This window comes from Lampetra planeri, chromosome 41, assembly GCF_965212315.1.
Source record: "Lampetra planeri chromosome 41, kcLamPlan1.2.h2, whole genome shotgun sequence".
Lineage (NCBI taxonomy): Eukaryota > Metazoa > Chordata > Hyperoartia > Petromyzontiformes > Petromyzontidae > Lampetra > Lampetra planeri.
In genome coordinates this window covers 5560703-5683265 of record NC_136147.1, presented here as the reverse complement: position 1 = coordinate 5683265, position 122563 = coordinate 5560703, and the positions used below count along the sequence as shown (strand labels likewise).

Sequence of the window (122563 nt, the reverse complement as noted above, 5' to 3'; positions counted from 1 at the left end):
AGTGGCGATATCTCAACAACCTCGCCTGGTATGCAGGAGGTCGTGGGTTTGATCCCGACGCTGACGCCTGCTGCTGTAAATTTGGAGTTTGCGTGATCTCCCCGTGGTCGCGTGGATTTTTCTCCGGGTCCTCCGGTTTTTCCCCTCCACATTTAGAATAAACGCCACGCGTTTAGAGCGTTTGGCTGTACATTTCCACGCGATAAGCCACTTCGTTGAGCTATCATTTGTGATAGTAAAAGAGCTGTAGAGCTCAGTGGGTTTAACCTGGTAAAATAGAAAAAAAATGGTTCAGTTTTAGAAAAGTTAAAACTTCATGTTAAATTCGAGGTTTAACTTAATTTAGCCAAACACCAGCTATGAGAATTGTTCAACATTTATAGGTTATACTGCCATGCAGTGCATGTGAGGATGCAATTTCGCTTGTGGTTTTCAACTCGTTCACGGAAGTTCATCCAGCTTAAAAAAACTGCAATAGGCATTTAATTTGTAACACATGCATCGTAACAACTATACAAACTGAACGTGTAATTGAAAAACATTTTTACATATAAGCAGCATATAAAAAGGATTTTTTTTAAAGTACATCAGAAGAGGAAAGGAATAAATAATTTAAAAACTAACGGTCAGGGGATATTGGGGAGAACGGTCCTGTTTGGGAGTGATCGTGCCAAAACATGCTTGCAGACTCCAAACGTTGCATACACGTTTGCATAACTGCGCTCTGCATTGTTGTAGATTCACAAAAACATCACCTGAACTGCTTCTGGTGTTCAGTTTGTTTTCCTTCCCCCGCACCTCCGATTAGCACGGTTGGATACGTACGGTGCGAAAGAAGTTCAACGTACTGCACGTGCAATGGTATGACAAGTGGCATAGCTGTTGAGTGTACAGGTGGTGCAACTGCGCTTGGGCCCAAGGGCCAGAGGTGGTGGTGGTGGGGGGGCTGCAAGCTGTGGGCTACAATTAGAGGGGGTGGGGGGGGCCCATACGGACCAAACTACACCACTGGGCTATGCCACTTGGAGGTTCAAGTGAACTTTACTTTTCTTCGCCAAGCTGAGAACTCAAAGGGGACCGGGATGACGTCTCGTTTTGCAAGCGCGACCTGGGGCAGCATCAGTCTGCCAGTCAGGGGACGATCACGACGATGATAATCCCCAAAGGGATTACATTTCCCGGCGTCAATTTCGAATTTGGCAAAGTTTGGTAAAGGAGTGCGTATGGAAAAGATAACAAAAAAACCCAAACCCCCTTCGTTCATCGACGATCCTGCATTTGCGTGCCAGGTAAGAAAACAGGAACTAGCCCGACAATTCGGGCAACGGCCCCTTTGAAGGCCTCGTCAACGACTGAACGTTGGCGAGTTCGTCGACTGACGATCATCCGGAGCGTGCGGTGTGTGAGAGAGGGGCGAGGGCCGATCCCGGACAACGTATAACATCACTGACGACGCCGAACGCACGCTCGAAAATAATTCGTCAACGGAGCGAGCCGTCTAGCCGCGTGGGAGGAGGGCCACGATACGGCCAGCTGCCTTCCTCCCAAATCGTTTTCTTCAGCGCGCCGACATCGGCCGACTTGCCCACGTGTTTTGCGTTCCCCGTCGGCATGGAGTTGCTGACCCCCTGGACGAGTGCGGGGCGGCGAACGATACGGTGAGAGAGGGCGCTCATGCACACAGATAGTCAACATTCATAATTCTAGATTTGAAGCTTTCGTGACTGCAAGGATTCGTATTCTTGGGTTTTTTCGGTAAAGTCACGTAGGTGAAAAATTAAAATTAATAAAAGTAAAATAAAATAAAATCACGACGTTTTGGAGGCAACACAAGCTTCCGTCTTCAGGTGGAACCGTCACAGCACGCTTGCTGTATCAAGTAAATGTTATTTTATTTTACTTTTATTAATTTAAATTTTTATTTTACCTACGTGACTTTACCGAAAAAACCCAAGAATAATAACATTCATAATAAGAGTTTGTTTTGGGTTAGATTGTGTAAATATATAAAACACCGCCACCACCCGACACAGCCAACTAGTAAGGGGTTTGGCACGTAAACAGAACGTGGCCAATTCGTCACTAGTACAGCACTAACCGGTGTGTTGGAGAGCCAAGCCACAAAGTACGACGTTTCGCCAGCAATTACAACTAGCTTCATCAGGCGACAGCCAGATTTTTGGAGAAATCCTCCCGTTTCATTTTAACGGCACATTTATATATTTAAGCGATCTAACCCCCCCAAAAAAACCCCTGTATTATGGATGATATTGGTCGCGACAGCCTGCTACGCGTTAAACTGAAAGTCAACTTTTTTTTGTTTCCGCAAGCGCGGATAACCTGGGTAATTGGGTTACCTGTAATTGTTATTTTGGTGATTGCATGCCACTGTCAATGCAGTCCCTCTCCCTTCCTCCACTTCGTGTCATGATTTACTTGTGGCAGACAGAGAGGGCACTGGTCGTCTTTTAGTTACGAGCACACCACAATTCCTGGGAAGCGTCGGGGTTTCCACATGGACGTTGGGACCCATTCTCAGCCCAGGCTGGTGATGTAAGCGATGTCGGGACACGAGTGCACCTAGCCTGGCACAGGTGCCGTTGTGACGTCACCGCCACTTAGTGGAGAACGGTTGTTGTTGTTGTTGTTTGTTTGTAGGGACACGTGTACAATCATTACCCGCATGCGCGACGCGTGTATAATCAACTGGCTCATGTACAGGACGCAACACCACGGACAGACAGACAGAGAGAGAGGCAGAGAGGGCGCAAGACTCATGACCGTGACAAAATGAGAAAGTAAAACGCGTACGAAGACATAAAAGTATATAAAAGTAGTTTTTTTTTACAAACACTGACGTTGCAAAAATAGTAATAAAAAAAACGGTACTGAAACAACAACAATGACATTATTAATAATAATAAATTGCAACTTAAGGCTACATATTGTGAAATAAATATTGCAACACAAGGTCAAAACATTTATTTTTCTTTGTGAGCAGTGGCACCACCAACCTCGTAAGGAGGGAGGGGAGCCGGGGGGAGGGGAGCGGGGGGGCGGGAGAGGGGGTACAAGCGGGGGGTGAGCGGGGGAGGTGAGTGGGGGGGGGTGAGCGGGGGAGGGGGGAGGTGAGTGGGGGGGGGGTGAGCGGGGGAGGGGGGAGGTGAGCGGGGGTGGGTGAGCGGGGGAGGGGGGAGGTGAGTGGGGGGGGGTGAGCGGGGGAGGGGGGAGGTGAGCGGGGGTGGGTGAGCGGGGGGGGGGGTTAATGCTCCAAGATCCATCGCGCAACAACACATTTACACTTCTTGTTGTTTAATTTATTTTTTCGTGTGGTGGACGAGAGACGCTCCTCAATGCCCTGGGGAAGGGAGGAGGAGGACTGGGGGACTGGGGGATTCGCTGTGGTGGGGGTGGTGATTGTTGTGGTGGGGGTGGTGATCGTTGTGGTGGGGGGTGGTGATCGCTGCACAACAACAATGACTCTGTCTGGGCTTGGGCTTGGATTTGAGACAACGGCTCTCGGTCCAAATAATTGCGGCTCCCGCTCGGGGGGCGATCGTCGTTCGGCAAGCTGAGACGACGGGCCAAAGCAAGTAGCGTCGGCATCCACGAGAGGTTGAGTTGTTGTTGGCACGTGTGGCCGGATTAGTACGGTTGGCCACGTACGGTGTGAAAGAAGTTCAACATGCGCACGTGGGAAGACAACGCTAAAGAGAAAGGGGGGGGGGGGGGGAGGACTGACGGAGATGACGCGGCAGGGGCGGTGTTACTCCGGAGATGACAATGGGTCGAAGGCGGTGGGGGGAGAGAAGAGCGTGGAGATAGAACCCGACTCGGTGAGGGAACTTGGGGAAAAAGTACAGAATTGCTTGTTGTGTATTTATATATATATTTTAAAAAATATCAATTTTCTATTTGTAGTGCTCCGTGCAGCGTTTTCTCGCTCTCGTAGCGAGAGGGAATGACTCCATATGCACCAGGACGACCCACGGACGAGCGGGAAGGCAGCCACCCTGTTGAGCCGGCGCCAACAACCTGCCAAAGCTCTGCGTTCCTCTGCATATGAAGGTGCTATTGGCCAACTAACGAGTGTTTGCATTTGAAAGGAAACTCGAGCACCCGGGGAAAACATCGCGCGTGTGCGAAGCGCAAACCCTCGACCCCTGACAGACGGAACAGGTCGAGTCTGCATCTGCTGCACCGCCTTCTCCCGGCAAGTCACGGCGTGCAACGTGGTGGACGCCTGCGGGAAGGGTGTCTCGCAACAGGTGCATTATCCACCAACCCCTCCCTGCCTCCACAGGGCCTGGGCGACGAGCGTGTGCCGCCGCCGCCACCGCCGGGCTAAATAATTGCTAAAAATATTATCGATTGTAAAACATATTAAGTTGCACAAATCTGGACAAATCTGATCGTTGAACTCGCGAATGCGTGGCTGGGATGAATCGGAACACTGAGGGCATGTGAGTGCCCAAGAGGTTGTGTGCTGTGTCGACCAAACGTTGTCCATAGGACGCACTTTTGTACAAACTCGGACTCTCCGCTGGCTGGACACAAAGTCCGTCGCTCACTGCCAATGTCGCACCGAGTTGACGAGAGTTGCTCGGAGTATAACGAGTCGCTGGTGCCGGCCGCGATTGCCCTTGACGATTGTCCTGGCGCGTTGTCACGGCCACAGACGGACCTCCACGTCGACCGTAGAGTTTTAACGTCGCGACAGGTTTTTTTTGGGGGGGGCTCGGCCACGATAACAGGCCAAGTAAATGTTATGCTTTGAAAAAAGAAAAAACGGAGGTCAAAAGTCTTCAAGGGAATTACATTTTTGGGCAAAAAAAAAATCAAGGGAGATTGCAATAACCGTAACCGAACTGACTTTTGAGATGTATACCAAATGACGTGGAATAACAGTGAGAAAGTCAGAGATGTAGAGAGAGAGAGAGCTTGGAAGAGCTTGGCTAAGGGAAGCCGTCGCTGGGCAAAGGGGGAAGCACGGAGGTGGATCCTGCGACGGGGCCGTTACTGCGACAGCTTTCGCTACCCACGACCGAGAAATATTCACAACCCTCGGGGGATCCACCGCAAGCGCTTTACACGAAACATTTCTGCGCACACGAACGTTGGCGAAAGGCCCCGGCGATGTACAACATCGTGCGTCTTTTGTCCGTGTTGGAAACTTCTCGGCGTGGAGTCACTTCACGCGAAAAAAATGCCGCGGCAGACCGAGCGGGCTGTTTCGGCCGCCCGTTTGAACTTTTTTTTCTTCTTCTCTTCCGCAGTTTGAATCCACCAGGAACTCTCCCACTCGCCACCAACCATCGCTCGTCCCTCCGTGCACCTGCCCCAGAGGTGCAGCCCCACAGGCGCAGAGCCACAAAGTTCTACCCCACATCCCCCCGCCAACCCGCGGCGAACGTGACGACGGCCGCTTGCGCCGGCTCGCTCCGTCCGGAAGCCGCGACCCACCTGCCCCGTCCCTCTTGAACGGCGGCGTTGGCTTTTCGCGGGGGCCGCTCCAAAAACAAAAGAACGACGGAGCCCAATTGTCAGGGCCCGGATCGCGATGTCACCGGGGGAGGAGGGGGATTAGGTTCATGGGGGGGTCGTTCGAGGTCGTCGGGGAGAGGAGGGGGGGGGGGTCGACTGCTATTTTTTTTCCAGGGTCGTGGTTCAAAAACACCGAACTCACCCCCCTCCCCTTCTCCTTCCGTCGTCGTTCCGCCAGCGGACTCGCGAGGCCGCGCACCGCTCGCTTTGCGCATCGTTCGTCTGTGCCGCGGGGCCTCGTCCGTCTCGGTGGGAGCGGCCGCGGGGGGGGGGGGGGGGGGCTTTCGGCCCCCCGCGTCGTCCCACCGCCCCCGGCCGGGCTCCGTTCAGATCTTGATGTCCTGCGACTCGGACATTTTGTAGAGCGTCTTTTTGACGCGCAGCGCGGTGAGACGCGACGCCGGGTTGTGCGCCCAGCACTCGGACATCAGCTTGGCCATCGAGCGCAGGCACTGGAGGGCACGCGCACACAGACACACACACAGAGACACACACACACACACGCGTGAGCAGGAATGCGTGCGCACGCACACATCCACACGCGCACACAAACACTAAGGAAGAGACACGCATCCACGCATATTCGCAGACACACGAACGTACACACACCACACACGCGATCACCCTATGAAGGCCGGTATGGGACACCCACACCTACTTACCCACCCACTTATTGACGCACACACGCACACAATCACGCACACATACACTCAACCCACCCACCTCAAACTCGCCCCCCACTAATAACTGTAACAGGAGTCTGCCGACTCCCTCCCCCACTGGTTCAAACCCACACCTCCCCCCCCCCATTGGTTCTAATCCCCCCCCCCCTCCACTGGTTCAAACCCACACCTCCCCCCCCCCCCCATTGGTTCTAATCCACCCCCCCCTCCACTGGTTCAAACCCACACCCTCCTCCACTGGTTCAAACCCACACCCCCCCCCCCACTGGTTCTAATCCACCCCCCCCCCGGTTCAAACCCACCCCCCCCCCCCACTAGTTCTACCCCTCACCCCCCCACTGGTTCTACCCCTCACCCCCCCACTAGTTCTAACCCACACCCTCCCCCACTGGTTCAAACCCACACCCCCCCCCCCCCCCACTGGTTCTAGCCCACCGCCCCCCCCCCCCCGTGCCTTCCAACCGCAACCACCGACTCGGTTTAATTGGAGGTTCCCGTAATTTGGCCACTCGCTGTGCGCTCTGCACCACATCAGCCGTGCTTGTTTTGGAATGCCATTTGTACATAATTGAGCCGTTTCACAGCGCCCGCTTTAGAAAGGCTCGGGCGATGTCTTGGATCTAGAGTAAACACAAATTTAAAACACTGTTCCAATTGACCAGATAAACACACAGCGGGCAGGCATGTGTGGCACATTTTTTGGTCGGAAGGCTGATCGTGTGTGTGTGGCTGTCTGTGTGTGTGTGGCTGTCTGTGTGTGTGCGTGTGGCCGTCTGTGTGTGTGCGTGTGGCTGTCTGTGTGTGTGCGTGTGGCCGTCTGTGTGTGTGCGTGTGGCTGTCTGTGTGTATGTGCGTGTGGCTGTGTGTGTGTGTATGGCTGTCTGTGTGTGCGTGCGTGTGGCTGTGTGTGTGTGTGCGTGTGGCTGTGTGTGTGTGTATGTGTGGCTGTGTGTGTGTGTGGCTGTCTGTGTGTGTGTGCGTGTGGCCGTCTGTGTGTGTGTGCGTGTGGCTGTGTGTGTGTGTGCGTGTGGCTGTGTGTGTGTGTGCGTGTGGCTGTCTGTGTGTGTGGCTGTCTGTGTGTGTGTGCGTGTGGCCGTCTGTGTGTGTGTGCGTGTGGCTGTCTGTGTGTGTGCGTGTGGCTGTCTGTGTGTGTGCGTGTGGCTGTCTGTGTGTGTGCGTGTGGCTGTCTGTGTGTGTGCGTGTGGCTGTCTGTGTGTGTGCGTGTGGCTGTCTGTGTGTGTGTGCGTGTGGCTGTGTGTGTGTGTGCGTGTGGCTGTGTGTGTGTGTGTATGGCTGTCTGTGTGTGTGTGCGTGTGGCTGTGTGTGTGTGTGCGTGTGGCTGTCTGTGTGTGTGTGCGTGTGGCTGTGTGTGTGTGTGCGTGGGGCCATTTGTGTGTGTGTTTGGAGCTGTGTGTGTGTTTGTTTGGAGCTGTCTGTGTGTGTGTAGAGGAGCGGTATTGCAGCTGTTAACGCGCTGCGCTATTAACCCGGCGACTGAAGTTCAATTCCCGCTCACGGTCAACACCAGTGACAATTATCCGAATCGGTCTTGGGCCTCCCCGAGGTAGACTCAGCCTCAAATGAGTATCTGGTGTGATGCGTAAGTGAGCGTATTAACAGCCGGGTAAGCGAGATAACAGGTGGGCGGGCGAGCGAGTCGACGGGCGGGCGAGCGAGTCGACGGGCGAGCGAGTCAACGGGCGAGCGAGTCAACGGACGGGCGAGCGAGTCGGCGGGCGGGCGAGGTTGCTCACCTCGTCGGAGCTCCACCGGTTGGGGAAGGACGGCCGCAGGCGCTTGAGGCAGACGACCTCGCGCATGTCCTCGTACGAGGGGTCTGAGGGCACCGTGTCGTGGTACGGCACCTGGTACTCCTCCACGATGCCTGCGCACGCCGTGGCACCGTGGGCTCGTCAACACCGCGGGCGTAACGCGAGCGTGTTCACACGTGTGTGTGCGTGTGTGTGTGCGCGCGTGTGTGTGCGTGTGTGCGTGCGCGTGTGTGTGTGTGTGCATGAACCCTGGTGTTGGCTCACGGCCAACACCAGTGGCCATTATCTGAACCGGTCATGGGCGTTCCCTAGGTCGACTCAGCCTCAAATGAGTGCCTGGTGCAGTGTGTAAAAACATCGCCACTGGGGAAACAAAGGCGGTCGGGCGTGGTGCTGGCCACCCACCCCCTCGTGTATCGTGCCGGCCTTCACAGGTGCTCGCTAACAGCACTTGCCCCAACAGTCTATTGATGCTATACAGGGGATTGTTGTTTTCTTTGTCTTTGTGCATGTACCCTATGCATACATGCATGCGTATGTGTGTGTGTAGAACCTAGCCAATCGAGTTCTATTCCCACTAATGCCCAACACCGGTGATGATTATCTGAAACGATTCTGGGCCTCCCCTAGGTCGACTCAGCCTCAAATGAGTACCCGGTGTGATGTGTAAACATCGCCACTGGGGAGACAAAGGCGGTCGAGCGTGGTGCTGGCCACCCACCCCCTCGTGTACCGTTCCGGCCTTCATAGGTGCTCGCTAACAGCACTTGCCCCTACAGTCTGTTACAGGCTATACGGGGGAACTTTGTTGTGTGTGTGCACGCGTGTGTGTGTGCACGCGTGTGTGTGTGCACGCGTGTGCGCGCTCGTACGCACCCCCCGAGATGCACCGGCGTGCGATCTCCCACAGGATGAGTCCGAAGCTGTACATGTCGGCCATGATGTACGACTGGAAGTGCTTGCGGTTGATGGTCTCGTCCAGGAGCTCGGGCGGCATGTAGCGCTTGGTGCCCACGCGCCCGCTCAGCGGGATGTCCACCTCGTTCGTGTCGCTGCGGGGGACGGACAGAGAGACGCGCCGTCACCGACGCGTGCGTTGGCGCCTCGCGATGCGATGGGGACGCGAACGGCGCTGGAGCGGAGAGGCCGTGCGGCTGTTGGGCACTCTGATACGTCGAGCGAAAGGGGGCTTTGCTGAAAGTTTGGTGGGATCAAGAGCCTCGTGCCGTACGCGAGGGACGCAATGCCCCGCGTCGCGTGTGATGTCATCGCATCGTGCGATGACATCACACGCGACGCGACACGGCCAACAACAACAGCCGCCGTTCGCCACTAAGTGGCGGTGATGTCACCGCTGCGCTTGTGCCAACACCACACACTTACACGCACCCAACTGCCCCACACACACTGCACACTCCACTCACACACCACACACACACACCCCCCACACAGACCACACACACACACACAGGCCCCACACACACACACGGCCCACACGTACGTGCCTCTAGCACACACATACACATGCCCCACATACAACAACAACAACAACCGCCATTCGCCACTAAGTGGCGGTGACGTCACCACGACGCTTGTGCCAGGCCATGTGCACCTTGAGGCCACGTGAAGTGTCGAACGCCCGCTGGCAGGAGGTCACGGGGCAGACCCAGGTGCCACGGGTCGACTGACCGAGATGACCGAGATGACTGGCTGATGCACCACCTGTGCCCCCTACTGTACCAACTTGCTGCGCTTTAGCCACCCGGCGCTCCGCTCGTTGTTGTGAGCGTCGCTCCTCCGCCCTCCGTTGTTGTTGGAGGGCGACTGCCTCCAACTGCCCAGTAGCGTCCTTCACGAGCCTCCTCCACTGAGGCCGATCTTGACACCGCTGGTACCAGTCATCGGCAAGTCCACTCAGCTCCACGTCCTCCTGTACCACATCACTCCATCTCTTCTCTAGCCCGTGCCGCGCCCGTTTAGCCCCCTCGATCCGGCCGAACAAAAGCTGTTTAGGCATGCGGTGGCTGGGCATGCGGGCTACATGACCCAGCCAACGCAGCCTTGCCTACCGGAGGAGCTCACTGATGGGACTTTGCCCAGATCTTTCAAGGACTTGTGAGCTCCTCATACAATCCAGCCTGGTTAAACCCAGGATGGATCGTAGGCAGGCCAGCCTAAATGTTTCCAACCGGCGAAGATGCTCCACTAGGGGGGTCCACGTTTCGCAAGCGTAGAGAAGGGAGGGAATAACCGTGGCCGATAAGACCTGAAGCTTCGTGCAGAGCGACAGACCAGGTAGCTTCCACACAGCGTTACGCAACCGATGAAAAGATATTGCCGCTCGACTGATTCGGAGTGAGACCTCTGCTGATAAACTGGAGCCGGTCATAAGCACACTGCCCAGGTATGGAAAACTCTCCACTCTCTCCACAACTGCCCCATCACCAATTGGGAGTTGTGGGGGTGGAGTGTCCAATGGTACAAAATACCCAGGCAGGTGCTTAGTTTTGGTGGGGCTGATGGTAAGGCCCCACCTCTTAGTGGCACGCTCCAGTCTCAGCAGCTGCGTCTCCAACTCCTCTTCTGAATGAGCAGCTATTACCAAATCATCGGCATACATAACGTGGTTGACCAATAGGGAGCCATCCCTTGATCGCACCCGGGCGTCGATCAGCCTCCCATTATATCTGTACCAAATGGAAATTCCCCCGGTACAGCTATTGAAGGCTTCACGAACTACGCAGTCGAAATAGATGTTAAATAATGTGGGAGCCAGAGGACATCCCTGTCGCACCCCAAGGTGTACAGGGAAAGGCTCCGACTCCTGGCCACGTAGTTTTACCCGGGCCCGCTCACCATCATGAAGGTCCTTAATGATCGTGAGCAGAGGGTCAGGGACTCCGAAAGCACGAAGAACAACCCAGAGCCTAGTCCTACTGATGGTATCATAGGCCTTGACCAGGTCAATAAAGCAGAGATGTAGGTCTTTTTGGAATTCCCTACACCTCTGCTGTAGCAGACGGATAGAAAATATGGCATCTGTGCAGGACCGCCCTTTCCTGAAACCGCATTGGGGCTCCGCAAGCCTCTCCTCAGCGTGCCTAGCAAGGCGATGTTGAATAATCCTTGCCAGGACCTTACCCGGCACACTGAGGAGTGAGATGCCCCTGTAGTTGTTACAGTCGGTACGGCCCCCCTTCTTAAAGAGGGGGACCACCAGGGCATCCTTCCAGTCCTGCGGAACCCGTCCAGTGGTCCAGACTGTTGTTATGATGTCATATAGGGCAGTCTGTGCACAAACGCCACCCTCCCTCAGCATTTCGCTTGGGAGATCATCTCTGCCCGGTGCCTTCCCTGGTCTCAGACTCCGGATCGCCCTCAGTACTTCCTCAACAGCTGGCACCTCAGCCAGCCACTCACAGGGGGTGACCTCTTCCAATATTTGAGGCACCGCAGCCTCAGCAGGGTTATCCCTACTTTGTGCCATGATGTTTTCCTGGTTGAGAGATTTTCCCTCCCCCAGGACCTCACAGAAATGCTCAGCAAATCCCCACATACACACACACACGCACACACACACAGACCCCACACCTGTTGAACTTGACCGCGAGGCCGAGGTCGGCGATGCAGCAGGTGCCGTTGCGCTTGACCAGCACGTTCTTGCTCTTGAGGTCTCGGTGGGCGATCGCCGGCTTGCCCTGCGTGCCGTGGATCTCCGTGTGCAGGTGGCACAGGCCGGCGGCCGCCGAGTAGGCGAGCCGGAGCACGGCGCGCGGGTCCAGCGTGGTGCACTTGAGGTAGTCGTAGAGGGAGCCGTTCTCGTGGTAGTCGGTGATGAGGAACAGCTGCGTCCACGAGCCCGTGCCCTTGATGTCGGCCGCGATGAAGCCTGCGGGAGCGAGACGTCAGCTCCGTCCGCCACGGTGTGCGCGGAGTTAAACGCGGAAAACCGTCGTAGGTTTTTCGCGCGCGCGTGAGGTCGCTTGACCCCCCCCCCCCCCTTACGCGTTCAGGGGATGTCCCGCGAATCGGGCTGCGGTGTTTACGAGGATGCGTGTGCGAAGTGACGCAAAAGGGGAAGACGTAAATCGTTGGGCTCGCTGTGACGGTCGGTAATGAATGCCGATTGAGATTGTGAGCAGATTTCTGAATTATGGATTTATAATCGAAACAATTTTTTGTTTTACCAGGTATGTGCCACTGAGCTACACAGCTCAACGAAGTGGCTCGTGATCACGTGGCAATGTAAAGCAGCCACACACTCTGAACGCGTTGATTCTAAACGTGGAGGGAAAATCTGGAGAAAAATCCACGCGACCAAGGGAAGAGAGACAGAGACACTCCAATTGTACAGCAGGCGTCAACGTGGGCACGGGTGCAAGGAATTCAACGGTTGCCCCCTGTCCGGCCACCCTCCCCCCCCCCTCTTAGCCTGGCGCCTTGGGGCCCTCCGTGTCCCTGGGCCCCGGTGCAGTTGCACCGCCTGCACACTCAAGACTCGCGGTACGTGGTTGGCCTGCCGACGCGTTTTGATTTTGGTTACAAACACGCCCGGCGCGAGCGGTCGCACGCACGCAGGTGCGCGTCACGCCCCGGGCACGCGCACCGACACACGCGCGGGCAAAGCCAAAGGTCCCCCGTGTAGCCCCTAACGGGCGGTCGGGGCAAGCGCCGTTAAGCCTGGCGGCGACCGCGAAAGCCCCGACCGCGGCGCTCGCACGACGGGGGTGGGTTGGCCGTCGCCACCGCGCCCGGCCGCCTTCGTCTGATGCTCATTTGAGGCCGAGTCGACCCCGGGGAGGCCCAAGACCGGCTCAGATAATCATCAGTGGCGTTGGTGGCCGTGAGCGGCACTCGATCCCGGGTGGCCGGGTTCGTCGTGCAGTGTAGCGCTAACCACTACGCCACCGCTCCCCCATGCACGCGCTTCATTCGCAGGTTATGTTTAATAGGATTGGATTGTGTTGACGGATCCCCTTGAGCTACATTGGAAGGTGGGAGGGGGGGTGGTCCCTCTGTGAGTCTCTGTGTGAGTCTATGTGTCTCTCTGTGAGTCTATGGGTCTCTGTGCGAGTCTGTGAGTCTCTGTGTGAGTCTGTGTCTCTGTGTGAGTCTATGTGTATCTGTGTGAGTCTATGTGTGAGTCTGTATGTCTCTGTGTGAGTCTATGAGTCTCTGTGTGAGTCTATGAGTCTCTGTGTGAGTCTATTGGTCTTTGTGTGAGTCTATGGGTCTCTGTGTGAGTCTATGCGTCTCTGTGTGAGGCTATGGGTCTCTGTGTGAGTCTATGAGTCTCTGTGTGAGGCTATGGGTCTCTGTGTGAGCCTATGAGTCTCTGTGTGAGTCTATGTGTCTTTGTGTGAGCCTATGAGTCTCTGTGTGAGTCTATTGGTCTCTGTGTGAGTCTATTGGTCTCCGTGTGAGTCTATTGGTCTCTGTGTGAGTCTATGGGTCTCTGTGTGAGTCTATGAGTCTCTGTGTGAGTCTATTGGTCTCTGTGTGAGTCTATTGGTCTCTGCGTGAGTCTATGAGTCTCTGTGTGAGTCTATGGGTCTCTGTGTGAGTCTATGAGTCTCTGTGTGAGTCTATTGGTCTCTGCGTGAGTCTATGGGTCTCTGTGTGAGTCTATTGGTCTCTGCGTGAGTCTATGAGTCTCTGTGTGAGTCTATTGGTCTCTGTGTGAGTCTATGTGTCTCTGTGTGAGTCTATGAGTCTATGTTTGAGTCTATGAGTCTCTGTGTGAGTCTATTGGTCTCTGTGTGAGTCTATTGGTCTCTGCGTGAGTCTATGCGTCTCTGTGTGAGTCTATGGGTCTCTGTGTGAGTCTATGAGTCTTTGCGTGAGCCCGGCGCAGCCAACTGCCGCGCACCCCAACGCTCCCTCGGGATGACTGGGCCTGCCTCTCGCGAACTGCAACAACAAAAAACCGTCGCCACCACCGCCGCCGCCGCCGCCAGCGCCGCCAGCGAACTTGAGCCCGCTCCAAACACCTGCACGCCCCGCAGGCCCCGCAGGCCCCGCTGTCACCGAGTCGCCATCGCTCACTGCGCCACCTCCACTCGCTGCTGCTGCTGCTGCTCGCGGCTCTTTTAATAAAACGCTTCCTCAACACACCCCACCCCCCGCGTGTTCATTCCCATCGTCTCCAGGCCGCACACTCCCACACACTCCCAAAGTCTCTCCTACACACGCGCACACACGCATGCAGGCACGCACTCCCACACACGCACGCACACACGCACGCACTCTCACACACGCACGCACTCTCACACACGCACACGCACGCACTCCCACACACGCACGCACTCCCACACACGCACGCACTCCCACACACGCACGCACTCCCACACACGCACGCACTCCCACACATGCACGCACACACACGCACGCACTCCCACACACGCACGCACTTGCATACACACGCACGCACACACACACGCACACCCACACACTCCCAAAGTCTCTCCTACACACGCACACATGCACGCACACACACTGCCACACTCCCACACACACCTGCATACTCCCACAGTCTCTCCCACACACAAATACTTCCACAGTCTCTCCTACACACACACGCACACTTCCACACACACAAAGATCCCCCGTATAGCTTTAACAGACTGTTGGGGCAAGTGCTGTTTGCGAGCACCTATGAAGTCCGGCACGGCACACGAGGGGGTAGGTGACCAACACTGTGCCCAGCCACCTTTGTCTCCTTAGTGGCCATGTTTGCACGTCGCACCAGATCATTATTTGAGGCTGAGTCGACCTAGGAGAGGCCCAGGACCGGTTCAGATAATCGTCACTGGGTGTTGGTGGCCGTGAGCGGGAATCGAACTCGCCTCGCCGGGTTCGTAGCGCGAACCGCTACAATACCGCTCCCCACACACACACACAGACACACACGCGCTCACGCGACTCCCCCGCACGTAAGCCCATACTAGCGGAGTAATAACTCCTCGACATCCAAGAAGCTCCGATTGATTCGATTCCCTCTGTTCTCTGTTCCCTTCACAATTGACCTGCGCAAAGTCGTATCATCCGCGCGGGGTTGCTTCCTGTCATCCGAGAGCTCGTCGGCGGACAGGAGACACCGCAAGTGATTTCGACGGTGGAGGCGCCGGGATTCTCTCGTGCACGACGAGCGTGGACCACGCTGAACCGCGCTCGAACACGACACGGCGGATGCGCCGTGCACGTTCCGTCAATGGAAGATCGAAGAATCGCCCGAATTACTCTTTGGTTCTTTCGGTGAAGTCACGTATAAAGAGAAAGTAATAAATTAAATACTAGCATACGACGTTTCGATTGCAACACAAGCAATCATCATCAGGTATAAATGAAATAGAAACACAAATCTAGTATACTTAGAAATGTAATGTAATACAACAGAGAGTCGGATAACATAACAGTCAACACCCTACCTGGTTGATTACGTTCTTCCTGAGAATGCTACATTTGAGAGAGAGATCAAACACAGAACCAGAGACATATAGACAGACATATAAGTAGCATTCTCAGGAACAACGTAATCAACCAGGTAGGGTGTTGCCTGTTATGTTATCCGACTCTCTGTTGTATTACATTACATTTCTAAGTATACTAGATTTGTGTTTCTACTTCATTTATACCTGATGATGATTGCTTGTGTTGCAATCGAAACGTCGTATGCTAGTATTTAATTTATTATTTTCTCTTTATACGTGACTTTACCGAAAGAACCAAAGAGTAATTCCTGCAGTCACGAAAACTCCAAATGAAGTAATCGCCCGAATGCGACTGTGGAGAAGTCCAAAGCATCATCGCCGACGAATGCTCCATCATCCACGCACATCCTGGCAGTATCGCCGAAATCCACGCTGCGTCAACCGCCTCGTTGGACTGGATGAGGAACATTTTGCATGAATGTGACGATGATTAAGAAAAATAAATCTCGATTTAAAGCTTTCGTGACTGCAGGGATTCATCTTCTTGGTTCTTTCGGTAAAGTCACGTAGAAGGGAAATAATAAAGTAATAAAAATAAAACATAATAAAAAAATATTTTTGTATTTTATTATTTCCCTTCTACGTGACTTTACCGAAAGAACCAAGAAGAACAATAGATCTGTTGCTTTTCACAATGCCATGCGAAAGAAGAAGAGGAAGCAGAAGACGAAGTGATTTCAGCGAGCTGATAAAGATTCCTCCGATTGTTCACACTTAGCCGTGGATACAGGGCACCAAAGCGTCCTCCCCTTCCGTAAGAGCTCATCACTTCTCATGTTTTATTCCCAACATTTTCGTTGCCGATTAGGAGGAGCGTTCCATCACGCTGATAAAAAAAGAAAGCAAAATCTGCTGGGTGAAAGCAGATAACAAAAGGATTTGCCCTTCCAACTTCTCACAGTCAAATCGGATTGGAGGAATTTTTACCGTAGAAAAATGTTTCCCTATAAAATTGGGGGAATTTTTACCGTGTAAAATCATAATGTCCTAAATCTGGAAAACAACAATGTTTGCTTTTGGGCCCCACAAAATATACTTATGCTGCATTTAGTTATTTTTATGTGAAGTTAATGTTGTCAAAACATTTATAAATCATTATTACTTTCTGCCATAACCAATTATAATTATTACGCAAAAGCACGTTAACAATAAGCAATTGGTTGTAGCAATAAATAAATGTGCTTATTATTCATCGCAACTTAATTATATTGCCATAACCGCTAATTAATAAATTCGTTCATATTTCCCACGCACAAATACCACGGGCGCTCTCTGTGTGCCCGGCAGACAGACGCACGTGTTGGGTCCGCACGGCAAAACCCGCGCCAACGCCAACCGCAGCCTCCACCGCTAAAAAAAATAATAATAAATCCCAAACCGTATCAAAACAAGCGCTGACCTACAACGCGGAACCCACATCACAGCTCACACCTGCACTCCATTAATAAACACGTTCCATTTCATATTTTCTTCTCACCACCACCCCCCCCCACCACCGATCCTGCAGACACGCAGTGCTGTCCCCCCCCTCCCCACACGTCCGCCACCACCGCCACCGCCGTGATGGATGGATTTTTGCCGCACGTGTGCTAAGACACGCACGCACCGCACGCAGAGACAGCATTCCTGCCATGCTTCTCCCTGCCTCAATTCATCACCTGTTGAATTATTCATAATTACGGCCACGCGATTCCGTTCGCTTGATGATCACGCGAAAGCTCCGTACGCCCGTACGCCTGCTGTATGAGAACGCTCATGCGCGGCGTGGCGAAATGCTCATGTACACGGTCCGATGTACGAGCAGGACCGCAAGGGTAACACGTTGCGTTGCTGTTGCAGACTCTCCCGAAAGAGAAACCCAAAGCGTGACGCACAAACCAGAGCTCAAGGAGGACGATGCTAGTTGCAAATGTGAAAATGCGTTTTGCCCCGACAGCTTCCGAACTGCTAATAAAAATCCTTCGGAGGGCAAAAACGCGCGTTGAAAAGCGTTACGTAATATCCCAGCGCGTGCGTATTTCTTATTTTGTTCGTATTTTAGTTTTTGTTGCGGCTGCCATCATCGATCGGAGCTTTCCATTTCATCGCCAGCTCGCTCGCTCGTTTATTTACTTTCTCAGCGCAAAAGGATTAAATTGGGCCCTTTGGCTCCTTTAAATGAAAACAAACTGCTCGCGATTTAAACATTTACATGAATTATTCAGGGCGACCTCGGAGAGAATTGAACCGCCCGCGAAAGCGCCGCGTGTTTATCGTTATTTATCGCGCGGGGGAAGCCATCGATCATCGCGCGCCGCTTATCATCGAGCCGCGGTGAAGTGTGCTCACATTTCGGTTCTCCGTCTGACGCGGGGGTGGGGGTGGTGGGGGGCGGCTCGGCAACCGACATAACAAGAAGAAACATTTTTGGTTTGTAATTCGGTAGAAAAATGCTCAATATTCCGAGAGCCACACCGCATGGTGAATACGAGACGGTGGTAAATGACGTCACGAAGCAGTCCTTAAAGAGCCGCGTGTTGCCGACCCCTGCCCATGGTAAAATTGGACTCCCATGATAAAACTGGACTCCCGTGATAAAACTGCACTTCCATGGTAAAACTGGACTCCCATGGTAAAACTAGACTTCTATGGTAAAACCGGACTCCCATGGTAAAACTGGACTCCCATGGTAAAACTAGACTTCTATGGTAAAACCGGACTCCCATGGTAAAACTGGACTCCCATGGTAAAACAGCACTTCCATGGTAAAACTGGACTCCCATGGTAAAACTGCACTTCCATGGTAAAACTGGACTCCCATGGTAAAACTAGACTTCTATGGTAAAACCAGACTCCCATGGTAAAACTGGAGTCCCATGGTAAAGCTGCACTTCCATGGTAAAACTGGACTCCCATGGTAAAACTGGACTTCCATGGAAAACTGGACTCCCATGGTAAAACTGGAGTCCCATGGTAAAACTGGACTCCCATGGTAAAACTGGACTCCCATGGTAAAACTAGACTTCCATGGAAAACTGGACTCCCATGGTAAACTGGACTCCCATGGTCAGGGGTTGGGCAACCAAAATAACAAGAAGAGCCATTTTTTGGGAATTCAGTAAAAAAACACTCAATATTTCAAGAGCCGCAAATGCAGTTGCTGACCCCTGAGCAAGGAGGTGGCTCAAGAGGTCATAGGTGCACCGAGCCTGGCACAGCCGAGACTACCAAGTTCGAATCTGTGGCTGTAGCTGTAACTTTCTGACCCGCCCCTGCCTGACATAACGGCCACCGCATCGCGAGCTTTCAAATGCGCTTCCGCGGCCGTCTGGAACGCTCTTCCGTCTGATATTAGGAATCCACTGGAGCTACGCACTTTTAAATAATCTAGATCGAAAAAACGAATTTCTTTAGAACAGATTTTTATGTTTATTTTGCTGTCCATGGGGCGCAAGCGGCACCAGCGCCTTGCGCCGTGCCCGGCAACGCTTTTCTCCGCCGCCGTCACCGCCCCTGCCGTGGCCTCTCACCCAGGATGTTGTCGTGCCGCATGAGCACCGTCTGATAGATCTCCGTCTCGCGGAACCAGCTGGCCTCCTCGGTCGTGAAGAACACCTTGACGGCCACCTTCTCCCCGCGCCAGCGCCCCATCCACACGTCGCCGTAGCGGCCCTTGCCGATCTGCCGCACCATCTGGATCTGCTTCGCGATCGTGCGCTGCACCTGCGGGGGGGGGGGGCGCACGACAGCGTCGGTACGTGCACGTGCGTAGCGTCGCGTGCACTGTGTGTAGGTTGGTTTATCTGAATAAATAAAAGTACCGTACACGTCTCCTTCACACATCCTGTCTCTCCACGTGAAAGTGTTGCATTGGAAAAAATACGCAACCAATCAGCCCCGCGGCCTTCTGGGAGTGCTTTGCCCCTGCAGCATTGTTTCAAGACAAGCAAAACTCTGGACCAGTTTCGACACGCGGTGTCTCATCAGCAGAGTCAATCTTGCTCCGGCAAGTCCACATCAATGAGGTGCTGGTGTGGCCGTCACCACAACCGGCCGTCTTTGTCTCCTCGACATCTCACGTTTGCACACACATCGTTATCAAAGCTCAGTCGACCTACAGGACGGGGGAAGGCCCAGGACCGGCTCAGATCATTGTCACCGATGTTGGCCCGTGAGTGGGAATCGAACTCTGGTTACCAGGTTCGTCCCGTGGTGCGCTAACCGCTACGCTACCACTCCCCACACACACATATGCACTTACACAATAACAACCGCCATTCGCCACTAAGTGGCGGTGACGTCACCACGACGCTTGTGCCAGGCCATGTGCACCTTGAGGCCACGTGAAGTGTCGAACGCCCGCTGGCAGGAGGTCATGGGGCAGACCCAGTTGCCACGGGTCGACTGACCAAGATGACCGAGATGACTGGCTGATGCACCACCTGTGCCCCCTACTGTACCAACTTGCTATGCACATACACACACACGTATACACACACGTACACACGTGCCCACGTACGTACCAGCAGTGGGAGCCCTGAGCCGCTGCCGGAGCTCTGGCACTGATCGAAGAGGTCGCGGAGCGTCTCGCCGGGCGCGATGAACGTCTCGTGCTGCTCGGGGTCGAGAGCGTACGGCCGCAGCTCCGTCTGCTTCCTGTGCCTGCAGCCACGGCGGGGACACGGGGCGAGTGCGAGGTCGAGGGTGAGAGAAGGAGAGCGAGAGAGGGGAGAGAGCGAGGTGTGAGAGAGTGCGAGAGAGGGAGTGCAAAAGAGAGAGGGAGAGAGAGCGTGAGAGAGTGAGAGAGCGGTGGAGAGAATTCTAGATTTGAAGCTTTCGTGACTGCAAGGATTCATACTCTCAGTTCTTTCGGTGAAGTCACGTGGGTAAAAAAATGAAATTAAAATTAATAAAAATAAAATAATAAAATCACGACGTTTCGGAGGCAACACAAGTCTCCGTCGGTCCCACCTGATGACGGAGACTTGCGTTGCCTCCGAAACGTCGTGATTTTATTATTTTATTTTTATTAATTTTAATTTCATTTTTTTACCTATGTGACTTTACCGAAAGAACTGAGAGTACGGTGGAGAGAAGTAAACGCCAGACTGGGGGTCATGTGGCACAGTTTGTCGCCGGCTATCACAGAGTTCGGTCGTGTCACTACAGTTCTCTGCGGTGAGTACACGGTCTGTAAAAACAGCGGCGCTACTATGCCTCTCTAAATAAAGTTGACGCCGAATCGCTTGGGCACGTACCGAGAATCAGAGGTGAATGGGACACCCGCCCTGTAACTAGCAGATGTCTCGGAATGGGAACGGGTTTAATGAGTGTTGATACACGTGGGAGGAAACCAGAGCATGAGCAAAGGGAAAAAGTTCATCCCATAAAAAAGTAACAGATGATATTAGTCCGTGCTTTGCTGTTCCGCCTTGTACGTAAGTTGAACATCTTTCGCACCGTGCTAATCGGAGGTACGGAGGAAGGTCAACAAACTAAACACAAACAGCAGTTGTAAACACGTGAGTTGGAATCGCACGAGTTGTAAACACATGAGTTGTAAACACACGAGTTTTCAATCTAGATTGAAAAGTGCATCGCTCAAGTGGGATTCCTGGCAAGGCAGTTCGTGGGCACATCCACAGCCATCGTGTGAGGAGGTGCACAACTCGTGTGAGGAGGTGCACAACTCGTGTGAGGAGGTGCACAACTCGTGTGAGGAGGTGCACAACGCGTGTGAGGAGGTGCACAACTCGTGTGAGGAGGTGCACAACTCGTGTGAGGAGGTGCACAACTCGTGTGAGGAGTGGTCCGCCAACCCTCACTGCTGCCGCAATAGTGCTGGATTCCAGGACACGTGTGGAGAGACAGCGCCCACCACTCACCACCCACCACTCACCACCCACCCACCACCACCACTCACCACCCACCACCACCCACCACCCCTCACCACCACCCACCACCACCCCTCACCACCACCCACCACCACTCACCACCACCCACCACCACCCCTCACCACCACCCACCACCACCCACCACTCACCACCACTCATCATCCACCACCACTCACCAACCACCATCACCACTCACCACCCACCACCACCACTCACCACCCACCACCACCACCCACCACCCATCACCACTCACCACCACCCCTCACCACCCACCACCCACCACCACTACCACTCACCACCCACCACCACTACCACTCACCACCCACCACCCCTCACCATCCACCACCCCTCACCACCCACCACCACCCACCACCCCTCACCACCCACCACCCCTCACCGCCCACCACCCCTCACCGCCCACCACCCCTCACCGCCCACCACCCCTCACCACCCACCACTCACCACCACTCATCATCAACCACCACTCACCACCCACCACCACTCACCAACCACCATCACCACTCACCACCCACCACCACCACCCACCACCCACCACCCACCACCACTCACCACCACCCCTCACCACCCACCACCCACCACCCCTGACCACCCACCACCACTACCACTCACCACCCACCACCCCTCACCATCCACCACCCCTCACCACCCACCACCACCCACCACCCCTCACCATCCACCACCCCTCACCACCCACCACCACCCACCACCCCTCACCACCCACCACCCCTCACCGCCCACCACCCCTCACCGCCCACCACCCCTCACCACCCACCACCACTCACCACCCACCACCACTCACCACCCACCACCACTCACCACCCACCACCACTCACCACCCACCACCACTCACCACCACTCACCACCCACCACCACCCACCACCCACTCACCACCCACCCACCACCCACCACCCCTCACCACCCACCACTCACCACCCACTCACCACCCACCCGACTAGGATATACGTTGTTAGACGGAGGTATATATATACTTATCCATCACGTCGATTATCCAAACAACCTTTATTCGGCCCAAAAATGTGAACTGGAAACCCAATCATGCAGGTCCCCCCCCCCCCGCCCCGCTCTTCCGTGTGGGCGAGAGGAGGGAGGCCGAATGAATGATGCACACAGACGGATTAGCCAAGAGGCGGCTCATTCAGCGACCTTTAATTTAAGCGTCAGTCAAGCGGCGACAATGTCTACACACAATGACAAGGATCCCCCCGCCCCCGGATAGCCTCAACAGACTTGGGGCAAGTGCTGTTAGCGAGGGGTGCCTGTGACGGCTGGCACGGCACACGAGGGGGTGAGTGGCCAGCCACCACGCTCGGCCACCTTTGTCTCCCCAATGGCGATGTTTACCGCACGCCGCACCGGGTACTCGTTTACGGCCGGGTCGATCTAGGGGAGGCCCAGGACCGGTTCAGATAGTCTTCACTGGCGCTGGTGGCCAGGAGGGGGAATCGAGCTCGGGTCACCGGGTTGGTAAGTGCAGCGTGCTAACCGCTGCACCACCGCTCCCCTAGACATGTACACGCACGTGTGTGTGTGCGTGCGTGCACCACACAGCGAAGCAAAGACCTCCCTCTGAGCGGTACGGATTGGTCGAGCACCGACAAAGGCCGCCGCACGGTGCACGCCGTGGGGGTGGCCGAGACCCATCGGCAACATTGCCCAGCCACCTTTGTCTCCCCCCCCACCCCCCCCCCCCCACCGTGCTCCCCCAGCACCCCACCGTCTCTCACCTGAAGTAGAGGAAGAGGAAGAGTGAAAGTAGTCCCAGGACGCAGAGGCAGACGGTGAACAGCATCACCATGTGAGTCATGCTCAGGCCCACTGCAACACGGTGACGCACACACACACAGACAAAGATCACTCGTGTAGCCTTAACCAGACCTGTTGGGGCAAGTGCTGTTAAGGCCGGCATGGTACACATACCGTGTCAACCCATACGGTTTAACCCGGATTCTCGCGCAGGGAAATTTAGCTTTTCAGGTCCGTACGGCGTGCAGCCGTTTCAATGCGGGCAAAGTAAAAATGTCTATTTGTTTGTGTTTCTCCCTTGTGATGGGTCTTTCTAGGGTCAACGTTGAGATTTATAATGGCACGGGGTGACCAATGAGGTCTAAATTGGTCTGTAATAAGGTAGGGCACTGATAAGGGGTTGACAGGTGTGGGTACACAAGGTGGTGGGGTGACCAACACCACACCCGGCCGCCTTTGTCTCCCCAAGTGGCAATGTTTACACACTGCGCTGGACACTCAGTTGAGGCTGAGTCGACCTAGCGGAGGCCCAGGACCGGTTCAGATAATCGCCACCGGTGTTGGTGGCCGTGAACCGGGACTTGAACTCGGGTGGCCTGGCTCGTAGCGCTAACCCCTACGCTACCACACACACACGCAACATTAGCACGCGAACACGCGCACACACACCCACACACACCACTGTAAGAGAGCGCCTGTGGAGGTCGGCATGCCGGGGGCGAGGGGGTACAGGTCGTTGGGCCGGTGCCACACGCCAAGGCCTGGGCCGTTGTTCGGCGTGCCGCCCTAATTTTAGGCCGAGTTGACCTATGTGAGACCCACGCTGTTTTCAGCGGCAGGTATCGATTGTCGTTGCGTGGCCACCACCATGATTTATACTGCCAGCAGCAGCAGCACCACCACCACCACGTGGAGATTTACTGGAAGGGTGTGCTGCATTCAGTGTATACGTGCAAGGCAAAGATCCCCCGTATACCCTGAACAGGCTGTCGGGGCAAGTGCTGTTAGTGAGCACCTATGAAGTCCGGCACGGCACACGAGGGGGTGGGTGGCCAGCACCACGCCCGACCGCCTTTGTCTCCCTAGCGGCGATGTTTACACACCGCACCAGGTACTCATTTGAGGCTGAGTTGACCTAGGGGAGGCCCAGAAGCGGTTCAGATAACCGTCACTGATGTTTGCCGTGAACGGGAATCGAACCCGGGTCGCCAGGTTCGTAGTGCAGCTCGCTAACCGCTACACTACCGCTCCCCACATGCAGGGACACACACACACGTGCAGGGACACACACACACGTGCTCAGGGACACACACACGTGCAGGGACACACACACACGTGCAGGGACACACACACACGTGCAGGGACACACACACACGTGCAGGGACACACACACACGTGCTCAGGGACACACACACACACGTGCAGGGACACACACGCACGTGCTCAGGGACACACACACACACGTCGAGACACACACGTGCAGACACACACACACACACGTTACAGGGACATACACAAACACATACGTGCTCAGGGACACACACCCTCACCTGGCTGGGGGGGTGGCGGTGGCAGCGTGGGTACGAGGTCCAGGTTGCAGTAGTTGTAGTCGGAGCAACACTCGATGGCTCGGCGAACTCGAGCCATCTTCGTGTCCTGCAGCGGCAGCGTGCTCACGGGTTAGCGACATGCGCTTGCTCTCGCCGGCGACGTGCGATAATCGAGAGAGAATTTGTACAACGTTCTCGAAGCGAGATTAATAAGATAAGGCGATGGTACACATGTACAGCGAAGTACGGACGGATAAACTCAAACTTACTCTTTGGTTCTTTCGGTGAAGTCACGTAGGTGAAAAGAAAAACGAATTCTTGCTGTGGTTGTCACGCCTGATGACGATTGCTTGTGTTGCAATCGAAACGTCGTGATTTAATTTACTTTTTTTTTCTCACCTAAGTGACTTTACCGAAAGAACCAAAGAGTATGGATTCTTGCAGTCACGAAAACTTCCAATCTAGAATAAACTCAAACTTGATTTGAAGCTTTCGTGACTGCAGGAATTACTCTTTGGTTCTTTCGGTAAACGTCACGTAGAAATAAAATAAAATAAATAATAGAATACGACGTTTCGTTTGCAACCCTTACTAGTGGGCTGTGTCGGGTGGTGGCGGGTTTAAACGACACATTTATATATTTATGCGATCTAACCCAAAAATCTCTATGATGAATGAACTCAAACTAAAAACTAAACGTTTTATTTTCCCAGGTAAGGCCCACTGAGCTACATAGTTCTTTTTCAGAAGCGACCTGGCCACAAATGATAGCTCAACGAAGTGGCTTATCGCGTGGAAATGTATAGCAGCCAAACACTTCAAATGCATGTTGATTCTATAATGTGAAGAGAAAAACCGGAGGACCCTGAGAAAAATCCACGCAAACACAGGGAGAGAGACACGCAAACTCCAAATATACAGCAGCAGGCGTCAGGGTCGGGATCGAACCCACGACCTCCTGTATACCAGGCGAGGTAGTTAACATCTCGCCACCGTACTGCCCATATCATCCGTCCCTTTTGCAACGGGACAGAGCGTTACCCCCTGCCACACGTGGGATTTCTCCCGGTGCTCCCCCTTTTCCGCCAACACGTATGAACTAATTTACTGGCTGAAAACATCTTGATATATGGAGGACTGCAGAGCTCACCGTCTCACAGCCTTCCAGCTCGTCTGCGATCGCTCGGCGATGGTGAGGTGCCACTCGCATGAACGACGCCACGTATACATATAAACATAAAACTAAACTAAACAATGAAACGTTTCATGATTTCAACAGCACTAACAGTGCAGCTGTTGATCGAAGGTCACGCGAAATAAAAACGTCACGCGTTTACGTTCGTAAACACGGAAGAGAAAGTCGTGGATGCGCGTGGATTCTGGAAGGCTGTTCCACCGCTCGTTTGGTCCCGGAGAGCGTTAAATTAGCGACGACAACGCCACACGTCGAGCCGGGCGATGAGACGACGTCACAGCGACGTCACAGCGACGTCACAGGGAGGGGAGAGCTGACGTGAGCGCTGCTTTTCCCGCACCTCCGATTGGCGCGGCTGGCTACGCACGGTGCGAAAGACGTTCATTGCAGAGTACGTAACGTCGTCGAGCGAGTCCTTTCAGCGCCGGTGTGTGATGTCACCACATTGGCCGAAAAGGCTTTTCTAATCAGCGACGGTATTTTAAATCGCCGAGTTTCGGATCACCCTTCGATAAATTCAGCCGCGTTCGTTGTTGGATGTGTCGAGAATTCACAGCGCAACTTTACACTGAATACTGAATTTTATATTTTTTTCGCCAAATTTTGGACGAGCCTACGATAAATTCGGCCGCGTTTATTATGATTATTATAGGGCAAGCCGCCAATTCTCAGCGCAAGTTTACACTTAAGATTTAACTTTACATCGGATAACCTTTGACGGACAGGGGCCTCATGCATTATCGGTTTCAACCCTGGCCGAAAAGCGTTATATATTTTTCCAAGAAACAACTAAAAACAAATAAAACCACGATCCTGCAACAAGCGCGCCGCGCCAAACGATCGACAGAACAGCGCGGGTCGGCGTTCGAGTGGACAGGCGGCCGGGCGAGAGCGAGCGGAGCGATTCCACCGTTGGAAGAGTGGCGTCAGCGTCCGCGCGGACAAACGAATCCGATTGACGGCCGCAGGAATTTACGACGACGGCCGCTGACGTCACTTGGCTCGCCCGGTTGCAGAAATCCAGGTGCTGCGTGACTCTCGCTATCCGGAGCCCATCGCTAATGCAAATGTTTGTGTGGTGGGCTGCTGTGATTAACCACCGTACCCCCCACGAACTCCCCCCCCCCCCCCGTGTGTTTGCAGTGAGATTTTTTTTTTTACAGCAGGCCACGTGCAAATAAACCCAGGTGAACGTACGAAGGGGAGAGTGGGACGACAAACGTAGAAATAAATAAATGCATTCATCACAAGGCGCCATATCTGATATCTCGATTGCCTCTATCCCTAGAAGCAGGTGCGTCTCGGTGAGCTGTCGCGATATCCTGTTCGGACAAATGTCAGCGTTGTTATGGTGGCTGCAAAGTGATTATTTTCGTCTTGAAAGTTTTTCCCCCCCGGGTTCTTGAAACTGGCAAAAATGAGAGGCTTTAGCGGGCAGTTGGGAGGTTCTTAAGTAAACAGCAGTGTGGATTAAAACTAAAATAATTATCGACTTGGGGAGTATGAAAGTGGTGGAACAGTTTTTTTTATGGCATGGAATCGGTGATGCACCGTGCTTTAAACCGAGCGACCCGAGTTCAATCCCAGGACATGGCTAACATCTGTGGCGAGCGAAACGTGAACCGGCCGTGGGCGGCATCGCCAACTAAACCTAAACTATAAACTATTTTTATTTTACCAGGCAAGGCCCACTGAGCCAGAAAGCTTTTTTTTCAGAAGCCACCTGGCCACAAACGATAGCTCAACGGAAGTGGCTCATCACGTGGAAATGTACAGCAGCCAAACACTCTGAACGCGTGATGTCGATTCTAAATGTGGAGGGAAAAACCGGAGGACCCGGAGAAAAATCCACACGACCACGTGGAACAGAGACACGCAAACCTCCTGCATACCAGGTGAGGTAGTTAACATCTTATTCATAATCAACGTTTTTGGGTTTAGATCGCGTTATTTATAAATGTGTCGTAACCCTCCACCACCCGACATGGCCAATCAGTAAAACAGTGTCACGTTGACAAAAGACAAATAGTTCACTGCTTTAGCCCACCGGTGTGTTGAAGCGTGAAACCACAACATTTACAATTTTTGAGTACTGTGACGTTTCGCTGGTAATTGCATCCACCATCATCGGGCAATTCGCCAGAATGGTGAGGCTCCGCTCTGGCTCCCGGTCTTAAATAGAGCATCTTGCCAACGTGCCGCCCACATCATCGGTCCCTTTTGTCCGGGACAGAGGTGGCAGCAAGCTCGACCGTGCCCGACACCGTTCCGCGACGCGCCTCCTGACGTCCGGCGGCGTCGACGGGGTCGGCACGGACGGCGGGTGAAGCCGTTCCCGAGCGATATCGCGCGTCTCGAGCTCACGCGTTGACGACGGCCGGCGGGAAACGTTCATCGCCTGCACGCGACGATCTTCTCGACGGGATAATTCGAAGGCTTTGACGTCGCTATATCCGTACGACGGAAGAAGACGAAGGAGGAAGAGGATGGGAATAGATCGTGGCGAGCGGGCGGCAGTGTGTGCGGGCGGTTGCTCTCACCCGGCACTGGAAGTCGGAGCCTTCCTTCTGCACGCAGCCCGAAGTCACCACCACGTCGCCCGACTCATCCTCCTCGATGATCGTGAAGCACTGCCCGTTGGTCCTGTTTCAGTTTTGTTCCAACCAACGAGAAGAACGAGAAGAATGAGCGGATTTCACTTTCGGGCGCCAAAGTGCCGCCCTCCCATCTGCCCCGCCCCCACCCCGCCCCCTACGGTGTGGATCCGAGTCGGCTCCAACGGATCTGGGAGATAGCTCCGTGGTTTCCGGCTTCCGCGCGCCGTTCCCTAACACGACGGAGCCCAGCGCCGCTCCCGCGAGGGGTCCCGAGTGACGTTTCACTTCGTGACGACGGCAGCGACGGTGGCAGCGCACGCAAGGAGACAAATCGGGGAAGTCAGGGGGGGAAATTATGTCGAAAAAATCCGTTGCAGGATTGCCGCGTGTTGGACGCCCCTCTATGCAGCAGGGCGTGTGTGGGGTAGCGCTCCGATTGGCACGGTGGTTGGCTACGTACGGTGCGAAAGAAGTTCGACGCACGTGCGCATGTACATGATCGCTGCCCCTGGCGGTCCCCCTTGGGAGAGGCGGCAGCGAGGGCATTGGATTGGTGGAGATGAGAATTGCGATGCGCGTGAAGGCTCCGAGTTGTGATGACGTGCGTGTACGGAACCGGGAGAAAAAGTACAAATAAAATAACTTCATCTTTACCGAGGCTCGCACCAGGGCACGCGGGAGGGCGTGTGGCACAGTTTGGCGCCAGCTACCGTAGGTGTGCGGTGGTCGTGTCGCCGCGGTTCTCTGCGGCGAGCGATGTCTTTAAAAACAACGGCGCTACTACGCCTCCCTAAATGAAATGAACGCCGAGCCGATTGCCTTTTCCGAGATTCCCCTTCAGTTCTTAGTCTCGCCATGGGACGGACTGCTCGATTTTTATCGTGCTTAAGCGATTCGGTAAGAGCGATTCCTCAGCCAAAGCGCGTTTTTCGCTGAGCGCGGCAATTACTCCCCAGCAACGCATATCCTGCCTCGTCAAACGAGGAACTCCGAACCCCGTAATTTCCCTCCTTGTGACGCGCACGAGTGGTGCGGTCGCTCACAAACGCGACCTCCTCCGTGCCGTACGGGCGAGCGGGTGGACCAATTGCCGGGCTTTAGGATCGGTGGTGGGGGGGGGGGAGTAACGTAATAAAGTTCACCTTTCGCAATGTTTAGAGCGTGTTGGCAGGTGCTCGCTGTGTGCGCCGATATCGGCCGCTGTGTTTGGCGAGTGCGTGCCGTGGCTGCTGCCTGCGGTTTGTGCAGCGAGGTGTCAGCCAAAGCGTTTGTAAATAGACGCATGTGTGTGTGTGCGTGCGCGTGCGACTGTGTGACTGTGTGTACGCGCGGGGCGAGTGGTGGCGCAGCGGTTAGCACGTTGCACTATGAACCTGGCGGCCCGAGTCTGATTCCCGAACTCGGGTCACCGAGTTAGGTGCTGCTCGCTAACAGCACTTGCCCCACAACAGGCTGTTACAGGATAAACGGGCCACCTTTCTGTTTGTGAGTGTGGTGATGCCGATGGTGGCGTTTGTTTTCCAGGTAGGCATGCGAGTGTGCGGTTGGGGTAGCAGTGGTGGTGGCAGTCGGACGAGTGAGTGTGGGGTGGGGAGGAAGGTGAGCGCGTGGTGAGCGTGGCGGGCGCGTGGTGAGCGTGGCGAGCACGTGGTGAGCGTGGCGAGCACGTGGTGAGCGTGGCGAGCACGTGGTGAGCGTGGCGAGCACGTGGTGAGCGTGGCGAGCACGTGGTGTGCGCGTGGCGAGCGCGTGGTGAGCGTGGCGAGCACGTGATGAGCGTGGCGAGCGCGTGGTGAGCGTGGCGAGCGCGTGGTGAGCGTGGCGAGCACGTGGTGTGCGCGTGGCGAGCGAGGCTCTGCATACCGGCAGGTGCCGTTGACGTTGCTCTCGGGGCAATGGTGCGAGCAGAGGCACCACAGGGAGCCCAGGACGTGGTCCGGCGCTGGCGTGGGGGCGTCCTGCTGGGCCCTCACCGCTCCCCCACGCAGCACTCCGTCCAGACCCTCGCCTGCGCGCGCAAACACAAAGATCCCCCGCGTAGCCTTCAGCAGGCCGTCGGGGCAAGGGCTGTTCGCGTGCGCCTTGAGTAGGGCGCTAGGGTGCACCGATCCGAGGGGGCGTAGTCGACCCAGGGGAGGTCCAGGACCGGTTCGGATGTTCGTCACCGGTGTGGGCCGTGAGCGGGACTCGAACTCGGGCGGCTGCACCACGCGGCAATGTTCATTAGTCAACACCTTCTACTTCGCCCAAGTCTGCCGTGGTGTGACGTGGGGTGAGCTGGCTCAATCTCCTGGCAAGGCAGCTGAAAGAATGGTGCGTCAATGGTAGTGATGAATGTACTTGTGGTGATGGTGGTGGTGATGATGGTGGTAGTGAGTGATGGTGGTGGTGGTGGTGATGATGATGGTCGTGATTGGTATTGGTTGTGGTGATGATGGTGGTAGTGCTGGACGTTGGTGGTGGTGATGATGGTGGAAGCGGTGGAGATGGTGGTGGAGATGATGATGATGGTGGTAGTGAGTGGTATTGGCGGGCAGCAGTGGTATGTCACCCACTCATCGTTATCGCTGAATAAGAGAGAGAAATAGAATTTGCTCACGACGCAATCACAAATTGCTAACGACCCATTTCTGCACTTGGACGGCTGCGGGGAACGGAAAAAGACCCCCACCCCCCACACACTGGATGAAAGGAATGAGGAAGAGGGAAGCTTTCACAAACACAAAATTACCAACCCCCACTCCCCCCACATCCAACTCCCCTCACCATAAAAAAATTTACCCGTAAAAACAAAGTTTTTCACTCTAAATCCTTTATATGCGTGGCGGCTAGAGTCCTCTCGTCCTCTGGCTTGAGATGGCTGCCACCTATGGGTCAGATGATTGTCTTCCAGCATTAAGCAATTGGTAATTAAATATTTAAAAAAATTTCCCTAAACAGTTAAAATTTTGGAATTTTTTTTTCACGAAAATTAATTGTCACGCACAACGAGTCTGTGTGGAAAATGTTAGCTCGATTGGATCACGGGAAGTGGGTTAAAAAACGACCGAAAGATTTGCACGGTCGTAAGCAAGCAAGCAAGCACACAAGCACGCAAGCAAGCGAACTTAATGTAAAGGATTTAAAAAAACAAAAACTGGCTGTCCATTCGCCTCGACTTCTGATCAGTGCAAAAACACACAAAGCCAATTCTCGTCACGAGCATGGAACGGGTCACAGATGCCGCAAGTCCGCAGGTCCCACGGCAAAACTCCCAAAATACACTGCAGGCAATCTGGGCAAACCGGTCACGTAAGCGAGCCTCCTCCTCACTTGAATTCACCAGGGCCAGTAGTAAAAAGTTGTACTTAACGCGTTCGTGTAAAAAGGTTTACTGTGATAAGGTTTTGTGAGCTGCTCCGCTCCTGTGCGGATATCGTGTCTTTCACAAGGTCACCGAGAAGAATCTATTTTCTCATATTTGTCCTGTTGTTTTTTTTACACCAATCTTTAGCGTCTGTTTATTTGTCTTTTGTTTTGTTAGGCCCTTGGTCGATCCACTGCTGGATGTAGCGCATCACCACGGTAAGAGGGGGCGAGGAACTGGTTCAGAATTGACTAACAAAACGGCCATGATGCACTTTTCAGAGGCAGTGTTTTTATTTTCTGTAAGTTCTTGGAAATATGCTGAATATGCCCGAGGTGCCAATAAAGTGATTGAAATGTGATCACACGTGCGGTGAGATGTTAACTACCTCGCCTGTTACGCAGGCACATTTGGAGTTTGCGTGTCCCTCTCCCCGTGGTCGCGTGGATATTTTTTTTCTTTCCGGGCCCTCCCGTTTCTTCCCCGTCCACATTTAGAATCAACATCGCGAGTGTTTGGCTACGATACATTCCCACGTGATGATGACAAGCCACTCCGTGGAGCTATTATTTGTGGCCACGTCGCTTCCGAAAAATATCTCCTACGGCGCCAGTGGGCATTACCTTGTAAAATAAAAAAACAGTTTAGTTTTTAGTTTGTTGATTGTGTGGTGGGTAGTGCGGGGTGGGTGTGGGGGGAGGGGATGGGGTGTGGGGGGAGGGAGAGCGCAGAGCTTTGGGGACCGACCCAAGTGACCCGTGACCTCTCCATCCCCTGGGGTGTGAAATATCAGAGCTCCACGTAAATCCGTCTCCCTTTTGTTTGCTCAGGCGGGAGGAGGAGAGGAGGGTGGTTGGTAGGTGGTGGTGGCAGTGGTGGTAGTGGTGGTGGTGGCCACTGGGAAGAACACGGAGGAGAATAGCAGCGGTGCAGGGGGTGGCGAGTGGCATAAAGGAACACATCACGGGCAGGACGCGACAAACGCGGGGGGGTTGCGTGGGGGTGGAGAGCAACGCCGAAGCCGACTCTTGACAACAACCGCGGTGGCGGTTGCCCAGCGTCTCTCTCCCCATCTCTCCGTCTCTCTCTCTCTCATCCGTGCGGCGTGTGCCGCTTTGCATGTCGAACTTCTTTCGCGTCCTACGCAGCCCACCGCGCCAAGCGGAGGTGCGGACACGGTGTTGTCGAGTCTCACGTCGCCGGTTGGAGGGTTGTGGTGGTCGATAAAATGGGCACCACAATGTGTGGGGACGTGGAGGAGGGGTGGGGGTGAGTCAACAGCGGGTGTCCTGTGGAAAGCCTCGTCCCCGCCATGGCAATGTCGAGTGTCCATCCCTGGTTCAGGGCACATTCGAGCAGGACATCGCTTCACGCGACTTTCGCTGCACACCTATGGAACGAACAACTGGCCTGCCTGCCTGCCCTGGAGATCGTGGTTGTGGTCAGCACCTGTCTCTTGTTTAACTTGGGGGTGGGGTTACGATTTGTTTTTTTTCCCCCTCCTACATAACCCTCCCCCCTCCTCCTTTATGTCACCCTCCACCCCACCCCCCTCATCCTCTCCCCCCAACCCCCCTGAGCTTTTTGTTTTATAACTCATCGCTGTGTGCGCCCTTTGGCCCTGAAGTCACACCCACAGTCTGTGGTGGTGAAACACTTCCAGTCTGTGGTGGTGAAACACTCACAGTGGTGGTGAAACACTCACAGTCTGAGGCCACACTCACACACTTCGTGGTGGCCGAAGTTTGAAGTCACACACACACTCTGTGGTGGTGAAACACTCACAGCCTGAAGTCACACACACACTGTGGTGGTGAAACACTCACAGTCTGAGGCCACACTCACACACTTTGTGGTGGCCGAAGGAATGCATAACCTGCAGCAAATAAAAAATTAAGTGTAAATAAATATGTAAACGCCAGTCACGAAGGTGGGGAAGTTTTTGTTTGTTACGTACGCATCTTCGCGGGGCGTGCGCGTGCACATGCGTGTGCGCGTGCACATGCGTGTGCACGTGCACACGCATGTGCACTATCACGCGCAGACTGTTGTGGCAAGTGCTGTTAGCAAGCGCCTATGAAGGCCGGCATGACACTCGAGGTGGTGGGGGTGAGCAATACCACGCCGGGCCGCCTTTGTCTCCCTAATGCTGATGTTTACACACCGCGCCGGGTACTCATTTGAGGCCGAGTCGACCTAGCGGAAGCCCACGCACGACCGGTTCAGGTATTCGTCACCAATGTTGGCCGTGAGCGGGAATCGAACTCGGGTCGCCAGGATTCTTTGTGTAGTGCGCTAACCACTACGCCACCGCTCCCCACACATGCATACGCACGCACGCGCATATACACGTGCATGAATGTGCTTACACGCACAACATGCTAATACAAACACACGCCTACACAGGCATCACGTACATGCATATATATATATGCATATATATATATGCATGTGAGTGTGTGCACGTGCACACACTGGCAGACACACGCGCACACACGCGCGCACACTCTCACACTCTCACACACACTCACAGATGCACGCGCGCACGGCAAGCTTGGCAGGTGTCGTTGGGTTCTGGATGAGTCGACGGATTTACGACTAGAACGAGGTTTTTCAACGGCTCTGTCAAAGAAAGCATTCGGCAGTTTTATATTTAGTTTTTGTGTTTACTTCAAAAAAAGCTCGCACACACACACGCGCACGCGCGCCCACACGCACACACACACACAACGTGCCAGGCGGATTATCGCACCATGGGGCTTTGCGAGAGACGTTGGCGCAAATGGGGGAAGACCTTCATCCCAGACCATGACGGACGATGATGATGATGATGACGATCGTAACGATGATGACGATAACAGAGCTGCCGCGTAGGTGACATCCTGAGGACGGCGGCACTTATGATGAGCTCACATTGGGGAAAGGCCTTCATCCAGCAGTGGACTGACCATGCCTTATGACAATATCTTGCGTTCATTCACACACACACACACGCTTCCTGGATTCGTCGCAATTAATGAATTAGTTTTATTATTTATTATCAGAGCTTTGTGGCGGTCTACAATCGCGCTACCTGGATTTGGACCGCTCGCTCGGTTATATAGCAACGATTCTCACCAAACGTACACGCCACGCAGCGTCATCATTAAATAAGTTAGCACATTATATATATATACGTGGCACACTCTTGCTGCTTCAGTAATCATCATCGTCATCGTCTTGATCAGCCATTGTCCATCCACTGCTGGCTGATGGACTCCCCACAAAGCCACCATGAATCCGCCCGCGGTCCTGTGACGCCACACTCGAACTCACTCCTGCGCATCAAAAACCGCTCTCATTGCTCCGATATCTCCGTGGCGGCCGCCCTCTGCCGCGTGGTCTCTCCTTTCGCCACGAGACACACTACCTCGACGACCTCACCAAGGGGCACGAAGCATCACGCGAACCTCGGGTCATCCACGACGGCTCGGCCATCGGACAAAGACGGCGGTCGCCGCATCATCGCGCGGCGCTTTCGGATGCGCGAATCGCAGAAGTGAACGCGGAGTTCGGCACGGTGCCCGGCGGACGATTCGAACCACAATAGCTCGCTCATCTCGTCAAGAAGCACAAAGCATCACGCAAACCTCCGGTCATCCTCGCAGTAGCAGCAGCAGCCGCTGTTGGCTGGCCGCCGAACAAAGACGGTCAACGGGATGGCGCTCGTTCAGATGCGCTTCTGCGGCCGTCTGGAACGCTCCTTCCTATCCGATATTAGGTTGCCCGCTGGAATGGTACACTTTTAAATAATCGAGATTGAAATACTTTTTCTGTAAAACTGCTTGTTGTTGCGTTTCGTTTGTTGTCCTTCCCCCGCACCTCTGATTAGCGTGGTTGGCTAGGTACGGTGTGAAAGAAGTAAGTTCAACATAAATATACAGTAGATCATCGATTATCCGGTAGCTTCAGGTGGGTGGGGGGGAGCCGGATTTTTTAAAACGCCGGATAATCACTACGTCATTATTCAAAATAATTTAGTCTTGCACATTCTTGCATGACATTTTTTATGAGCGTTGTATTTTAGTTTTCTTTGAGTGTATTTAAATGTGTTTACTACAGTACTGGCAAAATCAGCATCACCACCACCACCACCACCACAGAATTAATTCCCTTATGAAGGAAGAGAGCCGGGGGGTCCCTTTGTCATGCGCAGGAGGGCGAGAGCCTTGCTCCTGCCCTGGCACACGGTGAAAAGACGCCCAGATCGAAGGACACACAGAAGGCGGCGAGGGGGCACGAGAGAGGCGGCAGAGGGTTTGAAAACGCTTAATGAAGCGATGTTAATCCCCCGGAGTGTGAGGCCGGAGTGTTCTGACGAAGGGGGTGGTGGTGGTGGTGGTGTGGGGTGCGTGATGAGAAGTTCGGCACAACAGGGGGGAGGGTCACGATGGGTCATGGAGAGGGGGCGGCAGGGGGCGGCCATGTGGTGGGTGAGGAGGTTTGTCTCCTTCTAACAACCAATCGCACTGTGCCCCTGCAGCCCTCACAGAACCATGAGAATCTTGATTGAGACTGGAGAAATCCGATGATCTCTGGAGCTCTTTTTAACAGACGCCCAAGCAGGGGCGGGTCAGAAAGTTACAACAAACGATACAAAAAGAACAATCCATCATCATCATCATCTTCATCGCCATCAGTAACCGGGCCGCCGCCTGTGCCTGTCACCACCACTGAAGCGCTGTTGCTGTGCACACGTGGATGCGTCGAATCCATCTGTGCGGGGAGCTCGTGGCGTGTGATCGCCCTCGTTTAGCGATCGCGATGTACTGCTCTACAGCGTGGCCACTTAGCTGGGGGCTCTGGTGGTGTATGTACGTCCGTTGAACTTCTTTCGCACCGTACGTAGCCAACCATTGCTTATCGGAGGTGTGGCGTAAACTCTCGCCATGGTGACCTCCTGCGGACGGCGGCACCGACGACGAAACACGACGGTGCCGAGCTCGCATCGATGGTCGTGGCCGAACATCCCAATGTAGCGGGACCCTCCTGAGAGAGTCCCGACGTCCATTGAGGCGTCGTAGATGAGGCGGGGTTAAAGGCGCAGCCCTGCAACGTCTTGCCCACGCCCACTGCTGGCGGATCGGCCCCCACCAACAGGCGGTGGCTTTAGAGAGTGCCTCTCGAGGGAACTTGGCCTACTCTTCCACGCTGGCCCAGGTGGACAGAGGATTTAATCAACTTTCACCATTGCTTCAAGTGCCGTGCCGGGAGATTGAACCGGTTGACCTCTGGATTGCAAGTCCAGTGTGGTCATTCATTGTGCCACGGCACTATGGAGTTACCAATTTCTTGATTTTATTTTACAAGGTAGGGCCCCCACTGAGCTATGTGGTTCTTTTTCAGAAGCGACCTGGCCACAAATGATAGCTCAACGAAGTGGCTTACCATCATGTGGAAATTTATAGCGGCCAAATACTTTCAACGCATTTTCTAAATGTGGAGGTAAAAAACAGATGACCCGGAAAAAGTGATCACGGGGAGATACACACAAACTCCAAATATACAGGCATCATGGCCGGGATCGATCCCACCACCTCCTGTATACCAGGCGAGATAGTTAACATCTCCTACCATGGCACCCTTCATAAATAAACCAAAGACAACATCATGATGATCATGACCATCATCATAACGAAACGTGAAATAAATATTCAGAATTAACTAGACGAATATTCCAACTGTTTTGAAAGCGCGTAAAAATAAGCAAAATGTGGTTGGATTTTTAGTTTTACTTTTATGTTTCTCTCTCCCTGGTGGCCTCTCTCTGGATTTGTTTGTTTATTTTCATGAAACCGAGGGAGCGCTTTTATCTTTTTTCTGTTTCTGGAGCTACCACCAAACTTTGTAGACGAAGACTGAAGCATCTCGGAGGCCAGGGTGAATTCTTTTTTCAAAAAGGGACACCCCCCCCACCCTCGAAAAGTGGTATATAGGAGGTCGTGGGTTCCATCCCGACCCTGACGCCTGCTCTGTATTTGGAGTTTGCGGTGTCTCTCTCCCCACGGTTGCGTGGATCTTTCTCCGGGTGCTCTGGTTTTCCCCTCCACATTTAGATTCAACATAATGCGTTTAGCGTATTTGGCTGCTCTACATTTCCCCGTGATGATAAGCCACAACGTTGAGCTATCATTTGTAACCAGGTCGCTTCTAAAAAAGATCTATATTGGGCAGTGGGCCTTTCCTGGTAAAATAAAAAGATTAGGTTAAGTTTAGTTTCACAAACCAGGTCGCTTCACAAAGAGAGCGATATATCTAGCTCAGTAGGCCTTACCTGGTCAATTTAAAACAAGTTTAGTTTAAATCGTTTAAAAGTAAACAGACAGACGGAAAAAACAACTCACCGCGAGGGGCAATGGAGCTGACAACGAAAAGAAACCCACGTGTGGGGCGGACACGAAGCATTACAGGAAATAATAAACGGCCACACCGAGAGCCAGCGGGAATTTGCCGGCAATTAAAGCACTCAAGGCGGAGTTCCACGGCCGTCACTCCACCGATCCGGCCTGCGGTTTGGTTGAACCCACCATCCTCATCCTCATCCCTGCCTGCCGAGAGAAGCAATCATTTGCAACAATTATCTGCACCAAACAAACTGAATGGAGCGAGGCTCCCCCTGTGCATGACAAAGGGCCCCGCTCTCTTCCTTCGCAAGGCAATTAATTATTTGGTGATGCTGCTGCTGCTGCTGATTTGGCAGTATATATGCACGTGTGTTGTACTTCAATCGGAGGTGCCGGTGGAAGAACAAACTTAACACAAAAAGCAGTTCCAAAGAAATTAGTTTTAAATCTCGCTTTGAAAGTGCAAAGCTCCAGTGTACTGTTCAGTGAAACTCCCCTTAGCCCAATGATCATAAAGAACCAGACTTAGCGAGGTGCCCTTCATGATCCTTGGGACAAGGTAAAGGCGTAGCCCTGCAATTACTTCCTTAGGCCACTGCTGCCGGAAAAAAATCCTTCGCTCGAGCGCCAGCGATGGGTGACCCAGCCGAGTTGATGGGCCATAAGAGCGGCCCTCCATCGCCTCGGCAGACCGCAAGCTCGACATCGTGCGTGGACACTCATCGTGACCCTCACGCGCCGCCCTTAGAGCGACCTTGTTCATTGCAAGGCCCCGCAGGACACTGCCAGCCCCTTGATGGCCTTTAGTGCGGCCCCTGACATGCGGCTCTCACCAGTACACAAATGTGAGAACACCCCCCCCCCCCACCATCGTGCTGTCAAACCCCAATCGTTTTCAAAGACACCGACGTCTTATCGGCCAAAGTGTCCCCCCTCTCTGAAAATGAGTGAAGACCACTGGGCGAGGTACACCGAGACCAGGCCACCACGAGGAGCTCCACCGGACACACGCGCTTGCCCACCACTGCTCTAGAGGAAGCTGCAGAGTTCACTCTATCAAGAGTCTATCTCATTGGGACGCTGTCTTTCCGACAGACCTGTTCTTCACCTGAGGACGGCTGCTTGCGTTGTGGCCGAAACGCCGTGAGAATTGTATTTTATAATGTTTTATTTTTGTTATTTTATTATTTCCCTTCTACGTGACTTTACCGAAAGAACCAAGAAGAAGAGTCTATCTGGCCAATTCTTCCACACCGACTCGAGACGGTTTTTTTAGGTGTGAGAGGTGACCGGGGTGCATGCGTAACGTTTCCCCTGCATCCGAGCGCACGTAGCCCGCAGGCAGATCTCCACGCTGCTTTGTGCGCTTTTACGATTTCGAGTCACGTGATCGTTCTGAGCCGCGTGTGTCGTCACAACTGGGTCAGCCGGCATGCCATGGCAAGCGCCGGGCGACACTTGAAAACTAAGAAGTTACCAACAGACACTGAGCCCGGGCCACTGTGAACCTGTCTGAGAGTCACCTTAGTTCAGTACGCAGGCGGCATCTCACGACGTGCGTGTGTTGAACTTCTTCCGCACCGTACGTAGCCAACCGTGCAAATCGGAGGTGCGATCAGCACGGTGAGCCGCTCAGGTTTCTAGGCTCTTTATCAGCCCGCGTGCTTTGATTTTGCAAACTGTGGAGCACGCGGGCGGGGGAAGGCCTTTCTTTATCGTGATCATTGTTATCGCCGTCGTCATCATCACCACCATCACAGGCACGCGCCCGTGTAAGGTGAGAACGAGTATGAAACAAACCCATCGCTTTATCTATTTTATTTTAAGGCGTGTACGTTGATGGTCCTCTTTCAAGACGTATGGCGAGCGTGGAAGAGTAGGCCAAATACCCCCTTAATGGAGCGCCACGTCCGCCAGCAGTGGCGTGAGCGAGCAATTGCAGGGCTGCACTTTTTCACATTAATGTGGAGAGGCTTAGCAATAGAGAGCGTTTGCTTGAAGTAATAACCCGAGTTAGGATGGTGTAAAAAAAAAGCAAACGCCTTTGTTTGTTAATTAAGTTGCTGATCGACCACGGATCGTGACAATTGCTTGAATTTCCACGAGGAAAAAAAACATGGCAAGGTGCTGCCTCACACAAGGCCCACAAGGCCCACAATGCATTGTGGGACTCGGCAACTGAGCGACTCCGGTTGACTACCGTGCTGGTTAACCCAGGAAGACGTCACCAAGTCTCACGGCTTTTTGTCAGAAGGGTCTTGCCAAGTTTTCACAATAGGGGCGGGAGGGCGTGTAACGTCATCAGTTTCTCTTCCGATTGCTTACGGAATCCTTATGGAATCGGAAGTAAAAGGCCACGCGGGAGGGCGTGTGGCACAGTTTGGCGCCAGCTATCATAAAGTGGCGGTCGTGTCACTATGGTTCTCTGCGACGAGGACAATGTCTTGAAAAACAGTGGCGCTGTTACGCCTCTCTAAATGGAAAATAACGTTTAGCCACTCGAGCGCTCCGACATTGAGCGGTGAACGGGACAACCAAACCCTGCGACCTTGCAGACGCCTCGCAATGGGAAAGAGTGAAGAAACTTTTCAGGTAATTTCAGAAATTTCGACCCTGACGCCGGCACACAATGGCTCGACTCTTGCGAACGACATCACGGGGATCTTTAATGTCCCTCGTGAATGGATGTTGAACTTCTACGGGACGTGCTGCGCATCGTATCATTACGATTACCACACCTGCAGTATTAACCAGGGCGGCCACTCGATTCAAACAGGGTCCAGCGGCGAGGGCACTACCCCGCTCGGCCCTGTCGTCACCTAAAGCGATGATTCCTAAGTAGAGTGAAACCGGTCCGACATACAGAGGTGAAGGTAAGCCTTGCTGTCCATGCCACAAACACATGCCAGTTACCAAGATGTTAACTACTTCGCCTGGTATACAGGAGGTCGTGGGTTCGATCCCGACCCTGACGCCTGCTGCTGTATGTTTGGAGTTTGCATATCTCTCTCTAATCATCATCACGGTGGTTAGGAGATGTTAACTACCTCTCCTGGTACACAGGAGGTCGTGGGTTCCATCCCAACCCTGACGCCTGCTGCTGTATGTTTGGAGTTTGCGTGTCTCTCTCTCATCATCACGGTGGTTAGGAGATGTTAACTACCTCGCCTGGTGTACAGGAGGTCGTGGGTTTGATCCCAACCCTGACGCCTGCTGCTGCTGTATATTTGGAGTTTACGTGTCTCTCTCTGCCCATGGTCGCGTGGATTTTTCTTTGGGTCCTCCGGTTTTTCTCTCCACATTTAGGATGAATATCACGCGTTTAGAGTATTAGGCTGCTATACATTTCCACGAGATGATGAGCCACTTCGTTGAGCTATCATTTGTAACCAGGTCGCTTCTAAAAAAAGATTGATATAGGTCAGTGCGCCTTACCTGGTAAAATAAAAAGTTTAGTTTTAGTTTAGTTTTACAAACCAGAGTTGATATCTCACATAGAAGTTCCCCCGTGAAACAATTTCGCAATTTGGCTTTGATGCTCACAATCCTTTTGTACCCTCTCCGGCGTCTTTTGTGTTACGGCACAAAGGCCGAATTTAAATGAAAGTCACGCGTACACTGGGGCAAGCGTCGTGAGCGAGCGCCTATTAGGGCGAGCGCGAGTCATAAAGGAGCGGCGTGGCACGGGAACGTCCCTTAAACACGCCGGCACAATGTCCATACATTTCGGGCCGAGAAAAGGAGGACCCGCTTGAATGTACTCGTCACGAGAGGTGATGGGAGACGCTTGGGAACCATTGCACTGTTGTTTGGATAACTGTGATGGTAATCCACCCATCGTACGTATGTACGCGTGTTGAACTTTTTTCACACCGTACATAGTCAAACGTGCTAATCGTGGGTCACGGGAGAAGGACAACAACAACAAGCAGTTCTAAAGAAATTAGTTTTCAATCTAGACGATTTAAAAGTGCGTAGCTCCTAATGTCAGATGGAAGAGCGCTCCAGACGGTGGGGGAGAAGCTTTTGGAAGCACGTGATGCGGTGACCACCATGAGCATCATCATCAGCCATGATGAATGCCTCGCCCAAGCTATCGCTGTCTCTCACGATACTACGATGTTAAATAACAACAATAATATTGTAGCAGCGCTACAACGAAAACTAATGTCTTTAGTGCTGTTAAGTTTGTTGTCCTTCCCCCGCACCTCCGATTAGCACGGTTGGCTACGTACGGTGCAAAGGAAGTTCAACATACATAAAAACAACATACAAACAACATACATACAACATACATAATCCTCCGCCTAGCAACCGCACGCAAGATGATTTCATCGCTCCATATCCTCGGTGGACTTCGGCGAATCGCAGATGCCCGCAGAGGAGTGAACGCGCGACGCGACCGCACAGTGCGGAGTTCGGCACGGTGCCCGACGGACGATTCGAACCACAAAAGCTCGCCGGTCTCGCCACGGAGCACGAATCATCACGCGAACCTCCGGTCATCCTCGCAGCAGCAGCCGCTGTTGGCTGGCCAATGAACAAAGACGGTCAGCTGGATCGCGCTCGTTCAGATGCGCTTCTGCGGCCGTCTGGAATGCTCTTTCCTATCCGATATTAGGAGCTATGCACTTCTCACTCGTCGTCTAGATTGAAAACGCAATTATTTACGAGACCTGCTTGTTGTGTTGAGTTTGTTGTCCTTCCCCCGCACCTCCGATTGGCACGGTGGTCTACATAATAAATAAGTTCAACATATGTACGTACAGCTCTTCTCTGGAGTTGGTTAACAGGGCATCTGCAGGAGGGCCACTCTAAGAAGAACCCAGCGCAGGGAGAAAAAGGTCGGACTTCATGCCGAACAACACGAAACTAAACTCTTTTTAATTTACTAGGTAAAGTCCACTGAGCTACGTAGCTCTTTTTCAGAAGTGACCTGGCATCCCAAATGATAGCTCAAGGAGATGGCTTATCACGTGGACATTTCAAGCAGCCAAATCGCTCTAAACGCGTGATGCCGATTCTAAAACTCGAGGGAAAAGCTGGAGGACCCGGAGAAAAATCCACGCGACCACGGGGAGAGAGAGAGAGATAGAACACGCAAACTCCAAATACACAGCAGGCATCAAGGGTCGGGATCGAAACGACGACCTCCTGTAAACCAGGCGACGGAGTTCACATCTCCTAGCCACCGTGGCGCCCAACACGGCAGCGGTCCAATCCGCCGGCACATGAGAGATTTGCAAACTCGCGCTGCGCCATGCAGAGCCACGACCCCCAAGCCCTCCCCTCTCGGTGACCGCACGTCACCACACTCCATTCCATCGGTGCAATGAAAATTCCCAAACCCCACACCAGCACTCCGCCAAGATGCCCCCCCCACCCCCACCCACCATCACCACAACCCACCCACCCCCACCTCCTCCTCCAAATCGACCCCCCCCCCCACCACAAACCCCTTCAAGGACAACACCCACATCCCCCTCGACTACAACCCCCCCCTCCCCCATCAAGCTTCACCCTGGCCTGGGCAAGCAGATTCGGAAGTCTTCCGCTCTCCGACAATCCTCCATTCAGGCCTGAGGAGCGGTGGGACAAAAGGGGGCCGTGTGGGGAGTGGGGGAGAGCCCGAGAAAGGCTGCGACGTCTTGCCAGCTCTCTTCGAGACGCCTTGACCCTTTACGTCTGTCTGTGTGCCTCTGTCTGCCGGTCATTGTCCCCCTGTCTGCCGATGTCTCTTTGTCTGAATCTTGATTTGAAGCTTTCGTGACTGCAGGAATCCATGCTCTGTGGTTCTTTCGGTAAAGTCACGTAAAATTAATAGATCACGAGGTTTCGATCGCAACACAAGCGACCGTGTTCAGGCGAGAGAGAAAAAGCTGTCGAAACAAGGTCTCACATAGGCCTGAGATGGGTCGCTTGTGTTGCGATCGAAACGTCGTGATCTATTAATTTTCTATCTGCGTTTCTTCGTCTGTCTGCCCGGGGTTTCTCTGCGTTAATGTCTACGGGACTCGTTCTGCCACTACCCAAAATTATGAAACATTTAGGAATAGGCTTTAACCCTTCTGGCAGTAAAAAAAAACAAAGTGTTAAGATGTTCACACACCAAATGGACGCCTTTTGCAAGGCGCACGTGTGGTTATAATGCCGACTTGATGCCGGAAAGGGTTAAGCCTTTTACATTTCTCATCGTTCCTTTGCATCTCTGTGCGTCTGTCGGAGTGTTTCTGTCGCTCTAGACATTTCCCCGTCACCGTGTGTGCTATCATTGTCTCTCCGTCCCTCTCCGAATCGCCGATTATTTTCCCGAGCTTGCCTCGCCGAATGGTTTTGTATCTCTCTCGCGAGTCACCTTGTCTCCATGTCTACCGGACATCGGTGAAAAAGAACTTCACAGCAGCTCATTGGATTCCTCCAGTACGAATCAATATTCTCACTCTGTAATTGTCTGCATTGCTCATTCTGTCCCACACATCCAGTCTGTCCGCGTTTCAGAGTCGCCCGTCTCCCTGTGGTTTGGCATTCCCTGTCGAAGTCATTCTGTGACGTTACGTCCACGTGCATCTCCGTGACGCGGACAGCGACAGAGACACTCAAGAAATAGACAGACTGAGAAACGAAGTGTCTTTCTCCGTGTCACTCTTACCGTGTACCGCTAAGCGTCTCTCTCTAGACATCAGGAAGCCACTGCAGCTATGCACTTTTAAATCATCTAGCTTGAACACTCATTTTTCTTTCTAACTGCTCGTTGTGTTAAGGTTGTTGACCTTCCCCCGCACCCTTCAATTATCACTGTTGGCTACGTCCGGTGCGAAAGAACTTCAACGTACAGACACACACTCTTACGATCTGTGTGTCGATCAATAAAAAAAAGTGTCTCTCTATTGCCCTCATCCTTCAGCGTTACTCTCTCACTGTCTCTCTCACTAACCACCAACCCCCCACTCCCCCCTCTCCCTCCTCTCCCAGTCACTCTCCCGCTCTCTCGGTCGCAAGCCGCTTCTCTCTCCCTGCCGCTTCCATTCTCCGCTCCGCTCTCTCTCCCTTGCGGGGAGACCGAGAGCGCCGAGACACATCGTCGTCGTGCTAATTAAAATCCCCAAGGCCTTCACTCCCCCACCCACCCACCCACCCCCATCGCCAGCATTCCTTCTCAGCAACAAAAGCTTCGTGGTGGTGGTGGTGGTTTGTATGTCTTATTCTTAGGTTTTTTCAGTAAAGTCACGTAGGTAAAAAATAAAAATAAAAATTAATAAAAGTAAAATCTAAATAAAATCACGACGTTTATTTTATTTTACTTTTATTAATTTTATTTTTTTACCTACGTGACTTTACCGAAAAAAACCTAAGAATATGAATACTTGCAGTCACGAAAGCTTCAAATCTAGAATTAGGTTTGTATATTTGTCTGTCTGTATGCCAGTGTCCTTCACTAATTTTCAGAGGGGGGGGCAACTTTCGCCGGTAAGACATCGTCATTGTGAGCGAGGGCCGCCACACCATTTGAAACCGCTGTTGGCTTTCACAGCAACACGATGATGATGATGATGGGGGTGGTGTTCTCAACATTTGTGAATTGTCAGGGGCCGCACGAAAGGTCACCAAGGGGCAGCCAGCGGCCCGCGAGCCAAGCAACAAAGAACACCGATGTTTGTTGAACTTCTTTCGCACCCTACGTAGCCAAGCATGCTACATCGGATGTGCGGGTTGCGAATAATATGGGGGGGCCTCTCTCTGCACCGTGACTGCCCCGCCCATCTCCACCCACCACAAGGGCCCCCTCACCATTATTGAGACACCTGCAGCATAGACGTCTTTATGTCCGAGAGTAAACTCGGTTTGCCTGATGTAACATTCAACGATCAAACTAAACCATCATTTCATTTTACCAAGCAAGGCCCATTGAGCTACATAGCTGTCTTTTTCAGAAGCGACCTGGCCATCACACAAGCGATGGCTCAACGAAGTGGCTTACCACGTGGAAGTGCACAGCGGTCAAACAACTCCCTGTCGATTCGCAATCTGCCAATCGCACCGAGCGACGATGCCCCACGCGTGTCGTGTACACTACAAGCCAACGTACTCTCAAGGTGCGTGCTCAGATTAGATGGATTGGCGACCCACTTGCTGTACTGCCTCGACACTGACGCCACCCTCTGTACACGACGCCTCCGTTGATTCCATCCATGGGGTTTGATTCTATTTATTTTTAGCGCGCGGCTTGTTTACCCTTTCTCTGCTTTGCACTGCTGTCACGTTTTTGCGTCGTTTGTGGAAGAGCTTCACAGCTCATCGGATTCCTCCTGCAGTATAAATACACATTCTGCTTCTGAAGCAGAGGTCGCAATCGGGTACCCGATACCCGTACCCTACCCGATACCCGGCTACCCGTACCCGGCCGGGTACGGGTACCCGTTTGCGACCCTGGTGCGGCCGGGTACGGGTAGGCCGTGAGTCACTGGTGAGTAACCGTTTGTCACTCATTTCCCAACGTCTTGTCTCTTCTCACAATTCAAGTTCCTAGAATCAACCCACCCACGCCTGCAACATGGCTTCACCCCAGAGGTCGCAATCGGGTACCCGTACCCTACCCGATACCCGGCCGGGTACGGGCAGCCGGGTATCGAGTAGGGTACGGGTACCCATTTGCGACCCTGGTGCGGCCGGGTACGGGTAAGGAATCAAAACCCGTTTGCGACCTCTGTTCTGAAGCAATCTCACACATACACAAAAATCCCTCTGCGATCCACCAACCGCATCCTCCCACCCGTCGCGGCTCACCGTCGGCCTGCGTGGCGACGAGCAGCAGCAGGACCCCCAGAGCGAGCCTCCCTGGCCCCTGGAGCTTCCGCATGGCGGCTGCGGCCCCCACAACCTCCTCCTCCACCTCCTCTTCCACCTCCTCCACGTCAACAGTCCCAGGCTTGACGCTCTTCGCCCTCCGTCCTCCTCGCAGCCTTCCCACTCGTCGCACGTGCGCGCGCGCGGTCCTCGTTTTTGCGCGCGCGTCACGTGGCCTCGGAAGTGCACCTAGCCTGGCGCAAGAAGACGCTGCGGCGACGTCGCGTGCGTGTCAGGATGGGCCTCCGAGACGAGTCGCGGGATTTGTGTTGCCGAGATTGGCGAGGGTTTCCGCGAGGGTTGTGGGTCATGGGTCGTGGGCAGGAGCGTTCGGCCCGGAGTCGTGGCTGCGACGAGCTCTGTGTGATGGGAGGTCGTGGCCGACCCAGCGAGGGATTTTGGGTCGCGTCTCCGCTTCTCTGTTGATTGTTGGTCACTCTCCCTTGCACCCTGCAGGCACAAACAAAACAATAAACACGGCGATGTTACACCGTTGTTCACCGTACAGTGTGTCGTATCAACGATAACCATTTATGGTTGAAGGCAGACCCACAGTGTTCCGGTGGGTGGGCATTGTTCGACCAAACTGTGCTTCCACCGCGCGGCTCTGCCACCGCCGCTCAGCCGGGTCACGTCCATCGCAGAGATGGAGCGACGGAATCTGATGAATTATCGCATCGTGAGACAGTGAGAGATGGAGACAGCTCCGGTAGGCCTTCATCCAGCAGTGGAAAGGTCATGGCCGAGGGCGATCGCTGGAAAATGTCTGTTTAATTCGAACGATTACAAATCAGCCGTTATATGACTGCTCAAGTGATACGACGTATTTGGCTCGGGTGCCAGGCTGGGTCCAGGACCTCTTTCTTCATTTATAATGACTGCACAGAATTGGCCTGAGGTGAAATGTTTAAAAATATATATATATTTGTTATGGGCCATTATATATGCCATAACACCCACAAACACAAACACACACACAGACAAAGTTCCCCTTGTTGAGCCATACTGGCTGTTGGGAAAAAACGCTGTTAGCGAGCACCTATTAAGGCTGGTATGGTGCATGAAGGGGCAGTGTGGCCAGCTCCATGCATGGCCATCTTTGTATCCCCAGTGCCGATCTGTACACAAATGTATTAGCTAAATTATTTCAGTCTGAGTCAACCTAGGGGAGGTTTAGATATCGCACCGCCAACCCATCTGATCCGCGGCTGGGAATCAAAACTTATCTTGCCAGTTTCTTGGCTCAGCGCTCTCATCACTAAACTACAAAGACAAAGAGCCGCCCCCTCGTATAGCCTGTAACAGACTGTTGGGGCAAGTGCTGTTAGCGAGCAGCACCTATGAAGGCCGGAACGACACACGTGGGTGTGGATGCACAGCACCACGCCCGGCCGGCTTCGTCTCCCCAGCGCTGATGTATACACACACACCACAAGGCCCTCATTTAATGCCGAGACGACCTAGGGGAGGCTTGGGACCGGTTCATATAATCGCCACTGTTGTTGGCCGTGAGCGCCAATCGAACTTGGGGTTGCCGGGTTCGCAGCGCAGCGGCGCGCCGACCGCTACGACCGCTGCGCCCCCCGCCGCGTGCGCCGACTCACACGGTCCAAATCGTGGCGGAACCTCCACTAAGCCAATGGTGCCACGAGTCGGATTAAAATCGCTGCGCAGGCACGCGAGGCACGCACGCGTATGTCCTCATCGTCAGCAGCAGCAGCATCACCGTCATCAGTTCTCACATCGTGTGCCACCACCACCCCCCCTCCCGACGGCTTCAAACTAAACCGGGGGTATTGCATCACGTGACACCGTGACGTCGATGAACGGTGGGGCCCCCCACAGCGCGGGGCCCGGGGCACTCGCCCCGATTCTCCGTTACTCCTCGGGACGGCTCTGCGGGCAATTACCTCTTTACATTACCCCACGCCTCGCTCAGAGGTGGCACCAAACCCAACACTGGAAGAACCTCCACGGCAGTGTGATTTCTGACGGTGTCATTTCCGACGGTGTTAATTCCGCGAAGGACATTATGCCATGGAAATGTTTTGTCTTTTTACTTCCAGTCACGTGCAACCAACCCTCTGGTCTCGCCGAGTTACCTCGTGTGAGCGTTAGACCTAAAGGCTATTCGTACGAGTGGTACGGCCGGCGGTAAGGGGGGCGGGGGATCACGTTCTAGGCAGTGCCGGATTATCCTCGTACAAAAGTAGCCACATATGATACGGGCCCCACACTTTCAAGGGCCCCGCGCTAAATGCTTTCAAGCTGTCAATTCCGGTTCAGTGATTCTGCACTTGCTCTATTACTACAGTACTATACCGCCTTCAACGTTTACGAAGGACTGGGTGTTTAAGGTTAGCGATTTGTCGTATTATCTGGCTGTATAGCAAATGAAAAAATATAATGACTTTACATTGCAAGTAAAAAATTTGTTTTTTTTTTACTTATTTATTTAGGGCCCCTTTATAACATATGCTACAGGCCCCACACTTGCTGGATCGGGCACTGGTTGCAGGGTGAGTATTAGTGTTCTGGGGGGGCCAGTGTGAGTGTTAAAGTGCGAGGCCTTAACTTTGTAAGCCGGCACACCACGCCCCCCAGTGCACCTCTCGCGGCGCGCTGTGGGCCACTACCAGCGGACGTGGAAGATGTTTGCTTGGGTGCCGTGTTGGTGAGACGTTAACTACCTCGCCTGGTATGCAGGAGGTCGTGGGTTCCACCCCGACCCTACAACTGCTGTAAATGTGCAGTATGCGTGTTCTCCAGGTCCTCAGGTTTTCTCCACATTTATAAATCAACATCACGCTGCTATACATGTCCACGTGATGACAAGTCACTTTGTTGAGCTATCATTTCTGGCCAGGTCGCTTCTAAAACAAGAGCTCTCTATAGTCCAGGTGGGCCCTACCTGGTCAAAGAAAAAGTTTAGTATCGTAAGAAACAAAGTTCTGGCTTTTACTCCACAGCTGTAATCCAAGCGTCAATGCCTGGCGCTCGCACGCGGTGGGTGGGTGGGTGGGTAGGTGGGCGACTTGTGGATCGCGAGGTATGCAAAACAACACGGGCGAGTATCGGGTTTGTAACTCGCGAAGATCTGGAGTCTTTTCTTCGTGTGTTTAGCGAGGAGAGACAGCGCAGGTGTGCAGAATGAGGGCGAGCCTCAGGTGCCGGTGTGTTTGTGTGTGGTGGGAGGTGGGGTCGTGGTTAGGTGTGCGGGACGGGACGAGGAAGGGACACGCAGGCGCATTCCTGCTGGGCCTTGTTTGCGTTGCTCCGACACGATGAGGATAAACAAGCAGGCAAGGAATCCTGCCGCATCACGAGGTGTAGGGGGGCCGGAGGGGGGTAGCCGACAGGGTGTGAACAGAAGGATTTACTAAACAAGCAGAGGGCGGAAAAAATAACGCTCGGATTTCAACGCCGCAGCATTTCCGAATTCGAGGGAGGAAGGCAGCAGAGACACAAAGCGACCGTACAATGCGCGCTTTGTTTTCTTTCTGGTTAGCTACCAACACAAAGTCTTCGCACAAAGCGCGAGCCACTCCGCAGAGGTAACAAGGATGAAAAACCATGTATACGCATGCAATTATTGTAACGTTTTCCAAGAAACACATTTTTTTGTATAACTTCCGTTTCTGCAATGGGTTTTTCTCAGAATTTTACAGATTTATCGCCGAGGACGATCGAAAAATCGTCGCTCTATTGCATGGCGGACAATGGTCAACAACGCCGTAAATAAATGTGATGGCAAGGAAAGTCTGACACGCCTGAAAAAAAAACATCCGCTGCAGAGATGGAACGATGAAATCGGCTCGTGTGCAGGTGCCAGAGGTCGATTTACTACAGCCGCCGGATTTCAACGAACATCGCGACGCCTTTGAGAGGCCTTCATCCGTTGACAGGCCTGATGCTGCTGACGATACCTCGAAGGTGAAAATCCAGTCCAGTGTTTTGCTTGCGCCGCTGGTCTGGAAAGCCGATTAAGCTGACGGGACTGAAACTTAATTGTATATATATGCGGAGATGCAGATTGGAGGTCTTATTCTTAGGTTTTTTCGGTAAAGTCACGTAGGTAAAATATTAAAATTCATAAAAGTAAAATAAAATAAAAATCACGACGTTTCGGAGGCAACACACGCTTCCGTCTGAAGACGGAAGCTTGTGTTGCAGTCACGAAAGCTTCAAATCTAGAATTGGAGGTCTTATTTAGATTTTTTATTTATTTTACCAGGTAAGGCTCACTGAGCTGTGTAGCTCTTTTTCAGAAGCGACCTGGCCACAAACGATAGCTCAACGAAGTGGCTTATCATCATCATCATCATTTGGAAATGTATAATAGCAGCCAAATACTCTAAACGCATGATGTTGATTCTAAATGTGGAGGGGAAAACCGGAGAACCCAGAGAAAAATCCACGCTACCTCGGGGAGAGAGACACGCAAACTCCAAATATACAGCAGGTGTCTGTGTCGGCATTGATCCCCCATGACCTCCTGCATAACAGGCGAGGGAGTTAACATCTCGCCACCACGGCGCCCTATAAAAATGAGGGATATCTGCTCATTATTGTTTTTTAAATACAAAGAAAACAGGATGGGTGAGGGGGGGGGGTCCTCAGATCGCCCAGAGGTTTCTGGAGGTCAGAATGCTGGAAATCTCTGAACAAGAGCCTCATAAGCTCACCGGATTCCTCTAGTCTAAAAATTAAGATTCTAAATATAAAATAAGTAATATTTAATCGAACTTTTTTTTAAAACACGCTTTTATGAAATGTACGAGTAATGGAAGAACTCCACGACTCTAGCAAGTGGCCCCGAAGCTTGCCACAACGTAAGGGACCGTGGGCAATTACAGCCAATGTCAGTTTACGATGGACGATTAGACCCAAGCCAAAAGAATGTTTAAACATATTTTTCTTTTTTATGATAGAATATAGTATTGTCATCAGTATGACATGAGTACACCGAGTTTGCAGTCGATACCACGTTGGGAAGTGGGTTAAAATTGAGTTACAAGATTTGAGGATACAACAACAGACAGAGTGAGTTAAATGAAAGCGTGCAGTAAAGAATCCACCAAAGACAGACATGTACAGGCCCTGTTGTGGGCTCCCCTCTTGTCTGCGAGACCTGGGCAAAGTGCCCCTTGAGTCCCCACCATACCCCTCCACCCCCCCCACCCACCCCCGGGGCTTTCCAAGCCCACAAGGAGTTCGGGACTAACTGCACTCCGAACCTGCTAACCCCCGTGGGCCAGAGGTCGCAACCGGGTACCCGATACCCGTACACTACCCGATACATGGCTAACCGTACCCGGCCGGGTACGGTTACCCATTTGCGACCCTGGTGCGGCCGGGTACGGGTACGGGTAAGGAATCAAAACCCGTTTGCGACCTCTGCCGTGGGCTAAACAACGAACCAACTCAGTTCACGCCGTCGGCTGCAGCCACGCCACACACGCGCAACACAACACGCTGGTCGGGGAATGTCTCCCCGCAGTCTCCCTCCTCCGAATGTTTAATGAAATTCCCTTGAATGCCTCGTGTGTCTGTACAAGAGTGACTGACGGGCGTCTGGGGTTGTTGTTTTTCTTCTGGAAAACGAAATTAAACTTTTAATGAGAACAGAGGGGGTGGAGGAGCAGGGGGAGGGTGGGTTAGACGAAGGGTGTGTTTCGCCAATTTGAGCGCGATGCACTCCCGATTAATTGGCACTAACGAGCACACGAAGGGGCCCCCCCAGGCCCCCCCCCCCCACCCCCCACGTGCGTTCATCACCGCAGCAGCCGGGAAGAATCGCGGTAACGAGCAGGGAGCGGTGGAGTTGGGGTTTGGGGGGGGGGGTGGAGAAGTCGGGGTAGGGGAGCGGAACGAGATGGTGGGGAGGGTGGGGGGGGGTGATGGAGTGGGGGAGGAGGTGAGATCTGGGGGGGGGGGGGGCTGTGGGCTGTGTAACCGTGGGTGTGGGTAGGAAAGGGGGGCGGGGGGGCGTCGGGGGGGGGGGGGTGGGGGGGTGGGGTCATGACCCCCAGCAGAGTGTTCACACGTCTCTTGACGAGGCAACAAAACTCGGCGTGGGGGAGAGGGCGGCGAGGCGCGAGTAACCACAATGGAGAGGCGCAGAAGGGAAGCAACTCTCTGCAGGCACACGGAGAGAGAGGGGAGGGAGAGAGTGGGGGGAGAGTGTGGGGAGAGTGGGGAGAGAATGTGGGGAGAGTGGGGGGGGGAGAGAGTGTGGGGAGAGTGGGGAGAGAATGTGGGGAGAGTGGGGAGAGAGTGTGGGGAGAGAGAGGGGAGGGAGAGAGTGTGGGGAGAGAGTGTGGGGAGAGTGGGGAGAGAATGTGGGGAGAGTGGGGGGGAGAGAGTGTGGGGAGAGTGGGGAGAGAATGTGGGGAGAGTGGGGAGAGAGAGTGTGAGGAGAGAGAGGGGAGGGAGAGAGTGTGGGGAGAGAGTGTGGGGAGAGAGTATGGGGAGTGGGGAGAGAGTGTGGGGAGAGAGAGTGGGGAGAGAGAGTGTGGGGAGAGAGGGGAGAGAATGTGGGGAGAGTGGGGAGAGAGTGTGTGAGGAGAGAGAGTGGGGAGAGAGAGTGTGGGGAGAGTGTGGGGAGAGAGGAAGAGAGAGAGAGTGGGGAGAGAGTGTGGGGAGTGGGGAGAGAGAGAGCACAGAAAATAAAAAGAGAGAGCGACTGCCATTGCACACGCGGCATTTCTAACGCTTTCATCCAAATGTTACAAAACAATGTCTCTCGCAAACTTTTAAACGTCTTTCAAATAAAAAAAAACAAAGTATATTAACAATAAAAACAACCAAAAATAGCCCTCGCCCCCATCCCCGCTTCCCCCTAAAGGCCTCACTGAATTTCAAGATTGTCTCCGTTTTTCAAGAGGGCCCCCTCTGCTGCTGCTGAGTATTATTTGGCTGCAAAAAATAAATCCCAGCCATGATAATAAAGCCGCTTCGTTGGGCTATCACTCGTGGCCAGGTCGCGTCTAACAACGAGCTCAGTGGACCTTACCTGATTAAAAAAAAAGTAAAAATAATAGTTTCAGTGTTGGGTCAATTCCATAAACGGGAGTTTGGCTTCGAGCGCCGTGAGTCTGGAGAGCCCGGAGAGTACTCACCACCCAGGGTGGGGAGTATGGGGGGGGTGGTGGGGGTGGGGGTGGGGGGTGGGTGGGTGGTGGGGTGTGGGGGTTGGTGAACCCTCAATCGGGCGCCACGGTGGCAAGATGTTAACTCCCTCGCCTGGCATGCAGGAGGTCGTGGGTTCGATCGTGACCATGACGTGGGTTCGATCGTGACCATGACGCCTGTTTGTGTGATTGGAGTGTGCGTGTTCTTTTTTTCCCCGTGGACGCGTGGATTTTTGCTCGGGTCCTCCGGTTTTTTACCCCTCCACAATTTTGAAACAAGCGTTCAGAGTATTTGGCTGATGTACTTTTCAACACGATTATAAGCCATTCCCCATCGAGCTATCATTTGTGGCCAGGTCGCTTCTGAAAAAAAGCTATATGTAGCTGGAGGCGTTACCCGCTGACATAAAAATATAGTTCAGTTTAGTAGTTTAGAGTTTATAAATCCATATTTCGGAAATTGCTCACAATCTAAATCAGCATCCATGACCATCCGATGCAGCGATACCCCGATGTACGCCTTTCCCTTCGTCGTTTCGTCAATACGTCCTCGCTTGATGAAAGCGCCCTGGAAAGCGCTCTACGTAAATCCGAAAGAAAATAGATTTTAATTAACACCGCCACCCGATATGCGTCGCCTCGACCCCCCCCCCCCCACACTCACGTCGCAGACGGCATCGTCTGCCACGTACCACGACTGCTACCCTGCAAGTCGCTTCTTTGATCGACGTCGTTTCGACGTTCGTCGTCACACCTCTCGGTGACGCATCCCCCGACGTAAAACCGCGGTGTAACTTCACCCGAGATTCATTTCCAGTTTCTAAATTGTGCCCTCCCTGCTGACATACTTTGAATGAAATCGACAATGTGACCACGTGCACCTTCACACGCAAATGACGTGCTGACGTCACATTTCGGGAAACAGCGGAGATGAAAACGTGAATAGAGCAACGATACAAATACGGCGATAAAAAGCGATTCCTGAATGTCATCGCGAAGCCGAATCGCTGCGGACGAATGGCCGCGCGCCGAGTGAGGTGTTGGGGTTCATCGTGGGGGAGCGGTGGCGCAGCGGTTAGCGCTGCACCGCCCTACGACACCCGGCGGACCGCCGATTCCACTCCCGTTGGGAGCCAACTTCGGTGGCGAATCCCTGAACCTGGTCCTGGGCCTCCCCTAGGTCGACTCAGCCTTAATCGAGTGCCCGCGTGTTGCGGTGTGTGCACATCGCCTACTTGGGAGACGGTGGCGGCTGGCCATGCCGGCCTTAATAGGTGCTCGCGAACAACATTTACCCCTACAGTCTGCAATGGCCATGTGGGGGGGCGGGGAGGGGGGGGTTGCGGGGAGTGGGGGGGTTAATTGTTACATTCGTAATTATTCTGCAGTACAATCTGGTTCAAATGCAAACGTTTTAGACCCCCCGATGAACACAGGAACGCCTTTGAATGCTTCCACATCCCATCACGGCTTTTTTTTTAAATCGTCCCCGCCGCAATCTGAATGTCAAACTAACGTCCTTCAACATGGGAAGTCTGGGGGTGGGGGGGGGTGGGGGGGTGGGTGGGGGAGAGGGGGATGCGGTCAGACACAGAGAGCTTGACAGGGCTGGCGGGGAGGGAGGGAGGGAAATCGCACGTGCAATTCCACATTACTCCGCCGAGCACCACAGCGACAACGTGAAGAGGAACTGCGTTGACGACGGCGACATGAATAATAAAAAAGCAGAAGTTGCCGCAATTTGCGAATAAATTGCTGAATGATGCAAAGTCTCGGCGAGAAAAGCGCTGAACAGCGGCCGTGAGTGCGCACTTAACCCCGCAATCCTCGCCAAGGTCTGACACATGAATGTTTCATCGAGAATTGACAGCTGCGAAACCAAGAGGCGCGGAACGCGCAAATTGGGAAGCATCGCCGCGTAAATGTTTAATGCCCCGCAGACGCTTTAGCCGCAGATGGGGGTCACATTCGAGGCCATTAGGAGACAAACAAAAAAACATTAACGGGTGTGCGCGCGTGTGTAATAGGTTCGAACTGCCAGTCATCTCGGTCGGTCAACCCACGGCACCTGGGTCTGTCCCGTGACCTCCTGTCAGCGAGCCCCGGACACTGTGACACGCGGATTCGAGGTGCACCTAGCCTGGCACAAGCGCCGTGGTTACGTCACCGCCACTTAGCGGAGAATGGTGGACGTTGTTGTAATAGGTGGGGAGCGGTAGTGTAGCCAATGCGAACCCGAGTTCGATTCCAGCTCACGGCCACTAACACCAGCGACGATTATCTTAACCGGTCCTGGGCCTCCCCGAGGTCGAACTCGGCCTCAATTGAGTACCGATGTGTAGACATCGCCACCGGGGAGACAAAGGCAGCCGAGCGTGGTGCTGACCATCCACCCCCTCGTGTGCCGTGCCGGCCTTCCCAGGCGCTCGCTAACAGCACTTGCCCTGACAGTCTGTTCAAGGCTATACGGGGGATCTTTGTCTTTGTTGAGAATCGCGGCTGAATCGGTTCAATGCCGGCCGCTCGGGCGATCCGATCAAATTCACGAATGGATTCTTGCCATCTCGTTTGTATTGTTGTAGTATTGTTGTTGTATTGTTGTTGTATTGTTGCTGTATTGTTGTTGTATTGTTGCTGTATTGTTGTTGTATTGTTGTTGTATTGTTGTTGTATTGTTGTAGTATTGTTGCTGTATTGTTGCAGTATTGTTGTTGTATTGTTGTTGTATTGTTGTTGTATTGTTGTAGTATTGTTGTTGTATTGTTGTTGTATTGTTGTAGTATTGTTGTTGTATTGTTGTTGTATTGTTGTAGTATTGTTGTTGTATTGTTGTTGTATTGTTGTTGTATTGTTGTAGTATTGTTGTTGTATTGTTGTTGTATTGTTGTTGTATTGTTGTTGTATTGTTGTTGTATTGTTGCTGTATTGTTGCTGTAAATCGGGGTATCCACAGCGCGTCGCGTCCCATTAACCGAACGCCGATTCTTGCCCCTACGGCTCAGTGCGTGGATTGGCGAGCGCAGAGATGTTACATTCTGCGATGAATCAAAGCATCATTACACGTCTAGTGTGTGTGTGTGTTTATATTTAAGCACACACTTCGGGTGAATTATTGTAACAAATGTTTCCTTTGTTTATATCCTGCACTGGGCGGCGGTGGCTCCACCGCACGCGGCCTGCGAGTAAGAAGGCACATTTATAAACGCGCAACTCCTAGAACTGCAATCTAGCACCGACTTGGCGGGGAGTTCGTGGATCACACGAATGTAGCGAAACTCCCTTCCCATGGGCGTCGAGGAGGTGGCCGTACCCTGGCCCGTCAGGAGGACGCGGCACAGCGCGGTGCGCGGATTAACGTCGCCCGCCCCCTTCTGTATGTAATCGAGTGTTGCCCCCTCGCACGCGCCTGGCCTTTCTCCGGGTTCTGCGGGCACTGAAAGCCACCATACCACGTGATGCGGTGGGTGACCAGCACCACCGCCCGGCCGCCTTCGTCTCCCTAGCGGCGATGTTCGCACACCGCACCAGGTACTCATTTGAGGCCGAGTCGACCTAGGGGGTAGGCCCAGGACCGGTTCAGATAATCGTCATTGGTGTTGGTGGCCGTGAGCGGTTCGTAGTGCATGCAGCACGCTAACCGCTGCGCCACCGCTCCCCATAAATACACACAAAGATCACCCCCCCCCTCCCCATAGCCTGAACAGACTGTTGGGGTGAGTGCCGTTATTAAATAAAAACACGCAAACACATGCACGGGGACACAGCCAAGCAAGTTTAGACCTAAACACAACACACACACACACTACACACACGTACACACGCACACACACGCGTGTACGTGTGTGTGAGCGTTGAGTCTGGGCTGTGGTATTTTCCGTAGTGAAATACCCTTCGGGTCCCAAGGTAAGAGAAACAGCCTCGGGCAAACAAAAGCACGCTTGTGCTGGGAGTGTGGCGCGCATGTTGACGGGCACGCCGTGGGAGTCACATAAATTATATATATATGCGCAAAGACAGAGATCCCCCGTATAGCCTGTACAGACTTCTGGGGGCAAGTGCTGTTTGTTAGCGAGCATATCGTCACTGCCCCACACTATAACAAAGACAAAAATCCACCGTATAGCCTGGACAGACCTTCGGTGGCAAGTGCTGTTAGCGAGTGCCAACCCGCTCCGATACACACACACACTACGCAGTGCAGCTGTGTGGTTTACATGAGCCGTGCTACGAATTCCAGCCACCCGAGTTCGATTCCCGTCCAAGGCTCACATCTATCAGTGGCGAGCATTGTCTGAAAGGGTCATGGATTCCCCCCCCCTCCCCGCTGCTTCACCGACCATCGTGGTGAAGCATGGTCAAATAACCCCCTCCCCCATTAACGATGCTGCGTGGTTAGAGGCCTTCATCCAGCAGTGGATTTTAAAACGCATGTATAATTATTCCTTTCTGTCTCTCCATGTATACTCTTTGGTTCTTTCGGCAAAGTCACGTCGGTGAAATAAATAAATTACAAATTATGCCCCACTTTTGGACAACATATTTTCAAATTTGTGGGTTCAAAAGAAAATGCGAATCGTGATGTGCAGATTTGTTTCTGCACCCGTTGGTTTATATATTTATATATAGTCTGCATTGCAACAAAAAATACCAGCGCAGCCGTCATTATTTTATTAAACTTTTCATTACGCTTGTTTACCCAGTAAAAGCCTCACCAAAGTCTCGAGACTCCTTCTCAAGAGGGTCCTGCCCAGCTTTGCTGAGCTGCCCCTACTGGACGTGTGTGAAAAAGAGCTTCATAGCTCATCGGATTCCTCCTGCAGTCGAAATAAAGATTCTGAGTTTTTGCCGTAGTCGGGAGCGCAATGTTGCCAGTGCGCGGAATCCCGCTTGAGTACAACTTGAATGTATATAATTAGTGTTGTTAACACGGGGGAAGTTTGGGCCGATATCAGTTTCGTTGTTTAAAAAAAAAACTCTTCAGTAGCGTGCGACCGTGGTCATCCAGAACCGAGACCGTGCAACTGATAAACGACGCAATGCCCCCATCCACAAATACGGAGGAGACATCATCACAGCGATAGACTCCCAATACTCCTGACGCGGTTATATCTGGCTTGACCACCCGAATGTGAAATTGTTGTTGCTCTTAATCGACATTCGCCGTACGGGAGAAGAAGAAGTTGCGTTGTACGGGATTTACTTTCAGATTTTTCAATCGCTGCCGCGTCGCTCAAAATAACGACGGACGCCACGGGACAAAGCTCGCCGGAGCCACGGACATTCAGTGGGCACGTGACTCGAGTCTGCATCCAGGGATTTGGGGGGTTACTCAAGAACAACGGAGTCGCTCTGTTCACACAGCGAGCATGCCTGTGCACGTGTGCGCGCGCGCGTGTGGGGAGCGGTGGCGCAACGGTTTTAGCGCACTGCGTTACGAACTTGGCCAATGCCGGTGACGATTATCTGAACCGGTCCTGGGCCTACCCCTAGATCGACTCGGCCTCAAATGAGTACCTGGTGCGATGTGTAAACATCGTCACTGGGGAGACAAAGGCGGCCGGGTGCGGTGTTGGCCACCCACCGCTTCGTGTGCCGTGCTGGCCTTCACAGGTGCTCGCTAACAGCACTTGCCCCAACAGCCTGCTGAAGGCTATGATGGGGGGGGGGGGGTGATGGGGTCTTTGTCCTTGTGCGAGTTTCTGTATTCATTGGAGGAACAAATAAAAGTGTGAAGCACTTAACATTCCTGTCTAAATATTTACAAGCATATTGTGCACACAATGCACACCTTGTGTAGATACGCGTACACATTCAGCGTACAATAAATCCCCGTTGAACACGCGTTCACATGCCGTTTGGTGATGCGGAGTTCAGCTAAACTATTTTTTTTTATTTTTCCAGGTAAGGGCCCACTAAGCTCTGTAGTTCCTTTTCAGAAGCGACCTGACCACGCAAATGACAGCTCAACGAAGTGGCCCACCACGTGGAAATGTAGAGCAGCCAAACACTCTGAACACGCGATGTTGATTCTAAATGTGGAGGGGGAAAAAACCGTAGGGCCCGGAGAAAAATCCACGCAAACCACGGGGGAAGAGAGAGAGAGACACCGCAAACTCCAAATATACAGCAGCAGGCGTCAGGGTCCGGATCGAACTCACGACCTCCTGTATACCAGGCGAGGTAGTTAACATCTCCTAGCCACTGTGATGATGCTGAGAGACAGACACCGCAAACTCCAAATATACAGCAGCAGGCGTCAGGGTCTGGATCGAACTCACGACCTCCTGTATACCAGCCGAGGTAGTTAACATCTCGCTGGCACTGTGTAGTAGTTCCATGTTGTGATACACAGCGTGAAAACATCTTCCTCCTCAATCTTCGTTCCAGCGTCTCTCTATGCGTGGCATCGTCTCATCATCAACTATCGTGCTGTCACTCGCCGTGTCTCTCTCCCTCTCTTTCTCGCTTCTCTGTCACACACTTTATATTGCAATAAATGACTCTCACACAGAGCATACGCACAGAAATCATAATATAAACACAACACCTTTCAAAAAGAGACGTGTAAAACACCATTACTGTTATACCACGCGAGTTTGCTGTACACGGTAAACTTCAGGAACGCTTTCCCCCGCGTTAAGCGGCGATTTGCAATGTGTACTTGCACAGGTACTTGCACTTGCATGCCTGGGTCATGTAGCCCGCATCCCCAGTCACCGCGTGCCCAAGCAGCTTCTGTTTGGCCGCATAAAAGGGGCTAAACGGACACGACACGGGCTGAGAGAAGAGATGGAGCTGATGCGGTGCGGGAGGATGTGGAGCTGAGTGGACTTGCTGGTACCAGCGGTGTCAAGATCGGCTTCGATGGAGGAGGCTCGTGAAGGACGCTGCTGCTGCTGGGCAGCTGGAGGCAGTCGCCCTCCAACAACAACGGAGTAACGCTCAAAACAACGAGCGGAGTACCGGGTGGCTAAAGTACAGCAAGTTGGTACTGTGGTGGGGAGGGGGGGCACAGCTGGTGCTGCATCTACCGGTCATCTCAGTCAGCCAACCCATGGCATCTGCTGGGTCTGTCCCAAGACCTCCTCCTGCCAGCGAGGCCTTCTTCGACACTTCACTCGGCCTCATATTCCACCTGGCCTGGCACAGGCAGCCGTGGCGATGAACCAAGGCGGTGGTCACCGCATCGCGTGTCGCTTTCAGACGCGCTTCTGCGGCCGTCTGGAACGCTCTCCCGGCCGATATTAGGAAGCCACTGGAGCTATGCGCTTTGAAATCTAAATTGAAAACTCGTTTATTTAGAACCGCATGCTGCGTTTAGTGTGTTGTCCTTCCGCCATACCGACGATTAGCGCGGTTGGCTACGTGCGGTGCGAAAGAACTTCGAAATAGGTGCGTACAGGCAGACCCACTCCATCGTCCTGCCCGGGCCCCCAACTGAACTTCAGTCGTACGTCGCGCCAAACTGCAAAGATAGCTGTGTCGAGGTAGCGAGGACGTGAATAGTAGCCGTTGTTTGGAGCGGCGAGTTGGTCGTTATGGGTCGGAGTTGTGCATATAAATATTTTGAAACCGATTTTTTTTTTTGCTCGGCAGGATAGAGTTTACACGCATTGGCAGCGAGTTAATTTTGACTTGCGATTTTTTATTTATTTAACACAAACACAAGTGTTATTTTAGCACTCACAATAAAAGGAATAACACGTAATGTGAACAATAATGCCCTTCATTTACGCGAGGAATGTCTCGCCGAGCCTCAAGCATCTTTTTCAGGAGGGTCCTGTCACATTCCACTTCGGGATACACGGCACGTTGAACTTCTTTCGCGCCGTGCGTAGCCGACCGTGCTCATCGGAGGTGCGGAATGTTTGGCCGATCCCATCATCGAGTGGTTTGCCTTCACGTGGCAATAAATCAGGACCACCCTGTAACCACCCTCCATGCATGCAACACTTCATAAACGCCGCACAGATAGTTTCAGGAATCCATGGCGATGTCAGGCAGTCTCCCATGCGAGCAACTAACCAGGCCCAACCATGCTGAGCTTCTGAGATCCGTCGAGACTGTGCACATTTAATAAACAAAGATTAAGACAAAGATCCCCCAACATGGCCTATGAAGACTGTTGGGGAAAGTGCTGTTAGCGAGCACCTATGAAGGCCGGCACAGTGCACGAAGGGGTGGGGTGGCCAACACCACGCCCGGCCGCCTTTGTCCCCTATCAGAACCAGGCATGGTCCTCCCCTAGGTCGACTCAGCCTCAAATGGGTACCCGGTGCGATGTGTAAACCTCCCGCACACACACACACACCACGTTGTACACGCACAGCCGATGAGTGTACCACGCATGTCTGTCCATTCGCATGTTTATCTTGAATCAGCGGAGCGGTGCCAAGGTAAGGAGACACCTGAACCGTGCACCGTTCAAGTGAAGCGTGCACATACAGCCATAATTAACTGTGCCGCGAGTATTCCGTATCGAGGCGGCCTGCCCACCGTGGGGCATGCACGGACACACGAGCCGGTAGGGGGGGAGGGGGGGCAATCACCGTGGGATGAATTCTGCGTCCGTCTTGAGCCAAGCTCTAAACCCGAGCGATCCACGTGGCGGGTGACGTGTCGATTTTTTGTTTTTTACATTGCGTAGGCTTCCATCCAGCAGCGGAATGACCATGGTGGACGACGATGATGAGGATTTAATTTTCGATTTAAAGCTTTCGTGACTGCAGGGATTCATCTTCTTGGTTCTTTCGGTAAAGTCACGTAGAAGGAAAATAATAAAATAATAAAAATTAAACATAATAAAATAAAAAACCGTCGTGAGAATTAATTGATTTTATTATGTTTTATTTTTATTATTGTATTATTTCCCTTCTACGTGACTTTACCGAAAGAACCAAGAAGATGATGATGATGATGGTGAATCGAATTATACCGTGTTATACATTTTTTCGCGACGGTATGCGGAGGCCTTAATCCAGCAGCGGAGAGAGAGAAAGTTCTCGTTTTTTAGTTCGCACGTTTTCGAGTGATTGTTTTTGTTGTTGCAAAGACGTCTATATCGCTCGATGTTTTATTGCGTAACGTCACATCGTGACAATGTTATTTTCTTTCTCCATGATTTTGGTTTGCATTCACTCCCACTACGTTATGTTGTTACTGTGCACAATATTTTTTTCCCCTTCAAAAAAAAATGTCTCTACCTCTCAACGCAGACCTCTCTTGTGAAATAGACCCCATTGTCTGCAAGGGCTTCCGCCTGGTTTAAATAAAGGGAACATACATCCGGTACCTACCTGCCTGCCTGCATACTTGCCTACAACAACTTCCTATACACTTGCATACCTACGTACCTATCCAGCTATCGATCTACCGACTTACTCACGTATCTGCCTAATTGGCTGCCTGCCGAATGTCATCCCTACCTATTCAACTTCCTACGGATCTACCTATCAACCTCCATTCCTACTCACCTACATACAATCTACCTACTTGTTCGCCTGCCTGCCCGTCTACTCACTTAATTACAAAAACATAACTTCTATGTAGAGTTTTTGGGTGTGCCTACCCACCTATCCATTTATCTACCTTACTCATAAACTGATCTCACAATCCACTAACAATCACTCACCCACTCACCTTCCCATTGACTAACCCATCCATCAATTTCTATTGCTCGCGGATCGAAGTAATGTTTTGCTTAACTTCGCTTCATTGCCGTAGTTTTGCAGACTCACCCCACTCTCTTCGAGACTTCTTACCTGGTTGAACAAATAAAAACTAAAAACGGCTCACCTGCCCGAACTCACCTCCACACCACCCCAGTTGCTTTTGTTTAGCATTGTAGATTCATATTATTATTGCTGCTAACCACACATCACCATCTCGATACAAAATCATTATTCATGCCATTTCATTTTGTCCGACAAAATCTTAGCCGCAGAATCCGCCGAAAGAGAGAGAGGCGTTCTGGATCATAGGCACAGCTGTAGGCAATTAGCGTGGCACACAATCCATCAATGCTACTATTTTTTTCTTCATATATATAATTCTTTGTGTATGCGTGCATATATTTGTTTTATTACTTTTACTATTACGTTGTAAAAATTTCAAACGGCGTTCGAAACCTTAGCAACCGGCAATAACGAGAGGGAGTGGGAGTTTCAGACAGGGCAGGCTTGTTCACTCGTTTCTTGCAATTGCCTTTCACACGATGCCGGTAAACAGCCAGAGCCTGCTACTCCGTGGATTCTGTGGATGGACGTTAAAGAATCAACAACATGCCTGTTCTCTTTCTCTCTCTCTCTCTGATACAGGAGGTGCCTTTAGCAGCGATGGATGATTCTGGGAGCAAATCAGGACTTCACCCGACCACGGTTAGTCAAGCCCGGTCAACAAATGACCGCAACAAATGAAACATCGCGCTCAGCGCGGTTTTAATGAAGACACTTTAGGAGTGGGTGCGCGATAAGCAGCACCTTGGGGGCCGTCCATAAATGACGTCACGCGATTTTGGACGATTTTTGACCCCCCCCCCTCGTCACAAGGCGTCACAAAAAGTCAGACCCCCCCCCTCAAATATGACGTCACGAAGCTCTGCCCCCCCCCCTCCCCAAACAAAAATAAAACATGCTTCAAATCGCTTTAAACTATTGTCATTGTCGTGTGTGTTTAATGTGGCGCTGCACTCTGATGTTGTAGGAGAAAACATGAATTAAAAAGTCTATTTAATTAACTAGAACGTGTTGTCTATATTTATTTAAAGTTGCGCATTTTGATGTGACGTCACATTTCTCAACACCCCCCCCCCCCTCGTCGCACATCGTCACAAATATCTGACCCCCCGCCCCTAGGTGCGTGACGTCATTTATGGACGACCCCTTGCGATTTTTAACTGTTGGCTGTGCAACGGTGTGCGAAAGAAGTTCAACGTACGCACATGCAACACAGCATCACGCCCTGGTCACTGCGAGATGTATCCTGGATGATGCGTGACAGGCGTGGGGAACACACGTGTCCCAAACGCTGACAGACCCCGGGATGAACTCAATCCCTAATCATTGCCATGATTAATCTTCCACGACCAAACGCTAATTTTATTTTTTTGGCCGGTTGAGGGTGCTAAACAAAGAATTGCGCACGATTATGGAGCCACGTTTTACAAGACGGACGGACACAGCACCCAGAGAGAGCCCTCCAAGCCCGGTGCACTGTACGCTAATTTAACGTTGGACACCGCACAACGAGAGAATTGTGCTCGAGCCAAGACGCTTGATTTAATAAATAAATAAAGAGCTCCACCCCGCCGCCCCCCTCAGCACCGCCCCCCCCTCCTCCCCTGCACGCGCGCGCTCGCGCACAAAGACAAAAGTCCCCCGTGTAGCTCCCACGCCGCCGCCAACACCACGGGACTTTGCTGAGCGTTGCCGTCAGCGGGGAGCGCCTACCAAGTCTGTTATGGCAAAAATCGTCACTTTGTCCCCCCCCCCGCCCCCCCCCCGGTTCAAATGTTTATGGCGCTTGCACACCAAGGGGGGCCTTGCTCGTGAATGTGTTGATCTCAGGGAGGCCCAGGAAACGATGCTCACCCACTCACCACTCACACTAGCCGCGGTGTCGGGAACTAAACTCTGGCTCGCGAGGGTTCGTGGTGCAGCCGTAAGGGGCCGTCCATAAATGACGTCACGCGATTTTGGACGATTTTTTAACTCCCCCCCCCCCCTTCGTCACACGGCGTCAAAAAAAGTCAGCACCCACCCCCCACTCAAATATGACGTCACAAAGCTCTGCCCCACCCCCCCCAAAACCATATTTTCATTTTGAAAATAAAACATGCTTCAAATCGCTTTAAACTATTGTCATTGTAGTGCGTATTTCATGTGGCGCTGCTGCTGCACTCTAATAATGTAGGAGAAAACATGTATTAAAAAGTCTATTTAATTAAGCAGAACGTGTTGTCTATATTTATTTCAAGTTGCGCATTTTGATGTGACGTCACATTTCTCAAACCCCCCCCCCCTCGTCACACATCGTCACAAATGTCTGACCCCCCCCCTTAGGTGTGTGACGTCATTTATGGACGGCCCCTAACAAAGGCAATGATTTGGCGTGTAGCCTTCAACGGACTGTTGGGGCAAGTGCTGTTGGCGAGCTACTCGTACACTTACGAACGAACGTCGACAAAAACTCACGTTTTTATTTTACCAGGTAAGGCCCACTGAGCTATCCAGCTCTTTTTAAAGAAGATACCTGGCCACAAATGATAGCTCAACGAAGCGGCTTATCATAATTATCATCACGTGGAAATGTACGGCGGCCAAACACTCTGAACGCGTTGATGTTGGTTCGAAACGTGGAGGACAAAAACCCGGAGGACCCGGAGAAAAATCCACGAGACCACGGGGAGAGAGAGAGACACGCCAACTCCAAATATACAGCAGCAGGCGTCAGGGTTGGGATAGAACCCACGACCTCGTGTATACCAGGCGAGGTTGTTAACATCTCCTAGCCACCGTGATGATGAGAGAGAGAGACGCCGCAAACTCTAAATATACAGCAGCAGGCGTCAGTGTCGGGATCGAACCCACGACCTCGTGTATACCAGGCGAGGTTGTTAACATCTCCTAGCCACCGTGATGATGATGAGAGAGAGAGACGCCGCAAACTCCAAATATACAGCAGCAGCAGGCGTCAGGGTCGGGATCGAACCCACGACCTCCCGCGTACCAGGCGAGGGAGTTAACATCTCCTAGCCACCACGGCGCATGGCCGTGACACGGCCTAGTGCTCGCCGCTTGATGGTTCGAATCCAGCGGTCGCCCGCATCAATGAAGATTGCGGTGTGGAACAGCCACAAAGATGGGAGCCATCTGCTTCGCAGTGGACGTTAAAGATCCCGTGACGTCATTCGCAAGAGTGGTTTCATTGTGTGCCGGTGTCACGGTCCAAATTAGCCAATGGAAAGAGAAAAAAAAATCATCACACCGCAAAGACGGAATATACATCGACAGCCCCCCCCCCGGCCACTTGCTGTGAAAAAAACCTGGCAGGAAAACCTCTTTAAAACGAGTGCTGAGACTCCGTGAGGATTTCCAAGCGGAGTAATAATAATAATTATAATAAACACGTCCACTTCCTGTAATTGCTGGTGCGCGAGTGAGCGGATTTGCACAATGGTGAGTGAAGCAGACTTTAGAACTTTCAGATGTGGTGGGGGTGGGGCAAGGGGAATATGGTGGGGGGGAATGTGGGGGGAGGGGGAGCGGTGGTGTAGCGGTTAGCGCTGTGCTGCGCTACGATCCTGGACGACCCGAGTTCGATTCCCGCTCACGGCCAACACCAGTGACGATTATCTGAACCGGTCATGTGCCTCCGCTAGGTCGACTCAGCCTCAAATGAGTACCTGGTGCGCTGTGTAAACATCGCCACTGGGGAGACAAAGGCAGCCGGGCGTGGTCTTGGCCACCCACCCACTCGTGTGTCGTCATAGGTGCTCGCTATTAGTGCTTGCCCCAACAGTCTGTTTAGGCTATACGGGTGGGGGGGGGGGATCTTTGTATTTGGGTGTGGGGGAGGTGTAATCAGATTAACCGAATGAACGGGACAAGCGTGCTGAGTGGCATGCACAGATTTCCCAGCGTCATGTTTGCTTTGGGTGATTGACACTGCGGCATACACTACCATACCACAGAGTACACACACACACTGACACACACTCTCTCTTTCTCACTCTCCCACACCACAATCCGCACATACACACACACACACGCAAATATCCCACCGTTTAGTCATACAGACCGTCGGGGCAAGTGCTGTTAGCGAGCACCTATTAAGGCCAGCCATGACACACGAGGGAGTGTCAAAGCCAGCACCACTATCATTTAACCAGCTTTATATGAATCCTTGGATGGAGCGGTGGTGCAGTGGTTAGCGCACTGTTATAAACCAGATGACCCGAGTTCGATTCCCATCCATGGCTAACATCGGTGATAGCTGCACGAGTCTCTGCCCCCTTCCCCAGCTAATTCACCCACCTGCACTGACCAGCGTGGTGAAGTATGGTCAAATAGTTCCCAAAGACCCGGCACGGCGTGGGATGCAGCCCCTCATCCAGCAGTGGACAAACAAAGGGCATCGAAAGAAGATATTTAGACAACGTGAAAACGGTCCTCTCTCATAATCAACGTTTTTGGGTTTAGATCGCGTTATTTATAAATGTGTCGTAACCCTCCACCACCCGACACGGCCAATCAGTAAAAAAAGACCGGGAGACACAGCAGAGCCCCTCACCATTCTGGCGAATTGCCCGATAATGCTGGATGCAATTACCAGCGAAACGTCGTACTCAAATTGTAAATGTTGTGGTTTAACGCTTCAACACACCGGTGGGCTAAAGCAGTGAACTATTTGTCTTTTGTCAACGTGACACTTTTTTACCGATTGGCCGTGTCGGGTGGTGGAGGGTTACGACACATTGATAAATAACGCGATCTAAACCCAAAAACGTTGATTATGAATAATATTGGTCGCGAAAGCCTACGGGTCCTCTCTCTATTTTATTTCGCCAGGTCAAGGCCCACGGAGCTACGTAGCTGTTTTTAGAAGCGACCTGGCCACAAACGACAGCCCACGTGCCAATGTACAGCAGTCAAATTCCCTCGACGCGAGGTGATGTTCGTTCTAAATGTGGAGGGGAAACAGCGGAGGACCCGGAGAAAAATCCACGCCGCCACGAGGAGAGAGACACGCAAACTCCAAATATGCAGCAGCAGGCGTCAGGGTCGGGATCGAATCCACGACCTCCCGCGTACTAGGTGAGGGAGTTAACATCTCATAGCCACCGTGGTGCCCCTCTCTGCTCTGCAAAAGCCCTCCGTGCCAACCACCCTTTGAGGATGCGAGCTGGAGATGCTGGTGAGTGTGGGGTGGGTTTGGCGGTGAGGGTGGGGTGAGGGTGGGGTGAGCGTGGGGTGAGGGTGGGGTGAGTTTGGCGGTGAGGGTGGGGTGAGGATGGGGTGAGCGTGGGGTGAGGGTGGGGTGAGTTTGGCGGTGAGGGTGGGGTGAGGGTGGGGTGAGCGTGGGGTGAGGGTGAGGGTGGGGTGAGTTTGGCGGTGAGGGTGGGGTGGGTTTGGCGGTGAGGGTGGGGTGGGTTTGGCGGTGAGGGTGGGGTGAGGGTGGGGTGAGCGTGGGGTGAGTTTAACGGTGAGTTTGGCGGTGAGGGTGGAGCGAGTTTGGGGGGGGGGGGGTGAGGGTGTGGACAACGACGGAGCGCTCTACCCTGCTGCAGGAGGTGTATCCACAATGGGGGCCCACGGGGTGGAGGCGGTGGGGGGGGGGGCATTGAGGAGGTGGGGGAGGGGGGGAATGGGCAGGCAGGAGGCCCCATTTAATTCAATTCCTTGCACCAAGGTCCATGGCAAGCACGCCTGGCCACTGCCTGGCCACTGCCTGGGCCTGCGTGGACGTGGAGAAGCCACTGCACTCGCTGGGAGCTTCTGCGATACAGTTCTCGAGGAAGCGCGCTGGCACGTGAAGCGAAACGTCGGACATCATGCCGTACCCCCCACACTGTACCCCCCCTAACCCCATAGTACACGCCCCCCACCCCGTGACACCCCCTCCCCACCACACCACCCACCCCTCCCTGATCCACACAAAGAAATGTGGGCATCATCCCAAAAAACTCTCTATGCCTCCGTCTGTGTTGTGGCCAGGGCAACACACGAACAACCACAACAACAATAACAACTTTATGTGAGATGCAAACATGAAGTGTGACACCAGAAATTAAGAAAGTTGGGACTTTCGCAGCAGATTTTCCCAAAATGCTCCACCATCAATCTCCTTTATTTAACCGCTGACAGTCACTGTCGTTTTTTTTATCAGCTTTTGCCAAGTGAGACTTTAGTCGCCGTGAGACTGGGCCACGAAACGAGCCCACGACGGTCCACTCTGGCGGAGTGACATTTTCACGGCCAAGTGGGGAAGCCCACTGAGAGTGGGGGGGGGATAAAAAATTAACCCGTAAAAACAAAGTTTTTCACTATAAATCCTTTATATGCGTGGCGGCTAGAGTCCTCTCGTCCTCTGGCTTGAGATGGCTGCCACCTATGGGTCAGATGATTGCCTGGCAGCATTAAGCAATTGGTAATTAAATAGAATTTATTTTTCCCTCAAAATTGTACAATTTTGGAAAAAATTCACGAAAATAAATTGTCACGCACAACGAGTCTGTGTGCAAAATGTCAGCTCGATTGGATCACGGGAAGTGGGTTAAAAAAACGACCGAAAGATTTGCACGGTCGTAAGCGCGCAAGCAAGCAAGCAAGTGAACTTAATATAAAGGATTTAAATAAAAAACGACCGAAAGATTTGCACGGTCGTAAGCGCGCAAGCAAGCAAGCAAGCGAACTTAATATAAAGGATTTAAAAAGAGTCACTTTCTTCCCCCAAAAATGTCCGCAAAGAATAAAATAAAATAAAAGTCCACAGATCACTAGCGGCTACCGCAACGCAGCAATTGTCAAAAAGCCACAAACTTGATCAACACCTTGAACATTTTCATTGTTCAACTCTCAACTTGACAAAACATGCGTGTCAAGCGTCCCAAGTTGAACCTTTACACGTGCTGCAATTTTCAGTGATATCATGCAGACATCTTGTCAATCAAGAACGTAGAGTCTTGTGAATTGTGTCTCAAAAGAGACCCGAAAGGCAAACTTGCCGATGGATTTTTAACTAAAATTAAACAATTTAAATGTTACCAGGTAAGGCCCACTGAGCTATGTAGCCCATTTTCATGAGTAACTTGGCCACAAATCAAAGCTCAACAGAAGTGGTTTATCACGTGGGAATATATTTTAGCTGCCAAATAACACGTGATGTTGATTCTAAAATTGTAGGGTAAAACCGGAGGACCTGGAGAAAAATCCACGCGACCACGAGGAGAGAGACACCGCAAACTCCAAATATACAGCAGCAGGCGTCAGGGTTGGGATCGAACCCACGACCTCCTGCATACCAGGCGAGGTAGTTAACATCTCGCACACCATGGCGCCCATTTAAAAAAGCGACAGCCGAAACGGATGGCGAATTGAGGTCTGGATCGCGGGCATTGGACAATCGCATTGACATGCTGGCACCAACAACACAGTGGTCGTCACAGAAAGAGCTGCCCTTTGCACAGAAAAAAAAACTCCGCTCCCGATCGAACAACGCCAATCTAAACAATCGACCGCTTCTTGTCGGCGTGCTCGTGTGTAGGTCGGAAGCCACTGGGGCTAATGGCGCTTTGAAATCTCGATTTGAGAACTATTTTTTTTAGAACTGCTTGTTGTCGTGTTAAGTTTGTTGTCCTTCCGCCGCTGCGCCGCCGATTAGCGCGGCTGGATACGTATGGTGCGAAAGAAGTTCAACATACATACATGCTAAACTATTCATTTGTCATGTGCATCAAATTGAAACGTTCCAGTTTTTTCGAGAGGTTCCGCAGTGCAAAGTAACGATCTCCCAGCTGCAAATTGCTCAATCTATCTGCCCACTCTCTCTCTCTCTCTGCTCTGAAGAAGGGCCATGACCTGAAACATCAGTTGACCAACGCGCACTGACCACCGTGGTGAAGTAGGGTCAATAACCCCCACAACACCTGCACGGCAGCAGATTGACAAAGTGCAGCCAATTATTATGTTGTTATTATGTATATTAGATGCTTATAAGTCAGTGTTAATGATGGATGCTGTGATTATTTTATTTGATCGAAACAAGATCGGACAATTGGTTTATTTTCTTGGTTCTTTCGGTAAAGTCACGTAGAAGGGAAATAGATCAATTAAACGTTATAAAATACAGCGCTGTCTTTCCGAAAGACCTGTTCTGCACCTGAGGACGGCTGCTTGCGTTGTGGCCGAAACGTCGTGAGAATTGTATTTTATTATGTTTCATTTATATTATTTTATTATTTCCCTTCTACGTGACTTTACCGAAAGAACCAAGAAGATGAATCCCTGCAGTCACGAAAGCTTTAAATCGAAAAATTGGTTTCGTGGTGACACAGATGACGCGAGTGTTGCTCAAATACCCAATTGCTGGCGAAAACGATGACAGCAGCAGCAACAGCGTCAACAAGGTAAACAAGTATAACCCGTAAAAATAAAGTTTTTCACTATAAATCCTTTATATGCGTGGCAGCGAACTTAATATAAAGGATTTAAAAATATATTCGCCTGTGGAGGACGCGGGGATCGATCCCGCGACCTTTGGCATGGGAAGCGAGGGCGCTACCAACTGCGCTACTCCGCCACGGCCTGTGGAGGGGTTACGCTCTGGGCTCTTACACTGTGACGTTCAGCCAAAGCCATGAATGAGTTCTATTTGAATATATGTAAAATAATTTTTTTTTGCCTAAAAAGTGTAAAATTTTGGGAATTTTTTTTCACGAACATTAATTGTCTCGCACAACGAGTCTGTGTGGAAAATGTCAGCTCGATTGGATCACGGGAAGTGGGTTTAAAAACGACTGAAAGATTTGCACGGTCGTAAGCAAGCAAGCAAGCACGCAAGCACGCAAGCAAGCACGCAAGCAAGCGAACTTAATATAAAAGATTTTAAAAAAGGACATTTGCAATGGGATGAGATGGCGGGGGGGGGGCAGGAGGTCGGTGGGAAAGTTTATTAGCCCAGAAGCCTGCTGTGGGCAAATGTGGAAAATTTTACAAATTTCGCTGGTACGGCGATAATAATTTCAATAGACGCTGGAGATGAAATTCATTTTCCGCGTTGCTCTGGAAGGAATCACCAAGCGTGGCGAACAGCCAGCTCTCTCCTTCCCTCCCTCTCTCTCTTGCGAGACGGCCAGAGGTGCTCCAGAGAGAGAGGACCCCCTCCCACCGCCGCCCCCCGACCATGGAATTGAACAGAACCAAAAAACCCGAGACCCCACCCCCCCCTCCTTTGTTTCCACTACACAACCGAGCCACGCCAAGTCAGCCTGGCTCGGCCCGGCAGGCCGCAGAAGCCTATAGCCGTGCCGCTGACGTCGTTACGAGCTCCACGGTGGCTAGGAGATGTAAACTACCTCGCCTGGTATGCAGGAGGTCGTGGGTTTGATCCCGACCCCTGACGCCTGCTGTATATTTGAAGTCTGCGTGTCTCTCTCCCCGTGGTCGCGTGGATTTTTCTCCAGGTCCTCAGGTTTTTCCCTCCACATTTAGAATCAACATCATGCATTAAGCGTATTTGGCTGCTATAAATTTCCACATAAACCACTTCATTCGTGGGCAGATCACTTCTGAAAAAAAGATCTGCGAAGCTCAGTGGGCCGTACCTGGTAAAAGGGAATAAAACCGTTTATAGTTTAACAGTGACCGTGCCTCGGTGATGGATGGGGAAGAACACGGAGTAATCAGAGCATCCCTCCGATATAAGTTGCCCACTCTGCCAGCCGAGCCAAAGAATAAAGAAATAAATACCAAAAACACACGTTGTGACTTTCAACGTAACGTGATTACGGGGCGACCGGCACGGCGAGAGCGCTCTGGCTCCTTATCGGTTCCGCCTCTAAGTGGGCAACAACAGCAAATAAAAACCATCGCAAGTAATAGAATGACACTTTTGGCCGCCGCGTGTGCCACATTCTGATTCAATTTCACCGAGTGCCTCCCTCCCACGCGCAGGCCAACATCGATTTACCTTTTTACAAAACAACAAAGTGTAAAGAGGGCGGCGTGGCCCCTGCAATTGCTCGCTCACGACACCGCTGGCGGAAAGGAGGCCCCTCCTCTAGAGGCAGCCGTAAGAGAGCCCCCACCCCCAGCCCCTCTAGTGCAGGGTATTCGGTCTACTCTTCCACACTGGTCACGTGTCTCAGAAGAGGTGGTGGCACCCACACTTGGCCCCACCACGCGCGACCTGCCGATGAACCACACATGGGATAACTCATTTATGCTTCTGGCTGGACAGAGGGTGGTGGTGGTGGGGATTTAATAAAATTGCACCATCATTTTCACTGCCACGCTGTGAGAAATTATCATCATAATGCCCGTGATTTTCTTTTTGTTCGCTTCACCAAGTAAGGCCCACTGAGATATACAGTTCTCTTTCAGAAGCGACCTGACCACAAATGATAGCTCAACGGAGTGGCTTATCCGGTGGAAATGTATAGCCGCCAAACACTTTTAAGTGCGCGGCGTTGATGCTAAATGTCGAGGGAAAAAACCGGAGGACCTGGAGAAACACGCAAACTCAAAGTATACAGCAGCAGGCTTCAGGGTCAGGATTCAAACCCACAACCTCCCGCATACCAGGCGAGGGAGTTAACATCTCGCCTTACGGAGTCTCATGACTCGTTTACAAGAGGGCTCCAACGACATGAGCGACTGTTTGCATCCACGTGAGATGCGTCTCACACAAAGATCCCCCGTGTAGCCTTAACAGACTGCAGGGGCAAGTGCTGTTAGCGAGCACCTATGAAGGCCGGAATGGTACACGAGGGGGTGGGTTGCCAGCACCATACCTGACCGCCTTTGTCTCCCCATTGGCAATGTTTACACACTGCACCAGGTACTCATTTGAGGCCGAGTCGACCTAGGGGAGGCCCGGGACCGGTTCAGATAGCGGGAATCGAACTCGGGTCGCCGGGTTCAAAGCGCAGCGCGCTAACCGCTACACCACCGCTCCACACACACACAGACAGACAGGTACACGACGGTGGAGTAATCAAACAAAGGCCGTGGTCACTGCATCGCGCTGCGCTTTCAGATGTGCTTCTGCGGCCGTCTGGAACGCTCTTCCTGCCGAGGAAGCCACTGGAGATGTGCACTTTTAAATCGTCTACATTGACAAACTTTTTGTTGTCGAGTTTGTTCTCCTTTCCCCGCACCTCTGATTTAGCACAGTTGGCCACATACGGTGCGAAAGAAGTTCAACGTACATACACACGAACCAGCGCCCTCGGGATTGCGAGTCCCGTGCGTTGAACCCCCATTACACCCCACCCAACGTTTACTAAATGAGCCAAGACAGAACGGTTTGAGAGTGCTACTGCGTTGGTGGTTATACGAGTGTGCCTTTTCAAACACACACACACACTCCCCAAAAGGCTGCCCATATAGGCCTTCAATTTGTATCGCAATGTGGGCCTCGCAAGCGTCAACTGAAGTGCGCGATGTTATGGCGATCCCGGCGTCTGTTTACGTTTGAGATGACTTCGCTAAGAGCACGGCGGTTCTGATGTAATATATCGTTACAGCCAGGGTGCCCGCACAACAATCGCCTTCTCCAAAGTCTGAACGCCAGCTTCGAAGAGAGAGGGAGGGAGGGAGGGGAGGAGAGAATGCACAACGCGAAAGGGGGAAACAGCAAAAAACGACTGACGACACGTTGGTGTCATTCTTTCTTCTTTTTTTAACCCACTTTCCTCCGTTCATTCGCTTCACCGGCCCTTCCGCTTCACTCTCGCATCGTACCCTTTTATCTGATGCTGCTGCTGCTGCCCAGCAGGCTATCATGCACGGCAAACAGTGCAGAAGAGTGAACATTAAATATATACACACAAACACATTTGTAAATATTTATTTAAACTGGGAGGAATCCGATGAGCTGTAAAGCTCTTGTTCGCAAACGTCCAAAGAACGGGGAGCAAGGGATTCGCAGGGCACGACAACGGCACAACAGACGCACCACGTGCCAGTCACGTGACTCACAAAAGCAAACGTCGATGTCCGAAAAATATCGGCCCGATTTGTTGAGACATTCGACGGGGGGCGTGGGGGGCAGATGAAAATACTCTCACTGTGGTATTGCGCGCCTGCGAACCCACGTGGCCGCCCCCCCTTCCCCCCCCCCCCCCCCCGAGGCAAGGACAGCGTCACCCGGCATGGAATCTTCTTCTTCAGGCGGAGAAAGGTGGGATCCTGAGGTTGTTATGCTGGGCGTACTGAAAGCCCCCCACCCCGGCCCATCAGCCCCCCCACAAAGTTCCGTGGTTGAGACGCACGACGCCTGTAATCACTCAGCCTCAGCGCCTATGACTCTTACTGAGGATGATCGCTGTGAAGGTTTTGTTGTGCGTACTGGCGCGTTTGGTTGATGTCACCCTCATGGGGTCACTTTGCCCCTTGTACCACCCCCCCCCACCCCCTTTGGTACAAACCCAACGATGATGACTTCAAGTCGAAACCCGTTTGGAAATTGCCACGAGTTTCTCTTTCATTTCCCCCGTAAGATAGCGGATTATTTTTGTTTGGACTCCCTACATTTGCCAGAGGTAACGACGCTGATAATCGTTACCAAATGTTTGGAATTTTTTCTTCTTCTTATTCTTCAAAACAACGATCTGTGTTTAGATAGCCGGGGTTGTGGGGCAGTGGGCACTCCCCAGCCGCACATCCTACGAACCTGGCCACTCACCTGAGTTTGATTCCCAGTCATGGTTCACGTCATTTGCCGAGTCACCTCTGCACGCGACTCTCCGTTTCCATTCGCCCAACCCCGGCATTGACAGACGTGGCGAAGTAACGTCAAACGACTCCCTTGAACAACGTGGTAGGCCATGACCTCGCGGCTGTAAGTTGTTGTTATGATTAAATAAAGTTGGTGAGACGGCGCAAAAATGCATTGCATCTTTTGCGAAATAGGCCTCGGCAAATGTCATAGAGGCAGTTATTTTTAAGTTAAGAACAACTTTTCAATGTGCAATTTGACCTCATAATACACTGGCACGCAATGGACTAATCTTGCAAACCATGTCACGGGTTCGTTAATATCTTCCACACGGAATGAAAGTTAAATGGTGCTTCACTATGACATTATAGTTATGGAATAAAAACTCACTGCTGGAACAAAGCAGCAGCAGCAGCAGCAGCGGGCAACACTAAATAATCGCGGGAGAGGGCAAGCCGTTCACATAATTTCCTGAAGAAGCTCTCGGCACGAACCATCGGACATCATGTCGAACAACACTTGGGTGGGTACAACCGAAAGCGCATCGGCGAAGAGCTGGTGCAGCACGGAGAGACAAAAAACGATGTAATCTTTTCAATGACATCGGACAGTCACACGGAAGAACTCTCCGGTTTGATGCAATGTTATTTATTTATCTGTAATCTTCGCGTCGTTTCTCATTTCCGCCGGTCGCGCCGGCTCGAATGGCACGGTGAGCGGCAGTGGACCCGTCACACGTCCCCATCGACTGTAGTGGTGCCAGGGCTGTTCGAGGAAACCGTGGGCCAGGAACTGCAAACCCCATGGGGGGCTCCGATCGGTATTGGAACGCCACGGTGGTGAGATGTCAACTCGCTCGCCTGGTATACAGGAAGTCGTGGGTTCAATCCCGACCCCTGACGCCTGCTGTATATTTGGTGTTTGCGTCTCTATCTCTCTCCGTGGTGAGATGTTAACTCCCTCGCCTGGTATACAGGAGGTCGTCGGTTCGATCCCGACCCCTGACGCCTGCTACATATTTGGAGATTTCATCTCTATCTTTCATCATCATCACGGTGGCTAGGAGATGTTAACTCCCTCGCCTGGTATACAGGAGGTCGTGGGTTCAATCACGACCCTGACGCCTGCCGCTGCTGTATATTTGGAGTTTGCGTGTCTCTCTCCGGGTCCTCCGTTTGTTTTCCCCCTTCCACATTTAGCGTCAACATCGCCCGTTTAGAGTATTTCGCTCCTGCCATAAATTTCGACGTGATGATAAGCCACTTCTCGTTAGGCTGTCATTTGTGGGCAGGTCGCTTCTCAAAAAGAGCCGTGCAGCTCAGTGTGCCTTGACTTGGTGAATTAGAAAAACAAATGTAGATTACACTTAAATAGTTTTGTATCGATTCACCGCTACAGGTGCAGATACGCGGGCGAGAGAGCGGGGGGAGAGCGGAAGGAGAGCGGGGGGAGAGCGAGGGGAGAGCAAATGGAGAGCGATTGGTGCGTGTCACTTCCCGCGTCACGATTCCAGGCCCTCCGGCGTCTGTGATGCCTCTCAATCAGACCACCCGCAAATACGGGGCAGCTGTCACCGCTCTCCGCCCACGCACGCCCCCCCCGCCTACCCACCCATAACCCCACCACGATCCACGTCTAGCAATTGAGCGTTAATTAAAAAATCATTTCGCCGCATCCTGCTGGTGCAAACAGACAAAAGTAAAGGCGGTCTCTCCGTTGTTGAACTTTGCGCGCCGCGCTCAAACTGGAGCGGATGTGTGCACAGCTTGCAGACTTGTTCAGCCGCTTCACGAAGACTTTTCTTGTTGTTGTTACAAATCAATCCACTGTTGGATGAAGCCACCCCCCCCACCCCACTCCGCCCCCCTCCACCCACACCCCCTCACCTCCACCACGCCGTGTGGGTCGTGATGGGGTTGTCAGGCCGCGCTGGTTTGAGGCGGCGTTGATGGACGGGTCAGACATCACTCGCCATCCATGTCTCTCCGCTGCGCTTTTCTTGTTGCACCCCAGCGATGTTCGGCATGACGTCTGACGTTTCGCTCCATGGCCTCTCTTTTGTATTCCTGAAATAGCTGCCTGTGAGTGTCTTCACTTGCACCTCTGCCATAATTTTGCTGTATTCTTTCTCTCTCTCTCTGCCCTGTTGCTGCCTACTCTTAATGTCTTCTCCCCAGTGAATTACTCCCAGTAAAATATCTCTCTCTCGCTCTCGCTCTCTCATTGTGCACGGCTTAAATTCTCGACGATAATTTTCTGGGTGGCTGATAAGACTGGAGTAGGCGGCACGTGACTATGCAGTAAGTAGCCACCGCCGTCGCGACTGGTATACTGGATGTGGTGCGTCGGGAATGCGGAGATACGGTGCGGTTCGCTGTCACCTGGACATTCCCCGGCTGATGTGAAGCCCTGGACCCCACGTCGCCGTCGCGCGATCACGTGTTAGTCGCCGGACGATGGAGGGGAGGGGAGGGGAGGGAGGGCGTGGGTGTTAAATGAACTTTTTCCCCCCTAGGAAATCATGTGGGGGGGGGGAGGGGGGTGCAACAAGAATTGTTTTTCCATGAAACCGCAGAGCAGCAGCAGCAGCCCCAAGTTTGCAGGGGAAATGCCATTAGCACATTTGTCCAGTGTCACAATCACACCTGCCAATTAGGGCCTTTGTGAGCGAGGAAGTTTGTCTGTCTGTCTCGTGACCCGCGTACGAAACACGTGCGAGCACGTACGCGCTCTCTCTCTCTCTCCTCGTACACGTACACGCTCTCTCTCTCTCTCTCTCGCGTACACGTACACACATTAAGCCGCAACAGCCGCTCTTCGCCATTAAGCAGCGGCGTGGACTCCGCCGCCCTCGCCAGCCGCGGCGTCCTGTGCCAGCCTAGGTGCACTGCGAGCCACACCACGTGGAGGCCGCGGGACAGACCCCGGGGGCTATCCGCGCGAGACGACCCCGGCAGACGCGCGCGACGCACGAGCAGGGGACCGGGTGCCTAACATGGGGAGGCGTTGTGAGCGAGCGGTGGGCAGGGAGAGAGAGAGGCGGGAGAGGCGATGGGTGGGGAACGTCAGCGCGCAATTACGCGCGGATGAAAGATGCGGCCTGGAGGCACCCGGGAATGATTACACGAGCGATGCCCGGCAACCGGGGCCACGCCGTTGACCCTCCTCCTCCTCGTCCTCTTCCCCTTCCACCACGGTGGCTAGGAGACGTTAGCTGCCTCGCCTGGCTTACAGGAGGTTCGTGAGTTCGATCCCGACCCTGACGCCTGCTGCTGTATATTTGGAGTCTGCGTGTCTGCCTCTCCACCTCCCCCTTCACCTCCCGCTGGTCGCGTGGGGTTTTCTCCGGGTCCGCCGGTTTTCCCCTCCACATTTAGAATCGACATCACGCGTTTAGAGCGTTTGGGCTGCTACAACTTTCCACGTGATAAGCCACTTCCGTTGAGCGATCATTCGTGATAGCCAGGTTGCTTCTGAAAAAGAGCTATACAGCTCAGTGGGCCTTACTCGGTACAATAAAATTAGTTTATAGCTTTAGGAGTACTCAATGCCTCACTCCAAAAACAAAGATTCCCGCCCGTATAGAGACTTTCACAGACTGCTGGGGCAATGCTGTTAGCGAGTAGCACCTATGTGTCCCGGGTACGGTACACAAGGGGATGGGTGGGTGGGTGGTCCAGCACCCTGTCCGGGTCCCCCTTTGTCTCCCCAGTGGCGATGTTTACACGTCGCACCAGGTACTCATTTAAGGCTGAGTCGACCGAGGGGAGGCCCAGGGGCAGTTCGGATTAACGTCACTGGCGTTGGTGGCCGTGAGCGGGAATCGGAACTCGGGCTCGCTGGGGTTCGTAGCGATCACCGCTGCGACGTCGCTCCCCCCCACGATGTCTCCTTCTGCTGCACGCACACCTCAACACACTCCTCATCCACACTCCTCATCCACACACTCCTCCTCCTACACACTCCTCATCAACGCACTCCTCCTCCTGCACACTCCTCCACACACTCCTCGTCCTCCACACACTCCTCCTCCACACACTCCATCTCCCCACCGCCACCACCATGACCTGGCTAACCTCCCCTCCCCACCGTACATTAAACACCAAGGGGGCTAAAGTAAGTCAATAAATAAATAGCCTCGCCCCCGCCTGCTCGTGACCCCACAATGCGAACTTGCTCAGAGCGCCCCCGTCTCGGACCGAAAACTGAACCCAGGGGCTTGGCCCGAGGGTCCTCGCGAGAACCGTTCCACATGGTGCGAGACCACAGACAAATCAATCATTGCCTGGCATTAGGGTGATTTATTTATATATCCACTCGCATAACTTTTTGTGATTGTTGTTGTATTGTTCCTTTGTGTTGTGCGTGTATGCACAAGTGTGTGTGTGCATACACAAGTGTGTGTGTGTGTGTACACACAAGTGTCTGTGTATTTGTGTGTACACACGTGTGTGTGTGTAAGCATACACACAAGTGTGTGTGTACACACAAGTGTATGTGTGTGTACACACAAGTGTCTGTGCGTGTGTGTGCATACACACAAGTGTGTGTGTATAAACAAGTGTGTGTGTGTCTGTATACACAAGTGTGTGTGTATAAACAAGTGTGTGTATAAACACAAGTGTGTGTGTGTGCATACACAAGTGTGGGGAGCGGTAGTGTAGCGGTTAGCGCGCTGCGCTACAAAACCCGGCGGTCCGAGTTCGATTCCGGCTCACGGCCAACATCGGTGACAAATGTCTGAACCGGTCCTGGGCCTCCCCTAGGTTGACTCAGCCTCAACCGGCTACCTGGTGCGGTGTGTAAACATCGCCACTGGGGAGACAAAAGCGGCCGGGCGTGGCGCTGGCCACCCACTCCCTCGTGCGCCGTGCCGGCCTTCACAGGTTCTCGCTCACAGCGCTTGCCCCAACAGTATGTTGAGGCTATACGGGGGTTCTTTGTCGGTGTCTTTGTATGCGCAAGTGAGCGCAGTGGCTTGCCAGGTGCTGTAGGCTGGGTGCTGCGAGTTGTGTGCAAAGAGGTGGCCTCGCTGAGGGTCACCACCTCGCTCCCAGCGTGTGGAGGGGGTTTCTATCATCGGGGTTGTAGCAGGACCCTCTTGAACATGAATCTTGAGATTCACTTGAGGTGTGCCCCGGTTAAAGAATTGCCATTATTAGTTTGGTTTGTAGATTTAAGCGAAAGAAAAGCCCACTTCCTGTACCACGGACTGCACACACCTGTCCCTCTCATCCCAGCATGGAATTGTCACCGCCACCACTCGTGCCGGCGGAATGAAACGCCACGAGAGCAGTGGGGAGGAAGACGACAACAAAAAAACCACACGACTTTTTGAAAACGCGTCCTGAATTAACCACCGCGATTAATAATTACCCACCTTCGTCCGCGTCCCTGGTTGCAGCACCGTTTTCTAAGCCCTCCCTGCCTTATTTACACTTCTAATCCCTTTGTGTCACCTGGGCTGTTTTCATCTACCCCCCCTCCTCCCCTGCTCGACGGTGCGTCTGTTTAGTCTGAACCGTGCCTGCAGGCGAACTGTACGCGCCTGCGTGGCAAAGTTGCTCGACAGATGGATTCGCAGCGAATGAAACGCGCTCGAGGGCACAGGGTAAAACGAGTTCGATCACCAGCGACAACACTGCGGCTTGACATCTTTATATTTGGGAGGCTCAAACCGGGCACCCGGTCACGTGGCCAGCCCCGTCCGTTGCTCAGCTTAGCCCCCACCCACGACTCTGGTATCACGTGATTAGTGCGATCCCAGGCATATTTAAACTTGGACAAAAAACTATTTTTGAAATCACTTGGGACTGTCCCGGCCCCATCGAGGAGGAAGGGGGGTTGTTGTTAGCGTTCATCTCCGGTGTGAACACTTTGGGCTCAATGTGGAGCGATCCTGTCCCAGCTCAGGGTCCGATTATTTTCATCGGTCAAATGAGGCCACGTGGTTATTCCCACCTTGAGCCAACACGGCAGGGGCACACTCTCGCGTGCTGCTCAAAGTCCTGAGGCCCAATGGCCGATATTCATCCTGCCTATGGGGGCCAGAGCCGCGTTCTGAAGCCTGCAGTCCCATTTTCATTCCAGGCCACTGTAGGCACCGCGGTGGCCAGGAGATGTTAACAACCTCGCCTGGTGTACAGGAGGCCGTGGGTTCGATCCCGACCCTGACGCCTGCTGCTGTATATTTGTAGTTTGCGTGTCTCTCCCCGTGGTCGTGTGGATTCTATCCGGATCCTCCGGTTTCCCCCTCCACATTTAGGAACATGCGTTTATACTATTTGACTGATATAAATGTCCACATAAGCCACTTTCTAGCTATCATTTGTGGCCAGGTCGCTTCTGAAAATAGTTTTGTCCCTCAGTGGGCCTTACCTGGTAAAATAAAGAGTTGAGTTTAGTTTGTAACTTCGGCCATGGCTAACATCAATGGCGTGGCGAGCGAAGAACTCTCACGCCCCAACCCCCCCCCCCCACGCACTTCACAATTTGTACCAATTGTGGTGCAAGTATGGTCAGACGACCACTAAGCCTGCAGCCTGAGTTTGATTCCAAGACCACAGCTAACATCGGTGGCGAGCGATAGCTGAGCCGATTCGATGCACTCTCTAATCCTATGGCTCCCACTTCTCCAAGTTGCACCGAACCCAGCACGGCGATGTATGGATAAACAAACCGCCGATGAGCGAATGCCGAGGTATCATCCAGCAGTGGAATGACAAAAGCTCAACTTTATTTACTATCGTTATTCTAGGACTCTAGGAGGTGGTAAGCCAGGCTATAAAACAAACACTGATGACTTCCCCGCAAAGCGAAACTCATCATATATCATCATTATTATTACTGGATTATCATTGCAGGAAGCACGTGTTACGCCGAGTATGAAATATGGGTGCAGTGAATGCGTCTGTTGAAGTGGATATAGCAAGAAGTTCCTGCCCTTTTGTTTTCTTCTTCAGACAATGTTTTGCTAACACGCTGCAATTACTTAATATCGTCACCCAAGTTGCTTAATTGTTTTCGCATCGTTGCATTCACCTGAGGGTGATGCCGATCGTAATGATGGTGATGATGATGGGAATGGCTAAGATGAAGATGATGGTGATCGTAATTATGGTGGTGATGATGATGAGTGATGATTAAGATGATGGTGATCGGATAATGATGATGATGGTGATTATTAATATGACGACGACGATAATGATGAAACAGCTCTTTCGATGCGCTATCAGGATGTTACCGCTTGTTGAACAAATCGTTACAAAAAAATGTTAGTTCCTGAAGTAGCTCCCTGCACTTGAGAGCGAAACGTCGGACATCACGCCGATCAACACGCGGCACGGCACGACCAAGAGACACCTCCGCAGACGATCATGAAGACGTTCAAGACTTCGAAGAGGTCGACGATGACAACGATGATGATGACGACAGCCATGTAGACAATGACGAGAATCATGAAATCTCCGATGCCGACGACGATGATGATGATGGTGATGGTGTTGATGGTGGTGGTGGTGAGGTTCAATCGGCCAAGCGGACAGATGGACCGCTCATTTCTCCATGCCAACGTTTTTACTCCAAATCGGAGCAAGAAGTCATCAGTGCGCGTCACGAGTGAAGACGACCACGAAACATCGCCCTGCGTAACTTCAGCCAGCATCACCCCCCCTCCCTCCTCGCCCACAACACCCGTACCACCAAAGGCGAAGATCCCCCGTATAGCCTTCACAGACTGTTGGGGCAAGTGCTTTTAGCGAGCACTTATAGAAGACACACGAGTGGGGTGGGTGGCCAGCACCACGCCCGGCCGACTTTGTCTCCCCGTTGGCGACGTTTACACACCACGTCGGAAACTCATTTTAGGCCGAGTCGACCTAGGGGAGGTCCAGGACCGGTTCAGATAATCGTCACTGGTGTTGGCCGTGAGTGGGAATCGCAGCGCGCCAACCGCTACACTACCGCTCCCCATGAATCGCACTACCACCATCATCATCACCACCACCACCATCATCATCACCACCACCACCACCATCATCACCACCACCGCCACACTTTCACCCGCTCCCCGCTCTCAAACTCAGACTCGACCTCCCCAGCCAGCAGCCCTCTTAGTCGCCCCACTTCCTGGCCCCTGTTAGACAAACAATTAAGAAATAATGAGAGTGGGAGGAGTGGGGAGAGATGCGGTGTGGGGGGGGGGGCACTCGAACGGGGCACTGGGTGGACGTGCGGTTTAGTCGTCGACAGCACTGCAAAGTCACGTCTACCGATAGTGCCGGGTTTGAAAAATCAATGCCTCGCTCTCTGTCTGGTTGTTGCCAAACGACCGCGAGCAACGCCGCGTTTATCTGCCCATCGATACAGGTCGCTTGGTACCACGTCGCACAAGTTCAGGCGCGTTTCTGCGGCCGTCTGGAACGCTCTTCCTTCCGACGTCAGGAATCCACTGGACCTGTGCGCTTTTAAATCGTCATCCAGGCTGACAAACTCACTGCTTTAGAACTGCTTTTTTTCGCGTCTAGTTTCACGCGGGTTTCCCCCCCGCACCTCCTCCGATGAGAGCGGTTGGCTACATGCGGTGCGAAAGAAGTTCAACGTCCACGCGAGTCTAGCCTCGTTGTCTGCCAGAAACAAGCCACCGGAGGACGATGGCTCGTTGAGCTCCCACCACCCCTTCCTCATCCTGATAAATCTTCAGAATAATTATTTATGATCATTGTTTTTTTACCCTTCTATCTGGCAACAAAACTGACACCTTTTTTTACAAGAAGTCATGTTTGCATAGACCACAATACCTGCAGCCATAATGCAAACAAAAAACATAACTCTGATAATGTATGCACTGTCCTTGAAGTTGATTGGTCCACACCCGAGACAGCTTTCCTTAGTCTCACATGGTGTTGGACCAGATGACGCCAAAAGAAGCACAACTCAAAGACAATGCACCATCAGAGTATGAGAGCTCGGGGTAAGCATTTACACCATTGGAACCTCATTTGCCAGAAAAAATATAATTGTTTTTTTTACCCTTCTATCTGGCAACAAAACTGACACCTTTTTTTACAAGGAGTCATGTTTGCATAGACCACAATACCTGCAGCCATAATGCAAACAAAAAACATAACAACTTCAAGGACAGTGCATATATTATTACAGTTATATTTTTTGTTTGCATTATGGCTGCAGGTATTGTGGTCTATGCAAACATGAATCCTTGTAAAAAAAAAAAGGTGTCAGTTGTGTTGCCTGATAGAAGGGTAAAAAAACAATTATCATATTTTTTACTGGCAAATGAGGTTCCAATGGAATAATTATTTATATACACGGAGGGATGAGAGCGAGATAGCTAAAGTGTCATTGCAGACACGGTTCGATTGTATCGTCACTCATTCTGTTTTTGCGTTTCAAATGTCAGTATAGTTTGTTTAACATTGATTGTGTCGTACAGCCCCCACCCCCAACACCACCACACACGCCCCCACAAAGTTCTAAATGCCCCCCCCCCCCCACACCACACCATCGTATAAGCTACAGGGATTCATACTCTTAGGGTTTTTTCGGTAAAGTCACGTAGGTAAAAAATAAAATTAAAAGTTAATAAAAGTAATAATGGAAATAAAATAAAATAATAAATCACGACGTTTCGGAGGCAACACAAGTCTCCGTCATCAGGTGGGACCGTCACAGCCAGATTTACTGTATCAAGTGATGCCTCCGAAACGTCGTGATTTATTATTTTATTTCCATTATTACTTTTATTAACTTTTAATTTTATTTTTTACCTACGTGACTTTACCGAAAAAAACCTAAGAGTATGAATCCTTGCAGTCACGAAAGCTTCAAATCTAGAATTAAGCTTACAGGGGTTGAAGAGTGAGAGTTAAGAGTTGGTTTGTCGCACTTAGGTCGGGCCAAGGACTCCCTCTCCCCGCCGTGACCGGGCAAGCAGGGCCAAATGACGGCCACGAACCTCCTGATAATTCCTCCAAAACAAGAATAATTGCAGGGCCAATGTACTCTTATTGTTCTGCTTCGGCAAGGTTGCTGATGCAGATTGAGAGCCGACGACCACGATGGTGGAGCCCAGACAGCCGCGTCAGGAGCGGCTGAGTGGCACCGCTGCGATGATGTCTCCTTCGCATTTGTGGATCGGGCAATGTGCCGCGACGAAGGGCCATTGCCCGAAACGTCGCCTATTATAGGTGTGTTTCCCTGTGAAGGCCGCGCAGTGTTATTGATGAACGCATTGACTTGTTTGTTGTTCTTCTTGGTTCTTTCGGTAAAGTCACGTAGAAGGGAAATAATAAAATAAAAAAATAAAACATTATATAATAATATAACAATCCTGATATAATTATTATTTTATTATGTTTTATTTTTATTATTTTAATAATTCTGATATAATAATTATTTTATTATATTTTATTTTTATTATTTTATTATTTCCCTTCTACGTGACTTTACCGAAAGAACCAAGAAGATGAATCCCTGCAGTCACGAAAGCTTTAAATCGAAATTTTAATTGCTTGTTGTTGATGTTTAAATTATGTTTAGTAACGCTTTTGAGTTTGAAACGTTAAGCAGGTCCGTCTGTGTATTGTAGAGACAGCGTGGTGATGGCAAGCGACGTGCAATGCATGAAGGAAGGAGCGACCTTACCTACACAACTACACATTGTACTGACTAGAGATCACTTGTTGAGCTCATTGCGACTCTCACAGTCGGCCCATTGTTATTTACGCCTCTGCCGCATCCTCCATCACCTCCTTCACCACTTCCCCTCTCTGCATCCTTTACGAGCCACTTACACAATTTACTGCTATGTTTATGTTATACCCTGTTAAAACACACCCTTGTATTGTTATCATCATCATTATGTTGCGCGTGCGTGCGCGGGGTGATGCAGGGTTGTAAAAACGTCCACTTGGACGAGGGGGAGGTGGATCACGGAGAGATGGACTTGCATCGTCCTTAATCGCTATTCAATTTGAGTGAAACAAATGTAATGCTTTTTTTTAATTTACAAATGTTAATCCTGGCTGCCGCCTGATGATGCTGGATGGAATTTCCGACAGAACGTCGTTCTCGAATTGTAAACATCGTGGGTTTACCCTCCAACACATAGTTGTGTGCTGTACTGGTAACGAATTGCCACGTTTTGTTTACGTGACAAACCTGACTTATTGGCTGTGTCGGGTGGTGGCGGGTTTAACGACGCAATTATAAAAATAGATATTATGGATAATATCGGTTGCAGAAGCCTGCTCGGTATTACACTTATTATTATTATTATTAAAACGCAAGAACGACCCGGTTCAGGCTTTCAAGTCCAGTACAGTAATGGAGTGAGGTGTACCCAAAGTGAAAAAAAACACTCTACTTTTAATTGGTTTTACTATTTTTACTTTACCAGGAAAGTCCCCACTGAGCTATGCATCTCTTTTTCAGAAGCTACCTGGCCACAAATGATAGTTCAACGAAGTGGCTCATCATCATCACGTGGAAACGTATAGCTGTCAAACTACTCTAAATGCACGTTTCTAATTGCGTAGAGAAAGAAAAAAACTGGAGGACCCGGAGAGAAATCCACACAATCACAGGGAGAGATACGTAAACTCCAAATATACAGCGGCGCCCGTAATGATAGCGGAGTGAACCATGGCAGTTTTAAAGCGGCCCACTCCATTCAGTGAGAAATCACGACTCTGGTCGTCAATCCGGCGACCGAACATCGATCAACGATCTCCCGGTATTCAGAGCAACAACTCAATTCCACTACAACCAGCGATTTAAAACCTTGCGACTATTGAATAGGCCAGAGTTCTTCATTGCAAGGCCCGCCGTGCCACTGGTGGCCATCATCAAGTGCTGCTGTCAAATCCAGCAATGGTGTCAGATTGATGTGGTGGGGCCCTCACAGTGGTGATGTCTTACCGGCGAAAGTGCCCCCCCCCCCCCCTCTGGAAATGTGTGAAGAATGCCGGAAGAGCAACTACCACCGGAATTAGGGCCTGGACACGTACGTGAAGTACGAATAGTATCACAAGTTTAAGGTAAGGCACACTCCAGTCCTCGCCCACCACCACAACCACCACGCTTCGTCTTTCCGCGTTTACCAATTGACTCTTCCCGGCACTCAAACACAAATCAACTCGTTCCGCGCTGGACGCGCCTGATGATTGTTTTAAACACGTCCCACGTGACGCGCTTCGCAAACAAACCCTATAATAAAGGTTTTTTTGTTATATCTAACAGAAAAAAATCCCTTTGAGTATGAATAGTATTTATTCTAGATTTGAATAAATAATAAAAATAAAATTCTAGAAATAATAGAAAATAAGTATTTAATTTCTATTATTATTTCTATAATTGTATTATTTATTTATTTCATTTATTTTTCCCTACGTGACTTTACCGAAAAAAAACTAAGAGTATGAATAGTATTGGTCGCGATAGCCGACGTGTTAAACAAATGAAGGCTGTCTGGGTCACGCGAAACGCGTGTACACACACGCGTGTACACCGAGATCTCAATCTTAATTCGAATCGGCTCTATTGACGCAGACAGCGTTCATTGCTTAGCGCGTCACGTGGCACGGTGTTTAACAATCATCGCGGAACGAGTTGATTTGTATTTGAATGGGTGGAGGAAGGGTAAATTGACGAACGTGGAAAAACGCGGAGGATGGGGGTGGGGGTGTTTACTGGAGAAGGTGAGGAGGTAAGATGACGTTCATCGCCTTACGTGGCGGAAAGTGGGGAAATGGGCCAGACGCGTCGTGAGAACAGATGACGAGAGGCACAGAATTAACCACGGAGTGGAAAGCGGAGGATCAGGGAAGAGAAGAATCAGAAGTAGCGACGATGCCAGCAGTAGCAGCAGCGAGACCAAATGACGGAGATGAGAGGCCACGCAAACATGTTTAACTATCAACACAATTTGTCTTTTACCAGGTAAAGGGCCCACTGAGCGATATTCTCTTTATATGTTTGGTTCTTTCGGTAAAGTCACATAGAAGGGAAATAATAAAATAATATAAAACAATACAAATTATCACGACGTTTCGACTGCAACACAAGCAATCATCATCGGGTGTGAAATCCACAGAAAAAACGTCGTGAGAATTTGTATTGTTTAATATTTTTATTATTTTATTATTTCCCTTCTACGTGACTTTACCGAAAGAACCAAGAATATGGATCCTTGAAGTCACGAAAGCTTCAAATCAAGATATTCTCTTTGTTTCAGAAGCGACCTGGCCACAAATGATGACTCAACTTAGTGGCTTTTCTAATGTCAATTTTCAGCAGCCAGATACTCTAAAGCCGGACAAAATCTACAGGGAGGGAGAGAGAGAGACGTGTAAAAACGCCGGGATCGAACCCACGACCTCCTGTATTCCAGGCGAGGGAGTTAACAACTCGCCACCGATTTCCTGCACGGAAGCGGCTGGGGAGAGGAAGGAATGGAGGGGTTGATGGGGGACGCCTTTGCCCAGCGGTGGAAAGTTACCGGCTGATAACATCAGCATCATCACAATTCGCAGGATCAAGAGAGATGGCAGTATCTTGGGGGAGACCCTCATCCAGCAGCGGATCGACCATGGCTGGCGATGATGATGGATGAGATCAATTGCAGCCTGTGTAAGCGTCTGAGCTAAAGCACTCGTCACACGATCTTTGTGTGACGAGCGGGTACAAGACCCCCCCCCCCCCCCCGTAGTGTGTGAGCGTGTTTGGGCGAAAATGTGGAGCGGTGGCGCAGCAGTTAGCGCGCCGCGCTACGAACTGAACCAGAGTTCGGCCACCAACACCCCGTGCCGATGATCTAAACCGGTCCCTGGGCCCCTGAAGTGCCGGCCTTCATCGGTAGCTACTCGCTCACAGCCCTCGCCCCAACGGTCAGCGTATTTGTCTTTGTTTTGGTAATATTGCCCGTGTGTGCATTACACGGGCGTGCAAATGTGTGTCACTGTGTGGATGTGTATTGTGTCTGAGTGACTGTGTGTGCGTGTGAGTGAATTAATGAATGGGCCCAGCGTTTAGATTGTGGTGAGTGATTGCTGTTGCACCTAATCCTCCCATTACAAAATAAACAGCCAGTGGCTGGCGCTCTGTAAGGCTGACCGGGTGGGGTGGGTGCATGGGCAGAAATGGAAGATGCATAAGATAGCCAAATAAATATATAAACAAACGCGCGCACACTACATACATTCTCACAAACATATCTACAGCCAACTTTTTTTTTGCCAACCCACTACAGCGTTCCGTAAATCTCAACACGACGACGCGTACACGTCTGAATGGAGGCTCGTTTCGTTTATGATTACGCGGCTGTAGTAGGCGGAGGAGGAGAGGGGGGGGAGGAGAGGCGCGGTATGGTTTAAACATTGCCACCTTAGCACCATAAACTCCCTCGGCCTCCGATACCCGGCTGTTTATTCGGCGCGTTATCTCCATCTCGCAATTGCTGCCTTGCGCACACACACGCACGCCACACACACCTGTACCCATAGCTGCGACGCTGAGCAATGTCCCGGAGAATATTGCGCGCCCACCTGCAAGTCGTAGAAAAAAAAATCCATCGGGCGTTCAGTTTACAGAGGTGCGCTCACACTCATAAACACCCCGCCCCCCCCCCCATCCCCACACACAGATTTTCTTCCCACACTGATTTCACGACAAGCCGGCTAGACTTCTATAAAATAAAACTATAAACTATTTTTTTTTTAACCAGGTAAGCCACACCGATTTGTGTAGGTTCTTTTTTTGTTTGAGAAGCGACATGGCTACAAATGATAGTTCAACGAAGAGGCTTATCGTCACGTGGACATTTAGGGCAACCAAATCCTCTTGCACGCACGGGAAGGGAAAAATCGGGAGACAAATCCACGCGACCACGGGGAGAGAGAGAGAGAGCTGCAAACTCCAAATATACAGCAGGCGTCATGGTCCGGATCAAACTCGTGCACGAGCAGGCAAGAGAGTGAACATCTCGCTACGTCGGGTGGTTCGGCACAAACATCCCGACGTCTCGCCCCACGTGCTGGAAGCTTCTTCAGGAACCGAATTGAGAAGCTGGGCTCTCTGCCTCTCCCACACGAGCATCAGGTGGCCGGGGTAGTGCACACCAACGTTGGTCGTGCTGCTGCCAGGCACAAACAGCAAACAACTCAACGTATTACATTTTTTTACTTATTATTTGCTATTTATAAATTTTATTTTAAATTAAAATTGTATAATTTTTTCCATGTTTTTTTTTCTATCTACGTGACTTTACCATAAGAACCAAGAATGTGAACTCAACGTATTTGTCAATAACACTCTGTGTGTGTGTGTGGCCTTAAAAGGATGAATACAAACGTACATATATAAACAGGCGACGGTTCGGGCAACGACCCTCCTCTGTGCTATGAAAAAGGACCATTGTCCCAAATCTCACCTATTATAGATGATTATTTTAAAACCGCAGTGTTATTGACGAAGCGATGTTACCAATAGATTCGGCTTTTTCCAGCAGGCAAATTCGAGACTTGGTTTTACTCGCATTAGCCTCATCAGCAGTCCGTGTCCATTACTCCAAAGCCGCCGGGCAAGCCCCATGGTTATTGACGACGGTACTTGATGAAGTTACGTGCCGAGTATTGTCACTTCACACGAAGCATCAAACTGGTTCACGTCGTACCCTTTTACGTGGTAGGTTGCTGACCGCACACGTGGAGTTTCAGAACCTCGCAAACTTATTGATGCTATGCATCTGAGAAAATAATAAATACATAAATAACGAATTCAGATCAGAGGTCGCAAACGGGTTTTGATTCCTTACCCGTACCCGTACCCGGCCGCACCAGGGTCGAAAACGGGTACCCGTACCCGTACCCTACCCGATACCCGGCTACCCGTACCCGGCCGGGTATGGGGTAGGGTACGGGTACCCGATTGCGACCTCTGGGATGAAGCCATGTTGCAGGCACGGGTGGGTTGATTCTAGGAACTTGAATTGTGAGAAGAGACAAGACGTTGGGAAATGAGTGACAAACGGTGATTCACCAGTGACTCACGGCCTACCCGTACCCGGCCGCACCAGGGTCGCAAACGGGTAGCCGGGTATCGGGTAGGGTACGGATATTGGGTACCCGGTTGCGACCTCTGATTCAGATACTGTGAAGTCTAGCACAGCTCCAGTGTATATTTACATGAAGTCGGTTTACTTTGGGGGGTTGGGGGATGAGGAGGAGATGTGGGTCATGCAGTTGATTTTAGTGTACAGAGGCCGAGTATCGGTTCGTGTCAGTTTGATCAAAGGGGCATGCCACAGCCAGAATTTGCATAGCACATTGTATGATTGATAGACGTGTGATGTGAGTTATGTAATGGTGCACAATCCTAGCTCATATATTTAGATGCTAGTAATGTGCTGGAATCGTTACCAAACCATCCGTAAAAGTGCCCAACTTCATCAGGGTCCTCACGCTGAACAGGCTGGAGCCTGGGTATTGGTTGTTGGACGAGTGACCACTATGCATGATGATGTAGCTCTTGTAGGCTTGTTTACAGAGGCCTGCTGATGATACCGATACAAGTGAAACCAGTGCAGGGCTTAAGTTATAAGCAGAGGTTAACACGGCAAAATAAATCAACGGCTGTGTCGTACTATGCACCGTGCCTTTCACGAACTCGACACTGACCAGAGTGGTGAAGTATGGTCGAATAGCTCCCTGCCAAATCGAGTTGCATTGGACAGGTTCTCATCCAGCAGTGGATTGACATAAGGTCTGGTTTCACCTGAGGACGGCTGCTTGCGTTGTGGCCGAAACGTCGTGAGAATTATGTTATTATGTTTAATTTGTATTATTTTATTACTTCCCTTCTACGTGACTTTACCGAAAGAACCAAGAAGATGAATCCCTGCAGTCACGAAAGCTTTAAATCGAAATTTAAGGTCTGTACTGTGCACCTACGTGTACTGTAGTATGTGGGTGATTTTTTTTCTCCCCATTACAAATTATTACAAACTGAAACTTCCTAATCAAACCTACACTCGCTGTCATAATGACGGGCTTAATGAACTCTTATTCAAAGTGCGACAATCTTTCGGTGAATCAGTCTGACGAAACGCATGCTCTGCGATACGTCACGATCTCTGGCTCATCCCAGAAACCCTTGGACCGCTCTCGTTCATTTGACTTCGCCAACTCTAATATTTTTTTATAACTTTTAAAAGAAATACCAACACTTCACTCCGCATGAGCATCAAAGTGCGAGCGTGAAATCGCTCCCAACAAAGGTTTCTTACACACGACTTAAATACCCTGCAAAAGAAAAGATAATTGTTCACAATTGCACGCTTAAGACTCTTTGAATTATTTACGGTCTTTCGTCAATCCACTGCTGGATTAAGGCCTCCCCCCTCCCCCCTCCCCACCTCTGCTACGTAAGGTGGGACCTGCGGAACGTTTGACTATTTTTCGCCAGTGCAAGTTTGGGAAAAGTTTGCGACGTGGGACTAGTTTAGTTCAGATATCACTTGCCACTGACATGATCAAACTCATACGACGCGCGCACACCAACCAAAAATCGCAAAACTGCACGAAGAAATATCCGAACGCCAAAATAAATAAATAAATAGACCCACACAAAAACACCATCGCAGACGCTGCCCTCAAACTTCCAACGCAGTTTGTTTCCCTTAGCCTGCGCGGTGGCCACATTCGCTCAGACACAGGCAGGGCTGAACCTCGCCACCGGCACACCACATCCAGTATCCGCCTCGCTATGGCTGTGGCTACTTAGATCACGTGCCGCCCTGCTCCCAGACCATCAGCCATACCCGGAAAAAAATATTTCCTCCGCAAGAAGTGAAGCCCTGGTTATTCTTCTTTATTTTCTTTAAAACACTACTAAGATCTCGCTTGAGCGTACAAAGCGGCCGAGTGATCTGTTCCATCTGGGGTCGCAAGTTAACCAGAACGGAGGCTCCCTCCATCACCGTCTTCGAAAACAGAAGAAAAAAATTCACATCTCTCCTCCTCCTCCTCGTCTCGCCATGCACTCTGGTACGGCACAGGGCCCCAGGATGAGTCGTGCCAGGCGCTGCAATTATCCGACATCACCACGGTCGGGCGCTGGGCGAGCGGCTGCCTTACATTTCTCAAGTGATGTCCTTTCAAATTGAGCCGCTCGGAATAATGTCCCCCACCTCCATCTCCCCCCCCGCAATTCCTGTGGTGCGAGGGAGAGAGTGTCCTCAAGTGATCTCCGGTTCGGTGGTCGTCGCTGCTGTGAGAGGCAGGAGTCTGATCTTCAGGCGACTGGAGAGCACATCTGATATCGATTTAATGATTTAATGCCGACAATTTATTTTCAAAAGCCAGACAAAAGCAGGGGGGGGAGGGGGAGGGGATGGGGGTTTGTCGGCTGGGGTAAGAGAGAAGTTCGCAACAGGTAGCGTGCGCGAGCACCACCACCACCCACTCAGTGAACGTGAATGTTTAGACGTTTATAAAACGTTAACGTGCCTGTAAAACACTAAACCAGAATCGGACTCAGGCTCCGGAATATTCACTTCGCTGATGTTGTTGTTGTTGTGGAGAACATTAATGCGTACATTAATAATAATTTACATTTTTTTTTGTATCAATCCACTTCCAGATCAGAATCAGAATATTTATTTATTCCGGAGGAATCCGATGAGCTATGCAGCTCATTTTCCCAGATGCGAATCAGAGCTTTTTCACGGCTTCCTCCCCACGCCGTGTTGACCATACTTCACCAAACTGTGACGATTGGTGAATGGGGTACAAGCCCAGCACTGGTTCAGATGCCACTCGCCACGGGATGGTGGCCGTGACCCGAGTATAGAACTCATCTTGCCGGGTTGGTTGCTCGTTTCGTCAGCCACTGCCATCACCGCTTCCCAACCCCGATAGACAGGGCATAGCTTTAGGTCCCGTCTACTTTTCGATGTAAAGCTTTCGTGACCGCAGGGATTCATCTTCTTGGTTCTTTCGGTAAAGTCACGTAGAAGGGAGATAATAAAATAATAATAAAACATAATAAAATAATACAATTCTCACGACGTTTCGGCCACAACGCAAGCAGCCGTCCTCAGGTGAAGAACAGGGCTGTTATCTCCCTTCTACGTGACTTTACCGAAAGAACCAAGAAGATGAGTCCCCTCTACTAATAACGAGTTAATTTTCTATTGAGCCCCAGCAGTTTTTTTTCTTCCAAAGGTTGTGTAATGGGTTTAAGATGAGTGCTTATAAAAAAGTTACAAATGTCAAACTTGTAACCCAAAATGGACTCGGTGAAGGTGAAAATAATCGACGGGGGAAGCGTCGTGGGGGTGGGTGACGACACTCGTCAACGATGATGGACCAACACGGATTTTGTACGAATGATATCGTGATTATGAAACTGAAAATGACATTTCAACTGTCACTCGACACTCGTACAGAGTGTGATTTGGCAAGACGGCAGACGTGACCTGGATTACAAAAACAACGACGACACTGTAGAAACCAGGGGCTGCTTTTCAGGCGGGTTTTGCTCGGCTTTGTTTTTGCTCGTTGCAATGGAACACCTTAATTGTATTGTAACCATCACGTTCATCTTGAATCAAGACGCATGGCGTCTTGTTACCCACTCCACCCCCCCTGTTTCTCATGGCAAACACTCGTCCATTGCATCGGCCAAACATTCAAATAGATGGACGCTCATTGGAAGCGAGTCTCAAGTCTGACTTAACTGGATAAATAACGACTTAAAGCTCTCGTGACTGCAGGAATTCATATTCTTTGGGTCTTTCGGTAAAGTCACGTAGATAGAAACATAATAATACAAAATCACGACGTTTCGATCGCGACGCGAGCAAATTTTCTTCGGGTGAAACAATACAGCAGGCGGTTTGCTGAAGACGATTGCTTTTGTTGCGATCGAAACGTCGTGATTTTAGTATTCTTTTATTATGTTTCTATCTACGTAACTTCACCAAAGAGTATGGATACATAACGGCGACTACTCAAGCGATTAACAGGTGAAAGAGACGCGGCTTGCGCGGATAAATCCACGTGGCGCACAAGAGGAGACGACACTCAAATAGTTTCGAACCTACTTGCTGTACTACCTCTGGCACTGGCAGCACGACAACCAATGCTTAGTCGGTGGACAATCACACTCACACATGCTCCACCTCCACGTGATCCACCAACTCACCCACTCACCCACAAGGCTGCTACAGTTTAACACGTGGTAGGCTTTCGCGACCAATATCATCCATAAGTTTTTTTTTTGGGTTAGATCGAGTGAATATATAAATGTGTCGTTAAACCCGCCACCACCCGACGCACTCTCCAACACACCGGTGCGCTGTGCTGGTGACGAATTGGCCACGTTCTGTTGACGTGACAACCCTTACTAGTTGGCTGTGTCGGGTGGTGGCGGACTTTAACGACACATTTTATACATTGACGCGATCTCACCCCAAAAAGCCTCTATTAAGGCTGCTACTGGTTCATCGCCATCACTAACTGCGGCCCGTCAAATGCGCATCATCTTCACATCGCTGTCGCCTGCTGGAACCCGAAGGAGCTCCCGGCACGTGTGACGAAACGTCGAACATCACGCCGAACAAGACAACCCGACAGCATCATCGGAGAGAGCTGTGCAGCGTGAATCGTCGTCGTCAATGACCACCACCACGACCGTCATCATCACACCAAGACCATCATCATCATCACCACACCAAGACCATCATCATCATCACACCAGGACCATCATCATCACCACACCAAGACCATCATCATCATCACACCACGACCATCATCATCATCATCACCACACCAAGACCATCATCATCATCACACCACGACCATCATCATCACCATGATCACACAACGACCATCATCATCACACCACGACCATCATCATCACACCACGACCATCATTACCACACCAAGACCATCATCATCATCATCACACCACGACCGTCATCACCACACCAAGACCATCATCATCATCATCACACCACGACCATCATCATCATCACACCACGACCATCATCATCACATCTCGACCATCATCATCATCACACCTCGACCATCATCATCATCACACCACGACCATCATCATCATCATCACACCTCGACCATCATCATCACACCACGACCATCATCATCACACCACGACCATCATCATCACACCACAACCATCATCATCACACCACGACCATCATCATCATCATCACACCACGACCATCATCATCATCATCACACCACGACCATCATCATCATCACACCACGACCATCATCATCACACCACGACCATCATCATCATCACACCACGACCATCATCACCACACCACGACCATCATCATCATCACACCTCGACCATCATCATCACACCACGACCATCATCATCATCACACCACGACCATCATCATCACCACACCACGACCATCATCATCATCACACCTCGACCATCATCATCACACCACGACCATCATCATCACCACACCACGACCATCATCATCATCACACCACGACCATCATCATCATCACACCACGACCATCATCATCATCACCACACCACGACCATCATCATCATCACCACACCACGACCATCATCATCATCACACCTCGACCATCATCATCACACCACGACCATCATCATCACCACACCACGACCATCATCATCATCACTCCACGACCATCATCATCATCACACCTCGACCATCATCATCACACCACGACCATCATCATCACACCACGACCATCATCATCACACCACAACCATCATCATCATCACACCACGAACATCATCATCATCATCACACCACGACCATCATCATCATCATCACACCACGACCATCATCATCATCATCACACCACGACCATCATCATCATCACACCACGACCATCATCATCATCACACCACGACCATCATCATCACACCACGACCATCATCATCATCACACCACGACCATCATCATCACACCACGACCATCATCATCATCATCACACCACGACCATCATCATCATCACACCACGACCATCATCATCATCATCATCACACCACGACCATCATCATCATCACACCACGACCATCATCATCATCATCATCACACCACGACCATCATCATCATCACACCACGACCATCATCATCATCATCATCACACCACGACCATCATCATCATCACACCACGACCATCATCATCACACCACGACCATCATCATCACCACACCACGACCATCATCATCACACCACGACCATCATCATCACCACACCACGACCATCATCATACGCACGGATTCACTGACGGACGCACGTCTGTCACAGGACAAACAAAGGACAAAGATCCCCCGTATAGTCTCAACAGACTGTTGGGGCAAGTGCGTTTAGCGAGCACCTATGAAGGCCGGCACTGCACACGAGCGGGTGGGTGGCCATCACCACGCCGGGCCGTCTTTGTATCCCCAGTGCTAATGTTTACACACCGGCACCAGCTACTCATTTGAGGCCGAGTCGACCTAGGAGAGGCCAGGCACAGGCACGGCCGAGCCGCTCGAGCAAGCGGCTCAGCCCTGCCGCAGTCGATCGCGCCCCGAGACAGCCTTGTCCGTCATCGCAACACCAACACCACCCCACCAACACCTCCACCCCACGCACCACGCCAGGAACACACTCAAGCTCTGCCGGCCACTCACCTGCCACGGGGAACGGGAAGCGTGCAGCTCCTCTCTCGCCTCTGCGCTCGGAGACTCGAATCTCTCTCCTCCTCGAGAACGCGCTTGGGATGCCCTCTCCCCCCTCCTCCCTCCCCTTCCTCCAGACGGCGGTGAAAAGTTACGTCCAATAAAAGTTCTGCGGGCGTGGTGGTGGCGGCGGCGGTGTGTGGAGGTTATGGCTCTGGTTGATTCCAAGAGGGGGCAGTCGTCCTAGCGGCTCGGCTCGCGTTCGAGCCACTCACAGCGACGTCGCCGCTGTCACGGCGAGGCGGATTTGGACGTCGCCTCTCGGTGCGGGAGCCACGGGGCCGCTGCGTTGGTGCCTCCTTGTCCCGCTCTGCCAGCGAGCACTGCGTGTGGGGGAGACTGGCTACCCACCCCCACCTCTCTCTCTCGCTCTCTCTCTCTCGCTCTCACCCACCCCCACCTCTCTCTCTCTCCTCTCTCTCTTACTCGCTCGTTCGTTTGCTCTCCCCTCCTCCTCCTCCTACCTCCCTTAAGTCCCTCCTTCCCTCCCCCCCATCATCATCACCACCACCAACCTCCTCCCTCCTCATCCTCTCTCTCGCTTTTGGGTTGCAGCTGGGAATGCCTCCCCCCATCCTCCCTCCTACCTCCTCCAGGCACTGACTATGACACTGCCTGATTGATTTGCCAGGGGGCGGGTGGTGTGTGTCGGTAGGCATTCGGCACACAAATGCGGTCCTTTAGGCTTGCAATTGCTCTCACCTACCCCCCTTCTCACCCCCATAGCCTCGCCTCAACCCAACCCCCACACACGCTCAACTCACTCACACAAAGATCCCCCGGAGAGCCTTAACAGACTGTTGGGGCAAGTGCTGTTTGTTTGCGAGCACCTATGAAGGCCGGAATGGCACGTGAGGTGGTGGGTGGCCAACACCACGCCCGGCCGCCTTTGTCTTCCCCCGTGGCGATGTTTTTACACACCGCACCAGGTCCCCATTTGAGGCTGAGTCGATCTAGAGGAGGCCCAGGACCGGTTCAGATAAGCGGCAATGGTGTTGGCCGTGAGCGGGAATCGAACTCGGGTCACCAGGTTCGGAAGGCTACACCACCACTCCAAAACAAAGACAAGGGTCCCCGTATAGCCTTAACAATCTGTTGGGGCAAGTGCTGTTAGCGAGCACCACACTCCTCACAGACCCCCATTGCACACCCCACACACCAACTCTCCCTCGCTGGTAGCCCATCGCACGCTCCACCCCACCAGACACTCACCACCCCACGCTCCACCCCACCAGACACTCACCACCCCACGCTCCACCCCACCAGACACTCACCACCCCACGCTCCACCCCACCAGACACCCACCACCCCACACTCCACCCCACCAGACACTCACCACCACACGCTCCACCCTACCAGACACTCACCACCCCACGCTCCACCCCACCAGACATTTACCACCCCACGCTCCACCCCACCAGACACCCACCACCCACGCTCCACCCCACCAGACATCCACCACGCTCTACCCCACCAGACACCCACCACCCCACGCTCCACCCCACCAGACACTCACCACCACACGCTCCACCCCACCAGACACTCACCACCCCACGCTCCACCCCACCAGACATTCACCACCCCACGTTCCACCCCACCAGACACTCACCACCCCACGCTCCACCCCACCAGACATTCACCACCCCACGTTCCACCCCACCAGACACCCACCACCCCACGCTCCACCCCACCAGACACTCACCACCCCACGCTCCACCCCATCAGACACCCACCACCCCACGCTCCACCCCACCAGACACCCACCACCCCACGCTCCACCCCACCAAACACCCACCACCCCACGCTCCACCCCACTAGACACCCACCACCCCAAGCTCCACCCCACCAGACACTCACCCCCCCCCACGCTCCACCCCACCAGACACTCACCAGACCACGCTCCACCCCACCAGACACCCACCACCCCACGCTCCACCCCACCAAACACCCACCACCCCACGCTCCACCCCACCAGACACTCACCACCCCACGCTCCACCCCACCAGACACTCACCCCCCACGCTCCACCCCATCAGACACTCACCACCCCACGCTCCACCCCACCAGACACTCACCACCCCACGCTCCACCCCACCAGACACCACCCCACGCTCCACTCCACCAGACACTCACCACCCCACACTCCACCCCACCAGACACTCACCACCCCACGCTCCACCCCACCAGACACCCACCACCCCACGCTCCACCCCACCAGACACCCACCACCCCACGCTCCACCCCACCAGACACTCACCACCCCACGCTCCACCCTACCAGACACTCACCACCCCACACTCCACCCCACCAGACACCCACCACCCCACACTCCACCCCACCAGACACTCACCACCCCACGCTCCACCCCACCAGACACTCACCACCCCACACTCCACCCCACCAGACACCCACCACCCCACACTCCACCCCACCACACACTCACCACCCCACGCTCAACACCACCAGACACTCACCCCCCACGCTCCACCCCACCAGACACCCACCACCCCACGCTCCACCCCACCAGACACCCACCACCCCACGCTCCACCCCACCAGACACTCACCACCCCACACTCCACCCCACCAGACACTCACCACCCCACACTCCACCCCACCAGACACCCACCACCCCACACTCCACCCCACCAGACACTCACCACCCCACGCTCCACCTCAGCAGACAACCACCACCCCACGCTCCACCCCACCAGACACCCACCACCCCACGCTCCACCCCACCAGACACCCACCACCCCACGCTCCACCCCACCAGTCACCCACCACCCCACGCTCCACCCCACCAGACACCCACCACCCCACGCTCCACCCCACCAGACACCCACCACCACACGCTCCACCCCACCAGACACTCACCACCCCACGCTCCACCCTACCAGACACTCACCACCCCACACTCCACCCCACCAGACACTCACCACCCCACGCTCCACACCACCAGACACTCACCCCCCACGCTCCACCCCACCAGACACCCACCACCCCACGCTCCACCCCACCAGACACCCACCACCCCACGCTCCACCCCACCAGACACTCACCACCCCACACTCCACCCCACCAGACACTCACCACCCCACACTCCACCCCACCAGACACCCACCACCCCACACTCCACCCCACCAGACACTCACCACCCCACGCTCCACCTCAGCAGACAACCACCACCCCACGCTCCACCCCACCAGACACCCACCACCCCACGCTCCACCCCACCAGACACCCACCACCCCACGCTCCACCCCACCAGTCACCCACCACCCCACGCTCCACCCCACCAGACACCCACCACCCCACGCTCCACCCCACCAGACACCCACCACCACACGCTCCACCCCACCAGACACTCACCACCCCACGCTCCACCCTACCAGACACTCACCACCCCACACTCCACCCCACCAGACACCCACCACCCCACACTCCACCCCACCAGACACTCACCACCCCACGCTCCACCCCACCAGACACTCACCACCCCACACTTCACCCCACCAGACACCCACCACCCCACACTCCACCCCACCAGACACTCACCACCCCACGCTCCACCCCACCAGACACCCACCACCCCACGCTCCACCCCACCAGACACCCACCACCCCACGCTCCACCCCACCAGACACTCACCACCCCACGCTCCACCCTACCAGACACTCACCACCCCACACTCCACCCCACCAGACACCCACCACCCCACACTCCACCCCACCAGACACTCACAACCTACGCTCCACCCCACCAGACACTCACCACCCCACACTCCACCCCACCAGACACCCACCACCCCACACTCCACCCCACCAGACACTCACCACCCCACGCTCCACACCACCAGACACTCACCCCCCACGCTCCACCCCACCAGACACCCACCACCCCACGCTCCACCCCACCAGACACCCACCACCCCACGCTCCACCCCACCAGACACTCACCACCCCACACTCCACCCCACCAGACACTCACCACCCCACACTCCACCCCACCAGACACCCACCACCCCACACTCCACCCCACCAGACACTCACCACCCCACGCTCCACCTCAGCAGACAACCACCACCCCACGCTCCACCCCACCAGACACCAACCACCCCACGCTCCACCCCACCAGTCACCCACCACCCCACGCTCCACCCCACCAGTCACCCACCACCCCACGCTCCACCCCACCAGACACCCACCACCCCACGCTCCACCCCACCAGACACCCACTGCCTCAAGCTCCATCCAACCATCCACTCGCTGGTGTGCTCCGGCAGAGTTTCCAGACACCATTCTCCGGTCATTCTCACAGCAGCAGCAATTTTTTTTGTTTTCTTAGCGGATGTTTCGCGTTTTTAAGTCTAAATTTCTGGCGAGCCAACCATCCGCCAGTGAAAAGTGCAACAAAAAACCTAATTCATCGCCAAGATGACACGAGCCACGTGCATCAGATGCTTCGTGAATGTGCCACAAATGAATCACAGTACCTCGCTGATCGATGAGCATCAAACATCGTCACGTGATCTACGGTCATCCTTGCAGCAGCAGCGGCTTTTGGCTAACCATCGAACGACGATGGCCGCTGTATCGCGAGCTTTCGGATGCCACTGGAGCTGTGCACATATTACTCTCGGTTGAAAACTCATTTCTTGAAAACCGTTTCGTGTGGTTAGTTTGTTGTCTTTCCCGCACACCTCCGATGAGCACGGTTGACTACGTACGGTGTGAAATAAGGACAACATACACACATACATACGAATGCGTCCGTGCGTTTTATCTGAATCTCTGCGATGGGCTGGCTGTTCAAGCCAAATCCGTGGACTTTGAGGGGTGATTCTTTTGAAGAAGAAAAATACTAAAGATCTTAGAGACATCCAATCACGCAGTGGCGTAGACCGGCGACTTGTGTTGCACTGATACTTCAAACCCAGCCTTGGTTCTGAGCGGTCGTACGAATGTCAGAGAGTTTGAGTCCCGACTTGTGACTATTGTATCGGTGGTGATGTCTCAACCGCTCCAGGGGCCTTTTTATTATGTATTAATTTATTACGATCAGTGGAAACAAGAAGATGCTCGGTGTATTCGGCACTTTGTTTCGTTCATCATTTCGTTAAAAATGTTGCTCGCTCTCTCGCTCTCTCTCGCTCTGCACGCAGCCCTTCTCGCAGTCCGACGGCCTCCGACGTGTAGCTCATATCAGCATGCAGAGCTCCCCGTCATCTGCCACCGAGCACACGGCCTCCTCCATCGCCCACTGCTCCTTGAAGGCCGGCACGGCGTGGGTCAGCCGCGCATGGCGGAACTCCAGCCACACCCTGGCTCCTCATCTCTTCACCAACCCACGCAACTCACATAGCTTGGTGAGTATGGTCATAAATCCTCCTGCCGTGACGCAGTAGTTATGGGTAGGTATTGTTTCTACTTACCAGTAAATCGATCTGCTATGAGTTTTACATCATTTATTGTTAATATAGGATTATGACGTGCCACTGAATATGAAATGCGTTGCACATCATTGGGGCTTATTATCACCAAGGTGCATTGGTGCAAGGTGAATCATAAAACATTTCCATATCAAACACCTCACACAAAGTTAAATAAGATTAAATTTCGATTTAAAGCTTTCGTGACTGCAGGGATTCATCTTTTTGGTTTTTTTCGGTAAAGTCACGTAGAAGGGAAGTAATAAAATAATAAAAATAAAACATAATAAAATGAAACAATTCTCACAACCAAAAATGCTCTCACAACCAAAAATGCTGCAAAATTAAGTCGCACTCATAAATTATATCGTTTTAAACGATACTTTGTGTTTATAGTGGATAATTATTCATTGATTTACCCTGCTATAGCTTACACAGGATTGGTTTCAAGTTCTAGAATGCATTATTAGAGTTGAAGAGAGTTTTTAAGTGGAGTGTATTGCGTAACAATTAAATACATATGCATTTGGTTTTATTCCGAGAGAAACTAATGCGTAGATTTCAGTAATTGCTTAATCATCAATAAATTTTAGCTTTTTGTCAATACTGGACATCTGTGAAAAAGAGCTTCATAGCTCATCGGATTCCCCCAATCTAATTAAAGATTATAATTCTGAAAATAAAGATTCAGAAGATGCTACGTAGATCCACCGCTGGATGAAGGCCTCTTTGCATGAGGTCGGTCATGGACACTGTTTGACCATACTTCACCACGCTGGTCAGTGCGGGTTGGTTAAAGCGGAGGCCCAGGACTGCCTCATTCATCACTCACCGTTGATGTTCGTCGTGGCCGGGAATCAATCTCAGATCTCTGTGCGATAACTGATGCATCAGTTATCGCACAGCCCCTGTGAACTTGCTGTCCCGCGTTCAACTCGCAGCTACGGCTAAGATCGGTTGCGAATAAAATTGACGAACCGGTCAAGGAGTACCGCACCTCGATCCATCAGTAGCCCGCACTCACCAGCCCCGGTGAGGTATGGTCAAACCCTCTCGCCAACGTGGGGGCGCCACAGTGGTTCGATGTTAACTACCTCGCCTGGTATGCAGGAGGTCGTGGGTTCGATCCTGACCCTGACGGCTGGTGTATATTTGGAGTTTGCGTGTCTCTCTCTCATCATCATCACGGTGGCTAGGAGATGTTAACTACCCTCGCCTGGTATGCAGGAGGTCGTGGGTTCGATCCTGACCCTGACGCCTGGTGTATATTTGGAGTTTGCGTGTCTCTCTCTCATCATCATCACGGTGGCTAGGAGATGTTAACTACCTCGCCTGGTATGCAGGAGATCGTGGGTTCGATCCTGACCCTGACGCCTGGGTGTATATTTGGAGTTTGCGGTGTCTCTCTCCCCGTGGTTGTGTGGATTTTTCTTCTCCTCCCCGTTTGGAAACAACATCACGCGTTTAGAGTGTTTGGCTGCTATACATTTCCACGTGATAAGCCACTTCGTTGAGCTAACATTTGTGGGCACGTCGCTTTTGAAACAATTAGCTACATAACTCGGTCTGCTTTTACCTGGTAAAATACAAATACTTTGTTTTATTTTCAACAACCACGATGACCGACGCGGTATGGGAGGCCATCATCCAGCAGTGGATTGAGAATGGCCTGTAGTTTATGGTGATAGAGTTCATGAAAGCCAAAAATGGAAAACAGCAGAACAAAAGCTGTAATTGTGCACACACCACACACCACACACACACACGAGACATTGCCTAATGACACAGGCACCTAATAAAATCAAGAGCCAGTCGCAGTATTCACTGGGGTGCATCATTTGAAAAGTCCCCATTGGAACGAAAAGCAGCAAAACAACGTTACAATATGACCCAGTTCACCCTGGCACTCAGGTGGCTCGAGTGTAAGCTTTAAACAATCTCACGAATGTTTGTGCACACGAGGATTTATGAGCAGCGTCCACGCCTAACAGAAGTTAAGTTCAAGTGAGGTGGCCAGGTGGCGAAGGGGAAACAGGCTCCACTGGCACGGCTGAGGTCATGTGTTTGTGCGTGAGTCCAGGGTTTCAGCCACCAGTGGTGATTCAGCCGGGGTCTAACGTTTTGGCGAGTTGATGGTCTCAGTCTGGTCACCAATAACTGCACAACAACTATTTTTTGCCATTCAAAATTGAATGGCAAAATTGTTTCATCTGCAGTGTGGAGGGAGGGCCCTTGGCCCATCCGAGTCCTCCTGAGTCCTGAGTCCCCCTGAGGCCACCTGAGTCCCCCTGAGACCACCTGACCTCACCTGAGACCACCTGAGTCCCCCTGAGACCACCTGAGTCCACCTAAGACCACCTGAGACCACCGTTGAGTCCGTTGAGGGGCCGCTCGCTGACAATCTCAGCGGGCCTTACCTGGGAAAATAAAATTAATTCAACAATGACGCGCAGTGTGTCGCTGAGCAGGCTGCGGTGGTCACGTTGGCCCCCCCGGGTGTCGAGGGAGAGGAGGGTGGCTACACACGGTCCTGGCCGGGCACGGGAGCTGTTGAGCAGCAGCAGCAGCAGCAGGGCCCGTGACTGGCGCGGCACCTCGAAGCCAGGAAGACGAACGGAGCGGGGTCGGCGACGAGGAAGTGGTTCTTGGACGTCTTCGCCCGACCGTTCCTCGCGCCACCTCGATACCGCAGACGAGTCCTAGTGTGGCCACGCTGGTGCCGCGCCTCCGATGAGCACGGTTGGCTACGTGCGGTGCAAAGGAAGTTCAATGTACGTACACACAGCATACATATACAGATACACACGAGGTGTGTTGATGATGGTGTCGCATTGAGTGCGCGTGTCACCGGTGGGGGAGTGAGGGAGGGAACAGCCTCCCAATATCTCCACAGACGTAAACAGTGCACTTGACAGCTGTATTGCGTTTCACGCTTATTAGGGGATCATCAGCAATATAGGGCCACTTACCCACTGCTGCCTGCCGCTGTGCGCCTCTGGGGAAATGATGCGGAGAACAAAGAGGGCACTCGGGGGGGCCCTTAGTGTGGCCCTCGGGGGGGCCCTGGGGGGGGCCCTGGGGGGGGCCCTAGGGTCAGAGGCACCGAGCTCGGCAGGCCCTGCTCACATTCTATTCTATGTAGAATGAATATTATCGTGGGTTTGAAGGCCGGCTCCAACCGCCCGTGATTAACACCGAACATTCTATACCAAGAACGTGTTTGCAATTAATGATTACAAACACGTTAACGCTTGTTTAACCAGCAAAGTCCTGCGAAGCGTCTGCAGAAGGGAGCGGCGATTGCCACGAGTCGACAAATGAAGTGAGCGGCGTGGTCACCGACGATTGCAAAGACAAAGGCAAAGATTCCCCGCCCCCGTATAGCCTCAACAGACCGTTGCGGCAAGTGCCCGTTGGCGAGCAACTGTGCAGGCGGACACGGCAAACACGAGGGGGTGAAGTGGTCAGTACCACGCCCGGTCGCCTTTGTCTCCCAAGTGGCGGTGTTTACGCACCGCTGCAGGTACGTGGCGGCCTTCATAAACTTTCTTTATACAGGACAAATCCGATTAGCTGTAAAGCTCTCTTTTCCCCCCAACAGATGCCCAGTAGATATCATTCATAGGCGCTACTCGCTAGCAGCATTTGCCCCAGAAGTCCGTTTAAGGCTATACGGGGGGCGGATTTTTGTCATCGTGACCACGCTGTGCTTTGCTCAGCAACCCTTCATCACACCGTATGCACGTGAAATAAATAAATATAACCGTTCAAACTCTCCTTCAGGTCTACTCTGATTATCGTCACGCATTTCTGAGATTCTCAAGCGGGCGATGTGAAGTCAATTTCGCCGCGTCTCCACGAAACATCGCGACGTAGGGCGGCTGGCTGCAGTATCTAGGAGATGTTAGCTCCCTCGCCCGGTATGCAGGAAGTCGTGGGTTCGATCCCGACCCTGACGCCTACTGTATATTTGGAGTTTGCGTGTCTCTCTCTCCCCGTGGTCGCGTGGATTTTCTCCAGATCTTTCGGTTTTTCCCTCCACATTTAGGAACATGCGCTTATACTACTTGACTGCTATAAATGTGCACGTGATAAGCCACTTTCTTAGCTTTCATTTGTGGCCAGGTCGCTTCTGAAAACGAGCTATATCGCTCAGTGGGCCTTACCTGGTATAATAAAAAAAAACTAGTATTTTAACAACAACAATGATACACAAGATATTCAAAATGAACAACAAAAGACAAACCAAGCTTAGCGTACGATAGATAGATCAACATGAATCAAAACAAACGAACATTGGTGAGATAATACAATTCATAAGAGGTCACAAAGGTCAGGTGGCTCTGTCTTGATCGAATATACAAAGAAAAATCAGCCAAGACAGCCTCGCTGAGTTTCCAGACACCATTCTCCGCTCATTCTCACAGCAGCAGCAGTCTTGATTTGAAGCTTTCGTGACTGCAGCAAACCATAGTTTTTGGTTCTTTCGGTAAAGTCACGTAGGTATAAAATAAAATAAATCACGACGTTTGCATCAGCAGCAGGCCATGCTTTCCCACCTGATGACGGACGCTTGTGTTGCGCCCGAAACGTGGTGATTTATTTTATTTTATACCCACGTGACTTTACCGAAGGAAGAATCAGCAGCAGTTTTTTGTTTTCTTAGCGGATGATTCGCGTTTTAAAGTCAAAATTTCTCGCGAGCCAACCAGCCGCCAGCCTAAAGTGGAAAAAAAAAAGAAATTAATCGCTAAGATGTCACGAGCCACGTGCAACAGATGCTTCGTTCACGGTGTGAATGTGCCACGAATGAACCACAGTACCTCGCCTGAACTCTCGTGATGGAGCATAAACCACAATCATCATGCCGACTGCGCTTATCCTCGCAGCAGCAGCAGCAGCGGCTTTTAGCTAAACGTCGAACAAAGACGGTCACCGCATCGCGCGCTTTCAGATGCACTTCTGCGACCGTCTGGAACTCTCTTCCTTCCGAAATTATGAAGCCACTGGAGCACATGCACTTTTAAGTCATCTGCATTCAAAACTCATTTCTTTAGAACTGCTTTTTGTGTTTAGTTTGTTGACCTTCCCCCGCACCTCCTACTGGCGCAGTTGGCTACGTACGGTGCGAAGAAATGAGTGTTCAATCTAGACGATTTAAAAGTGCATAATATCGGTAGCAAGAGCGTTCCAGGCGGCCGCATGAGCGCATCTGAAAGCGCGCGATGACGTGCCCATCTTAGTCCGACGGCTGAGCCAAAATCCGCCGCTGTGAGGATAAAAAGGCTCAGTCCCTTTTAAACGCACCTTTACATCATCCGTACCTAGTTTACACAACAAAGGCCCATTCCAAACAGCGTGCTTCAGCCGCACCGAACCTCAAAAAAATAATATCCAGGGCCTACCTTGGCTCCTCCCACCCTCAACCAGTATATATACAAACACTGTTTTCTTGGTATTTCTCTCACTTGATACAGCTATCGTGCTGTGACGGTTCCACCTGAAGACGGAAGCTTGTGTTGCCTCCGAAACGTCGTGATTTTTATTTTATTTTTATTAAACTTTTATTAATCTACATTTTTTACCTACGTGACTTTACCGAAAAAAGCTAAGAATATGACGACCGGAGTTCACGTGATGATGGTCCATGTTCCTTGACGAGATCAGCGAGGGCATTGTGGTCCGTTTGTTGCAAGCAGGCGCGTCCTGCGTTGGGGATGTTCGTCCGGTTCCAACAACGTGAACGAGTCGTTCACAGCAACAACAACAACAACAGCGACACTAAATTTCGATTTAAAGCTTTCGTGACTGCAGGGATTCATCTTCTTGGTTCTTTCGGTAAAGTCACGTAGAAGGGAAGTAATAAAATAATAAAAATAAAACATAATAAAACAATTCTCACGACGTTTCGGCCACAACGCAAGCAGCCATCCTCAGGCGAAGAATGAAACACCCCAAGCTTGGAGCGTATATTTAAGCTGGGTTAGAGGGGGGGGAGGTGGGAAGAAGAGCGCCTAAACAAATGATATGCAAATTATTTTGTTTAGGCGCTCTTCTTCCCACCTCCCCCCCTCTAACCCAGCTTAAATATACGCTCCAAGCTTGGGGTGTTTCATTCTTCGCCTGAGGATGGCTGCTTGCGTTGTGGCCGAAACGTCGTGAGAATTGTTTTATTATGTTTTATTTTTATTATTTTATTACTTCCCTTCTACGTGACTTTACCGAAAGAACCAAGAACAGCGACACTGTCAGGTGATGAATACACTCATCACCTGACATGGGCATTTTCGTTCTTTTCTATCATGTGCATCAACAGGGACTTGCGCACAAACACGTCCACGTCGACGCCTACGAGCACCTCGTGCTCTCTTTTAGCCCCGCCCCCCCTCCCGATACGTTCCATTCATTGGCTACCACATTCTGATAAGCTCCGCCCCCCCCTCTCCTCCCCCTTAACTTGTATTTAAGAGCTTGCATCTTGGAATCCCTGCCTCACTTGATGCAGCAAATCTGGCTGTGACGGTCCCACCTGATGACGGAGACTTGTGTTGCCTCCGAAACGTCGTGATTTTTATTTTTCTTATTTTATTTCTTATTAATTTTTATTTCATTTTTTATCTACGTGACTTTACCGAAAGAACTAAGAGTATGAATACACTCGCCCGAAGATTGCTCTTGGATTGGCGGAGAAGGTGGGGGGTCGTTTTAATTCCCAAGGGCTCCAACCATGGGGGCAGGGGAGCTCATCCCTCTGTCGTGACAGCTGCTGCAACACCAAGGGGCAGCCCCCCCCCACTGCCCAGGCCCCCGTCACTGCGTCCCGTCCCAGCGCTGTGCTGCCCTCTGCCCCCCGCCCACCCCCCACCCCCTCGTGTTTACTTCATTTGCACTGGTCAACAAAAACAAAACATTATTTTCTGGCCTGGACTTTTGCAGCTGTTTTAGGCTAATTTCAGGGTGCTGATTCCAAATGTGATCTCAGATTTGCTCTATCACATCTCATTTTTATGTGCTATCGGCATACCCCATTTTCATTGATTTTACCAGAAATTAACTCTGTCACTTATCTTCTTGGTTCTTTCGGTAAAGTCACGTAGAAGGGAAATAATAAAATAAAAAAAAATTAAACATAATAAAATAATTCTCACGACGTTTCGGCCACAACGCAAGCAGCCGTCCTCAGGTGAAGAACAGGTCTGTCGGAATGACGCTGTCTTTCTTTTTATTACTTCCCTTCTACGTGACTTTACCGAAAGAACCAAGAAGATGAATCCATGCAGTCACGAAAGCTTTGAAACGAAATCTGTCACTTATGATTGCAAGAGTCAGTGATGATTGCAAGAGTCAGTGACTGCTTTAGTGTTAAAATATGGCGCTGTATTTTTAGGATAGTGTGTTTATAGTGTCATTTTATGTAGATATCCACATTTATTTAATATTTTTATTCTGCAGTTTTTATTGAAAATGCAATATTTGATATCTCAAAAACCTGATGTGATAGACAAAAACTGATGCCAGATTTGGAATCAGCACCCCAAAATTACCTTAAAACCGTTGGAATACCTTATTCCAGAAAAAGTGTGTTGACCAGTGTTTTTTTGTTTGTTTTCAAAGTGAGGGAGGTTTGGGGGTGGGGGGGGTTTGTATTTAGCGACTGCTTCAACACGAGACTTGTACAGTTAGAACACCAGATGCACAAGGGAAATAAATAATTGAACGCGTACATATGTAAGTCGATGCTATGCGAGTGTGCGACGGGGGGGGAGGTGTGGGGTATTCGAGTTAGTTATCTAAGTAATTCATTAATTAAGAGGCGCTGTGCAATGGGAGAGGCAGGAGGGACCGACTCTGCATTCCCCTGAGCCTCGTGCTCTCGTCTGCCACGCGTGGTGTCGCAGCTGAACCGCGGCTGTTCCACCTGTTCTCGTTTTCCCAGGATGATGCTGTTCCTCTCGTTGCGAGCGAGGTCGCTCCTCCTGCGGGAGCTGGGAATCACTTGGAAGTCCCGGGATTATGTTGTTTGTCGGTGGCGCAGTCGAAATGTGCAGCGCCGGATTATCCGAGTAGCAAAAGTAGCTACATGTGCAGTAGCTGCATGTGCAGCAGCTGCATGTGCAGCAGCTACAAGTGCAGCAGCTACGTGCGCAGCAACTACGTGCGCAGCAACTACGTGCGCAGCAGCTACGTGCGCAGCAACTACGTGCGCAGCAGCTACATGCGCAGCAGCTACATAAGTAGTAGCTGCATGTGTAGTAGCTACGGGCCCCGCACTTTCAAGGGCCCCGCGTTAAATGCTTTCAAGCTATCAATTCCGGTTCAGTGATTCTGCACTTGCTCTATTACTATAGTACTATACCACCTTCAACTTTTATGAACGACTGGGTGTTTAAGGTTAGCGATTTGTCGTATTATCCGGCTCTATAGCAAATGGAGAAAAATACAATTAATTTACAATTTTAGTACAAAAAATGTGTTTTAATATTTACATGTAGATTTTTTTACATGTATATTTATGGCCCCTTCATAACATCATCGCTTCATCCGGCACTGCTAAGGTGGCTGCTGCCGCGAGAGCGCGCGCCGCGTCTCTCCGCCACGTGCTCCAGGGGACCGTCACTGAGAGCGGGGGGGAACAACGCGCGCTCCTCGCTCTCACATCCACGTGCTTTTCTTTTTTGACGAACACTTCATCCACGTTTCAACTTCGCTTTTAAGGTACTCGGAAGCACTCGGGGGGGTGGCAAGCCTCCAAGGCAAGGCAGGGTGGAATTTTTTTTTATTTTCTCCATCGCGAGGATTGCGGAATACCGGTATCAAAATCTTTATTTATCCTGAAGAAATACTTCGTGGGCAACCACGTGGGAGGTGATGCGAAACGTCTATCCTGAACAGGACCCTGCGGGGTGGGCTGGTAGGAATAATACTAATACCGGTACAGGGATATCGACTGCACACACACGCGCACACACACACGCACATACGCGCACACACGCACATACACGTACACACGCACACACACACACACACGCACACACACCGCACGCACACAGACACACACACGTACACACACATGCACGCACGCACACGTAATGAAGTTGTGTTGCTACGCTTCCAGTTCGCCGTGAATAACGATCCGAAGCCCAATAGCGCCCATTCATCACGCCGCTCGAGTGGGCCGGACACGCACACACGCACGCACACACACGCACACAGTCACACATATACACACACGCACGCACACACAGACACGCACACACACGCGCATACACACGCACACACGCACGCAAACACACACGCACACACATACACACACGCACGCACGCGCACACACGCGCACACACACACATGCACCTCTCACCTGCAAGGCAGCGGTCGCCGCTTCTCCTCCCACATCTCTCGTCGCGGCAGCTGTAACGATGGTGCAAGTTTGTTTTTATCATCAATTCCTCCTCCACCCCTCCCCGCCACTGTTCACCCACCAGAATAAATGAGTTCGCCCATAGTCAGTCGATCAAAAAGTTTCGCCGTGAGGCGCCGGAAGCGACGGCCATCTTGTTTAATTCACAGATCGCAGGGGGAGCGGGCGGCCATCTTGTCGGACAGGGTCATGCCAAGTGTTTGCAGTAGGGGGCGATGTTGACGGACGGACGGACGATATAATCTATTGGTGGTCTGGTCCACTTCGTTCCTACCAGTATAACTCGACATTAACGCATGCACATATACTGTAGATATAAACTGTATTTGTCCTTTATGAACATCGACAGTTCAGGAATGTACCATCGATACATTTCTTATTCTAATCAATCAAGTGTGACTCGACTGCCATGATTCGTGACAGACGTAATCTGTCCATGTGTAGTGACATATAATGGGTCACTACGGCGCCTAGCGCCATCTACCGACAGAGAGAGAGAGAGGATTTGCGTGTGTAGTAGTCCTCTCTGCCAGCAGAGTATACGATGTCATGGAAGAGGCCCCTAGGGGGCATGGTTCTGGTGGCTGGCAGAGAGGGGGCCTCTGAGGACGTAGCTGCCCGGTTGGCTGGCAAGGGCACGTGACAGGACAGGGTAAGGATGTGGGCCAAAGGTGACAGAAGGGACACGTGGTGTATGGCCCAGAATCTTCTGGGAAGTTCCAGAAGGAGGCGTGGCCGAGGGTGGAGCCAGGCCACGCTGGGGGGGGGGGCATAAAAGGGAGTTCCCGGGGTCCCGTCGGGGCTGTCTGATGAAATGCAACCCGCCCTGCTGCGTCTTCTCCTCGGTCTCGGCATCGTGTGTCAGGCAGTGTGCCGACTGACCTGACCCGTTTAGTTACCCCGTGGTGGTTACTGGTTATATAGTTACCCCGTTGTGGTTACTGGTTATATAGTTACCCCGTGGTGGTTACCAGTTATATAGTTACCCCGTTGTGGTTACTGGTTATGTAGTTACCCCGTTGTGGTTATCGGTTATATAGTTACCCCGTTGTGGTTACTGGTTATGTAGTTATCCCGTTGTGGTTACTGGTTATGTAGTTATCCCGTTGTGGTTACTGGTTATGTAGTTACCCCGTGGTGGTTACCAGTTATATAGTTACCCCGTTGTGGTTACTGGTTATGTAGTTACCCCGTTGTGGTTACTGGTTATGTAGTTACCCCGTTGTGGTTACTGGTTATATAGTTACCCCGTTGTGGTTACTGGTTATGTAGTTACCCCGTGGTGGTTACCGGTTATATAGTTACCCCGTTGTGGTTACTGGTTATGTAGTTACCCCGTTGTGGTTACCGGTTATATAGTTATCCCGTTGTAGTTACTGGTTATGTAGTTATCCCGTGGTGGTTACCGGTTATATAGTTACCCCGTTGTGGTTACTGGTTATGTAGTTACCCCGTCGTGGTCATAGAATAAACGCGTTGCCTTGTGAATGTGTGTGTCTCTCAAGTGAACCCGCTACACAAGTGTAATAATCCTTCCAGAGACGGCTTCGGAATCGGTCCTTTTATTTCCACTCCACAATACACTTTGCTCACTCACTCTCCGTTGCTGGCAGACAACGGAGAGAGGACAGACTACGCTCTAAGTCCCCACCGCGCACGTGGCACCCAGAGCCCCCGTCCGCGCGTGACCCTGCTCTCGTCAGTTCCAGTCTGCTCTCGATCGTTCCCCTCCACTCGCTCTTCATACCTTCGTCACGTGGTTCCCCCAGCCAATCGTACATGGACAGCTTCGACCATTCTCGATGGTTCCCTGTCAATCCCGGGACCACGCCCCTCATCCGGCTCCCCATTGGCTGGGGCCCCGAATGGCTAGGCCAATCACTCCTGATGACCTGTCGTGATGACGCATGGGCCATGGTCCCTATCTCAACCCTTATTGGCTACAAGCAGGACCGGCAAGCCAATCCCCACGTGAACCCTCTATGGCTGTTATTACACAAGTATAAGCGAGACAATTGGGGGGTCGGAGGGATGAGGGTAACAGAGATGGGGTGGGGGGGTAATAGAGTGTTAACTTCGCATACTTATATCGTAGAGTAGGGTGCAATTGGATTGTGCTGGATTGCACCCAATGGATTGCAAGCAATCTTCCTATTTAAAACGTCAAGCAACTGAGTTGCAATGCAATCGAGGGCAATACTGCTGCACAAAAATTAACAAAACAACTCCATACATTTGTCAATGAACCCGCCTTGAAATAAAAGAAACGTACATGCAATAGACGTGTTGGGAAATGGCTAATAAAACACACACACACGTGGCAGTGGTTCTTCATACCACAATCAATGTGCAATGCCATATTTATTAAAACACACAGATATGCACTGTGAAGAAGGGACATTGCACGAAACGTCACCTATTACTTATTTTTATTTTAAGGGCACACAGCGTTTCTCAGCAATGTGTTGAGTTGTGTTTTGCTGCATTGTTCATTGTTGTTGTACACCACTGCCAAATCAGCAGAAGCGGTGGCAGCCTCACCAACATATTTTAATTTTGCTGAAAAACATGGTGTGAGCTGGCAAAGAAGAAACATCCACAGAGACACACAGACGTGCATACAAAGACAGTACAATTCTCCCTCTTGTAGCCTTAACAGACTGTTGGGGCAAGTGCTGTTAGCGAGCACCTATGAAGGCCGGCACGGCACACGAGGGGGTGGGTGGCCAGCACCACGCCCGACCGCCTTCGTCTCCCCCGGTGGCGATGTTTACACACCGCACCAGGTACTCATTTGAGGCTGAGTCGACCGAGGGGAGGCCCGGGACCGGGTCAGATAATCATCACTGGTATTGGCCATGAGCGGGGATCGAACTCGGGGTGACCAGGTTCGTAGCGCAGCGTGCTAACCGCTACACCACCGCTCCCCATACACATATTTACACACACACCCAATCACAATTCAGCTACCATCTACAGGTTCAAGTCAGAGAGTTCCATTTGAGATTCGGGATAACATCCAGACCTTCACGCGAAAACAACCTTGGCGGGCTGTCCATGCGGGGGTTTGAAAGGGGCACCGAGCGAATGGGTTGCGGCAAGAACACCGGGACACCTTTACTGAAACCAGCTGGAATTTCTGGACCTTCTGGTGAGCACTGCGGAACCACCATCACTGGCTTCCACAGCTCGGCGGCCCCTGCTAGCTCTGGTTTTTGGATGAGTAGGTCTGGACCGGATACGGGGGGAGGAGGAGGAGGAGGGAGGGAGGGGGGTCTATCCCTTATCCCCTACTCCTTCCCCGTGTTGTGGCCCCATGGCTCCCGGATACCTGACTGGAGCCGTCACAGTGAAACGGAGGGCAATTGAGCGGTGAAGCCGGCCGTAATTGGGAAATTGCTGGCGTCTGGATGGCTAGTGTAAAAAAAAAACTACGGTGCGTGGGGGGGGGGCTGGTGGGGGACGGCGGGGGGCAGTGATGGGTGGGGGTGGGGTACAAAAATAAAAGCTCAGCTGTGAACGGATGCTTGCGATTGTGCACAGCTTCGTTTTCTTATCACGGTCACGTACGCGCCGGGGTCTCAGTGTGGTGCTCTCGCTGCGGCGCCTGACGAGGCAGGAAGGGTGGGCCCCTCGTGGGCTAATGGGCGCCGCGGTGGCTAGGAGATGTTAACTGCCTCGCCTGGTATACAGGATGTCCGTGGGTTCGATCCCGACTCTGGCGATGCCTGCCGCTGCATATTTGGAGTCTCCGTGGCTCTCTCATCATCTTCACGGTGGCTAGGAGATGTTAACTGCCTCGCCTGGTATACAGGATGTCCGTGGGTTCGATCCCGACTGGCGATGCCTGCCGCTGCATATTTGGAGTCTCCGTGGCTCTCTCATCATCTTCACGGTGGCTAGGAGATGTTAACTACCTCGCCTGGTATACAGGATGTCCGTGGGTTCGATGCCGACCCTGACGCCTGCTGTTGTATATTTGGAGTTTGCGGTGTATCTATCTCTCTATCTCCGTGGTCGCGTGGATTCTTCTTCGGGTCCTCCGGGTTTTCCCTCCACATTTAGAAACAGCATCAACTCGTTTCGAGTATTTGGCTGCTACACATTTCCACGCGATAAGCCACTTTGTTGAGCTGTCATTTGTGGCCACGTCGCTTCTGAATAAGAGCTATACAGCTCAGTGGGCCTTAACTGGTAATATTAAAATAGTTTAAATTTCGATTTAAAGCTTTGGTGACTGCAGGGATTCATCTTCTTGGTTCTTTAGGTAAAGTCACGTAGAAGGGAAATAATAAAAAAAATTCCCTTCTACGTGACTTTACCGAAAGAACCAAGAAGATAAAATAGTTTAGTTTTTATTGTAGAATACAGGTTCAAATAATATCGGATTATTTATCACAATTATCACTGTGGCTTAATGCGTGCATTATGTATGTTGAATTTCTTTCGCACCGCACATAGACAGCCGTGATAATCGGAGAGGCGGGTGTTAGCTGCACCACGAGTGAGACAAAGGCGGTCGGGCGTGGTGTTGGCCACCCACCGTTACCGTACGCCATTCCAGCAGCCATCGGTTCCACTCGCTGACAGCACTTGCCTCCAATAGCCTCCTGCTAAGGCTTCACGGTGGAATCTTTGTCTTCGCGTTCGCTTCTTCATACCACATGCGCATGCTACGCAGAAGGGCCATTGTCCGAAACGTCGCCTATCGTATATATTTTTTTCCAAGGCCACACACACACACACAGGGTGCTGTTTTTGACGAATGTGTTGATGTTTTTATTTTATCCTTAAATTGTGCACCACTGCCTACGCAGCAGCAGCAGCGTCACGATATAATTTGTTAGACTTGTCGAGGAATGTCTCTAAAGTTCTGGAGGCTTTTTTATTATTATTATTTAAGACTCTTGTATTTTGACGTTGAGGAGCAATTAACCCGCGGCTGCGGAGCCGCATGCGACTCTTTAGGACTGTCCCATGACGTGATTTGTTCATGACCACCGTCTCGTATTCGCGTTCATTGCAGCTCTTGAAATGTAGAGTTTTTTTTCTAGATTTGAAGCTTTCGTGACTGCAATGATTCATACTCTTAGTTCTTTCGGTAAAGTCACGTAGGTAAAAAATGAAAATAAAAATAATAATAAAAAATTAATAATAAAATCACGACGTTTCGGAGGCAACACAAGTCTCCGTCATCAGGTGGGACCGTCACAGCCAGATGTGCTGCATCAAGTGAGGCAGAGATTCCATCTTGAGGCAGAGATTCCATCTTGAATCTCTGCCTCACTTGATGCAGCAAATCTGGCTGTGACGGTCCCACCTGATGATGGAGACTTGTGTTGCCTCCGAAACGTCGTGATTTTATTATTAATTATTTTTTATTACTTTTATTTTCATTTTTTACCTACGTGACTTTACCGAAAGAACTAAGAGTATGTAGAGTTTTTGTTTACAGAATTCGCATTTTTTTCTTCATCTTGTTATTTTTGTCGCCATCCCCTGCGCAAGTGGGATGAAAATTGAGTGCCTGGAGAGAACGATCGCCGAATGACACGCGGAGCGCCACACAGATAGATTCAATAGACAAATTAATGCAACAACAAACGTCACGGGTAAATGATGGTGAGATGTACAATTAGTAAATAGGCCAAATAACTTACGCAGTACCTTCTGGAAAACCAGTCTTGAGACTCAGTGAGGCATCGTCTTTAGACGTTTTCTATTAACTCACTGTGTGTTGTTGTTGTCGTATCCTCAAATCTTGTAACTCAATTTTAACCCACTTCCCAATGTGATATCGACTTGGTATACTTATGTCATATTGATGACAATACTATATTCTATCATAAAATAGATATTTTTAAACATTATTTTTATATGTTATGTTTTGCCTTGGGTCTAATTGTCCACGCTCAGTTGACGTTGGCTTGAATCACCACGGTCCCCTTACGTTATGGCAAGCTTCGGAGCCACTTCCTGGAGTCGTGGAGTTCTTCCCTTACTAGTAGGGTACATTTCATTAAAGCGTGTTTTAATAAAAGTTTTATTTTATATTACTTATTTTTAATCATCATCACAAACATGTATACTTATTCAAAATGTTACATACTTTAGCCCCTGAGTATTAGTTAGACTTTGTAATTTTAGTATAGTTAGACTGTATTCCACTTATTTAAGTTTTTTAAGATTCATACATGTTGAATGTATGCACCTTCCTGCCATAGTAAATTCCTTGTTTGTGCAAACTTTCATGGCGAATAAAACCCTTTCTGATTCTGATGCGTTTATATTATTGAGATCATTTGGCTGCTATGCATTTCCACACGATAAGCTACTTCGTTAAGCTTATCATTTGTGGCCAGGTTGCTTCTGAAAAATGGGTTGCTAGCTCAGTGGACCTTACCTGGTAAATTAAAAACAATAGTTTAGTCGTATTTGTATGTTTGTTTTAATTGCTTTGTTTACCTTCCCTATACTTTGCACTCCGATTGTGTTTTAGTGATGTTTGTTGTTTTAACGTTTTGACCCACCCCTACTGGACATCTGTGAAGAGCTTTATAGCTCATGGGATTCCTCCATATTCTGATTCTGATCATCGTACGTGGAATTCCACCATCCTCTCAAATCAATCGAGTCACCATCCGTTATTTAAGGAGGTCAAATAAAACATCATTTAGACTCGCTAACCAACATGCCCTCTCGTGCCATGAGTGATATCAAGGGAGTGTCAGTATAAACAAAAAATATAATTAACATAAATCTGTCATCATAATTTTAATACAAAGACAACGAATAAGACCAATCAAAGAAGGTGAATTACGAGTAATAAAAAACACACATGGTGTCATTTCTGGAAAGTAAAGTGACTGCCGGATTAGGCAACAGTTTTAGGATTCGTTTGGGAATATTTTCGCTCGCATTCAAAATTAAAGTTATAATTTAATAACGGCCGCTGCCATCTAATTACGCGTTGCCATTGGCCAGACCGCCTGCCCCCTTATTCGTGTGCGCGAGTGTGAGTGTGTAATCAATGTTTGTGTGTGAGTATGTAATTAATGTGTGTGTGTGAGTGTGTAAGTGCGTAATTAATGTGTGTGTGTGAGCGTGAGTGTGTAATTGCTCCAGTTGACTATCCAATTTCGACATTCGGCCCTCCCCCCCCCGCCCCCTCCTCTCCCTCCCGCCCCCTCCTCTGCCCCCCTCCACCCCACCCCACCCGCTCCGCCAAAGAAAGACCCAACTGAGTAAAATCCTGAACTACGACCTTTGAACCACGACCTCCGGTCTAAATCCTCACCACAGCCGAGGGGTAAAAAGCATTCCTCACGTACAGACAAATGAACTGACCCCCCCCAAGCACCCCCCACGAACCCCCCCCACCTCCCCACGACCCCCCCCCACGCACTCCTTGCCCCCCACTGCCTCTAACACCCCGACCCACGTCTCGACACGCACCTTCGATTCGCGCAGTTGGCTACGTACGGTGCGAAAGAAGTCCAACATACAGACACTGCCAACGCCGTTTTACTATGAATGCATGACTCATTGATAATTAATACAATGGAATTGGCCGTACATCCCAACGCAGGACCCGCCTGCAGAAGAGTCTTGAGACTCGGTGAGGATTTCCTCGTGAATGCGGCGATCGTTGGTGGAGAGACTGTGCACAGGCTGAGTAGAAGACGAAGGCCCATCGTATAGCCTGGGCAGACTGTTGGGGCAAGTGCTGTTAGCGAGCACCTATGAAGGCCGGAACAGCACACGGGGGGCTGGGTGGCCAACACCACGCCCAGCCGCCTTCGTCTCTGCCTTCGTCTCCTTATTTGAGGCTGAGTCGACCTAGGGGAGGCCCACGAGCGGTTCAGATACTCGTCACCGGTGTTGGCCGTGAGCGGGAATCGAACCCGGGTCGCCGAGTTCGTAGCGCAACGCACTGACCTGCTGCCCTACCGCTCTCCATGTATGTATGTGTATACATGTACATGCATACAAAAAAAAGACAAAGATCCCCCGTATAGCCTTAACAGATTGTAGGGGCAAGTGCTGTTAGCGAGCTCCTATGAAGGCCAGCACGGCACACGAGGGGTGGGTGGCCAACACCACGCCCGGCCGCCTTTGTCTCCCCAGTGGCGATGTTTACTACATACCGCTCCAGGTACTCATTTGAGGCTGAGTCGACCTAGGGGAAGCCCAGAACCGGTTCATATAATCGTCACTGCTGTTGGCCAGTGAGCGGGAATCGAACCCGGGTCGCCAGGTTTGTAGTGCAGCGCGCTAACCGCTACACTACCGCTCCCCATATACATGTACACTCATACACAGACA

General features: G+C 51.7%; 1 protein-coding gene across 1 annotated transcript; it reads right to left on the bottom strand.

Annotated features, from left to right (window-relative positions):
* Nucleotides 1–3233: 3233 nt before the first annotated feature.
* Nucleotides 3234–99720, bottom strand: BMPR1B (bone morphogenetic protein receptor type 1B). Its single transcript, XM_078613405.1, has 12 exons — nucleotides 99343–99720; nucleotides 47003–47512; nucleotides 30353–30497; nucleotides 28433–28535; nucleotides 24698–24803; nucleotides 23129–23219; nucleotides 19992–20130; nucleotides 18999–19191; nucleotides 11591–11888; nucleotides 8876–9051; nucleotides 7982–8112; nucleotides 3234–5996 (listed from the first exon to the last, which is right to left on the bottom strand). Exons 2-12 carry the CDS (start codon nucleotides 47073–47075, stop codon nucleotides 5871–5873), a joined length of 1581 nt encoding a protein of 526 aa, XP_078469531.1. The 5' UTR covers nucleotides 47076–47512; nucleotides 99343–99720; the 3' UTR covers nucleotides 3234–5870.
* Between the last annotated feature and the right edge of the window lie 22843 nt (nucleotides 99721–122563).

What these genes read in the sequence shown, in the direction of transcription:
- BMPR1B (XM_078613405.1), bottom strand. Translation starts at nt 47,075, where the DNA reads ATGCGGAAGCTCCAGGGGCCAGGGAGGCTCGCTCTGGGGGTCCTGCTG. An exon ending in TTCCTCTTCCTCTACTTCAG is followed by an intron (nt 20,131 to 23,128) that starts GTGAGAGACGGT and finishes CCGTGGCTGCAG; the next exon opens with GCACAGGAAGCAGACGGAGC. An exon ending in GCGGCACGACAACATCCTGG is followed by an intron (nt 11,889 to 18,998) that starts GTGAGAGGCCAC and finishes TCGCTCCCGCAG; the next exon opens with GCTTCATCGCGGCCGACATC.